At 40.8% G+C, this 128,260-nt stretch overlaps 3 protein-coding genes and 1 long non-coding RNA gene across 12 annotated transcripts in view; 2 read left to right on the top strand and 2 right to left on the bottom strand.

Moving 5' to 3' along the window:
• LOC124118487 overlaps window positions 1-6,177 on the top strand; it is an 11,341-nt gene extending 5,164 nt beyond the window's left edge. For 5 of the 6 annotated variants that reach the window (XR_007223180.1, XR_007223178.1, XR_007223182.1 and 2 more), the window contains 2 exons: window positions 2,393-2,487; window positions 5,953-6,177. This is a non-coding gene — a long non-coding RNA (uncharacterized LOC124118487). Of the gene's footprint in view, window positions 1-2,392; window positions 2,581-5,952 lie in introns of all 6 variants that reach the window. The other variant, XR_007223179.1, reaches the window with a different exon arrangement.
• A 5,752-nt stretch (window positions 6,178-11,929) lies between these two features.
• On the bottom strand, window positions 11,930-24,131 carry LOC125371679. 2 transcript variants are annotated; one of them, XR_007223177.1, is made up of 9 exons: window positions 23,537-24,131; window positions 22,301-22,394; window positions 20,727-21,036; window positions 20,236-20,336; window positions 18,344-18,521; window positions 15,852-16,902; window positions 14,750-14,838; window positions 14,383-14,491; window positions 11,930-13,495 (listed from the first exon to the last, which is right to left on the bottom strand). XR_007223177.1 is itself a non-coding variant. In XM_048403090.1 (7 exons), exons 3-6 carry the CDS (start codon window positions 20,996-20,998, stop codon window positions 16,614-16,616), a joined length of 840 nt encoding a protein of 279 aa, XP_048259047.1. In that variant the 5' UTR covers window positions 20,999-21,036; window positions 22,301-22,394; window positions 23,537-24,131; the 3' UTR covers window positions 11,930-13,495; window positions 15,852-16,613. The 2 variants fall into 2 exon arrangements, 1 of the variants encoding a protein (XP_048259047.1); XM_048403090.1 differs by lacking the exons at window positions 14,383-14,491; window positions 14,750-14,838.
• Window positions 24,132-26,681: 2,550 nt separating this feature from the next.
• Window positions 26,682-73,233, top strand: LOC124148756 (rab3 GTPase-activating protein non-catalytic subunit-like). 2 transcript variants are annotated; one of them, XM_046520043.2, is made up of 34 exons: window positions 26,682-26,890; window positions 27,773-27,958; window positions 28,555-28,639; window positions 28,820-28,867; window positions 29,359-29,434; window positions 30,153-30,254; window positions 31,084-31,183; window positions 31,527-31,628; window positions 32,229-32,377; window positions 33,111-33,190; window positions 33,833-33,919; window positions 34,482-34,621; window positions 35,661-35,788; window positions 36,460-36,659; window positions 37,892-37,974; window positions 38,439-38,503; window positions 39,760-39,850; window positions 40,189-40,334; window positions 41,306-41,549; window positions 42,274-42,371; window positions 42,947-43,043; window positions 44,252-44,412; window positions 45,027-45,264; window positions 46,418-46,591; window positions 46,728-46,834; window positions 48,238-48,304; window positions 48,729-48,799; window positions 50,505-50,540; window positions 51,375-51,449; window positions 61,807-62,019; window positions 63,467-63,556; window positions 66,803-67,018; window positions 68,447-68,605; window positions 69,311-73,233. In XM_046520043.2, exons 1-34 carry the CDS (start codon window positions 26,779-26,781, stop codon window positions 69,476-69,478), a joined length of 4,194 nt encoding a protein of 1,397 aa, XP_046375999.2. In that variant the 5' UTR covers window positions 26,682-26,778; the 3' UTR covers window positions 69,479-73,233. The 2 variants fall into 2 exon arrangements, with proteins under 2 accessions (XP_046375999.2, XP_046376000.2); XM_046520044.2 differs by lacking the exons at window positions 61,807-62,019; window positions 63,467-63,556; window positions 66,803-67,018; window positions 68,447-68,605; window positions 69,311-73,233 and adding an exon at window positions 58,990-61,796.
• Window positions 73,234-117,493: 44,260 nt separating this feature from the next.
• LOC124148757 (isoleucine--tRNA ligase, mitochondrial-like) overlaps window positions 117,494-128,260 on the bottom strand; it is a 34,922-nt gene continuing 24,155 nt past the window's right edge. For both annotated transcript variants that reach the window (XM_048403087.1, XM_048403089.1), the window contains 8 exons: window positions 127,263-127,365; window positions 127,014-127,139; window positions 124,840-124,971; window positions 124,360-124,466; window positions 122,894-123,048; window positions 122,522-122,709; window positions 119,462-119,606; window positions 117,494-118,461 (listed from right to left, as the gene is read on the bottom strand). In XM_048403087.1, coding sequence (XP_048259044.1) covers window positions 118,316-118,461; window positions 119,462-119,606; window positions 122,522-122,709; window positions 122,894-123,048; window positions 124,360-124,466; window positions 124,840-124,971; window positions 127,014-127,139; window positions 127,263-127,365 — 1,102 coding nt within the window. In that variant the 3' untranslated portion in view covers window positions 117,494-118,315. The remainder of the gene's footprint in view (window positions 118,462-119,461; window positions 119,607-122,521; window positions 122,710-122,893; window positions 123,049-124,359; window positions 124,467-124,839; window positions 124,972-127,013; window positions 127,140-127,262; window positions 127,366-128,260) is intronic.

Below are 128,260 nucleotides of genomic sequence, written 5' to 3'. Positions count from 1 at the left end.
GGTTTTATTTCCATCTATAATGTCATTATGGTATACCAGTGTGTATGACAATTGTTTTGAAATTCATCAATATCTTCAAATATGATCTATTGTATCCAGTGACTGACATGTTAGAAAGAAGAAAGTTAGGCAGCACCCAATCAGAGAGAGTACCATTAGACACATGTGATCAAGTCCAATTCAACACATTGCCCTTACGTATAATGGTCTCTGTCCAACATTTTTCACGGATCTCTGTGTTTGAAAACCAACTCATCCTGATAACAGGTTTCTGATTATATTGCCTATTCACTTACACAAGATACACAATTTTGAGTAATAAACAGTTGAATGTAGAAATCAGTTAATGTTGACAGGAAGAGAACAATCATTATCTTAGGGTTATGTTAAATATCATTAAGGCTTTAATGACTTGTTGACAAATAAGGAATACCGTATTCAACATAATAAGCGCCCAGGGCGCTCTCAAAATTAGAAATAGGGGGCGCTTATTAGAATATTATTTTGAGTTGAAAGATCGTAAATTTTGTGGTTTATGCTAACAGCCTGAAATCTTTACATACGACAGATATATTTTTCAAGAATTTAATTGCCCATAATTAAGGGTGATATAACACATGAGTTCGTATTTTACACAAATAAATAAGTCTTGTGTACATTCATCAATTGGAAGGGGTGCTGATTGGGATTGTTCACTAGCCAATATATTAGCAAATAGCCCCATGGGCGCTTATTAGATCGGGGCGCTTATTACGTCGAATGCGGTATACGCATTTATTCACATAAATATTCTGCCTCTGTGGTTTCCCTTTGTATAAGCATGTAGCATAGAATCTACCTTGCCCAGTGTATAATGTTGCTGCCCCTGTATTTCTTTTGGGTCACATTTGTGTCAGTTATTTTGTCTTTAGTTTATCATTAAATTAATCTACATATGAATATAAGTTGAAGTGCAAAATCATACATGTTTAAATCTAAAATCTATTTGGCAGGGGACGAGCGAATTTAATATCTGAATTAAAAAGAAAAGAAAAGTATTCATTAAACAAGCAAAAACACATGATGAGACATTTGAAATAGCAAAAGTAAACTTCACACCTTTGGAAAATAATTATCAATATAATTAATACCAAGTGAATATATATTAGACAACTACTTTCTCGAAACATTATTCATTATCATTATTTCTCATCCATTCATTCTTGAAAACCTGTGTGTTTCTGTGTTTTGAAAAGGTAGTCATAACATCCTTTGTTATAGCAGCGAAATGAAAGCATGAAGGATATATTTCGGATTTTACAAAAAGCTCACCTGTGTTATGTTATTAGGAAATATTTTTAGTATTATTTCTTTTAATTTTCATAATGATTGTGTCACTAAATAACATATTTATTCGTATTTCAATAATTTTGATAAAAAATCATGAGTAGGTATTTCTCTAGTTGCAACAGAAAACAATTCCTAAATCATGACAGTATTAATGCTGACAAAAATTAATGCCATCATTATAGTAATCGTTTCCTTCAAATAATTGGCACCTTTCTTGAAACAGTGCAAGGTGTGATGGGGGGAGGTATGTGTTGTGTGTCGTGAACAGTTCCACTTATTGTATACGCAGCGAGCTATGCGCGTTTGCAGACAACTGTAGACAGGAGTCGAGTTTAAGATATTCGTACTTCCACTGTTGAAGATTTCAATCTTAGATAAGCCGTCTTACATTCGTGCTAAGATGGGTTTGTGAAAGTGGCATAGGACAATTGTATGGTGATTGTAAAATTGATTGTAGCCGCCTAAGATTGATTGTAACTAAGATTGTTCTGTGCAACTAGGCCCAGGTGTCGGTAACTTTTAGGTGAGGTTAGGTCGCACCCAGTGCAGGTAACATTTCCAGCCATAAGTGGAAAACTGAATTCTTTTAGAACTGGCTGCAAGTCTTTTCGAATCCAGGAAACAAAAGTTCATGAAAGTAGTGAAATACACAGGTGGTCTGAATGCATTGAACTTGCAGGACTCTTCACAATTACCACTAGAACAGTCACTCATGAGGTTACAATCACAACAGACACTTTGAGACTTCTGTTTAAGGTTGTTTACTTGATATCATGATATGAAAAGGCATGTACAGATTCACACAAAATAAATTCTGGAGCACATTCTCAAGGGGTTTTTTTTCTTTGAATTTATTTAATATTCAAAATAACTGAAAATAAAGTGTTTCAATTTATGCTTAACTAGTGCAGCCAATATTTTGGTGGTGCAACCTGCTTAGTTCACTTCGTTGCGCCTTGTGCAGGTGGTAAGACCCTGAATTATAGACCAAGGCCCCAATGACTGTATGACTATGGAGTAGCATTGATTATCATTGTTATTTTTGTCATATTTTTTATTTCAGTTGGCACACAATAGCATCCCTCCTGATCAAGTGAAAAGGAATCCTATGACACCGCTTGATCTTTGTCTGACATGGAAATCTGCAAATCAAATAAGGTGGAAGAATAACATCTGGTTAAAAAAATTATGTGGAAAAGTCAGCGGGTCAGAAATCACCCACATAACTGCTGTTATCTGAACACAGTTCAGGTTTGATATCCATGAACTTTTCAGGTATTGAGGGGTTGTGGGGTCCAAAGTCATCTGAAAATTATTGAACACATGAATAATGGACATGAAATGTAAATTACAACATAAAATAGAATGGTCATGTGTGTAAAGACATGTCATGTTCAATGGTCACTTTCAAATTTATCTTCTTTTAAGGTGGTCGAAAATAACATGGCTACAAATATACCAACACACTTTTGTTGATATATTTTAACCAAATTCAGTCTGTAGATGTGTTATGTTCAGGTACCAAGCGCTGAAGTCAGCTAATGTTTGTTTGTATTAACCTTCAGTTGTTAAAAACTTTTACTTTTCTGACAATCCCAGCCGTGGTGTCTCTAGATTAATGTTCACAAAAATCAGTCCACCTTGGTGATTCTGTGTTAGAATAGGTCCACTGCAACCTATCCTTGTTATAAGGGACGAGTTAAGTGATTGGGTGGTCAGGTTCGGTGACTTGGTTAGTTGCTTGTTATTGTAACAAGATGACAGTGATAATATCACTGGTTTTTCCAGGCCAGACTGAATTATTTCCAGGTTATCTTCATATAGCTGATAAAATATATATGGCGGACTGCTGTGTTTAATAAAACTAAGACAATCACTGAAATCAGATCAGATTCTAAATATGGCCGCCATGTCAACCATATTGAATTTGTCAATGATGCTAAATTATATTACATTGTACTTTGGGGCATAGTATGATTTTTGTAACTGCTGTTACTTTTGTTCTTCACATGTGCCCCCTTATCTACATTTAATGCATTTTCGTTTAGTCCTTTTGGTTTTATGCATATACCGGTAAATTGGAGTGATGAATGAATTGGACAAAATATCAACACTGTAAATGGTGACACAGGAGTGTATTAAATGTTATGAATTTATCTAAGTGTTATAATAAAAATGACTTTAAGAAAACAGCCACATAAGTACCATTTATCAGAGCGGCAAATCAGTTCTAGAAATGTGAATTTTATTGGGATTCCAAACTGTATATTTGTTCAAGATAAGGATTTGAAATATCTGATGTTGGTTCTTTTTGTAATGTTGGAAGATAAACATAAATACAGTCATCCCTTGCTAAAACACCCTTCATGATACCACAGATTGGGTTAAACTTCAGGTAAAATATATGGGTCACATAAATTTAAATACTTCTCCTTTCTTCCCCCCCCCCCCCAAAAAAAAAACAACAACACATTTTTAAGCATATCAACAATTCTGCTCTGAATTTATGCAAGTTTTTTATTTTTATAAATGTTTTTATTGTTCCCAGAGTTGTAGATTAATACAGTATTCCGTCAAAAACATATTTCGGTTTGCATAGAATGGCACAATACACTCTTTAGAATATAAAAGGGTTGAAAACAAACATTGTCCTATTTCAAACCAAAATGGTTGCAACACACAGTCAGACTCAAACATATCATGTATCAACAGAGAGCTATGAATAAAATGCTGAGAATAAAGGTAACCATTTTTTGTTAAAGTTACTTTTGTCATCCTTTTTTATAGCAATAAATTTCTCGATTGAATATATGTTTTTAAACAATTTTAAAAGTATATCTAATTTTGATTTGGTTCCTTTAATTCCACTTACATGAATATGCCTTTTTCCCAATAAAACTATATGATTGAATAAAGTATTAGAGTAGTTAGAACCAAACCAAATAAGATATTTTGTCAATTTAATTTTTTGTGGAAGATAATTGTTAAGGCAAAGTTCGAGATCATTCCAAAATTGTTTAGTTTCATTACATTCCCAAAAGACATGGCTGACGTCCTCATTGACAGCATTACAAAAGTTACAAACACAGTTGTCTACAAGATTCATTGTTAATAGTTCCTTATTTGTGTAGATAATTCCATGTAGAAATCTGTATTGAAAATCTAAAAGTTTTACATCCTTCAGTTTATATCTATAAACAGTAAATATCGTTTTCCAATTAAAATCACAGTGAAAAATTGGTTGCCATTTATTACAAACTTTAAGATTATTTTCATTTGATATTAATTTATCATAAAAGATTCTAGCGCCTTTTACAGGCTTAGTCAGATCACTTAAGCAACTGTTTATATACAAATTCTGTAAAATAATTTTCTAGTTTTCTTGATTGTTATTTTCCATGATTCTGGTATATGCAATTTATGCAAGTTAGTCCTGTTGTAAGGATGCACAGATGGTCATGAAGAGTGTTCATTGTATACATCTAGACTTTGGACATATGTTTGCAATCTATTTGATTAAGTTTAGTCATATTTTTATTTGAAATACTATGTGCTTCTTAAAACACTTGCCTTCAAATATTTGTACTTATGTTTTTGATCGTGCAACTTTCTATGTACTTATCGGGTTGGAATGATCAAAAGGGTAGCAGTTGCTAAGCATAATGCCAGATAATAAATCTTGAAAGTGTGCTTTCACTAATTGTTGTATCAATAGGCAGAGAAATGTGTGAATGTAAAATATTTGAAATATTTCATTTGAGGTTTGAGATTAAATGCAAATTTTACAGTATTTTAATGTCCAGGTTCGAGATATCGTCTGCATGTCAATCTACAATGATGAGTTATCTGTTGTGAGCACCTCCTCAGAAACTACTGGACCACTGAAGCTGAAACTTCGCATTTGTTGATCACATCAGAATTTGTTCAAGACGTTCAAATCCAAATTCCAGTATGATCTTTGCACTTAAACTACACTGGTAGCTGAAACTTCTTATTGCCATTATTCAGTCAGTTTTGTACAAGTTCTAATGAAATTTGGGAGTAAAAAAATATTTCTGATTTTTCATAATTCATAATTTTGACCTTGCTTTAACCATGCTTTTAAATTCTATCAAAATGCATATTTGTGTATGTTATGGGATTCAAAAAATATTTCTGTTTTTTCATAATTCATAATTTTGACCTTGCTTTGACCATGCTTTTAAATTCTATCAAAATGCATATTTGGCAATGTAAACTTCTCTAAATTTGCCAGACTGAGGGAGCTGAATTTGTGCCGTGTGTGTTTCTCCTCAAGATGACAGCATGATTTGTTCAGATATTTTAGTGTTTTTAGTCCTCAGTATTTATATGGAAAATATAAAAAATATATATATGCAGGGTAGCAATGATAGTCTCTGTATAGTGGTTGTCTCTTTTGTCATTATAAAGTGTTGACTACATGTCCAGGTGAGCTACACTGTTGTAGCACTATTTTTAACCAGCCTATGGGCTATCATTACCAAATTCATTCACCTATCTTTGGCAAATATTGTAGCCTTATAGATAAGAAGAATAAAATAATAATCTGTATGTTTAAATTATACATTTAACTCGTTCAGTTTTGTTTTTTTGTGGTTTCAGATATCCGCTTTAATGAAGTCATGAACTGGACGCTGCGCTCTTGATTCCAGCACTAATATTGTCATGACCAAATGTTAATAATTTTCATATTCAGCAAGTTGAAGATGACTGACACCATCTTTAAGTTTCACAAATATGTTATTCAGAAGTTTTTTGTTTTCACTACTGATTTATATATAGTATTAAAAAATGGATTTCTGCAATAGAATAAAGTATTGAAATACATGTGATACTAGTTGTGTTTCCGTCACCATAGTGTGGATGTTTTATGCTGTTTGGCTGTTTGAGAGAAAAGTTGGCCTAATGGTCTAAAATGCTTCAACACTGCAGAGTTGTGTCGATTGGTTATGTGAGGATCCATTCTGATCACTGGTTTGGAGAATAGTGACCTAAAGCTGAACAGATGGACATGTGGCAGTGTGATTTGTAAGGGAGACACAAATTTATGCAACCACATGAGGTATTGTGGTGCTGATACGAAGGGTCGTATTCTGGATTTCAACCCATGACCAGGACATCCTGGCACTAACTGCACATCAGGTTCCATCAACCATGACAAGTGGGCCACCTGTGCACCCAAGTTTCTCTCACTCTACTTTGGCATAATTGCAGTACCATAAAGACAGAAATTAATAAGTAGGGTCTGTGTGGCTAAGAAAGCAGTTTCTTGTCACTTTTCAGCATGTATTGGGTAACCCTAGCACCTTGAGATACAGTAACACCTGCGTCTGTATCAGGAATGACCCAGTTTTATATCACAATTAGACATATATTGGGAAGGAACACTAACCTTAGAACCTTACGATTCTTCTGAGGGTTCTTTTGAGATACCGCAACAGCTGTGTCTGATTCCAGAAAAATCCAGTTTTACATCACTGTCGGACATGCATCTGGTAGAAACCCTAACCCTAGCACCTCATGATTCATGTTTCTGTTGAGATTTTGGTACATCTGCGCCTGATTCAAGGATAATCCAGTTTTACATCACTGTCGGACATATATTGTGTAGAAACCTTAACCCTAGCACCTTATCATTTATGTTTCTGTTGAGATTTCATAACATCAGCGTCTGTATCGGGAATAACCCACTTTTACATCACTGTCGGACATATAATGGGTAGAAACCCTAACCCTAGCACCTTACCATTCATGTTTCTGTTGAGATTTCATAACATGTGCGTCTGTATCAGGAATAACCCACTTTTACATCACTGTCGGACATATATTGAGTAGAAGCCCTAACCCTAGCACCTTATCATTCATGTTTCTGTTGAGATTTCATAACATCATCGTCTGTATCAGGAATAACTCACTTTTACATCACTGTCGGACATATAATGGGTAGAAACCCTAACCCTAGCACCTTACCATTCATGTTTCTGTTGAGATACGAAAACATCTGCGCCTGATTCAAGAATAATCCAGTTTTACATCACTGTCGGGCATATATTGTGTAGAAACCTTAACCCTAGCACCTGATCATTTATGTTTCTGTTGAGATTTCATAACATCAGCGTCTGTATCGGGAATAACCCACTTTTACATCACTGTCGGACATATAATGGGTAGAAACCCTAACCCTAGCACCTTACCATTCATGTTTCTGTTGAGATTTCATAACATGTGCGTCTGTATCAGGAATAACCCACTTTTACATCACTGTCGGACATATATTGAGTAGAAGCCCTAACCCTAGCACCTTATCATTCATGTTTCTGTTGAGATTTCATAACATCATCGTCTGTATCAGGAATAACTCACTTTTACATCACTGTCGGACATATAATGGGTAGAAACCCTAACCCTAGCACCTTACCATTCATGTTTCTGTTGAGATACGAAAACATCTGCGCCTGATTCAAGAATAATCCAGTTTTACATCACTGTCGGGCATATATTGTGTAGAAACCTTAACCCTAGCACCTGATCATTTATGTTTCTGTTGAGATTTCATAACATCAGCGTCTGTATCGGGAATAACCCACTTTTACATCACTGTCGGACATATAATGGGTAGAAACCCTAACCCTAGCACCTTACCATTCATGTTTCTGTTGAGATTTCATAACATGTGCGTCTGTATCAGGAATAACCCACTTTTACATCACTGTCGGACATATATTGAGTAGAAGCCCTAACCCTAGCACCTTATCATTCATGTTTCTGTTGAGATTTCATAACATCATCGTCTGTATCAGGAATAACTCACTTTTACATCACTGTCGGACATAAAATGGGTAGAAACCCTAACCCTAGCACCTTACCATTCATGTTTCTGTTGAGATACGAAAACATCTGCGCCTGATTCAAGAATAATCCAGTTTTACATCACTGTCGGACATGTATTGAGTATAAACCCTAACCCTAGCACCTGATCATTCATGTTTCTGCTGAGATACGAAAACATCTGCGCCTGGTTCAAGAATAATCCACTTTTACATCACTGTCGGACATATATTGAGTAGAAACCCTAACCCTAGAACCTTATCATTCATGTTTCTGTTGAGATTTCGTGACATCTGCGCCTGATTCAAGGATAATCCAGTTTTACATCACTGTCGGGCATATACTGAGTAGAAACCCTAACCCTAGCACCTGATCATTCATGTTTCTGTTGAGATACGAAAACATCTGCGCCTGGTTCAAGAATAATCCAGTTTTACATCACTGTCGGACATATATTGAGTAGAAACCCTAACCCTAGAACCTTATCATTCATGTTTCTGTTGAGATTTCGTGACATCTGCGTCTGATTCAAGGATAATCCAGTTTTACATCACTGTCGGGCATATATTGTGTAGAAACCTTAACCCTAGCACCTGATCATTCATGTTTCTGTTGAGATACGAAAACATCTGCGCCTGGTTCAAGAATAATCCACTTTTACATCACTGTCGGACATGTATTGAGTATAAACCCTAACCCTAGCACCTGATCATTCATGTTTCTGCTGAGATACGAAAACATCTGCGCCTGGTTCAAGAATAATCCAGTTTTACATCACTGTCGGACATATATTGAGTAGAAACCCTAACCCTAGAACCTTATCATTCATGTTTCTGTTGAGATTTCGTGACATCTGCGTCTGATTCAAGGATAATCCAGTTTTACATCACTGTCGGGCATATACTGAGTAGAAACCCTAACCCTAGCACCTGATCATTCATGTTTCTGTTGAGATACGAAAACATCTGCGCCTGGTTCAAGAATAATCCAGTTTTACATCACTGTCGGACATATATTGAGTAGAAACCCTAACCCTAGAACATTATCATTCATGTTTCTGTTGAGATACGAAAACATCTGCGCCTGATTCAAGGATAATCCAGTTTTACATCACTGTCGGACATATATTGTGTAGAAACCTTAACCCTAGCACCTTATCATTTATGTTTCTGTTGAGATTTCATAACATCAGCGTCTGTATCAGGAATAACCCACTTTTACATCACTGTCGGACATATAATGGGTAGAGACCCTAACCCTAGCACCTTATCATTCATGTTTCTGTTGAGATTTCGTGACATCTGCGTCTGATTCAAGGATAATCCAGTTTTACATCACTGTCGGGCATATACTGAGTAGAAACCCTAACCCTAGCACCTGATCATTCATGTTTCTGTTGAGATACGAAAACATCTGCGCCTGATTCAAGAATAATCCACTTTTACATCACTGTCGGACATATATTGAGTAGAAACCCTAACCCTAGAACCTTATCATTTATGTTTCTGTTGAGATTTCGTGACATCTGCGCCTGATTCAAGGATAATCCAGTTTTACATCACTGTCGGACATATATTGTGTAGAAACCTTAACCCTAGCACCTTATCATTTATGTTTCTGCTGAGATTTCATAACATCAGCGTCTGTATCAGGAATAACCCACTTTTACATCACTGTCGGACATATAATGGGTAGAAACCCTAACCCAAGCACCTTATCATTCATGTTTCTGTTGAGATTTCGTGATAGCAGCGTCTGTATCGGGAAAAACCCAGTTTTACATCACTGTCGGACATATATTTGGTAGATACCCTAACCCTAGCACCTTATCATTCGTGTTTATGTTGAGATTTCGTGATAGCAGCGTCTGTATCGTGAATAACCCAGTTTTACATCACTGTCGGACATATATTGAGTAGCAACCTTAACCCTAGAACCTTATCATTCATGTTTCTGTTGAGATTTCGTGACATCTGCGCCTGATTCAAGGATAATCCAGTTTTATATCACTGTCGGACATATATTGTGTAGAAACCTTAACCCTAGCACCTTATCATTTATGTTTCTGTTGAAATTTCATAACATCAGCGTCTGTATCAGGAATAACCCACTTTTACATCACTGTCGGGCATATACTGGGTAGAAACCCTAACCCTAGAACCTTACCATTCATGTTTCTGTTGAGATTTCATAACATGTGCGTCTGTATCAGGAATAACCCACTTTTACATCACTGTCGGACATATATTGAGTAGAAACCCTAACCCTAGCACCTTATTATTCGTGTTTCTGTTGAGATACGAAAACATCTGCGCCTGATTCAAGAATAATCCACTTTTACATCACTGTCGGACATATATTGAGTAGAAACCCTAACCCTAGCACCTTATCATTTATGTTTCTGTTGAGATTTCGTGACATCTGCGCCTGATTCAAGGATAATCCAGTTTTATATCACTGTCGGACATATATTGTGTAGAAACCTTAACCCTAGCACCTTATCATTTATGTTTCTGTTGAAATTTCATAACATCAGCGTCTGTATCAGGAATAACCCACTTTTACATCACTGTCGGGCATATACTGGGTAGAAACCCTAACCCTAGAACCTTACCATTCATGTTTCTGTTGAGATTTCATAACATGTGCGTCTGTATCAGGAATAACCCACTTTTACATCACTGTCGGACATATATTGAGTAGAAACCCTAACCCTAGCACCTTATTATTCGTGTTTCTGTTGAGATACGAAAACATCTGCGCCTGATTCAAGAATAATCCACTTTTACATCACTGTCGGACATATATTGAGTAGAAACCCTAACCCTAGCACCTTATCATTTATGTTTCTGTTGAGATTTCGTGACATCTGCGTCTGATTCAAGAATAATCCAGTTTTACATCAGTGCCGGACATATATTGGGAGAAACCCTAACCCTAGCACCTTATCATTCATGTTTCTGTTGAAATTTCGTGACATCTGCGTCTGATTCAAGGATAATCGAGTTTTACATCACTGTCGGACATATATTGTGTAGAAACCTTTACCCTAGCACCTTATCATTTATGTTTCTGTTGAGATTTCATAACATCATCGTCTGTATCAGGAATAACCCACTTTTACATCACTGTCGGACATATAATGGGTAGAAACCCTAACCCTAGCACCTTACCATTCATGTTTCTGTTGAGATACGAAAACATCTGCGCCTGATTCAAGAATAATCCAGTTTTACATCAGTGCCGGACATATATTGGGTAGAAAACCTCACCCTAGCACCTCATGATTCACGTTTATGTTGAGATACGAGAACATCAGCGTCTGTATTTAGGAATAACCCAGTTGTAAATCACTGTCAGGCATATATTGGGTAGAAACCTTAACCCAAATAGGGCGGTTACATATCTGTGGCGGCATCAGACTTGACATATATAACCTAACCCTAGCTCTTCCTGATGCGGTATGTTGGCGAACCATAACGTCTACAGTATTCAAATGGGGTTAATATCATGTATGACATAACACCATACGCGCATGTGCCTATAATTAGCTTTGTTAAGAAACATTTTTTAATATATTCATTGAGTATCATGTAATAACTCAATTACTTTTTACTTGTTTGAAGTTGTTTGTGTGCTGTATTGTTGCAAGATTCTTTAGTATATGACTGGTGGTATTATTGTTGAATGAATACTTTTGTTACACAGATAGGTAATATGTGTTCTCAACAAAATAAATAAACACATTTTGTAAGTTTTATCTTTTTATTAAGACTAACATTAAAGCAAATAAACAAATCTATGTATGACTCATTTCACTGTTCAAACTACAACAAAATAAACCATAAATGTAAAAAGTTTGAGGAAAGCAGTATGACAACATAGATATAACTGGAAAAATATCATATATCTACAGCAGAGTATTACAGAACAAAGTGTCAGTTTGATTTGAAACATCTGAGTACCTAGAAAAACCTCTCATGCACTGAGTAACCTAGTTGGGCTTGAACGACGTTAATATACAGTCCTAAAACCAGTCCTACATCACCGGTATCATGCAACATTGATGTTAGTGAGTACTATTCATCACATTTTACTTTGAACCATCTAAAGCAACTTGCAATCGTTGATAAAACATTTCGGTTTTTCTCTAATTCCATTTTGATTGCTCCAGAAGGAGAAGAAAACAAAACTTGCTCTGGCTCAAATGAGTTGAAGTTGCTTTGATATTTTGTAAGGAACGAATTGAACTGCTCACAGATTTCCGTGTTGACACCCACATTTTCAAACACTGAAGACTTGAAAGCGTCGCCACATACATGCGTACAACCATGGAAATAATCATGGAAGAATCAAGTGTCTTTAAAGAATGAAGGTTCTCTATTCAAGCAGTATTCAGAAAGTGAACAAGCAAAGTCATAAAGTACATGTGTCAGTGGTTCAGGCAGGTACCTGAACATGGAAGCAAATGGATCTTTTCTGCCTTCGCTTTCAGGAATTATGTGGAACCCAAGACAATGACCATGAATGGGTAAAAACCAGAAAAACAAACTACTGTGTCCACTTGTGCTGACTCTAGGGAAGTCTTTGTTACATCTTTCATCTGCTGCTGGTAGGTCATCATAAATTTTAGTTTTGCTGATCTTGTTTATGTTGTAGATAGGGAGTTTTCTAACCTGTTCTCCACTTTTGGTAAAACGATATGCCACGCCACTTTCTGGATTGTAAGATTTAGGGATGCTATGTGCATCCTGGTAAGCAGGTAAATGTGTAAGCAAGTTCTTTGCATAGTCTGCAAGGTACACTATGAAATAATGTACATGTATTTCAGCTGCAAATTGTGATGTGTAAGAACTCTGCAAAAGATTATGTATTTCGGGCCGAATAAGTTTGACATCTCTAAAACTGACTGGTTCCATCACATGCAAGTACTTCGGAAGATTTACAGAATGGATCTCCAATCTTCCTGAAGTCAATCTTCATATTAGCTGCCCAGGAGAAAAAAACAGTTGTTAAATGTACTCTGAGACATAAAACTGGATTCATTGTGTCTTGACTTGTACATACGATCCATTTCTTTGCAGTAACCAGTGAATGTGACACTGTCACTTGAAAAGCTTGTAATTCTATACAAAAAGTCATGACAGTTCATCAACAATGGTGGTTTCTTCCTCCAAAAATGAATACTGTCCTCTTCCTCTGTATGACACAGCAAACAGTTGCCATAATAGGGGCTAGTCGGGTGTAAAGTTGTTTTCGTGCTGTGCTGCTGTAGTAGGTTAATGCCATCTGGTGTTTGTACATCATGGAAGGTGCACTGAAAAAAGATTAAAGCTTGGTGCATGATTGAAAAAGCAACAAGGACCAGTGGTAACATATGAATTGGACCTGTAAATTCATGGATTGTCCTGAGTACATTTTGAGCATTATCTGACCCCTACAGTATACATTCTTCCAGTCATCCTTAATCTTGTAAATGGATCTAAAATATATATACCGTATTCGACGTAATAAGCGCCCCGCTCTAATAAGCGCCCACGGCGATATTTGCTGATATATTGGCTAGTGAACAAGCCCAATTTGCATCCCTTCCGATTGATCAATGTACACAAGACTTATTTATTCAGTATAATACGCACACACATGTTATATGCACCCTTATTTATGGGCAATTAAAATCTGGAAAAATATATCTGTCGTACATAATCATTTCAGGCTGTCAGCATAAACAACGAAATTTATCTTTCAACTATGTTTTTTTCCATCAAAATAATATTCTAATAAGAGCCCCCTATTTCTAATTTTGAGAGCGCCCCGGGCGCTTATTACGTCGAATACGGTATGCCAACATCTTGTGATTGGACAACATCAGACATGAACTGAAAGCAAAGGCTGTCAGAGTGACTTTTTGGTAACAAAGTTCTGTTTGATAAGGTTACAAAAAGTCAAAATGACCTGCAACTGTCGGGTAGTTTTTTAAGCTGATTCTTAACCATGTGCCTCTGGCAGGCAAATTAGGATTTATTTAATCGTTTGGTTAAAAATTAGCATTTTTCTAAAATTACTTAATTTATGATCCATCATAACATTATACATATATGGCATTCAAGTCAATATGAGCAGGTGTGGATAAATCCCTCCAGTCCCTATGGCTATCAGCGACAAAGCAAACTGGACATACTGTGCTTGGTAATTCATACATACCCCACATGAACAGTTTTCTGGTAGTGTAGGACAAAGCAAGATAATACTGACAAAACCAGATTCATCTGTTTGGTGCTGAAAGCACCATTTTTCATGCAAGTGGATATTTCTGAAATACAACAAGATATGTCCTAATTAATCCCTTAAAATACAATATTATACGGAACATTTTAACAAAGAGCAGTGGAGGAAACAATGTGCACTTAACATGTTTTAATGTTAGGAAACATGAGTAATAAGCATTGACTTCAATAGCTTACATTTGAATTTAGATAGTTCCATTGCAGTGTTTTGTTGTCAGACTATATGAAATCTATACACAAATAGTTCACACAGCAGAGCGATTAAAGATAAAGATACTACTTACTCCCTATATTTTGGGCAACTCTGAGGAGTTGGAATATGTTTACTCAGTGATCCAAAGTCCCAGAAGCCAGTGTCGACATTGAAGTTTGACTGGTGATGAAAGTGCAAACATTAGCAATAACAAAAAGTGTAGAAATATAAACCTGATCTAAAGTTTTATGAACATGTTAAAAGGAAACAATTCCAAGGATAAAATCAGCAATTTTGACTGAGTGAAAAGAAATGTGCCTTTTTTCAACCATATGTTCCTGAACAGTATTTATCAGTATTTGACATATTATGTTTATTAATACTAAGAAGAATGGATGCATCAGATGTGAATTTAACAACAAACCACAAAAATCTATCAATCAGTAAATAATGAGCCAATTACGATAGTAATTTTACAATACCGGTACTGGTATATCAAACTATAAAACTATTGCAATTATTTGCCCTATATCGACAGGAAACCTTGGTAATGTTAATAGTATGCATAAAAATTAATACCGTATTCGACGTAATAAGCACCCTAGGCACTCTCAAAATTAGAAATAGGGGGCTCTTATTAGAACATTATTTTGGTGAAAAAAAAAGAAGAGTTGAAAGATAAATTTCGTGGTTTACGCTGACCATGCTGACAGCGTGAAATGTTTATGTACGACAGATATATTTTTCCAGAATTTAATTCCCCATTATTTACGGTGCATATAACACACGAGTGCATATTATATGTGAATAAATAAGTCTTGTGTACATTGATCAATCAGAAGGGGTGCTAATTGGGATTGTTCACTAGCCAATATCTTAGAAAATATCGGCGTGGGCGCTTATCACGTCGAATATGGTAGTTTCAATTAGTTATAGCATTAAAGTTGGTTTACTGCTATCACAATACTATTGCAATAGTCATGATAGTGTGGGCTACTATTACAATACAACTACAATAGTGAAAATAACACCCAGTAGCCACCCCTATGTATAGGTATTACATCTTAAAGTGACTTTGATTCAGATTTTGCTGATAACAAAGCCAGGACAGGCGGAAAACTCATGACCTGATACCTACATGTACTTTTCATTATAAGATACAAACAAAGGTTTTGTTGCATGGTTTAACATACCTTTTCAGTGAATGTACCGGGGTAGAAGTGCTCTCAGTTGATGTGAAGGAATCCAGAGTTGTTGGTTTTCTTTCATTGACAATAAATGTGGACAGATCCTTTGGGATCCCTCTAAGTTCTTTACAGTTTTAGATTTTCCAACAGAACAAAGTCCTGATTGACATGAAATAGTCCAGGTATTATTGTTGACATGTACAAATTCAACACTTTCATTTCTTCCTTTGACTGTATATTTGGTTACACGAGGAGATTCTGCAACCAGCACTATTTCCTGATTTTGCACTAACATTGAATCCCTTAACTTTTTATCTTTGTCAGATTCAGGTTGAAATTCTGAATTGAAGAGATTGTGATAATCTTGCAGTAAATACTCTTTCACAAATCGGGCATGCATGCATGTAACACCTGATGTGTCTAGATGTTTCTTCTGTGCTGTCATTTTCAATGTAACTTTCATTAACATGACATCTTGTAAACAGAACAAGAACACTGGACATGTGTTGTATCCTCCTCCTCATGAAGCATTGTCACTTTGCAGTATGACTGGGGCTTGAACTTTCCACTTTCAGGACAATAGTCACTCATAATCAACACATCCTTTGTAAAGGAATGAGACTGCCAGAGAATAGTGCCACCTTCAATGAGACGTGTTGAGAAGTTGTCAAACAGCGATGATGAGTGAGTGCAGTTTTCACTGTTTCCCTGAGCATGTTGAGCAGAAAGCATCTTCACACTTTGTCTATACTTTTCTTGACATCCAATTCAGAAGTGAAATATGATTTTATTTCTTAAAGAGGTAGGGTACTTCCTTGTGTCTTCATTGTATGTAGAAAAGTACTGCATGTAGCTCGCTTTTTGGTCATTGTCCCAGTGATAGTTTGATACTGATGACAAAATGTGGAACTCTTCTTCAACACTTTTTGGTTTTATTTCTTTTTTCAAGCTGCTGAAGTCCACAGGGTCATCTACAACGTGGTTTCCATGGATTCTGTGATCCTTTAGAACTTGCAAAAGTGTATCAGTGTCATGAAGCCCAAATATGTGTAGAGGCCTGTTAAAATAGTCAAATAAATGTGTTACTATCATAGGTGAAGGGAGTACAGTGACACACAACAGCAAGATCATGATACAATACGTATTGCAATGTGCATATTTACGTCAAATCATGTGGAAACGTCTTGACTATAAAAAGGTAAAGATAGCTGTAGACATGTTTTGCAGCGGTTAGTTTAATTAGTGAACTTGAAACCCTAATTACAACACATTTCGCGATAGTTGACTGACAAAAATGCTGGATGTCATCATCGATATCGTCTTGTATTGATACAAAAAAATCACGATGCATCGATGCACCAATGTGCAGTTTCACCCCAAGAAGGGAGTAGTGAGTGAGCAAGATTGGGACGGTTCGTAAATAAGCAAACTTTGTGGTAAATGAAACTTGATAATATCAGTCAGGTAGCTAAAAACAAACACTGACTTTTGTTTATTGACTATTTGGTTACATTCATAACAGGAGGAGGATGCATAATGTCATTTAGCAATATTTAGCTAAATGGTGTTATTGGCCCGCCTGATAAATCTACCTTAACTTATACATCTAATCTTAATGTAATTCCAGGCATATCCAAGTAGTCTATGTACATGTACATCATGTATTCCCTTTCGGCCACATGGACACATAGGCGCATACTCATCTGTTCATACACAAGCATATTCAAGTTTACATAATCACTCTAAGTTATAATCATAATATAATGATACATTCGGTGACTCCGCAATAATTATCACCCTCCAATTTGTGATACGAAATAACCACAACCATAACACGTGGCCTTGTTGCCAAACAAATTCTTCTCCTTGTTATCGTCTTTGTTTGTTTCTCAAGTGACGTCATATTTATTACGTCATTTCAAAAACACTCACATCGCCATCTTTAACCGCTTCAGTACACCAGTATACACCTTCATAAAAAATACCCACCCTCCCTTCCCTCGCTCTTGTCACACCTTCATGTACATAGCAGCAAAATGTAAAAACCTTATGAATGTTGTTCATGTTGTTGTTGCTGATTATCGCTTTATATCAATAAATACCGTTAGGTGTGGCAAGGTTTGGACGGGCTCTGGCCTGATAAGGTTTCGCTCGTATGCTCGGTTGCCTGCTTGTACAGTGGGAGCCCATTCCAGCCCTCGTGTTTCCATGGGTGGACACAAATGCATATAGCTCGTCTGCTGTACAGTGGAGAGCACATGGTTTCGCTGCTCTGAGTTATCTCCCTTTGCTCGGTCTAGCGCCAGTCGCCGCCTTCCACACCTGGCCTTTTATTTCCAAACATTCTCTTCTGTTATTATTCTGTTCCATAGCCCATAACAGGTCGGCCGATAATGATGGCCTATCAAAGTTTAGCATTTGTGAAATGAGAGTGATAATGGCACTGCCAAGATAAAAACATTTATACTGTAACTATGGAACGTGTACATAAAGTTTACCTATCATGGATGTGATTTTCATCTGCATTCTTCTTGACACAGTTGAAAATCACAGATGATACCTGAAGCTTGTTGGATATGTCTTCAGACTGTGCAAGAATGGACAACTTATCAAACACTACTTTGAATATACTCCATCTGCTGTTGAAATACTGGCTGTAGCATTGTCTCTTGGGTCCTGAAAAACAACAACATTGCTCTGATCATGCTGATTAACTACAAAAGTTTTTAAAAAGTCTAATTTGTTCTTCTTATATTCATGGCCAACTATACTTTATTATGTTTATACTTAAAGAAACACAAGGCTGAAAGAAACCCATGAAAATTACAAACAATGAAAAAACCTGATGATGCCTTAAACAAACCTAATCAAACATTACAATAATGTTATTGCTATTTTTCCAAACTAAGTTGGTATATACAATAATTACTTTTTCAATACTTGTCCTCTCATGTATAAATTCATATAAATTATTTGACATAGATGGCCCCAAATGAGAATAACATTTCGTAGAAAATGTATTGTCCACTGTGGTCTTTAGATAACAGAAATAAAACATAACATAGTCATGAAACGTATGGAAATTAGACTAATATAAGATGTAACTGCCAAAAGCAAACTACTGGGTATATCATTAAATGTGAGCAACTATGACTATGATCACAATGAAAATAAACATACTTACAAAGAAAATCAAAAGTATGCAATCATAACAACTGCTGTTAAGGTAGTGGTATGTGCATAATAAGAGATGAACATGATGAATGTCAACATACTTTGAGTTCAATACAGCTACTCCACAGATTACTCAGGGCTTGACACATTGGAGTGCCATACCAGCAATAGAAACTAACAGTTTTAGTACACTTGTCCTTATAATGATAACATACAGCAGAACCTTTAAAAAGGGTAAATTTCTACTGGTACGTATAATACCTTAACTAATGGGCAGTACTGCAAAGGACTACAGGACTCGAGCAGTGGTATGTAGAATTCTATACTTGGACAACCAAATATGCTCCAAGTACTTATTCAGTGGCAGATGCATTTACTGAGCCAAAATCATTTATTTCCTTCAATGAAGGTTTTCAGAATTTTTGTGGACAAATATAAACATAATATCAGCACAAGTGAATGTAGACATGCCTTGTCCTGTGGCTAGTAGATATATTTCAGATTTATCAGCCACTGAGGATTTCAATTTTGTTTATTATTTACAGCTGCCATTATAAACTGGTAGTTGTAATATTGGTGAATGCAGCATTTAACAAACGAAAAGACAATGATTGCAATTAACTACTTTTGGATTAAAAAAAAACAGGTTGTGTTTTAGGATTTTCAATTATCTATGGACTTTAAGATTAGTGGCAGCCATATGGTTAATTTTAGGAACAATCAGTCTGAGACTTTAGCCACTAGTGGGAAGCCCAGGTTTATTAAAAGTCTCTTTGGTCTAGTAATGCCATATGATAACACTAAAATATACTGAATATGATGCTAAGAACCAAGTTTGGGCTCGTAGACTCAAAATATACTGATCAAAAAGGTTTTACTCGGTGAACAAGAAAATGCAACAAAGGTAACAGAGGTTTCCAAACAACTTATATCATTACTGCACATATATGTCCAATAAAATACAAATTGATTCATACATGGAACACTGGCTGACAAAGGAACCAGAATTAAATTCAAATTGAGAATTTGTACCAAATTACAATGCTTAATAAAATGCTTCCAGTATATCAAAGATTGTCAACATGCCATTTAAAATGCTTGAACTGCAATTTCAGATTGTTGATAACCAACCATGGCATGTAGGAAGGAAACTGTCAAACAATGGCCCATTTTGAGCTACCTTTTACAGCACAATATATTTATCTATATACATTACCATCAGTATGCCCATTCTGTTTCACATGGCTTTTGCTTCGAGAGAGTGCTGCCTTTTGCTGCTGTAGAACTTTCTTGTTCAAGTCTTTGTGGGTGAGTATTCTTAGGACAAAAAAGATATAATGTGCATAATTCATAAATGTACTATATTCAGGGCTGCACCACTCATGCTATATAGGCTAGTAAAGTAACACATAATCAGTCTCCAAAATCTGCCAAGACTACTACTGGTACTAGTCTGAACTCGGCTCTTAGGATCATTTTCAGTAGAATGAATGGGGTAGTGTTGTTATATGGACTATTCTTAACTGCGTTTAATAGACCAAACAGAATTTTACTAGCCTTGGGCTTCCAACTAGTGGCTAAAGTTGCAGACTGCTAAATGCTATACAGATAGATAATAATAATTTTCTGACTTCATGAAATTGGTATGAATCCATACTATGATAACTGTATTAAAGGACAGACATTACTAATACTTAACAACATCACCTATATGGTAAAAGTTGAGTGACTGTTGAATCCGATTCCTGAAGAACATTGGAAATGGATGGCCTGATTCCAGAGAAGCACCCACTTTTAAAATAGGACACAAACATCTGACTTCCCTGTGTAAAGGCAATGGAGTAGAAAATGCCTTGTACAATATCTGTGGCCGCAGCTAGGTCTAAGACTTTTCTTTCCATTTCAGGGAGTTGTCTACGGGTTTTGGAGACAAAGCCGCTGTTAAAAAGGTCTGAATCCATCATAGCAGAGAAAAGCATGGCTCTGTTACATTTATTTAGAGTCTCCAATACAGGATCTGCAAATTGAAAAATAATCATATGTATATAGAATTGAATCATGTCATGTTTTTGTCTCAACGCAACACTCAGCATTATGTTTATAATTAGGCTTGTGACAGTAGTTTGTTTGTAATCTATTATATTAACTTAATCGAAGATATCATTAAATATTGTTTATATTAATTTCGGCAAAATCGTGATTGAACTCATCTTTTTGAGTTAACAGACTATAAAAGCCCAGTTTCCATTCTTGCCAAACTAGGCTAGAATTTGCCTTTAAGAGTTATGGCCCTTCTATGTCCCTCCCAAACAGCAATCTTAACAGCAGTTTACAAACCACATGTCGATTTTGTAATGCAATTTTGATTGGACTATGCATAGACTCGTAGTCCAGCCAAAACATAACTTAGAATTTCCAGCCTAGTTTGGCAAGGGTGGAAGCTGGACTTTTAAAGTAAGTTAACTCCCTTGCCTAGGAAAGATGGTGTGAACTGATCAGCAGATCGCACTAAACTCACCATTATTTACATTAACTCTACTGACCCCTTAAAATGAACATGAGGAGTTAGAGACACAATGTATTTCTATCACAGCATTACAAATTCTTCTCAGTTATGATTTTGGGTATTTTTTAAAGTGAATAACCGATAGATAAGGAAGAAAATGTGGGATGTACAGCTGATTGCTATTTCAGGCTTATTTTTTTAAGAGACAATTACACACAGTAATATTAATCTCATTATCTAAAACAATGCCTAGCATACAGTAAATATATAAATATTAAATCATTATCTCCAGTGATTTTCCTGCAAATTTCACATTTGCATTGGCCAAGTTTGCAAATGGCAAAACAAGCACACAAACTCCTCAGAATCTGCCACCATGATCCAAACAGGAGATGTGCAATAGATCAGTGCTCATGTAACATGATGTAAAGAGAAGTAACTCTGCACTCTATTTTATCAGGTTTATCCTAGTATTGCAATATTTCACTGCTGAGGTTTGTGTTCGAGACACGGAATATTAACTGATGTTTTTTTAATGAAAAAAACCGCCCCGCAATGTTCAACCATAGCAGTTTGAGTTGTCATTACAATTTAAAAGATACAACAGCAGTCTAAGGCCACTATAACTTAATGACATGTTAAATCTGAATGGTTTTTTTTGTTAACAGGTACTTTGGGATTTATTTTTTTAATGTAATACAGGTTAAAAATATAGAAATAATTGTGCAAAATGTTTTACGTTAGATGCAAATAAACAAGGAAAACGTTACTTTACCTCAAGATGGTCCAATCAAAACAGTTGAAAGAGTACTTGGTCCACCAAGCTCTGGCCGTGTCGTAGGATGTCCGCTAACAGAGACAATGCCACTCTGAAACAAATTTAGAAAATTAATAAGGTATGGCACAGGAAGATAGGTTTGTGGAAATCTAAACACAATTATCTTGCTCTGGCAGCACAGATACGTTTACTGCAGTTAGGTGAGTGAGTGAGGGGGTGAGGTTTTACGCCACTTTTAGCAATATTCCAGCAATATCATGTCTGGGGACACCAGAAATGGGCTTCACACATTGTACCCATGTCGGGAATAGAACTCGGGTCTTCGGCGTGACGAGCTAACGCTTTAACCTCTAGGCTACCTGACCGCCCCACTGCAGCTAGGTCCGGACAAGACAATACAGTGACTGACAATACTAGACCCATGCCTTGGGGTATTGATGATACCAAATAAACCAAATAACTAACCATGATCACTATGGCTGTCACATTTCAGCGATGTATTTCAAATTGCTACAGGACAATATGACCCATATGATACACCAACCTATATTTTCATTTAATGTCAGTTATACTATGATACTGTAGGAATAAATTAACCAATCATACAAACACAAACCATTTGACATCAATGACATTTTGTTGTCTGTTGGGTGGTATGGAACATGAAGAATTCACACAAAATATAATGCGATTTGTATCATGTAGTGAATCAAACATGGCAATTAGTATTGTATCATGAAGTAGGTGTATCATGACACCCTTATGGATTTCCGGGTCCACTAAGTCGCTTGGTATGACAAGCTTAGGTTTATGGAGGCCTTTAGCCTATATCCATAGGCCTTATGACCTATTTTAATGACATGAAACAAAATGATACATTTGACATTCATATAGGTATTCATAATAAACCCCATTTTTGCCTGATAGGACAAAAAACGCAGCAAATGTTTGCAAATTGTGTTTCCATCAGAACCCACACCTCATATAAATTGGAATAACATCTGAAATATGTAGTTCTTTAATAATAGTAAACGTTTTGTAGCCGCCATGAATTTTGGGCGCCACCTGTCACGCGCGACTGCCTAGTAACGCAATGTACATGAAATAATATTACTTATGAGTCTGAACATAGTTAAATACATAAACCTTTGCGAGGAAATGCGAATAGGATATCAGTAAACCATATAACTGTACTTTAACACTGCATATAGTTAATACTGGTACAATTCTTACCGCCATTACTGCGTTGTAGATGTAAAGTGTCCTGACCTGGAACGAGAGAGAAAACGCAGAAAACAGTTGCTGAAAAGAATAATAGTATGCAAAATAAGTTACAGTAACAAACAAGAACAGCATACAACAACATCCAACAAAACGAATCCAACTCTTTAGAAGGCAAAGTGTCTAGACGCTACGCTAGAAATTTGATTTGCAGGTGAGCCGGAGAGACGCATGTGCTTCCAGCGATACTACGCGAACGATAACTGCAACCAGTTATCCCGCCGTGTTCGATGAAGGTGAAGGCTATATAGGCTAACTGTTTTAATAAATGCATTACTTTAGAATCCAAGAATGGTGTGGATATCTGGTTACAATAACAAGGTGGTAACTTGGAATAAACACCTAAAGTATAGAACAAAAACTTAATCCAACATATTCAGCTCTCATATGTGAGATTATGTAGCGTACTATTCGGCTGATTACACATGCAAGTGACCTCTGATGATAGGTCACTCACATTAACCAATGAAAACCACAGACACATATTTAGCTTATTACATATGCACGTGAACTCCTATGGAAGGTCACACATATATTAACACACATATGAACCAATGAAAACCATGCTTTTTTTAACTGTCATGCTCCTACTGCCATTGAACTCCGCTGTGTTGTCCGTTTTACAAAAAAAATTTTTTTCAAGAAACTTAATGAACTTGCACTTATATTTGAAAAAAATTAAAAAATCCATTTATATGGCGATGTCCTCCGTGCATAAGCCTGTTCTAAGTGCTTAGACATTTATTACCTGTGTGCACTAAACAATTATTCTCAGCTCCCTGGGGCGCTTGAAGGTTAATAACCACATCGTCGTCTCTTCCTGCCGGGCACATTCCCTGCTGGGTGAACAGAGGCACAATTCTAACATAGGATACACCACATGTGCTGCATGGGCTTCAGGACCGAAGCCCTAGAAACTCTCAGTGAGTGAGTGAGTATGGTTTTACGCCACTTTTAGCAATATTCCAGCAATATCACGGCGGGGGACACCAGAAATGGGCTTCACACATTGTACCCATGTCGGGAATCGAACCCGGGTCTTCGGCGTGACGAGCGAACGCTTTAACCACTAGGCTACCCGACCGCCCCAGAAACTCTCAGGAACGCGATCACCCATACAAGGACTCCGCGACCGACGTTGATTAAAGGGCACGTTCACACGAAAATAACCCTTTTTTTTAGTAAGAAAGTGTTATCCCAAATATAACATTTGTTACATTTGACCACTTTCTAAATAGCATTGTGAATTCATAGCTTTCGGCCATGGGAGCCGTACCAAATAACACTTGTCAGAGGGGTACACAAAGTACGTGATCTAGACTACCAGTTGTCGGACTTTCATTTTGTGGAACCCACGGTGGCTGAGTGGGTTAGATCGCTGATCGTGTAATGGGTGTGGCGTTAACCAACAAACTAACCAACATTTATGTAAAATTGGGGGTAAGACATTTTCGCAAGAAGTAGGCATCCCTATACACAACAATTGTGCCCCCCCCCCCCCCCCCCCCCCCCTTCTTGCTGATCTGTTTCTTTATGCTTTGTTTGTTTGCTTGTTGTTTATTGCCACACCAGACAATCCAGTGATTGACATCATGAGCATCAATCCACACAATTGAGATCGATGACATGCATCGACCGAGTCATCGAGCCTGACCACCCGATCCCGTTAGTCGCCTCTTACGACAAGCACAGTCGCGTGAGATAGAGTGTACATGTTCAAATCTGTCACGGGGGCACGGGTGGCCCAGTCGTCTAAGGCCCCGCGATTCGCTGTGCAGTTGCGTCCCTTGGGCACGCCAGAAACCTATGATTGTGGGTTCGAATCCCGGTTCGCCCCGATTATGTTTCTAGGTTTGTCAGCACCATACCCGTGCTCGTGGGTTTCACCGAAGTGGGAAACGTCTGAGACCTGCATCACTTCGGGCTTTCCTCCCACATATAACTGGAATACTGTTAAAAGCGGCGTAAAACCAAACTCACTCACTCACTTAAATCTGTCACGCATTACTTAACAGGGCGATTACGACACTGACTGACATAACTGCGTGTCCCGCCACCTTCCATAATCCTGTTGAGTTACCCTAGGCACTACACAGAGTTAGTGTTTAATCCGGGCAGCACTAATCAAGTGAACGACACTTATCATCATTTACGTAATGTCAGTTGTAAGATTATAGATTATATAGTTTGGACTAAGAGATTAAAGGCTCTCCTTTGCTTGTCGGAAACAAACCCATGATATTAAGAGTTCATATGTATTTTTTATGTTTGATTTTGAGAAGTAGCTGATTGTGTATTCAAATTCGTGACTGAAATATTCTCTCCTAGTTACTCTACCACATGGTCAGTTTCATTATTGTTCCATTGTTTATTTCCCGAATGTCATCTCAATTGTCAACACTACGCTTAAAAATTATCTCGAACTCGTCCGCCCGGAAAGCGGAAGGTCCGGGGCTCAATCCCCGACTGCGTCATACCACAAGACGTTAAAAGATGGTACTTGTCGTTACCCTGTCTGGCGATCGGCATTAAGGGGCTAAATCAAGGACTGGTCGGCTCGGAGTCAGTATACTGTGTCTGAGTGGGGTATTCATCTTAAACTGCGGCATGGTATCTCAGTGAGCTAGCACTATAAATCGGCATCAGTCCGGACTAGTACAAGCAGCCACACACACACACACACACACACATACACATGAATATATAGACGCTGGGTCTCTAATACACGATGGGTCAACGACCTGCGAGAAATTAATTGACTGCCGGGCGTCTAATAGAGGAAATACGGTAGACAGTGCACGAATTAAGATTCATTATTTGTAATGAACACTTTGAAAGACATTTAGAACCCCGTTTTACTTGGCAAGATCTCACTTCATCATTAGGTTAGTGTACGTATTAGATCCATCAACAGAAGTCATGTGATATCCAAAGAAAAAAGATATAATGCTTGGGGCAGTTAACGCTGAAGGATATTTAGTAATAATGTTTACGCCTTATTAGACTGAACCCGGCCGTAACGCATACAAACAGAACGCAGACCAGTCAAAGATCCAGTCGGTCTTCAATAGCAGACATTCACTTCCGGTGATGTCACGAGCAATATGGCGGACTTGTTGATGATTCAATGAAATTACTTTGTCGAAAGTAAACAGAAGATTTTGTGTTAGTCGTTCTGTTTTGGATCTGCAAACATGTCTTGTCAGCTGTGTGTGTTATCAAGGTTTCAGAATATTTCATCTGTGAAGAAATTTTTCTTCCCAGCTTCAAGGGATTCGACTCCAGATATCGCCCAGTCAAACGAAGGTGAGTTTGCAAAGATAGACAGAAATTTGCAGGTTTTTCCAATTAGTTTATTGTTCAGCTTACAGCCTCCAACAAACCTGTTTAAGCTGCAAGTGTAGTAGCATTTACAAGCGTTTACATCATGTACGAATTGTGCAGAGATTGCTGATCTTAAGTTTACATCCAAATATCAGCACTGACCCTGCTGACAATCAAAATAGTCCCAAATCAGCTGTTGCATTGGGACTTGTAGTCTAATGGAAGTGACACATCACTTAGCAATGCTTAGTGTTTCAGAGCGGTTCGTTTTCTCGGACATTGACTGATTGTCATCCAAAATGTCCTGAGGTTTTTTTTCAAACTTGTTTGGGATGATGATAGGTGAGGTGAGGTGAGGTGAAATGGGGTTTAACGATGCGTCCAAGATTATTGCACTTCTATATAGCGATGTGCATGCATGTGTATGTGTGTGTTGCTGCTTGTACTAGTCCAGACTGATGCTGATTTATAGTGCTAGCCCACTGACACACCATGCCACAGTTTAACATGAATACCCCACTCGGACTCCAGGCCGACCAGTCCTTGTTTTAGCCCCTTAATGCTGAGCGCCAGACAGGGTAATAACGAGTACCATCTTTTAACGTCTTTTGGTATGACTGGAGTATACGGGTCCTACTCAGGGACCATCCAACATGTCAAATACGAGTACTGTAGTTACCCATCCTAGTCCCAGAATGTACTTTAAAAAGTTGATAAAATCATGAGAGTGTCATTATGCCATTTGTCTCTAGCAGAATCACTTTCATTGAATTCATTTTGACAGATCAACTGTATGTACCTCACTATATATTTTATCCATAGAGTAAGCGTATTATTGTATGTCTTGTTTCTCTATTGACCTAGGTGATGAGAATTGGGAGGCTGACTGGGGATGGAATGAGGATGCAAACGAGAGTGTTGAAACGGTAGAATCTACCGATCAACCTGATAATGGCAAACAGAAATGGTTTCAGGAATGCATCTTGTCGCTGTCACCTACAAATGATATGGTTGCCATTGCACATGAGGACAAGATTGTTGTCCTAGCTCGTAGGTTTTTAATTCTATTTGTTTCACAATTATTTTATGAATATATGATCAGATGATATATTTGCATTATACATCATGATCTATCTACAACTACTATGAGTGATTTATGCCATGAAATGATATAAATATAGTTCTTTAAGATATTTTGATTGCAGTATCTGGAAGGAAATAATTCACATTTGTGATAGCTCTCTGATAGCAACAGGTGCTTCATCATCATGTAAGATAAGATAAGATGAGATGAGATGATACTTTATTACCCGATTTGGGAATATGGATATGTATACATAAATAACATGGCATGAACTATGAATGGTATATGTGTTTATTATTATTATTATCAAATTGTAAAATGCCTCATGGATACTTTCTCATAGATATTGTTAGTATTAGTGTCTCAATATGTCAAAACAGCAGATAAATGATTCAAGATATATTTCACTTGTCTGCTTTGACATGCATTTATTATCATGCTTATATAACTAAACAGATAATGAATTACAGTTCTTATGTAGACAAAGACAAATTATTGATTTGCTAATTGTTCCATGATGAGACATAGAATCCATATTTTTGACCTTATTTTATATTTTCAGAAAAATGGGATCCCAAGCATAAAGGCGAAGATATTGAAAGCAAATTTTCTATACAATGGCAAAGTAGCCTGAAGCAGGACGAGAGGTATATATGATGTTAGTCATCTATTAACATGATAAAAAAGATAATCATGTCACAAAGGTGTATGAAAAGAAAAGTTAAAAAAAAGAGAATAGTTATGTAAATTTATTGGTTATTTTGTGTTTTTATTACACTTAATTTCTATGTACATATTTTACATATATTTTTCTCATCTTGTTTCAGTGAAACCATAACAGCACTCATGTGCCTGCCCTTAGCTTCACAGAAAAGGTATGTTGGTTTTTTCGTAATTGATATGTAGGTTTGAGAGTTTTTACAAGAACCTTTCATTAACAATAACTAGCTGATTACACTGAAGTTAATAAAAAGTAACTAACATCCATAAATCTTAGTTCTTGTATATGCTGCATCCAAATACTTGAATACCTGAAGATGTACACAGAAAGTATAAACAATGTGAACATATGGGATAAGAATGTGCGACAGTGATCCCTCCATATACCACTGTCATCGGGGTCCACGATCCCGACCCCGCGTTCTAGGAAAGAGCATTGTACAGATATTCATTGCTGATGTTCACATTACGTAATGATAAGGTGAATAGAACAGTGGCACAATTATTTCACAGTGGCATGGGACATGTAGATCTATGTAACACTGATCGTGGATGATTATTCAAAATGCATGCGTAAAAAAAAAAAAAAATACTTTTTAGTGTAAATTAATAATATTTACCATGAGTGTTGTTTGTATCTGCTCAGGAGCACTCAAGGTGGGCCTGACTGGACGTGTGTGATAGTGGGATTCTCCTCCGGATACATTCGCATGTACACAGAGGTAAAATGTGAAATCTGAATGTTTGCTTGATATGATAGCACTCATAGGTAGATCTGACAAACCATCCATTCAAGGCTGCGTCAGATGAACTTTCTAATCAGCATTGAGGCTTCTTTAATTTTGTTTGCAAATGAGCGAAGCATTCAGCTCTGATTAATGTATTTAAAAAAAGATCATGAATGGTCAGTTCCAAATGGAAAATAATAAAGTCTGAGCTATATGTGTTGTGGATATTTTATTTCATTCCTGACTGCCATGGCTTCTACACCCAAATGGAGTACTGTCGAGGGAATATTTGTGATCTGTGTAATTCTTTTTTTCGTTTTGGGTTGAGATTGAAATATTTAGAATGGAGGTGGTAAAGAAATTAAACTGAATTGTTTTTGAAAACTGGTATCTGATTGGGTTCTGCTGGCACAGCCTTCTATGGAGGGTTTGTCAGATGGCCATGCAGAGACGTATTGTATCAGAGTAAAGATCTGATTTTGATAAGATGGAGAGGAATCTGGAAACCTTCAAAGTGAAAAGAAAATGTTGACAGTTCAAAAATATGATGTAATGAGTTGTGATTCATTAAAGCTGGGCTTGCTGAATTTCTAAAGCTATTGCAAAAAGATTGATCAGTACTGAAACAACTCATTTATTTTGTCTGTCAGTGTATGGAGATGGTCATGTTCACCCCCAGCTGACTAACCTGTTTTTACTCTGTGTGTTGTAGACTGGTGTGTTGCTGCTATCTCAACTCCTCCATGCTGAAGCTGTCCAGAAACTCAAGTGTCGTACCTACGAACCGCCCCGATTCCTTGGCATGTCTGAGCTGGTAGGTAATTCGGACATAAGCAACATGTGTTTACAGGTTAATTGCTGCTTTGAGCATCCAATGTGTTGATCCAGAATTTTTATTTGGAACCTTTACTGTCGTGAAACAGACATGATATCAGGCTGGTTTGCTGTGATGTCACGCTTGAATATCATGATGTCATGATCGACAATGGATGACATCACATCCTCCAGTGACAGCTGAACCCATCTGGGCCCACTTGCACACAGCGATCTTAGCGCTAAGACTATCTTAAGCCTATGTTAAAGTATGGGAGTTAAGATCATCTTAGCGCTAAGACTATCTTAAGCCTATGTTAAAGTATGGGAGTTAAGATCATCTTTGCGCTAAGATCGCTTTGTGAAAGTGGACCCTGGTTAGCAGAATATGAAAAAGAATAAACAAAATCGAAGTCGTTCTGATATATGTTTATCAAAATTAGTGTCATTAGTGTGGTATCCATCTTGCAATGCTGAATGACAGATTTTTTTTCAAATTTGGAATTAAGAAAAGAAAGATACTTATCAAGAAAGTATTCGTAAGCAGTGCTAAGTCGAGGATCCAATCGGATTGCAACACTCCCATTCGTTTTACAATAAACCATGAGTCACAGATGCAAATTTGATATTAATTATGGCCTTAGAAATGTTTCTATCAGTATTTAGCATGTTTAGTTCCTGCTTTGAGAAGTTCATCAGAATGAGAGTTGGGTAAAGACGTAGTGCAGAAGGAAAGGTGAAGAAATCCAGATTAAATCGCCATTCTCTTTACCTTGAGTGCAGTATGTTGTGGTTGACCTGTATCAAGAAGTGGTAATCTTTTGCTCCAGCATGAAGAGCTGGTGATTCTGTACAAGAGAGCCGTGGTGTCGATCGATGGCTTCAGCCTGTTTCAGTCTCTCAGAGCCTGCAGGAACCAGGTGGCCAGAGGTGAGTCACTCATGCTTGAACTGTCACTTGCATTAAATCAGCGACATGGTCCACTGGCTACTGAGGCTTCCACGAAGCGGAAGTCCAACAACTTGTAGTCTAGATCACATACTTTGTGTACCCCTCTGACAAGTGTAAAATGGCATTGATCCCATGGCTGAAAGCTATGAATAGACAATGCTTTTTAGAAAGTGATCAGTTGTAACATATATTTGGGATTACACTTTCTTAGTCAAAAATGTTTATTGGTGTGCCAATTTCTGTAAGCCAGAAGATTAAGTGAGACCTCATAGTGTTAGAGCTGATTCTGTGTACTCACGGTATTACCGTCTGATTCTTCCAGCGACTGCGAGCGGCAGTGAGACCATGCTGCAGCCTCCTCCCTTGGCCTACAAGAAGTGGGCGTTACAAGACCAGGACAAGATCAACGACCTTGTCAGCAGCGGTGAGATAATACTTCAACTTAAAGATTTGGAACTTTTCTCCGAGTCAAAAGATGTGCAATTTTGGCAAGACATGTAACAGTTATGTTCATCCCTTTCTTATTACTTTTATTTATAGAAATAAAGGAAAGTATGGTCAGTAGGAGGTACTTGTAGTAGTACATAAATGTGCAGAGTCTTTGCGATGACTCATAAAGAGTTATGTCCCTTGCCATATCATCCTTGACTTGGCTCCTGTCTACTTAATGAGTAAACGGGTGTGGCCAATATCTCGTTGGCTGCAATTGGATGACACTAATCATAACATTCATTTGTCTTTGGTCCATGTGAAGTTTGTTTGTGAAATAAAATTGCTTTCGACAGTTTACATCAGCAAATGAGTGGTTATATTGTTTATTGCCCAAAACAAACTTTAGTAATCGGGAAATGTTTTGATCAACCAAGTATTTAAATCCCACTTTATTCATTCAGTAAAATATGATTTGAAAATTTAATTTTGAATAGGATCATAAATATTGTATGAATAGTTAGTTCCTGTGCATGGCAGGTATTCTTCAAGTAAGGCTGAGTTTATCAACTCCTGACCATGGTTTCTGCTGCAGGTGTGCAGTCTTCTAACCCATTTGATCAGATGAAGACAGCCTCCCTCCTCGGGGGGTTCAGCGCTACGGTGAAGACGTCGCCCCCAGCTGCCAGCATCTACCTCACTGCAGGCGTGGGGCCCTACGTGGGCTTCTTCCATGCCATGGAGGTAAACCTGGCTTCTTTTGTTTACTGCTGGTGCTGGCTGGTAGCTAGATATGGTTATGTGTGTGGGATTTAATAAAGTTTCTCTTTGATGTATATTTAATTGTATGGTTTTGATTGTTCCTGGTGTGAGAAATAGGCGGGCTAGCTAGTCTGAAAAGTTACCAGCCTATTTCAAATTTCACTGGCTTAAATGTACGACAGTTTTGATTCTGATTCTGTAAAGGTATCAAGAAAGTAAACTCAAATTGCAAATCATGAGTAAAAACATTACGATGAGGGGTACTCTGATCCTGCAACATTGCAATCTTGATTCAAAACAGATATTAATTTCATTTTGTAATTTTTCAAGGTCATATTGATCTACAGAAATGGGAGACCTTTTTTTTTATATTTTGATAAACTGAGAGCTGTGCATAACAATATCCCTGTTAAAGTTTCAGTAGCCAGTCGGGCTAGGGATATTTCAGAATTGTTAGCCCAACTGAAATGTTGCTAGCCACAGGCTAGCAGGCAGGCAGCTATTTTGCACACTGATTGTGTCCATGTTTGTCAGCAACATACCCATTCTTGTGGGTTTCAACAAGTGGTAAAATCATGAGAGAGTTTTCTCCTGCTCTGAATATGATATCTCGCTCAAGAACAAAAGGGTATTTGTTATTTTGCTTAAAGAACAGGTTTATGTTTTTTGCCGTGATGGAGCTATCTGAGTCTGAGTTATGATCTTGTTGTTCCAGGGCAGTACACAACCCATCCTGTCTGATGTGGCCATGGCTGTCGCCAACAAGATAAAGACAGCCTTGATGTCTGCCGCCAGGTATTGTTACCATGGTTACACTGTTGTAAAAGTAATAACATGTTCAGTACTGTGGTTATTGGTACAAGCTTGTGAATCCTTGTCCAGTGGGGGCACAGGTGGCCCAGTCGTCTAAGGCGCTGCGATTCGCTGTGCAGAGTTGCAGCCCTTGGGCACGCCAGAAACCTATGATTGTGGATTCGAATCCCGGTTCGTTTGTCAGCACCATACCTGTGCTCGTGGGTTTCACTGAAGTGGTAAATGTCTAAGACCTGCATCACTTTGGGCTTTCCTCCCACATTAAGCTGACACGCCGTGATATGACTGGAATACTGTTTAAAGCGGCGTTAAACACAAATCACTCACTATATGTGAGTATTTTTGTGACTATATTAATAAATAGCAAATTGCAATTCCAACTTTCCATAATTAAAGTCAACTCTAAAGGACCACCAGACTTTGCATTGTCCATTTTTTTTAATCAATTAAATCTTTGTTTTTTTGCCATGTCTGACTTTTTGTATTCTGAGATGACTTTATCCAAATGTCAGTTAAAGATATTCAATCCGAGGTTTGCCAGTGTATGAGCGTTATGAAAAGAGACCCCTCATGTTTCATGTATTTGAGGAAATGCTTGAACTCCATGCCATTGTCTGCTTGCAGTGGCTGGCTTGGTTTCGGAGGCAGACAGAAAGATGAAGCAAAGGACAAATCTCCCAAAATAGAACCAGCGACTCCACTCCCATACAGGTGGGCTAGATATGTCATCATCAGACTGTTGTTTTAGGAGGAGCATGATTTACGCTGTAGTAAGCACCCTGGTCACAAAAATTGACAAAGGGAGTGCTTATTAAAACCATACTCAGGTTAAATTGTTTTGAAAGATTGGTGGGGGAGTGATCACACTTAGCTCAAACGTTGATCAAACTGAACCATTTTCGATATAAGTTACAAGACTTTTACATACCCCTTCTATTTCTGTAAAAATCTGTAATATCCACTCGAAACATAGTGTGTTAATACTGTTATGTCAATTTTGGGTTTTAGTAGGGGCCAATTATGAAGATAACCTACAGGTTAATCTAGATGTTAGTCAGAGGGTGCTTATTGCAGTAGGTTGCTTAATATGATGAATCGGGTAATCGTATTATTCATATTTATTGTACAGAACCTCAAATTATCTTGATGCCACAAGAAAACGATAAGCCGACAGCATTTAAAGAGTGACTTTTCGCATGTTAGGTGATCATTTGGCATATTCAATGCTTCTTTCTCTGTTGTTTTTCTTAATAATTTCTGTTCTTGTCACCAGGTATGGCTTACCTGACCAGAGGAGGACAGGTGATAGCTTGTCTCTGTCTCCTAGCTGCAAGTACGCTGCTTTCACAGATGGGTTTGGTCGTGTGACGCTGGTGGATGTCGAGAGGGGCATCGCCATCAGGATGTGGAAAGGTAGTTGCATGCTAAGGGAGGTAGTTAATGCTGAGGGAGGTAGTTGACGATGACAGTAGTTGGTGATGAGAGAGGTAGTTGATGGTGAGGTTGGTAGTTGGTGATGAGAGAGGTAGTTGATGGTGAGGTTGGTAGTTGATGATGAGAGAGGTAGTTGACGATGACAGTAGTTGACAATGAGAGAGGTAGTTGATGGTGAGGTTGGTAGTTGATGATGAGAGAGGTAGTTGATGGTGAGGTTGGTAGTTGGTGATGAGAGAGGTAGTTGATGATGAGGGAGGTAGTTGATGATGACAGAGGTAGATGACGATGACAGTAGTTGACGATGAGGTTGGTAGTTGATGATGAGGGAGGTAGTGGATGGATTTTGTAACATTAAACACCATGTGAATTTGGTAGAACTTGCATATGTACCTATTCCTCTGCCGATCCACATGATCTTTGTTGCGATTGCCACAGTCTTTTTCAAACGGACCACATGTGCTCAGAATGCCCTCAATTCTCAGAAGAAGCTTTCCGCACCTATTTATGTAAATGTCAGAAACAAAATGTCGACCACCGATCTTGATCCAAAGGACACACTGAACAAGACCCAAGTGTGTAACCAAACCAGCTTTCCCCTCTACTGTAGCGGTCTTCAAGCCACCTCCCGAGTCTACCATACCTTCACTATCGGTAGAAAACGACAGTGTTGCTGACAGCTACTTACATGAAGATGTTCCCGCCAAAACGAAACAGTTGTCTGTCATTCCATGATTTGGGATTTTGAAAAATACTGTAGAGCATTATATTCTTCACTGAACTGAAGGTTTCCAATGGCAATGAACCAAAAGTGGGGTATAAGTAGCCAAAGTCCTTTTCAGAATTGCACCAGGCGAGGGATGTTTGTCATCTCCTGATGACTCTTGTTGACATAGTCTTCCAAATAATAGTTGTTTTCTATTATGCACCAGTTATGTATGGTAACCACATGGTAAAGGATTGCTTTTTTGCAAATACATTTCCTGTCTCTTCCATCTGCCAAATTGTGTGTTGCTAGGTTACCGTGATGCTCAGGTAGGCTGGATCCAGGTTCGAGAGGACGACGGGTCAGGCAGCAGGAACCGCGACCACTCCCGTGTTGCTCAGTTCCTGGTTATCTACGCTCCCAGGAGAGGAATTCTTGAGGTACAATCTCATCCGTGTCCTCATAACTCTTTGTTATAATCCCCTGGGTTGGAATATGTCCCCATCAACCTCATTGATGCATGTCATCGTATCCCAATTGCCTAGATTGATACTCATGATGTCAATCACTGGATTGTCTGGTCCAGAGACTTGATATAGCTGGAATATTGCTGAGTGCGGCTTTAAACAATAGACAACCACAATGGATCAAGTGGTCAGGCTTGGTTACTTTATTGATAGCGTGTCATTGTACCCCGATGGTGTGGATTGTTGCTGACAATATCGATCACTGGATTTTCTGTTCCAGACTTGATTATGTACAGGCCACCATCATATATCTGGAAGAGTGCTGAGTGCAGCATTAACCACCGAACAAACTTTGTTATTGTGCAATAATGGCTCACTTGTATATATTTCTGTTAATGGAATTGACCATCCAAGCCACGTTCAGAAATAAAAGTAATCATTTGAATGAAGATACAGTTACAGACATCATGCTCATGATATCAGTCACTGGATTGTCTGGTCCAGACTTGATTATTTATAGACCGCTGTCATAAAGCTGGAATATTGCTCAGTGCGGCAAAACAACAAACAAACAAACAAAACAAAGATCGTACTAAACTAAAGTACTCTCACCTTTCAATTAACAAGTGACTGTTATGCTGTAGGTATGGACGGCAGCCAATGGACCGCGAGTCGCGGCCTTCAATGTCAGCAAGTGGTGTCAGCTGGTGTGTCCCAGCTCGGGCATGATGGGATTGAACAACGTCACAAGTCGTGGAGTGAAGTCGCGGGCCTTCCAGTGTGCACTTGTTGACCCTGAAGGCTTTGTGAAGACTCTTGAAGTCCCCTTCCATTTGGCTCTCAGGTAGGCTGCAGTCTTGTTGTCAAGTCTCTTTCAAATCAGATCTTTTACTTCCATACAACACCCCTTTGTGTGAAGAGAAACTGTGTCAGGTGGTTGTTGATGTATGTGTGGGTTCTTGAGCCAGTCAGACATCAGGTTGCTAAAGTGATTCAGTTTCATAACTTGAACATTTCGAACACAAATATTCCCTTGATAGAACCCACTGTTGGGTGCAGATGCCATGGGGTTCAGAAATGTCAGGAATGTTTCTATACCTGCTCAGAGGCCCCAACAGTGTTTCAACTGGCTTTTGAAACTGGCAGTCCTGTCATCTCCAAAGTAACAAGATCTACATGTCATTCACACAAAGTTCAATTTTTTCTATTTCTTTTTTGAATATTTCAATTTGGTTCAAGACTAAGTCGCAACAAATATATATATTATATTTCGCTTGTCATGCTGAGGACCAGGTTCGATTCCCCACATGGGTACAACGTGTGAAGCCCATTTCTGGTGTCCCCCTACATGATATTGCTGGAATATTGCTAAGAGCGGTAACTCACTCACTCACTATCCAATTTGAGCATGATAACAATTTTCTCCAAAAATGTCTGCAAGGGCATTTAGTTTCGAATGCTGGATAAATCCATATTTGCTGTTCTGAATGTTCGTCCACCCGTACAGAGAATTCAGAAGCCTCATCAGCTGATTGCCTCAGACATTGTCATCTGAAGCATTTGTTAGATGGGGCGGTCGGGTAGCCTAGTGGTTAAAGCGTTTGCTCGTCACGCCGAAGACCCGGGTACAATGTGTGAAGCTCATTTCTGGTGTTATTGCTGGAATATTGCTAAAAGCGGCGTAAAACCATACTCACTCACTCACATTTGTTAGATCTTCACGCTGTTAATATCCCCAAGCTTGACTCTAGCATGTTCTAACAGTTTCTCATGAGCACTGGCCGCAACACTGTAAACTATTGAACTAACTTGCAGAATGTTCTGCTATCTTCCTATGAACTGGTGATACAAATGGTCATGTGATATTTGACTTACAACTAATTATGCTTTCAAGAGACCTTCTGTTGAAATTATCAAAATAGAGACACTGCAGGTGAACATTTAAGGCTGCCCCGTAACATAATTTATAGATCCAACAGGACTAACAAGCTACACTGTATATTCAGTAAAATAACCATATGACTGAGTCAATTATATCTACAATAACAATTTCCGTCCTGCTACATGATGTTACAGCGACAAGAGCAGCAAGAGAGCCCGAGACCTTCATCTGCTGAAGAAACTCAAGGCTATTCTGAAGGAAAATGCTGAGTCAACAGGTTAGTGTTAAGCCACAGGTGTTCTTGTAATTGTCTCCATGTTCATGTTCTTACTAAATGATCTGGGGCATTGGGGTAGCCCAGGAGTTAAGCATTCGCTCGTCATGCCGAGGCCCAGGTTTCGATACCCCACAATGTGTGAAGCACATGATATTGCATGAACATTGCTAAAAACGGTGTACAACCATACTAACTCACCAACTGATCTCTAATTTCATAAAAAAAACTGTTTTTCAGGTGGAATTTGTACACAGTAACCTATGCTTGTCATGAAGGCAGTTGGGTCGTTGGACTCTTGGTCATCATGTCATGATATGATTTTTGTTGGATCTTTTTATTATTCTAATCCATCAATGATAAACTACCATTCGTTATGTTCTCAGAACAAAATCCAAAAAATATGAAAAGAAAAAAAATATTGCCTGACCTATAATGTAACCATGGTAATGTTTCGCTTGTTCCAGACTCCCTGGAGTCGACCATCAAGGATCTGATCCTGGACATGCGAATATCCAACATCACCAAACAGGTGATGCTCTGTCACTATGGTGACATCAGACTAAATACTTGCACCTGTAGTGACTAGCGTAATAGAAACAATAGTTTACCTTTGTAAAGGAATTGGTAGTGAATATCATCAAGATTAAAGAAAGTGTGTCGGCTGGGAGCAAGAGGATGATGGTGATGTATTCGATCTGTTGTTTTTTTTGTCAGTCGACCGCCTCCGTGGTCTAGTGGTAGAGCGTCTGCCCGGAGAGTGGAAGGTCCGGGGTTTGATCCCTGGACGCGTCATACCAAAAAGATGGTACTTGTTGTTACCCTGTCTGGCGCTCGGCATTAAGTGGCTAAAACAAGGACTGGTCAGCTTGGAGTCAGTATACTGTGTCTGAGTGGGGTATTCATGTTAAACTGCGGCATGGTATCTCAGTGAGCTAGCACTATAAATCGGCATCAGTCCGGACTAGTACAAGAAGCCACACAAACACACACACGTACATGCACATTGCTATATAAGTGCAATAATCTTGGACGCGACGTTAAACCCCATTTCACCACCTCTTTTTGTCAGTCAGGAATTTGAGATGCTGCATTTTGCAGTTCACAGTTGCTCCCCTTAGCTTCCAGGGACGTTGATACAAATCCCAGATTTCTCCTGATTATGTGTCTCCTTGCACTGAGATACATATTGTATCACTAGACATTTATCCTGATACATAATTTATCGGGTATCTAGTGGTCACTGTCAGTATCTTTTGGTAGTGCCTGCAACCCTGTGTGGATTTCAGGTCACAATGATTGGTTGGTTGGTTGATTTGTTGTTTAACGCCACACTCAGCAATTTTCCAGCTATATGACGGCAGTCGGTAAATAATCGAGTCTGGACCAGACAATCCAGTGATTGATATCATGAGCATCGATCCACGCAATTGGGATCGATGACATGCATCAACCAAGTCGGCCAGCCTGACCACCCGATCCCGTTAGTCACCTCTTACAACAAGCATAGTCGCCTTTTACGGGAGGCATGGGTGGCTGAAGACCTATTCTACCCCAGATCTTCACAGGTCCAGGTCACAATGAGAATCAGGTGGTCCCTCTTTGAGTTGACTGATTATGTGTCATTGACCCTGACGTGTGGGACATTGCTCCCACATATGACCAGTGGTGATGAAGTGGAATATTATTGAGCTTGGCATAAAACAACATTCATTCACCACCTTCCTTTGAGATTATCTGTAAGTTTCCAGCTCGAGATTTAATAGTTTGTGATGAAATAACTTTCAGGCTGTCGAGAGAGTTCTCAGCACGAAGTACTTGTCATCGACACTGATGAAGAACGTCCTAAAAGTCTGCATACAGAAGATCAGTGGGAAAGGTAATAGTAACCATGGTAACAGATGTTATGTTTTATCAAAGAATAATCCTTTTGTAATAGGGGTGGTCGGGTAGCCTAGTGGTTAAAGTGTTCGCTCGTCACGCCAAAGACCCAGGTTCGATTCCCAACATGGGTACAATGTGTGAAGCCCAATACCGGTGTCACCCGCCATGATATTGCTGGAATATTTATAAAAACGGGGTAAAACTCACTCACTCACTCACTCACTCACTCACTCACTCGTAAAGTAATGGTGATAAAGGATACTGACTTGTAGATGCTGCTGATTATCACCCACCCACCCCATTATGTAATGACCAACTGTGTTCCTTCCTCAGCTGATGCCACTCTGGACATCGACAGCAAGTTGTTCCTACGGTTCTGCCAGGCCCAGGACAACCTGCTACACACCTACAAGATGGTGGAGAAGTTCACCTCCCGTGGTGACGTCGCCTCTGGGAGTGCAGAGGAGTCTAACACTGAGGTATGTTCAAGTAACGATTGTCAAAATAGGATCCCTTCGACAAAGTGATCTTGGCTCTTTGTGAGTCATTAGTCAGTGTTAGAGTGTAGAATTTATGATTGTCAAAATAGGACCCATTCCACAAAGTGATCTTAGGGCTACGCGAGTCATTAGTCATTATTAGAGTATTGAAGTTAGAATTGTCAAAATAGGACCCCTTCCACAAAGTGATCTCGGCGCTTTGTGAGTCATTAGTCAGTATTAGAGTGTAGAATTTATGATTGTCAAAATAGGACCCATTCCACAAAGCTACTCGAGTCATTAGTCATTAAAGTGGTAAATGTCTGAAACCTGCATCACTTTGGCTTTCTAGCTAACAAACTAAAGTCAAGTCCTGTTAATCTGACATTGTTGGTTGCATATGATTATGTCGGATTAACGAGTATGTCGGATAAACGAACTTAGGTAGTATCAATGTTCGTGATTTCATTGGTCGGTCGAAGTTAGCTAAAGGTCGTTCTGACGTGACCTGTAATGGGGTGTCCTCAGCTGTAGCGAGAACGTGTATCTGATTTTATGAGATTGAGGTAATCTAGGCATGTGATTAATCCTGTTTTGTTTATCTAAAGCAGTAATTGTATATTGTTAAGCAAGTTTATCTCTGGGGCTACTCGACGACTCATCTCGCATCAAAACACGGGGCTGTGTACTCACGGGCAGATGACCACGGGGTCGCTGATCACTGTGTTGGATTAACAAGTCTGATTAATGAGTGATTTCGGTAATTTGTTGCAAATTAGGTGTGTCGGAGTGAGAGTGCGAGACTGTCGGTTAACAGGTCTAAATAGCACTGATTTAATCGGTTCCCCTCATTACTGTCGGATAAAGCCGATTGTCGGATTAACGAGTGTCGGGTTAACGAGACTTGACTGTATCATATAACTGAAATACTGTTCAAGGAAGCGTTAACCAACCTCACTCACTTCCTTCAGATGGTGGCCAGGTCGCTGGGACTGACGTGGTCGGAGGCACAAGGGGTGGTAGCTCAGCTGGACAAGTTCAGCTCATCAGCCGACACAGCAGAGCCGCGTGTCAAGTTCAAGGAGCAGGCGATGGCTGTCAGCACCTTCCTGCATTGTTTTACATGTCACCTCCACTGCAGTGACCACGATTCTAGTCGGCCAGTCACCGTATCTGTGCATAAAGGCTTGTCCGAAGACAGGAGACTGGCATTAGGTACGTCAGTGACTGAACATATTTTGTTCGGTGAATAGTTTCATGACTGTTGTAAAGCAATAATCTCTCTCTCCATTAATTTGGACCAAAATGATGTGTAGCAGTGTCGCCAGATGAAGCAGATAGATTGTTATCTACGTTGCCCAGCTACAACTATTGGGAACAACTCACTAGACACTTTCACCTAAAAAATAATGTCTTTCTATTTACAACGCCATCAAGTTGCGAGGGTATGTTCGAATCTCCAGAAATGACTCACTCATGATAGAACAATGTTTTATTGTGAAATAAACCACCCTTCATTCTTATTTTTATTCCAATGTATCACGTAGCTATCTTATATATAGTAATCAGTGTCATTAAGTGTAAGCTACAGCTTCAGTGGCAGAGAGATGTGATGTCATTTGATTGTTATGTCATGGTATCTGATGATGTCACAAATGTCTCCAAAGCATTGTTGTTGCAGTTATATCTCTTAAGAAATATCGCTTGATCTCACCCAAGCGATATCTCCTGTAGAAGCCAGTTTTAGTTGATAACCAATGAATCATGACTGTTCATTATATGATCCATAAGCAATAATATATGAATGAAATCTAGCCTTTATAGAGGTTTTGTAAATGGTCCAAATGAAAAATGTTTTGAAAAGTTAACATTATTGCATGTTTGTGAACCAGTAGGATATGACATGCTATGTACCTGTCCTGACTGTTCAATGTTCCAGCCCATCTGTTCTTCCACTCATGTTGCTGTGGGGAGGCGGCATCAGGAGACGTGAGCATCGTGTTGCAGGATGCCAACCTCCCAGCGGATCAGATCATAGTGAGTTGTCAGTGCTCATAGTCATCATGGACTTCCTGTGGAAGCTTTTTAGCCATGGTTACGACCGCCTCCTTGGTCTAGAGGTAGAGTGTCCACCCGGAGAGCGGAAGGTCCGGGGTTCGATCCCCGGCCGCGTCATACCAAAAGATGTTAAAAGATGGTACTTGTTGCTACCCTGGCTGGCCCTTGGCATTAAGGGGCTAAAACAAGGACTGGTCGGCTCGGAGTCAGTATACTGTCTGAGTGGGGTATTCATGTTAAACTGCGGTATGGTATCTCAGTGGGCTAGCACTATAAATCGGTATCAGTCCGAACTAGTACAAGCAGCCACACACACACACACATGCATGCACGTTGCAATAATCTTGGACGTGACGTAAATCCTAATTTCCCATGGTTACAATAAATTGATTAGTGTGATCCAATTTTTTTATAAATGTAAGGTGTGACGCAGTCTATTTTTTTATATTCTATTTCTATGTATAAAACACTGTTCAAGGGCTTTGTGTGTAAGTGTTGCCATATGCTGTGTGTACAAGTGATGCCATGTGTAGTCCCTCCATGTTGTGTTGCAGGATCTGCTGCTAGTCTACTGGATGTCCTCAGACGAGAGAAGCGTAACGTCCTTACCTAATCTGATGCACCTTATAAAAACTGTCACAGCCATGACAGGTGAGTGGACACAGCAATCACTGTAACACATTTAAACTTCCTATTGAATGAATATCCGGGGTAGAATAGGTCTTCAGCAACCCATGCTTCCCGTAAAAGGCGACTATGCTTGTCGTAAGAGGTGACTAACGGGTGGTCAGGCTCACTGACTTGGTTGATGCATGTCATCGTATCCCAATTGCGTGGATCGATGCTCATGACGTCAATCACTGGATTGTCTGGTCCAGACTCGATTATTTACCGACTGCCGTCATATAGCCGGAATATTGCTGTGTGCAATCCTATTGAATGTGTCCTTGTTTGAAATAATGGGGTATGATACAGGTTTTTCTGAGTTTGATGGAATATTATCATAATTATGTCAGTCACAATGTCCTTCCTTACAACAATGGCGCATGGTCGCCATGTAAAAAATAATCTGAGATACTTTTTGTAATTTTTAAAGTGCGAAAAACTTGATTTTTGGCTCAGTTAGATTTTACCAAGTCTTTTTGGCCAAAAATATTTCATTTTGCTGGGGAAAAAAATCACTTTCAGTAAAGACAGTGAATTGTTAGTCTATAACAGTGCTTGCATCATGTTATTTGCATCTTCTGTAATGAAGACACTGCACTCAAAATTAAGGTTGGTTGGTTGGTTGGTTATTTTACGCCGCACTCAGCAATATTCCAGCTATATGATGGCGGTCTCTAAATAATCGAGTCTGGACCAGACAATCCAGTGATAGATATCATGAGCATCGATCCATGCATTTGGGATTGATGACATGCTTCAACCAAGTCAGCGAGCCTGACCACCCGATCCCGTTAGTCACCTCTTACGACAAGCATAGTCGCCTTTTACGGGAAGCATTGGTTGCTTAAGACCTATTCTACCCCAGATCTTCATGGGTCTCCAAGTTAAGGTTTCCCTTTGGTTTGCCCTATATTATTTGAAACTGGCGACTCCCTAAACTGTAACCTGTAACACCAAAGTTATAACGTGACTTTCATTCTTAATATCAAACTCTTGAGATTGCAATTTGGCTGAATGTGACGTTAAATTTTAACTCACTCACTCATTTCAGTCCCTGAGATTTTTCTGATATCATAATTTTGTCATGTATAACATAACATGTCCCATATTGCCTTCACTTATGTGGGATGGTGCAGGTGTACTGTGTGAAGCTAATGTGGTGAGGTATCATTGCTGCTTATTTTCCTTTACAGACAAGAGTGAGGTTCTAGTCGATCATAACATTGCGTCCCCCTGGTGGCAGAAAATACGAGATGTGTGCTGCCACTCACAAAACATACGTGCAGTCTACATCCTGGCACTTGCAGCTCGAGCTGTTGCCATGGATATATTTGGCAGTCAAACAAAAGCCAAGGTAAATATTGAACATTGTCGTTACTTAATAATCGATGCTTATGATTCTTTAAGTCAGTTTCTAAAAAAATGTTTCACAAGGCTGGTCAGATGGATTACCACCAAGGCCCTGTTAGAACAGTATGGGGGTTACAACAGACCTATGGCTGTTAGCAGTGGTGAATTCGCACAAACAGACACAGACACAGACAGACAGACAGACAGACACTCACTCACTCACTGACAGTAACTCACTCACTCACTCACTCACTGACACTCACTCACTCACTCACTCACTCACTCACTCACTCACAGACAGACAGACAGACAGTCACTCACTCACTCACAGACAGTCACTCTCTCACTCACTCACTCACTCACTCACTCACTCACTCACAGACACCCAACCACCCACCCACTCACTCACACTCACTCACACTTTCAAAATATGATAGGAACCCCAATGTCCCTCAAAACAAAAACACAATCATGTATTTTTGATAATCATGAACATCCTTCTCTGACTGTGCACTTTTGAGAAACTCCCTTACTCTCCACCACTCCCTCCCTATGATTGAGTGAGATCTTACCATGTGAAGTTAGGCTCCCCCCTCACCTCACCTGTGCCTGTTGCAGGACCCGGATGCGGACACAGCCAGCTTGAGTTCCGACAAGACGGACATGTCCGAGTGGGAGTCGCTAGCAGTGGACATGGAACACTGGAACCTGCTTATCAAGCAGCTGGAGGATGTCCTGGCTCTCAGCTTCCTCATCCACCTCCGACTTCCAGCCAATGAAAGGTCTCCTTATGGCCCTAAGCCAACTTTAGACCCAATCAGATTGTCTGTCTTGAAACTGTTGGAAGGTGGCAGAGGTTAGTATTCAGGTAGAATTCTGTGGCTTTTAACACAACATTACTTACATTGTCAGTTGTTGCATAGATAAACAAGGTGATAGGCATTGTCCCTGGCAAGAAGCCTATAGCAGCTGCTAGAAGGTTGCCCTTGACCTAAAGCTCCTTAGCTCCTGAGATGACATGTAAACCAAGTAACTAAAATACAACCTGCATTATGTCTGGTAGAAGAACACTGCCATATTACTTTGCATAAACTAATAGAGCATGAAGCCGAGCACCATCTCAATACTGTTACTTCTTAGTCCAGTAGAACACTGTCATGTGTCCTCTATCTGGCGGAGGGGGAAGGGGAATGAGGGAGGGACAGCAATTCACTATGCTGAGTTCCATCTCATGGGCATGTCAGAAAACTATGATAGTGGGTTCGATTCCCTGTTAGCCCAAATTATGTTTCTAGGTCAGCACAATACTTGTTCTAGTGGGTTTCACCCAAGTGGTAAACGTCTGAGACCTGCATCATTGCGGGCTTTCCTTCCACATTATGTTGACACACCATGATATAACTTGAATACTGCTCAAAGTGGCATTAAACCCAAGTCACCCCCGCACTCTTTTCACTTTTCACTCTCCACTCAAGGCCCACAAAACGATGGCCTCGACATCGGTGTAAATCTCAAGGTACTTACAGCTGAAGTGTGTATTTGTAGAAGTACATTGTCGGGACATAGTTACACAATACCTGATCCGAAGGACAGCATATATGGGAATCATTAAGACGTTGATCTTTGTTTGTCTGTGTACTCCTCAGGGAGCTGAAAATGGCATTTGAAGGTACACGTAGCCTCTCAACAGGGTAATGATGTCATGCCCCCATGACCATATTATTGTTTTGTTGTAATGTTGTAATGTTGTACAAATCCTGACTTTCATTGAGACAACCTTAAACTTGTAATTTTGTTGGTTGAGAATGGTACGTCAAGGTAATAAAGAGATTGTTCTCCGGTGTGGTTGGGTATCCTAGTCAGTAAGAGTGCGCTCGTCATTCTCAAGATGTGGGTTTGTTTCTCACATGGGTACAATATGTGAATCCCATTCTGGTGTCCCCAGCAGTGACATGGCTGGAATATTGCTAAAAGTGGCATAAATGTTCTGTCTCCCTCCATGTTGCCAGGCTCGATATCGGAGGTCGTGGCCCAGTACATCATCCGCCTCCAGCTGCAGCCTCAGTCTCTGTACAAACACCTGCTCAGCACCAGCACCGACAGCGACGACGCAGCGATGGACATCGAGCCTGCCGCTGAAGCCACAGAGGCTCACGAACAGTCCTGTCTGGAGAAAATACAAGGTCAGTCATTTAATCAATGTTCGTGACCATCAAATGGAATCCTGTGTATTTGACTTGACATATCAATATACTCCTTGAAGAGGAATTTCAGTTTGAATGGCAAGTAGTAAAGCTACAAATTGTCTGTGTTTCCCAGACCACCTGGCAGAGCTGCGGGTGAGGTTCCCACACAGTCTGGAGAATGACATCCTGCTGTCCAACTGCTGCTGGGAGTACGCTGTTCAGTGGAACAAGGACCCGGAGGTACACACAAGGGTTGGGTTGGGGGGATGTGGGGGTTGGGTTGTGTATGGGGGTGGGAGTGTATGTAAGGGCCGTCCTGCTGTCCAATTGCTGCTGGGAGTATGCTGTTCAGTGCAACAAGGACCCGGAGGTACACACGAGGGTGGGGTTGAAGGGATGTGGGGGTTGGGTTGTGTATGGGGGTGGGAGTGTATGTAAGGGCCGTCCTGCTGTCCAACTGCTGCTGGGAGTACGCTGTTCAGTGGAACAAGGACCCGGAGGTACACACAAGGGTGGAGTTGGGGGGATGTGGGGGTTGGGTTGTGTATGGGGGTGGGTTGTGTATGGGGGTGGGTTGTGTATGGGGGTGGGTTGTGTATTGGGGTGGGAGTGTATGTAAGGGCCGTCCTGCTGTCCAATTGCTGCTGGGAGTATGCTGTTCAGTGCAACAAGGACCCGGAGGTACACACGAGGGTGGGGTTGAAGGGATGTGGGGGTTGGGTTGTGTATGGGGGTGGGAGTGTATGTAAGGGCCGTCCTGCTGTCCAACTGCTGCTGGGAGTACGCTGTTCAGTGGAACAAGGACCCGGAGGTACACACAAGGGTGGAGTTGGGGGGATGTGGGGGTTGGGTTGTGTATGGGGGTGGGTTGTGTATGGGGGTGGGTTGTGTATGGGGGTGGGTTGTGTATGGGGGTGGGTTGTGTATGGGGGTGGGTTGTGTATGGGGGTGGGTTGTGTATGGGGGTGGGAGTGTATGGGGGTGGGTTGTGTATGGGGGTGGGAGTGTATGGGTGTGTGTTGTGTATGGGGGTGGGAGTGTATGGGGGTGGGTTGTGTATGGGGGTGGGTTGTGTATGGGGGTGGGAGTGTATGGGGGTGGGTTGTGTATGGGGGTGGGTTGTGTATTGGGGTGGGAGTGTATGTAAGGGCCGTCCTACTGTCCAATTGCTGCTGGGAGTACGCTGTTCAGTGGAACAAGGACCCGGAGGTAACACACAAGGGTGGGGGTTGGGTTGTGTATGGGGTTGGGTTGTGTATGGGGGTGGGAGTGTATGTAAGGGCCATCCTGCTGTCCAACTGCTGCTGGGAATACGCTGTTCAAAGGAAATTTGGTTCCTGCTCATAATATCAGTCACTTGTTTGTCTAGTTAAGATAATTATTATAAGCTGCTGCCTGTGGTGTTAAACAACAAAATAACATCATTAACTTTCAAAATTAATTTTGAGTAATATTTTTGGAAAATTGGAAATTGTAAGTGTTTTGAATATTTTGTTCAATGAATCACTTTCAGCACTGGGTGATTGGTTCCAGTGCACAACCATGGAGTTTAGAAACAATGATCTTTCTTTTCCTTGATCTATTTTGAGATCTTCACCAATTCCCAACACTCGTTCTGATGCAGGTCAATTATTATGTTTCAGCTGATTAGTTATCTCCAGTTGTCCCTGGAATATCTGAAGCTGGTCCAGAATGCTGTTCTCAGACAAGGTTTGTAAGATTGTCGCTAGTCTTCATACTCTATGTAGGTATCCTGATGTAACATATTAACCAAGACAGCTGCTGCCAGATATAGTGAGCAGTGTCTGCTAACAGCGGGAGATATTTCCTGACACTACTTGGCCCAGTTGTCGAAAGTGCCACGACACACAGTGCAGAGTTGTGTCCCTTAGACATGCTTGAAACATATGATCATGTGTTTGAATCCCAGGTTTCACTTGATTATGTTTCTAGGTTTTTCAGTGCCAGCGCCGTGCTTGTTTGTGTCAGCAGAGTGGTGAATGTCTTAGACCTGCATCCTTCGGGACTTTCCTCCCTTATGAAACGGTCATGTCATGATATAGCTGAAATACTGTTCCAAGTGCGCTATCCACCCACTCGGTCCTAATTCCGTAACTGTGTGTTTATGTTGCAGGCCTGTGTAGCATGATGTGGCACATGTATGTGCTGAAGAGGGTGACGGCAGCGGCGACGCTCATGGAGAAGGTAAGATTTCGCTCTGGCTGACCGCCTCTGTGCATCTGCCCGGAGAGTGGAAGGTCGGTGGTTGCATCCCCTGGTCATGTCATACCAAAAGAACTTTGAAAGATTGTACTTGTTACTCTTCCTGGCCCTTGGATGAGACAAGGACTGGTTGGCTTGGAGTCAGTATACTGTGTCTGCATAATGGTGCTAGCACTATAAAACCGGCATTAGTCCAGACTAGTTCAAGCAGTAGCACACACAGGCTAAGTATCTTGAATGGGACAATAAACCCCATTTGACCTCACCTGACCTGTCTGGAAATAGTTTTACAATTACTGGCATATTGAAGAATACACTTGGCCAACCGGAATCTATGAGTTAAGAACCTGAATGCGATTCCTATGTACCACTATATTTTGGTAAATATTTCAATGAGATTGAAATTAACTGAGATTACATGAGCTGTTTTCTTAGCCTGGAGCCATATTGTTTGTTATAACATCAGGGATCTCAGGAATGATGTTAAACATCAATATTGAAACATCAGGGATCTCGGGAATAATGTTAAACATCAATATTGAAACATCAGGGATCTTGGGAATAATGTTGACATCAATATTGAAACATCAAGGATCTTGGGAATAATGTTGACATCAATATTGATGTTATAACTTCAGGGATCTTGGGAATAATGTTAAACATCAATATTGAAACATCAGGGATCTCAGGAATGATGTTAAACATCAATATTGAAACATCAGGGATCTTTGGAATAATGTTAAATATCAATATTGATGTTATAACTTCAGGGATCTTGGGAATAATGTTAAACATCAATATTGAAACATCAGGGATCTCGGGAATAATGTTAAACATCAATATTGAAACATCAGGGATCTCAGGAATGATGTTAAACATCAATATTGAAACATCAGGGATCTCGGGAATAATGTTAAACATCAATATTGAAACATCAGGGATCTCGGGAATAATGTTAAACATCAATATTGAAACATCAGGGATCTCAGGAATGATGTTAAACATCAATATTGAAACATCAGGGATCTCGGGAATAATGTTAAACATCAATATTGAAACATCAGGGATCTCGGGAATAATGTTAAACATCAATATTGAAACATCAGGGATCTTGGGAATAATGTTAAACATCAATATTGAAACATCAAGGATCTTGGGAATAATGTTAACATCAATATTGAAACATCAGGGATCTCGGGAATAATGTTAAACATCAATATTGAAACATCAGGGATCTCGGGAATGATGTTTAACATCAATATTGAAACATCAGGGATCTCAGGAATAATGTTAAACATCAATATTGAAACATCAGGGATCTTTGGAATAATGTTGACATCAATATTGATGTTATAACTTCAGGGATCTTGGGAATAATGTTAAACATCAATATTGAAACATCAGGGATCTCGGGAATAATGTTAAACATCAATATTGAAACATCAGGGATCTCGGGAATAATGTTAAACATCAATATTGAAACATCAGGGATCTTTGGAATAATGTTGACATCAATATTGAAACATCAGGGATCTTGGGAATAATGTTGACATCAATATTGATGTTATAACTTCAGGGATCTTGGGAATAATGTTAAACATCAATATTGATGTTATAACATCAAGGATGATGAAGATGTAAACTGATAATATCTGAAGTTGTATTATTTTTCCTATGTACTTCACAGGTGGGAAAGGCACCGAAAGAAAGACTTTGTAGGAAGGTAAGGATGGCCCTGTGTCGGAACAGATCTAATGTTGAACTTGTTATTGTCCATGACATTGGTCATACAGTCAGATTCTGGTGGTACCATATCTATAATTGAGAAACCATGGAAACCAAACTGTACAACTATCAAAGATAAATTAAAACGAAGATGAAGAAAAAATACTTTAAAGCTTAAAGTCTTAATGAAAGAAAATTTAGTTTCATGTAATTATTTTTAACATTGGAACATTTTATGGTTAATAGTCATAAGTATGAAAGAAAGTCTTACCAGATGTCATTAGTATGAGGGGGGACAGAGTTGGTCAAATTAAACAAATAGTTTGGTAAGGTCCTTTTATTTAGTACTCAGGAATGATATTCAAATTGACAAACAAAGAAAGTAATTTAGTGGGGGTAAGTGTATTCAGCGTCATGACAGTCGTCACTTGTTTGTAAACATAACAGTCGTTCAGGTTGCAAGTTCCAACTCCAAGCATAGCTGTGATCATTTATCACTGTGGGGAGTTTTGACTGGTGGCAGCGATAGTATAGAGAGCTCCGCGAACAGGGTATCTCTGTGAGGAAGTTGAGACAGAGAGTGATGCCAAGAAACGGTCCAGTGCCTGGCCACAGTTTGTCTGTGTGGTATTTTATTGCAGAAATCTGCCACTCAAGTCAGGGTTAGGTTTTGAGATATGGGTACTTGAGTCTATTGTTTTCTACCCTCTAAGAACCCTAGTATGGGAGTATGAGTGCTTTGTGGGGTGAGGCCTAGTCGCTAAAGCCATCAGATGCAAAAATTATATGAGCAAGTGATTTTTATCTAAGACATTTTTCATATATCCATCAGGATGTTGGTATGAGTGACGCAACTATGATCAGCTTCATGGAGAATTTAGCCGACTTGCTGCAGGTCGCAATGGATGTGAGTATATGTCTTCTTACCATCGTCGTGTTTCGGTCGCACTGGTGTAAACATCCTGTTCTTTCATGTATATTTCTGTCTATATCATGTATATTGACTAGGGGTGTCACGGTACACTTACCTCACATTTTGATACTACATATCATGACACCCATAATGGGATAATGATTCTCTTTCTGATTAAATCCTCCTTGGGGCACTTATTGCATTTTCCTTGCTCAAGAAAATCTACATGACATAGTTGTAACCATTTTCCTTAATAAAAAATGTTACCACACAAAAAACTTCGTTTTTGTATGATATACGACCATCCTTACGGGGCCTCACCCCCAACGGCGCCTCACGCCAGGGGGAGCAACTCTCACCCAAATCACTTTCCTTATGTCATCTGTAAGAGACAGACGTGTTGATTTTTCACACAAGACAAAAATAAGAGAAATCTATCGTTCGACAATAACCATGGCTGACCAAACTGTATGTATGGTACATTTCTTTCATTGCAAAGGCGTAATACCTCGCATTGTGAAGTTATAGAGTTGTAATAATACGCCATGTGCACGGTACCTTTGAATTCAATGGCCGTAATGGCGTCCATATTGTAGTTCCACGGGCTGATACATGTAACACCAAGGCCATTAAGAAACGGCTTTGGGTTTTGTTATATCATACAGCATTGGTCTACAATTTTTTCCTTTACAAAACCCAAGGTGGTGTGTTAACTCATAAACTACACTTACCTTTTTTACGGGTTTTACACCCTAGCGCGTAACACGCCCCTTTGGTGTTATAATTATACTACGACATTGGCTATTAGTATCGCGTTACAAATCGTATTGTACATTACGCCTTTGCTTCTAGTTTCACAATTTATGCACGTATCTTCCCGATCTTTATATCACACTGATACACGTTGACACCCTTCCCGCCCACCTCAGAAATTACGGTCTTGTTAGAGTACAAGACCTTCAAACTGTGTACGGGTTGTTCTAAGACAGGCACAACGCTGCCTAATATGTCTGGCGGAGGACATTGCCTTTACCCCCCGGGGCCCCCAAAAAGAGACAAGTTGACTTGTTCCACTTTAAAGAGGTCTATTAAAGGCGGGGGTAGATATCAGATCTACTAAGACATCCCCCCCCCCTCCCCATCTAAAAAGGGTAAAAAAGCTGCCGAGATTGTCTCCCCCGCTCCCTCTCCGGGGGCCGGGGGAGAAGGCTCGAGGGTCCCCGTAGTAAGCACTGCACCCTCTCCTGCACTGTCTTTGGCAGACTTTTCTGCGTTACTTAAGTCGCAGATGGCGTCGATGATGGAGGAGGTAAAGTCTCAGCTCCGAGAGGAGATGCGGACCGAGCCTTCCCCGTTGTCGGCGCCGGGTGCGGCTTCGAGACCTTGTGATATGCCCGGCGTCGGCCGAGGCAGGCCACTTGGTCTCGGGGACGATCTCAGACCGGGCTTCGGCGCCAGCTCGAGGTCGTTCCCCAGCGGAGGGGTGGCGGGCGCCGGCCCGTGCACTACCGACGCACAATTTTCCCTAGCGGAGCCAGACGCCTCTTCCGAGGCCGAGGCTTCCACTAGTGGATACCTAGCCCGGAGCCAGGTTGGTTCCCTTTGTCTCGGGGACGATCCGAGACCGAGCTTCGGCTCCGGCTCGAGGTCGCTCCCCAGCGTAGTGGTGGCGGGCACCGGCCCGTGCACTACCGACACACAATTTTCCCTAGCGGAGCCAGACGCCTCTTCCGAGGCCGAGGCTTCCACTAGTGGATACCTAGCCCGGCGCCAGGTTGGTTCCCTTTGTCTCGGGGACGATCCGAGACCGAGCTTCGGCTCCGGCTCGAGGTCGCTCCCCAGCGTAGTGGTGGCGGGCACCGGCCCGTGCACTACCGACGCACAATTTTCCCTAGCGGAGCCAGACGCCTCTTCCGAGGCCGAGGCTTCCACTAGTGGATACATAGCCCGGCGCCACGTGGGTTCACTTGAACCCCCGGCACCTCGGCACCGGGACTCAGCCTCGGGCCGGGTGCAGAGACACGTGCGGGACAGGATTGTCCAGGGGCCGGCGGTTGCCCCCCCCTTTCCCGTGTGCGGTGCGGAGTTGAAGGCTGCTTACATATGCTTCGAGGAGCAATATCATAATGCATGCCAACAGCTCCGTGTGTCCGTACACTCCGCGTATCTGTCGGCTGTACAGAGGGAGTTAGCGGGAGAGGGGCCGGCCGACTCTTCGGAGTTGGCCGCGCAACTAACGGAAGTTCAGTTATCTTGCGCGGGACGCTATTCGTAGCTGTGCCTCGCAGATGATGTGCGCTGTTATGGGCATGCGCAGGCGGTGGATGTCGGTATCTAAATACTCGACTTACACACGCCAAGACCTACTTGCTTTGCCGTATAAGAGGGTGCCACCCTCTTCCCTGGGGCTCAGCAGGTGGTCCGAGGGGCTGCTCAATTGTATACTTCCATCAAAGACTCATAAGGCCTTGTTGGAGGTACCAAGCGTTAAAACCGCGTAAGCGGGCCTCTCCCATTGTCCCCTCCTACGCTAACGCACGGGTCAGACGTCCACACCTGCTTGGAAGCCGCCGCTTCCTTCAGGTATAAGGGCGCCGGGAGGAGCAAGAAAGGCACGGGCCGGGGCAAGGCAGCTGGTCGAGGCCAACAGCTTTTTCGCGGGGCTGGGAACGATGGGTTCCCATTAGCGCCCGAAGAGCCCCGGGTGAACCCACAGTCGCAAGTTATCGAACTGCCGACACCCGGGGTCCACTGCCCCAAGCCGGATGTCCCCGCAGGCGGCCGACTGGCTCTATTCCTGAAGGAATGGGAGACAGTTACATCACAATCCCCGGACCCCGTCCATTTTAAGGGATGGCCATTTGCCTCGGTGGAAAACTCATCAGCTCCTCCACTTTTCCGGGATAAAGCACACTCCGGTGCCTGCTACCCGAGAGAAGGCGGAATTCCTCCGTGCCGAGGTTGACGCACTTCTTATGAAAGCTGCGATCGAACCGGGTCCCGAGGGACAGGAAAGCGAGGGCTTCTACTCGACTTGTTTCCTAGTCACCAAACAGTGATCTCAACTGTCGAGACAGGAGAATGGCTAACGTCAATAGACTTAAACTACGCCTATCTCCACATACCAATACACCCCGAGTTCAAGAAATACCTGAGGTTTTCTTTCGACGGGAGGTGTTATCAGTTCAGGGTTCTACCATTCGGGATCTCCACGGCCCCGAGGGTGTTCACCAAGCTGATGTTGATTCCCGCCCAAGTGGCCAGGTCAAAAGGTCGGTTCTGCCATCCGTACCTCGACGACTGGTTACTAAGAGCTCTATTGCAATCCCTGAGTCAGATAGCTACACAACAAGTGATAGATATTCTGATCACTCTAGGGTGTATGGTCAATCTCAAGAAGATCTGAGCCCCACTCAGAATGTAGTCTTCCTAGTGGCTAATTTCAACACGGTGAGAGGACGTGTATCTCTGTCACAAGATATCAAGTCCCTTAAGCGCAAGTCACACTGCTCGTACATGGCTCCAGTTACTGGACAACATGGCGGCGACAGTGGATTTGGTCTGGCGGGCGCGCTTGAGAATGAGTCCCATTCAACAAGCACTCCGTCGACTTTGGGCGAACTCGGAAGATCTCGAGACTGTGCTCGAGACTCCGTAGTGGCTCATTACACACCTCCAGTGGTGGACCGAGGTCGGGAATCACTCCCGTTCCGTCTCTCACAGTTCAAACAGACGCGTCACTCTCTGGCTGGGGAGGCGTTCTGAATGATCACACTGCCTCGGGACTATGGTCCCAGCAGGAGATCAAACTGCATATCAATGTGCTAGAACTGAGAGCGGTCAGGTTGGTGTTCCATCGCTTCCCGGATCTGCTTCGTGGCCAAGTGGTTCGTCTAGAGATGGACAACCAAACGGCGATGACTTACATCCGGAAGCAGGGGGGAACGGCGTCTCCGTCGCTTCGACGAAAGACGTGGCAGTTCCTACTATAGTGCGACTCTCACGATATCAGGGTGCTACCTGTTTATCTCCCGGGGGTGGACAACGTCCGTGCGGACGCTCTGTCTTGCCGGATCCTCGCTCCTCACGAGTGGAGGCTCGACCCGGGGATATTCGGGATTTTCTCCCTGTTATACAGGTCGTTACATGTGGATCTGTTTGCGTCTGGGTTAAATAACCAGACACCAACGTTCTGCTCCCGAGTCCACGACCCGTGGTCGGTGGCACCGGACGCCTTTCAGCTAGATTGGACGGACAGTTCTGTGGGCATTCTCCCCAGTACCTCTGATTTCCAAGGTCCTGTCTCAGCTAGGCACTCAGCCTGCGCGACTAATTGTGCTCCTGGCACCTCTTTAGTCGGCTCAGAGTGGGTTTCCAGTAATACTCAGGTTTCTGGCTCAGACTCCTGTTATATTACCTTTACGACCGAACCTCCTATCCCAGAATGGGGCCCTCCACCCGAATCTCAGGATTCAATCGGTGGCTTGGCCACTGTCAGGAATCGCCTCCAGAAGAGCGGTATTCCTGCACGAGTTGCAGACACAATACTGGCTTCGCGGAGGGATTCGACAAACGTTCAGTACGATAGATAGGCCTGCTATGCGCCCTGGTGTGTCGATAGAGGGATTGCAGATCTTTTTTTCTGCAGATCTCGTATCCGTGCTTGAGTTTCTCCAGTCGCGACTAGATGACGGCCTGGCCGCATCAACAGTCCGAGGGTACTCTACAGCTATCGCAGCTTTTCACGTCCCTGTCGACGGGGCACTTCTGGGTGCACACCCATTAGTGCAGCGCTTTTTAGCAGGTGTGGACAGGATCCGACCGCCAGTCCAGCCGATCAGTCCCCCTTGGGACTTGTCAATCATTCTCGATTGGCTGTCCGGTCCTTCCTTTCGGGATCTGTCGTCTCTCTCTCTTCAGCTGTTGAGCTGGGAGACGGCGTTCCTTGTGGTGGTAATGTCTGGCAGACGGGTAGGCGACATTCGTGTTATGTCAGCCGATCCCAAAATAACTGTCTTCCATGGGGTCGATAAATATCACCGGGACAGTCAGTTTTCGTCTACCGGACTATTACCGTCCTAGGGTCGCACACGATTCCACGTGAATTGAGCTACCTGCTCTTTCACAGCCTTCCTCGTCGGGGACCACTGCAAGACATGCTCATGTCTTGGATGTCCGCACGACTCTCAAGGCCTATATCAGCAGAAATATGGGTGTCCGTAAGGATAACCAACTATTTTGCTGTTACTGCGGTAGGAAGGTTTGCTCACCTGCGAGTAAACAATCTATCTCGAGGTGGATAGTTTCAACCATTTGTACAGCGTATACGCTTACAGGCAGGGACCCCCCTACCAGGTTGAAGGCTCATTAGGTTAGAGCAGTGGCTGCGTCAAAAGCGTACGCCGCGGCTCTGCCCATTGAGCAGATCTGCTCCGCGGCTATTTGGAGCCAGCCGAGCACGATTCATCAAACCTTACCAACTCGACAAACACTCAAGCGAGCGTACTCGGTTTGGTCAGTCAGTTCTCCGAACTGGGCAAAGTTCTAATCTCTAGCTGATTGAGCATTCGAGATTTTAGACAGTCTTCCGGTTATACTGCTCAGTAATGGTCCGGATTTTATCTTCTGCGGTCGATAAATATCAGTCCTTACTACTCGATAATACTCGTATTTTGCGCACGCACTCCTTCGATCCTCGGGGACCCTCTGGCCTAGCTCAGCGCTGGTTATGGTCTCTCGTGATCTACGCCCTTATATCACTTGTTCAAAAAAAAAAAAAAAAAAAAAAAAAGTGTAGGGGGGTGGGAGGTGTTTCGAGTTCTCAACTTATGACAAGCCGCAAAAACAGGCTTTATCATAATATATGGTCGACCACGCCCTGTCTCTAGCCCCCGCCTTTCGACGGTGGTGCCTCACGATAAGGTTGGTTCCATTTATTGAACTCAATATTTTATTCTGTTGAATAATCAAATACGATGTATTTATTTACGCCTGTTGCTGACGGATGCCACTTCCTAGATTATCTTTAGGAGTCTGTCTTGATGCAATAAGTGCCCCAAGGAGGATTTAATCAGAAAGAGAATTTTACAAACCTGTAGAGGTTATGAATTCTCTGATGAAATCCTCCTTGGGGCACGGCCACCCACCTCCCCACATTCCGTCAGCATTTGACATATGGAAAGTGATTTGGGTGAGAGTTGCTCCCCCTGGCGTGAGGCGCCGTTGGGGGTGAGGCCCCGTAAGGGTGGTCGTATATCATACAAAAACGAAGTTTTTTGTGTGGTAACATTTTTTATTAAGGAAAATGGTTACAACTATGTCATGTAGATTTTCTTGAGCAAGGAAAATGCAATAAGTGCCCCAAGGAGGATTTCATCAGAGAATTCATAACCTCTACAGGTTTGTAAAAATTTGTGCCGCTTTTGCATGAAACTTTCCATCTGGTTCGGGCAAATAGGAGGTTGTTATCAACCAGTGTTAACTCCCCTTGTTGGTTTTTTGACATTTGGTTTACCCGAGTTGGAATCGGACTCAATTATTGAAAACTTAGAAATTGCTGTTTTAAAAAAATTGATATTGAATCGATAATGGGTGTATTGTGTATCGTATTGTCAGGTGTAAATTTACAATGCTATGATGTTTTTTATGAATCGTGACATCCCTATCATTGTCTGTTCCTGTCTATATCATGTTAAATTGATGTATATTTTTGTTGATACCATGTATGTTCATCTTGGTTGTCACTTCTTGGTTTCTTACTTCTAAAGAGCGTCCATTAGCTTCAGCCTCTCAATCATGCTGTTGCATCATGCAATCTGTCGACAATGATTGTCATAAGTTTTAACGATAGCTAGTATAAAATTAGTTTCAACATTCTTACACAGCTAACTGTAGCTACATGTCACTTGCACTGGTATATCATTTCTCCTCCAATCCTATGAAAATCATATATTTAACTCTGATGTGATACCTCTCTAGGTGAAGATCTCACAAACTCTCCACAAGCTGCTACGTCTGGGAAACTTTCTAAACAGCCAATCATTATCAAGGCTATGAATTCTCAGTATGTGTGAATTACACATTCAGAACATATCTGATGTCTGTATATCGAAAACAAACTTAAATGTCCTGTCCTGAATGTATACTATTAAAGCCACGCAATGTTATATTGCGTATGTGATACACCCTTTCATTTCTGAGTGCCATGGCAACTACATCCAAAACGTTATCCAAGAGTATATTGGTGTTATCTTGTGTTTTGATGATTGAAACTTTCAAAATTGTGTTTAGTAAAGAAATGAAGCTGAATCCTTTTAAAAAGAAAGCTGACATCTGATTGGCTAAAAACCTGAGCTTCCTTCATTTTGATTGGGCAGTTACAGTTTGTGCTGGGCTCACTGATGCACCTTTCTATGAGGGTTGGCAAATCTTCACACAGAGGTTTCATGTCAGAGAAGATTTGATTTTAATGAGATTGTCTCCTACTCCAGTCAGAGGAAGATTTTTTTAATATCGAAAACTATTGTCTTTTAAGGACGGAGGAATATTCCGCTTTTTTCATGGGATGTTTATCAGAGATGCAGCATTAGTAAGATATAAATTGTGCATCTTGCTTTTAATATTGTTTATAACATTCATGTTTTTTCTGTGTGAGCTTCTCTCTCTCTTTCTTTTGCATTCATCTGTCAATATGAGTCATGTAATAGGCATTAATTTTTATTTTGTTAATCATGTTAGGGCACTCGTGACCTAGTTGTCTTAGCCGTTGCAATTCACTATGCAGAGCTGCTTCCCTTAGGCATACAAGCAATCTATTATTATCGATTTGAATCACCATTCACCCTGGTTATGCTAATACGGTTGTCAACATCATACACATTGATCTGGTCTTGTATAACTTATAAATGCCGAGACCTGCATCACTTTGAGTTTTCCTCATACACCAAGCTGACACGCTGTGATATAACTGAGATATTGTTCAAAGCGGCGTTAAACCCAACTCACTCACTCACTCACTATGCATCATTATTAGAATGACTCTGAGATGCTGTAATTGGTTGAATGTACATGTATGTATGGACTTCAATTTCAAGAGGCTCTGGTGATATGCAATGGGTCTCGATGTGAGAGATTGTTTTTTACGTCACAGCATGTCTGGTGCGATGTGAGCATGTCACCTGATTAGGAAATGCATTAACTGAATGATCTGAGAGACAGTTGATAGGCTATGGAATCATATTGATCAAATAATGGGTGCTGTTATAAATATAAATCAATACAGTAAACTGTCACAATCTGAGTAATATGGAACTGATATAACCTAGCAGAAACTACTTAAAATAAGCTTGAACGATCTCATGTATACTTCCTCAATGAACTATTACCAATAATTCCCCCAAAGTATACAGAGTTTCCCATTGTTTGGGTGTTTCCATAAACAAACACGTCTGCAAATCATTTGGCACTGTATACTCTGATAATGGGGAGGTTCATTATTGTGAGATGGGGAAAGAATGTGCCATTTACCATGTTTACTTTAGTAACCATGGTAACTCTAACTTTGTCTTTATACCTGGTTTTATAGCTTCTTTAGTGAGTGGAAACATTTCTTAAACTTCTATTTTAAAGAATGATATATTTGATAAAAATATTATGACACTTTTGTGTTTCTGGATGGAGAGTATCCTTAGAAATACAGCAGCTAATACTTAGTGTTAACTTGTACATGGATATTTGCAATGTGGAAGGGTAGGGAAGGAGGATTTGAATTTTTTCATTTTATATCTTTAGCAAATTATGATCTGTAAAACTATAATAGGTAAAATATACCAAATGGCTTGTTTTTGCGATGCCCTCTGCAACCTGAAGTACGAAGAGATATCTTGAGGTCATAGGGACCACGCCTAAATTACCCTGTGATATCTTGACACATTATAAATGGCAATGCTGCGTGTGCAGTCAGAATATGGTGCCATATTGAAACTTAAGTTCTAAATGACCATTAGTAGCAGTGCTTAAAGATCAAAATCAGGGACTAAATATTGGCAGTGATATCTTTTGGTTTGTTAATAAACATGATAAATTTCACAAATTAGTCATTAAAATACTTATGGGAACCCTGAGAATCTGGTGTCGTAATATCTCTAGTCTACCATATTTCCCCAAAACAGTAATTCACTTCCAAACAATCAAGTTTTATCAGGACTAGAACAGTTGTTTGTTTTGTTATCATGGTTATTGCCATTGGATTGTAGTTGGTATTAACTGTATGGAATGCTCTGTGCATGGTACATTAATCAGGCTAACATTAATAACGGTTGCTATGCAACAGTGAAATAATGTGTGTGTTGTAGAAATACAGATATGGCAGTGACATCTAATAGAATGGCGTGTTACCTTCTTTATGATAAAATGAATTTTTGGAACAGATTCACTTTGCAAACATGACACAAATTAGCAAATGTGTTCCAAATATGTTTTATGAATTTCTTATGTACAGATTAAAAAAAGAAGTTTTTTTGAGTATCAGATATTTCATTCTTACTGGAATACTTTCTCACAAAACATTTGTTTAGTTAGTCAGTAATCAGTTGCGTATCAATCATGTGAATGTATCAACTGAAATACCTTCATGATGGTATCTGAAATCAATGGCCATTATCGTGCAAGCATGTCGTCAACATTACCAGCTAGAGGGTAGTAAGCAGGAAAAACAGTACATCTGAAGGCCAGACCACTGTAATACTTGCAGATAGACGGAGAAAAGAATAAAAATAACAATCGATCTTTAAATTAAAAAAATGAATGTAATTTCAAATAAATTACTGCATTGTGCCTATTGACATATTTTCTTGTATAAAAGACACAACAACCTTTTGGGGTCTATTTCTGGGAGGGGTTGGAGAGGGAACGCTATTAATTCACTTCAGGTGAATCTTTGTTGGACAACGCAGATGAGAACAAACAGTTAAGATGCCAGTGTAAATTTAAATATGAGATTAGAGGGTGGGTGAGTATGGTTTTACGCTGCTTTTAGCAATATTCCAGCAATATCATGGCGGGGGACACCAGGAATGGGCTTCACACATTGTACCCATGTCGGGAATCGAACCCGGGTCTTCGGCGTGACGAGCGAACGCTTTAACCACTAGGCTCACCGACCGCCCCTTTAATATATGAGATTAGATGTTTTTAGACATGGTAATGCCATGGGAGTTGGGGATTTAATAAGAGGATAAATGAGACATGGGTCTGTAAACAAAATAAAACATTGGTCTGGTCTAATGATGAATCTCGATATTCCTGCACATATTTACCACAATGTCAGTAAATTGTCCCATGTTCCCGCCAGGCCAACTGTGAGGCGAACGAGGTGCCGGTGTTCAACCTAGAGCAGCTGTGGCAGCAGATCCGAGGGCCCGCGTCCCTGGTGGAGCTGGCCGTGGACCAGAAGGCCACCAACTACCACCTGGTCCGCCACCACTACCACCTCGCTGTCAGCATGCACGCCGTCATGCTGTTCAACATGAAGTCAGTCAAGGTCCTCTCTCTGTTCGATACAAAGGTAAGCTAATGCTTAAAGGTCTCTGCCATGTTAGTAGTGTTATAAGTGAAGGATGAAAGTCAAGATGTCATTGTCCTTGCCCTTATGTAAAAGTTGAAGATTTAGGTTGTTCCTAGATTCAAACACTGCAGGAGGCACGGGTGGCCCAGTTGTCTAAGGTGCTGCATTTTGCTGTGCAGAGTTGCATCCCTTGGGCATGCCAGAAACCTACCGTATATCGCTGTGTATAAGGCGAGTTTTTCGTACCTAAAATAAGGGGGTTAAGACGGGGGGTCGTCTTATACACAGAGTCGAAGATCTCACATTTTTTTCCACTGGCGATGTCAACCGGCGTCCGATTGCCAGCCCAGCATTTGACAATAAAACTTCGAATTTCGTCCTAAATAACTGTTACAATAACTATTTCCATACAAAAACATGATTTGTATCTCTTTTCCTTGAATAAAGTTTAATAATTTCTGCAAATAAAGTTGAAATGACCCTCACCTCGATGCAGATTTTCTGACACGGTAAAACAATCAACATCCGTGAGTAGAAAGCCGGAAGTACCGGTAAGCATTTGCATATTGCACATGTGACCTAACATGTGATAACCGGTGAAGCTGAAATCAATTCCCGCTGTTTTTACAGTTGTATTAACAACTGTTGGAGACGGTGTGTATAAGTGATTGTGTAATAAACATGCAGAATGTGAAGCAAACATAAGCCTAGTTAGTTACAACATAGTTAATTGTCTTTTATATGTTATTACCTCATAAATGAATTTTATTTTACGGGCACCAATTTGGTGTCGTACCGTGTAAACACAAAATGGCAACATGTGCTGGAGTTACACACGCGACCAATCATCGTAGAAAAAACAACGCAAGATAAACATATTTTTATTGCATATTTAAGGTTTGTGTGCACACTTGTGATGTGCTTCATTCCAGGTCGTCTTATACACGGAGTATAGGATTTTGGGTTGATTTTGAAGGCGTGTACAAGGGGGGTCGTCTTATATGTGGGGTCGCCTTATCAAAGCCATATACGGTATATTCCATACCTGTGCTTGTTGGTTTCACCAAAGTGGTAAATGTGTAAGACTTGCAGGACTCTCCCACTCAAACACTACAGGAGCAAACATCATGGACCGCCTTAATTTCGAATATTGGTTGGTGAATGAGTGATAGGGGATAAATTTACTGTGTTTTCAAAGTAGAAAAAGGTTAAATTGAATTTGGAGCTGAACGGACAATGAAGGGGGCCCTGGGCCCTGTTGCACAAATCTATCTTAGCGCTAAGACGATCGTAACTCCCCAACTTTAACATAGGCTTATGATAGTCGTAGCACTAAGATCGCTTTGTGCAACATGGCCCTGGTTCTCTTCATCATTACTGCTTGTACAAGCCCCGGAACTGATGCGATAGATGGGTGTCTCCATGTTGTGTGTATTGTGTTCATCAGGGACGGAACAGCTTCTTCAAGGATCTGCACTCCCATCCTCTGCTGCCAAACCAGAATGTCGATTCAGCACTTTCTGTTTCCAGGAGGACGGTGAGTAGTTTTATGTCAATTCCAATTGACTGGTTCCCATTGACTGGTTCTCAAAAAATCTTGTTCATTGTCATATTGTTTTGAAGACTTACTTACAGTGGTGATGTTTTCTTTGTGGTAACTTTGACAGACACAATCAAATATTTATATTGTTTTGGTACTCTTAATGCCCACATCTATACAATCCCCGAATTCGGGAGGGTGGGAGTGTCCCAGTCATCTAAGGCGCCACATATGAGTAAAATTTTGTTCAAAGCAGTGTTAAATCCAACTCTCTCATTCAGATCCAGGGTGAATCTTTAGTGTGGCATATTTCCATGTTTGTGAAGCGAGTCTTAGGTTGGCATGTCCATAAACATAAGGTATAATGAGGTTTCTTCTCCATAATACTTGCAACCAAAATATATTGCTGATCTTGAGGTTAGATGCTCAAGGGCTAAGATGATTGAGGGAAAGACAGGGAAGCCACAAGAATGAACTGGTCCGCATCACTTCACCACGATGTAGCAGGGATGTGATGTCAGACAGGCTCCGTGTCCAATGGGATGCCATGTCTGCCATGAATTAGACGTTCGTCCACAGTTAAGAGATGCCATACTCCCGCACATGCATTTGTGGAAAACAAGAGGCAACGTTGTGAAATACAGCTGATGAATGGTTATACGATATATATGTATAGATACAGACAGCATGTAAACACTACAGGATAGCTACCAGTACTACTTGTGTTGTAGTTGTTGGTTGGTTGGTTTGTTGTTTAACGCTGCACTCAGCAATATTCCAGCTATATGACGGCGATCTGTAAATAATCGAGTCTGGACCAGACAATCCAGTGATTGATATCATGAGCATCGATCCACGCAATTGGGATCTATGACATGCATCAACCAAGTCAGCGAGCCTGTGTTGTAGTTATATGTTGTAGTTGTACGTGGTCAAGTGCTTAGCCTGCAGGTCATCACTGGTGGCAGAGTGTGGTGGAGGGGTGTGTGGTCCTGTGCTTAGCCTGCAGGTCATCACTGGTGGCAGAGTGTGGTGGAGGGGTGTGTACGTGGTCCTGTGCTTAGCCTGCAGGTCATCACTGGTGGCAGAGTGTGGTGGAGGGGTGTGTACGTGGTCCTGTGCTTAGCCTGCAGGTCATCACTGGTGGCAGAGTGTGGTGGAGGGGTGTGTACGTGGTCCTGTGCTTAGTCTGCAGGTCATCACTGGTGGCAGAGTGTGGTGGAGGGGTGTGTACGTGGTCCTGTGCTTAGTCTGCAGGTCATCACTGGTGGCAGAGTGTGGTGGAGGGGTGTGTACGTGGTCCTGTGCTTAGTCTGCAGGTCATCACTGGTGGCAGAGTGTGGTGGAGGGGTGTGTACGTGGTCCTGTGCTTAGTCTGCAGGTCATCACTGGTGGCAGAGTGTGGTGGAGGGGTGTGTACGTGGTCCTGTGCTTAGCCTGCAGGTCATCACTGGTGGCAGAGTGTGGTGGAGGGGTGTGTACGTGGTCCTGTGCTTAGTCTGCAGGTCATCACTGGTGGCAGAGTGTGGTGGAGGGGTGTGTACGTGGTCCTGTGCTTAGCCTGCAGGTCATCACTGGTGGCAGAGTGTGGTGGAGGGGTGTGTACGAGGTCCTGTGCTTAGTCTGCAGGTCATCACTGGTGGCAGAGTGTGGTGGAGGGGTGTGTACGTGGTCCTGTGCTTAGTCTGCAGGTCATCACTGGTGGCAGAGTGTGGTGGAGGGGTGTGTACGTGGTCCTGTGCTTAGCCTGCAGGTCATCACTGGTGGCAGAGTGTGGTGGAGGGGTGTGTACGTGGTCCTGTGCTTAGTCTGCAGGTCATCACGGGTGGCAGAGTGTGGTGGAGGGGTGTGTACGTGGTCCTGTGCTTAGCCTGTAGGTCATCACTGGTGGCAGAGTGTGGTGGAGGGGTGTGTACGTGTGCGTGGTCCTGTGCTTAGCCTGCAGGTCATCACTGGTGGCAGAGTGTGGTGGAGGGATGACCCTGTTCGACAGGTTCCACTCTTGAGTATGGGTACCTGGTAGGATAAGATGCTATGCACATGTAAACTTTGAGGTGTGCAGCCTGTGTTATATACTCCCCAGGGAGCTGAGAATGCTGATTGGACTGCATACTGATCCATTGACCTGGATCATGTGCTTTTAGCATACTCCAACATGGTATTATTATACTCACAAGCCCTTTTGCATCGGTCCATTCGTGCAAGATGTTGTTTACGTAGCAGATCTTGAAAAACATACAATATTTCTAGTGATGAACTTGTCCTTTTTGTCCCCCGCCGCGCAAAAGCGAGGAGTGGGAGATATAGTATTCACGACCGTCCGTACGTCCGTCTGTACGTCCCACCTGTTTGTTGCCACGATATCTCAAGAACTAAACACTGGATTGTCTTCATATTTGGAACTATGGTGTATATACAGACTCCACAGACACCAGTCGGTTTTGGTGACCTTGACCCCATTTTCAAGTTCACAGCAGGCAAATCTGCTTTTGGAGTTGGAAAACGGTGTTGCCGCGATATCTCAAGAACTAAACGCTGGATTGTCTTTATATTTGGAACTATGGTGTATATACAGACTCCGCAGACACCAGTCGGTTTTGGTGACCTTGACCCCATTTTCAAGGTCACAACAGGCAAATCTGATTTTGGAGTTGGAAAACAGTGTTGCCACGATATCTCAAGAACTAATCGCTGGATTGTCTTCATATTTGGAACTATGGTGTATATACAGACACCGCAGACACCAGTCGGTTTTGGTGACCTTGACCCCATTTTCAAGGTCACAGCAGGCAAATCTGCTTTTGGAGTTGGAAAACGGTGTTGTCGCAATATCTCAAGAACTAATCGCTGGATTGTCTTCATATTTGGTACTATGGTGTATATACAGCGGGGGACATTTCGTCACTTTGTGACAAATACTTGTGATAGTTTGGATTTTCAAGTGTCCATGGGGACAACTTTGACTTAGGCTGGAAATGTTGGTAATTCTCATTTCCAGAGCAGATCTTGAAAACCATACAATTTTTCTTTACCACACATAGATACCGGTAGGTCTAGGGGTTAACTTGAGCCTTTCGGTAGTTTCGGATTTAAAAAAATAAAATAGAAATTCAAGTTTCCATGGCAACCATATATGTATAAATCACTACTTGACATATTCCAACAAGTATTTACCATTGTGGTGGATAGAGATAACTTTGCCCTCTTGTTGTTGTTGTTATTATTATAAGTGTTTTGTTGCAGTTTCTGTGCAAGGTGATATCAGAGGCCATTAGTACCCTGGAGAAGAGAGGCGAGGATACCAGTGTCAGTCCCCGCCGACAACAGAAGACTGTCGCCTTCCGTTGGCCAGTGCTTGCTGTGGACCTGGGGAAGGACTTCGGCCTTGACATCGACTACCTCAAGCGACACCACGTGTGTCAGCTGTACTCTGCCGGACGCGACAAGCTAGCTGAGGAGGTGTGTACATAGGCCCACATTGTCGGTTTACTGTTACCATAGTTACCCATAAGTATTGGACAAATATTTTGTGTAGCATGATATATGTTAAAAGACTAATAGACACATTTGTCAACAAATACCAAATGTCATTCCTGTCCTTAGCAGGCAATGCGTAAGTGAGTTGGGTTTAACACTTTGAACAGTATTTCAGTAATATCACAGTTTGTCAACTGGATGTGGGAGGAGAGCCCGAACCGATGCAGGTCGTAGACATCTTACCACGTTGGTAAAACCCACGAGCATGGGTATGGTGCTGACAAACCTAGAAACATGATCAGGGTGAATCTGGGATTCAAACCCACAGTCATAGGTGTCAAGCATGCCTAAGGGACGTAACTCTGCACAGCGGTTTGCAGCCCCTTAGACGACTGGGCCACCCGTGCCCCTCCTTATTAGGCAATGCGTCAGTACGCTTCATGATAAGATCTTGTTCAGTTAGAACATTCCACCTGGCAATTGTAGAAAAGTCTCTGAGTCTCTGATAAAGTATAAAAGTTGTGACAGTCGTAGTGCCGAGAACATGAAGTCTGGCCTGGGTCTTATCTCCAACGGTAACAATGTAAATGAGTCTGTCTGCTATTTCTGAGACGAGTGAAAATCTTGAAGGACTGGTTGCGTCCCAAATCTAGTTTGGTTATATAAACCACAAGTCCAAAATGAGCCATGGACTAGTTGGATTTGACCCCAGCATTGTTGTTAGCAGGCTACAAGACTTAAAACAGGCTCATTGCAAGTGAAAGAGATTGCTGCTAGTGCCTTCATGATCTCAAAGTCTTTCAACTATTGAAACTGAGAATATTGATTTTGTTGAACTATCTAAAAATATAACCCTGGCATAAAACTGATTAAAACATTTATTTTGTAATAATGCAAATAATATACAAGAATAACAAACTAATGCGACAAAAACTGTGTTGTTGACACAAACGTTGCTGGTCAGCTTGGCTTGTCCTGATATGATAACCTTGCTTATGATACACTGATCACAAAACTATACATGTATTTGCAAATGGTGGTAGGCTTTAAACCAGCCAACTTTACTCAACCAGCCAAAGAAAGTAGGGGGTTGGGTAGTGCTTAAAAAATGTCCGCAACACTGAGATATATTGCTCACAAACCGATAACACTTTTCCCCTCAACCATCCTACCCCGCGGATTCCGGGTTAGAACAGGTCCCCAGTAAGTATGCTGGTCGTAGAGGCGACAGAATAAATTGGGTTGTCAGTCTTGGTGACTCGGTTGATGACATCACACTCAGATTGCGTGGATCATCAACAACTCAAATCGCTGGTCCAGACTTGATTATTTATAGGCCGCCATGATACACCTGGAATATTGCAAATTAAACTACAAACATCATTGTTACACCAACACTTTTGCCACTAGGTGCTGCTGACCGTCAATGACCACGAGCTGATGGGGTCACACCTGTTGCCGATAGCGGGTCAGCGAGTGGCCTACTTCCTGTTCCGGTGCGACCAGCCAGGGACGGTGAAGATCATGTCGGACATGTCCCCCTCCCTGTCCACATGGCTGAAGCAGCTGGTGAGTGACCTTTCGGGAGATTACATGATGGTAAGGCAATAAGGACTGTTTGTGTTTCTGTCATAGCCGACTAACTTCTCATTGCGCAGTGTGTGAGTTCTAATTTACTGCACCATAATTCATTGGACATTTTATTCCTGAAAACACCAGTTCTTGATGTGACACGTGTGGATTCAAATCACAACACAGTTGTAACTTGGAATATTTGCCGGACGTTAATGTAAGTTCATCATTATTTTGCTATATCATTAAGTAGCACCTACAAATGATTTCAGTCATTCTACCTGATCGTACATTGTATGATGGGTTTCATTTGGGGGGATCTTCCACTTGACCTTGCTATGAACATACATATAATAAGAATTTGTATATCGGAGATGCTTGAAAAGCATCTGGAATGTTTCACAAAAACTACCCCCAGGCGGGTTAAGAGAATCTTCCAAGAATTTTTTTATTTTCATCTTTTTTTTCAAGGTTGAAATCATATATACTATTCAAAAGAAGTTAAGGACTGCCAGATTCTGTCATATTACTATGACAGATTAACTATAGTAATATGAAAGAATGGGTGATTCTTAACTTCTTTTGATTAGTATATAACATTAATATGAATTCATTCCTCCTGCATTGGACACATGGTTAAACTGATAATACAACAAAAGCTGCTGATTGTATTTGCGACTTCAGTGAGTGTCTTGTTTGCAGGACCCCGAGGAGCTGGTCAGCCCTGATGCCCCCATGTCCGACACGGCCTTGCTACTAGAACACGTAGCCAATCAACTGCCGGAAGGTTACTCAGAGTACAATCTTGCAATCTCATTGGTGGAATTAGTACAATTGCTGTTATCCTCATCGTCAGAGACAGAGTGTTAAGTTTCTATTGGAGTGTTGGTGGACCTGTGGCTTTTGATTACGGAAAAACAATGTGACGTTTTTTCTTATTTTGCAAATGACTTGCACCCATTTTGTGATTCCTGAAATGCCTTTCAAATATTCATTGGGGACATCTCCTTGGCTTCAGAGTGTTACTGAAAATTAAGAAAGATGTATAGAGTGTGAGGCTAGAACAATTACTTGTTTTACAGATTTTTACCTCTATACCACCCAAAATATATTAAAGAACACCCGTTTCTTTCATATTACTATAGTTACTCTGTCATGCGACTATAGTAATATGAAAGAATCTGGTGTTCTTTAACTTATTTTCAATATTATATTTTGAAATCACTTTGTTAGTTTAAATCAATGAATTTATGGCTGAACTGTGTCTGTTATGAATTTTTCTTGTGTACGATATACACATACATCTATTGGGGGTTCAAATCTCGGGGGGTGGGTGGGGGCAAGTTCCGTCATTTTGCTTTCAGTCACATCTTTGCTGGAGCAAGTAGGAGTGTCAAAGTGTCAGTGTAACTGTGAAGTTAAAATGGAACGTGTCACAAATATTTCAAACACCATTGGCTGACTTTGATGTGTCATACGTACAGTTGTCTCAAAGTAAAAGCTTGGTCTCTGCATGTACCATCTTTATTCCTCATTTTCGGTTGTGTCAGATCTCAGATAACTCGAAATATTTATGTAGGTCCTTTCAACTTCAACACATCAGTGTTTGTATTTTTTCAACTGGCTAAAAAGTAACCTGTAGAACAAGTCACTAAATTGATCTGGCCTCATGGTATGTCATCAGCATATGTAGTCCTGGGTCCACTGGCATAAAGCAATCTTAACGCTAAGATTATCGTAACTCCCATACTTTAACATAGGCTTACAACAGTCTTAGCGCTAAGGGCTTGACCGCACAGGTTGTGTTTGCAGGACTCAGACAGGTCTCACAATGCTGGTTTGAGACGAAGGTAAATTTCTTTATTCTCATCATCAGCAATGGTGGCCATGTACAAGATGGCTGTAGTGGGCATTACTTATTTCTCCTGATAGATAGTCATCTTTCTGTATATTATTCACAGCAAACATGCTAAGTGTACAGTTAATATTATCCCCAAACTCCAAACTGATAGATAAGTTGCCCTGTGATTATGTTTTCTCCATTTCCAAACTGTTCGCAGTTCCATAAATGAAGAAATCAAATAATGGGTTTCTCCTCGGTTTGGTTTGGTTCTTTTTCTAGGACATAGACTACAAATTTTCAGTTTTGGTGGCGCATAGAAGAATGTCCTGTCAAAATATGCTAAAATCATGAAAATCCGAATGGCATTTGTCTCCACAGACCTTATCCGTGCAGTAGTTCAGAATTTCCTATTGACTACAATCTGCAATGTATGGCAGAGAAACTACTGAAAATTATGTAGAGCAATGTCCTGACTGTGAGTCAGCTTGCAAATTTAGCCATTGGGACCAGAAGGCTCAGCTGAATAACGACCCTGCATTAACTCTAATCTCCACTGATAAAGATGCCAAATGCCATGCTTGGGCCAGCAGATTCTACATCTTGACCCACATTTGTAGATGGTCATGGCGGCTCTGAATGTTAGTTTGAAGCAGCCAATAGATGTAGAATCTGATCATATGATCTTCCACCTGCATTAACGTTGTTAGCTATAACCAGCTTGTCTTTCATCAATGTTCAACTTGTGATAATATAAGAACGATAGTGTCCTGTTCTTTACATGTTGTCGTCGTCGTCGGTGTTGTGCAAGCCCTGTATGTGCCAGACATAATCAGCAGCAGGAGGATAAGATTTCCACTGTTTTCATTGGCCGAGAAGTGGTCACATGTCATTCATTAGATAATAAAACCGTTAAGGTATAATGTGTGTCCCCTCCGTGATATTGTGCAAATATTATAGGAATATGCCAAATAAATATACTACTCAAAAGAAGTTACCTAAAACATGATTTTTTCCATATGACTAACTAACCTGTTATGGCTGGTGGTATTGCAACAAACAGCCTTCCAATTGTTGGTGTTCTTTAACTTGTTTTGAGTAGTATACATACTGATAGACAGGCAATCTCATTAACGTCAGATCTTTCACTCTGATATGCCATAGATACCTCTCTGTGTGAAGCCCTGGGGACACTTCCATCGGGGGTGGCGTCACATGAACCCAAGCAAACTTTGACCGTCCAATCGAAATGAAGGATCGAGCCAATGGTTTTTGAGGCAATCAGATGACAGCTTTCCAAAGCAAATTGGCTTCATTTCTTTACTGCCTCAATTTGGAAATTTCGACATTAGCAAATGAAATGCACACAGAACACAAATATACCCTTGATAGTACAACCTTTGGGTGTAGATACCATGGTGCTCAGAAACAGCAGGATGAGTAAATTATCAACAACGGAACATGGCTTTATGTAATTGCATTTGGAACTCCATGATCATATTCGTTTTCAAGATACAGAAATTAAATATGCTTGTCTGAATGCTTCGTTCACTTGTACCACAAATTAGAACCTTCACATGAAGAGAGTCTTAGAGACCTATTGAGGTGTTCTATCTTCAAGAAGGGGTATCAGAGTGAAAGATGTAATTTTTATGACATTGGTAAGCAGGTAGAAATACACAAAAGTCTGTACTTGTACATAAAATACATACTTTTAAACTTTGATAGAGATAATAACTTCTGTTAGATATATTTAAATACACACTTGACATATTATGAGATTTTTTTTTGTGTATCATGGAAAGAAAAATATATCCCCATCAAAAGTGGATTAGTACCGGTACATATGTACCCGGGCACTTAGGGTAATGAATGGGAGTAAGAAACATGGGATAGAAACGTGCAATATTTGTATTGATGGTGATAATCAGGAAAAGATGTATGTATAAAGTCCTCTACATGTTAGATATGTTGTGTCTGATGTTGTCAAGATACAGTACTAGTGCATTCTATATGTTGGTTGGTTTGTTGGTTTGTTGTTTTACGCTGCATTCAGCAATATTCAAGCTATATGACGGCGGTCTGTAAATAATCAAGTCTGGACCAGATAATCCAGTGATTGACATCATGAGCATCGATCCACGCAATTGGGATCGATGACAAGCATCAACCAAGTCAGCGAGCCTGACCACCCGATCCCGTTAGTCGCCTTTTACGACAAGCACAGTCGCCTTTTACGGCAAGCATGGGTTGCTGAAGACCTATTCTTCCCCGGAATCTTCACAGGTCGCATTCAATATGTACAATTGACTTATATCTTGATATGGAGCCATTTGTTGTATCCATGGTTTGTCATTCAAGTTGATACAAAGTTTGACGGTCAATGGTGATCTGGTTCCCGTATGGTTTTAAAAAATCGTCTCCTGACACTCGGTTGTGTTTACATTGTCAGTCATTGTTCGAAACTGAAACACCGCCACCTTGCGGGCTTTTTATAGTCAGGGTGGGGCTTTAAGGCTTTGCACAGGAATAACTTGATCGGTCTGTTCTGTAGTCTCTGAATGGATGGTCTCAAGCCTGTGGTCTGTGAATGAAGCTTTATTGTGAAATGTGATCAATTTCATTTTATTGTAAAGATGTTGTGATAAAGTTTATTCTATGTGCTTTGTTATATGTGTCATTCTCATGTAGTGCTTTTGATTTTTTAATTCTATGCAAACTTTATCTGATGCTCATTGTAAATACACTGGTTTGTCTATTCTGAATAAAATAAGGTGCTTAATAATTGATTTTGTTGGCTTGTTATTTTAAATTTCTGATTTGTCACTTACACTACTCAAAAGAAGTTGAAAAACACCCAGTTCTTTCATCTTACTATAGTTAATCTGTCATCAGTATGGATGGTGGAAAGCTTGATCTATGAAACAACAACAATTACCGTATTCGACATAATAAGCGCCCAGGGTGCTCTCAAAATTAGAAATAGGGGGCTCTTATTAGAATGTTATTTTGGTGAAAAAAACAGAGTTGAAAGATAAATTTTGTGCTTTATGCTGACAGCCTGAAATGTTTATGTACGACAGATATATTTTTCCAGAATTAAATGCCCATAATTAATGGTGCATATAACACACTAGTGCGTATTATACGTGACTATATAAGTCTTGTGTACATTGATCAATCGGAAGGGGTACTAATTGGGATTGTTCACTCGCCAATATCTTAGCAAATGTCTTAGCTTATAAGAGCGGGGCGCTTATTACGTCGAATACGGTAAGTCTTGTTACAAATCAAATTCTTCCAAGTTTCATGACAATGTTTCTTTGTTTTTTAACGCCGCACTCAGCAATATTTCAGCTATGTGACGGCAATCAGTAAATAACTGCGTCTGGACCAGACAATCCAGTGATTGACAACATGAGCATCAAACATTGCAATTGGGATCCATAACATGCATCAACCAAGTCAGCGAGTCTGACCACCCGATCCCGTTGTGGCAAGAATGGGTTGCTGAAGACCTATTCTACCCCGAATCTTCACATGACAATGGCATTAAATGTGCATGCATACAAGTGGAAAGTTAGAAAGTCAACAGACCGCCTCCGTGGTCTTGTGGTAGAGCGTCCGTCCCGGAGAGTGGAAGGTCCGGGGTTCAATCCCCGGCCGTGTCATAAAAAAGACGTTAAAATATTATACTTGTTACCGTCTGGCGCTAGGCATTAAGGGGCTAAAACAAGGACTGGTCGGCTCGGAGTCAGTATACTGTGTCTGAGTGGGGTATTCATGTTAAACTGTGGCATGGTATCTCAGTGTGCTAGCGCTATAAATCGGCATCAGTCCGGACTAGTACAAGCAGCTACACACACACACACACACACACACACACACACGTCCATGCACGTCGCTATATAAGTGCAATAATCTTGGACGCGACGTTAAACCCAATTTCACCTCACCTAGAAAGTCAATAACCAATTGAACATAGTTCCTTCTTTTCGTGCCTCTTTAAAATTCCCAGCGACTACTTCTGATCATCTCACCAGACACTGGGATTCTGTTACAAACAGCACACAACAACATGGGGGCCACCCCAGGGATTTGAAGTTTGTTGTTCACTACTTTGAAGGAATCTTAACATGAAACATGTTAATATACACAAAGAAAAAGTTAAGCACACCCCTATTTCTGAACCATGACAAATGGCAAAAATCATGGCATGGGATGACTGACCACAGGAGCTGGGCGATACCAATGTCATCAGATAGAACAAACATTTGACAACAAATAAAGAAGATATTGGTGAGTTGTGATTGAAATTTACTGACAAAATCATCATGGTAATCCAGGTACTGTTTTTGACCTTAGACAATACCTCAAAAAGTATGGAGCTGCAGGATTAATTAAAGTAGCAAGAGGGTGGTTGTCAAAATGAGGAACGACGACTGGCCTCAAAACGTCCCGGATGTACTGAGCCCCCTGTTAAGTTGCCCCTTATGGTGACCAAATCCAACCTGCAATCATGAGAGATACACCCCCAAACCATCACCGAGTCCCCGCCCTATGCAACAGTCGGTTTAATGTTCCTGGGGGTGTAGGCCGTGTTCCGGTGCCTCCAAACTATAGTTCTTCCATCAGTGACGTGGAGCAGAAAGCGCATTTCGTCTGAACAATGGATCCGTCTCCAAGTTCTCAGATTCCAGTTCTGTCGCGCAATACTCCATGCTAAACGAGCAGCTTTGTGGTGATCTCTCAACAAGGGACGCTTTATGACTCGTCTTGCCCTCAGTCCTGCTGCTTTCAGCCGGTTCCTGACGGTTCTGGTGCTGAAACGACGATTGGGCAACCACAGCTGTTTCAGACGAGTACTTGTTAAAAAGATTGTTCTCGGCGTATGAGACGAAGGTCCCTGTCTTCGCTATGTGTCGTCACAGGAGGTCTTCCGGATCTGGGACGGTCCTGTACATCACCGGTCTGAGCATGTTTCTCGACTAAAGGGACAGTGTGATGATACCCCAAATTCCGACCAATGGCATTACAAGACATTCCTGCGTTATCTATGCCGATTATTTGCCATCTTGTGGCGTTTGATAATCGCCTTCATGCCATGGTCACACAATGTCATGGAATAACTGTTTAAAACCGAGATTAAGAAAGTGATTGGGTGAGTTACGATTTTAAGTCACATCGGCAATATTTCAGCCATATCGTGACTTTCAAAGGTTATACATAATAAATACATTTAAACTATAAAAAACCTGTCAACAAGGGACAGTAAGATAACTAGACTTATCACAGATTATAATTTAAAACTAGCATGGAATCATAAAAATACATCACTAGACAGAACAATACATTATAAAAAAGAGCTATAGATCGCCAGCAACTGAAGGTAGATCGCCAGCAACTGAAGGTAGATCACCATACTGGGGACCATGGGGACTTACAGTATCTTTGCTACCTGCATGGACCCCAGCAGGATTAACATCATCCCTTCAGTTGTTGGCGACGATTAGGAAATTTAGCCGAATTTAAAAGAACACACATTCTACGATTACAACTAAGATAGGAATAACGCACTTCGATTTCAATTTCTTTTAAAAAGGCAATAATTAAATGGTAAAAAGATCCTTAAGAGATGATGATTTGAATAGTTATCCCTTGTGATGGAAAAATCAACACAGTCAAGCAGGACATGCATGACTGTGATTCTTTCATCACTAGGGATGCAAAACGGAGTGTCTTCACCTTTAAGTAAATATTCATTCGTAAATCTGCTGTGGTCAATACGACATCGTCGTACAATGACCTCTTCAAATCTGGACTGACAACCCAAGTAGGTGTAACCGATAGTTGGTTTTATGGCATGTAATGTATCAATACCTACTTGGGTGTCCTCTGATGTAATATCTTATTACAGGTTTATAATAGTTGTGTGGAAGCAGAAGTGATGTCACAGATTTGTTGAGTGCTGCTTTAGCTGCAGCATCAGCCATTGTGTTACCAGTGATTCCAACATGGCTGGGTAACCAACAAAAAATGATGTCGTATTGGCCAGTACCAAGATCATTAAACAATTCAACAGTTTTTATTAAAAGGCGATGTGTACAAAAACTGCCCGAAGGCAAGAAAGTGAGTCTGAAAATATAATAAATTGTTTATGCTTTGAGTGTTTATTTATATATTCAAGTGCTGTTAATATGGCCTTTGCTTCGGCCGTAAAAATGGAACAGTTGTCTGGTAGTCGTTGCGATATTGTCTTGGATCCAATGACAGTGGCGCTGGCTACAGCATCACCATCCTTGGATCCATCTGTAAATATGGATTTATAGGTATTGTATAATGATCTTAAATGATTGTATTCTTGTTGATAAATTAGTTCATTTGTTTCAGATTTCAATTTAGTTAAGGTTAGGTCCACCTCAGGTCTAATAACCTGCCATGGTGGAGAAGATAAAAGCTGAGTTGGGGCTATATTATGTATTTTAGCAGCAGAAATATGAGATTGTAAGTTTAATCCAAGCGGTGGAACAAGAAAGAAGTGAGCAAAGCTCACATACCCCCGTTATCCCCGCTGTGGTCAACAACAAATAGTAAAAAGTATAAAAAACATTGGTAATTTGGCAATAAAATGATAAAATAGGAGAATTTGAAAAAAATCTTACAGTTTGATAAAAAATAATGAAAATAATAGAGTACTTTGGCTATTTTTTCCCAGTTTTTCAAAGTAATAATAGTTTATATTAATGGAAATTTGAATATTTTAGAATTTTCATGTATTTGCTCAATAAGTTTTTTTTGGTTACAATAAGCTATATGATGGTAAACATTTAACATGCAAAACAGAGGACAGATAAACTATAAGCAATATGCAGTACAATTGATGTAGAATTGTGACATTAAAAGAGTTTTACACTCGAAAGTTAGTTTGACTGTGGAAGAGCAGAGTGGTGATCGTTTAGCCATGGGAGATAGGTACATGCAGAATGAACGCTATAGGTATATGCAGAATGAAAGCTGGGTATGTTAAGCAAGAGTATGAAGCAGAATGTGAAGGTTATGATGAAGCATCTATATAATATCTAAGTAATGTTGATCAGAATATGGTTACATATTTCTAACTGATTTTAACTTCAATGTTTTACAAACTAAGATTGAGATCCAGTGACAACTGACCCCCCCCCATCCCCCATCCCCCAAATCTCCCATGTTACCAGTGTTCACTACGAGGAAGTAGATCACCATGAACACCTTTGAATAAAAAAATGATTGATGAGCTACATAAGAAGAATTATCAAAAGGACCAAAATATTTTGATATAAAAACACATAATTGGAAGTTTATGACTTAAAAAATGGAACAATATCATATAGGAAAATCAATAAATTGATAATTTCCATCTAACCTTAACAGATATGGTAAAGAACTCATAAATTCAAACTAACACAAAGCACAGATACTTATGATGATCTACCTATGTGGTTGGTTGGTTTGTTGCTTAACGCCGCACTCAGCAATATTCCAGCTATATGACGGCGGTCTGTAAAAAAAATCAAAAAAATCGAGTCTCCACCAGACAATCCAGTGATTGATATCATGAGTATCGATCCACGCAATTGGGACCGATGACATGCATCAACCAAGTCAGCAAGCCTGACCACCCGATCCCGTTAGTCGCCTTTAACGACAAGCATAGTCACCTTTTACGGCAAGCATGGGTTTCTGAAGACCTATTCTACCCCGGAATCTTCACGGGTCTCTGCATGTGTGGAAACAATTTTGGAAAATATATTAGCTATACAAAACCAGTCATCAAAATTTCTAAATTCCATCACGTTTCCATGAAAACAGCAAAAGAGAAAACTTTCAGAATCTTACAATCATAGTGGTTTATGTAGCAAGTTTGCTGAAGCTAGGATACATAATACTGTAAACATGGATGTACAAAAACTCTACCCAAAATTTATGTTTCACCATGATTCCATGGCAACGGCAAAAATAAAAAAAATCAGAATCTTCAAACTAGCAAAAGGCACAAGTACTCATTGTGGTAAATGTGTGTAGCAAGTTTGGTGAAGCTAGGGTGCATGGTTAAAAAGGTATGGGCCGTACAAAAGCTCGGACGGACGGACGAACGGAACGCTATATACCCCCGATTTACTTCGTAAACGGGGGTATTACAAGGACAGTGATACATTGCAGCGGCTATCCAAGATGCAAACACCAAGGATACAAGGGTGTTATACTCTAGCGAATATGACACAAATAGGAATATTTGTATACCGAATTAAATGCCAGACTGGTTCGGCCCATGACAAGAAATCGGATACAAACTGAATTTGGAGTTCAACATCACCAGATTGGCCCATGAGCCACCGCCTTCTGACATAAGACTCTCGGCAAAGTTTTACATAATAATTTGAGAAGTCAAACATGTTATACATGACCAAGACCATATATATTCATATAAATCACGTTTGTGCATACACAATATTGTGCACAGGGCTTGGCATGACCAGCCAATTGATAATACCGGGCCCATTCTACCTGCAGCAGGGAGAACAATTAGCTGCCAAAGATCTGAAACAAAAAATAAAACAAAATTTAAAACAGTCAGTGAGAAAAGACAAGGGCACCAAGCGACAGAACACTGCAGACGACCTTATCAGCATCATTAACGCGATTCACACCAACGAGTTCATTCAAGAGATTATTCAGTGTAAAGGAAAACCGCCGTAAGTAATTTTATACACACAGGATCAAATTAAGGAATTAAAACAGTTCTGTACAAGTGCCTCAGAAAAGCCAGTTGTAGTTGGGAGTTGACAGGACGTTCAATTTAGGGGCATGTTTTGTGACTTTATTAGTGTTTCAACATCCGAACTTACACAGAAAAGGTACAGAGACCAATCCAATAATGCTAGTCCCCCTTTATCTTCACCGGGATGGGTCAGACCTAACAGAAATCACAGAATTTTTTTCACATATCAAGGCACTTCTAGATTCTAATCTTGGGGGGACTCAAACACAAGGGAAACAACTGGTAATTGGATCTGATGAAGAAAGAGGCTTGATAAAGGCCCTCCGAAACTGTTTCCCCGCTTCCACACACATTTTATGTGAACGGCACTTGGAGCAAAATATAAAAAGACACCTTCGACATCAGGCTGGCGCTTCCGATCAGCAGATACGACTCATTCATTAGAAAAAAAATTGGACCCTCCGGACTGGTGAATAGCCGTGACTCCTATCAGTTCGAACTAAATCAAATGGAACTAGAAGACTTTGTTTCAACAACTGTTCCCGATTCCTATTCCTACCTTTCTAAAGTCATTAAAACTATAAAAACTGACATTTTCCTGCCTTCAAAAGAAAGACCAAAAGCAGTTCCATTACATTGGACTAATAATGCCTGTGAGAGCATGAACAACATCATCAAATTAAGTACCAATTGGAAATCATTGAAAATCCCAGATTTAACTGACAAACTTCACACAATTGTAAAAATCCAGTATGCTGACATGCGCTGTGCCCTCTACGGCCAAGGCAACTACCAACTGACACCGTGGATGGCAGGCTTTAAATTGTCTAATGCCTGCTGGACATCATAAAGCCAACAGGAGAAAGACATATTTTCGGAAGTTCCTGCGTGGCCCCAGATGTCAAAAAAGCATTACTGTTTCGTCGGATGGTCGCCTCAACATTCCCAAGACACCACAGACAGCCCGAAAACCAGAACAACGAAAGAGGATTAAAACAGCAAAGACGTTCACTTTCTAAGAAAGTAGTATTTTCAACAAAATAATTCATGTACTGTAGGAAAGTAGGATAGATAGATATGATGAACATTGATTATTATTTATTAAACATTTTATGTATTGTAAATAACTACACGGGTTAGAATTGGTCTTCAGCAACCCATGCTTGCCGTAAGAGACGACTATGCTTGTGGTAAGAGTCTACTAACAGGATCGGGTGGTCAGGCTCGCTGACTTGGTTTTGATGCATGTCATCGTATCCCAATTGCGTGGATCGATGCTCATGATGTCAATCACTGGATTGTCTGGTCCAGACTAGATTATTTACAGACAGCCGTCATATAGCTGGAGTATTGCTGAGTGCAGCGTTAAACAAACAAACAAACATTTTTTACATTGTCTGTTTTTACTTTAACGTCCGCCTTGTTGGATAAAGAACAAAACCTTTACGGCCTATTAAATATTTTTACCCTATTACTTGTACTCACTTTTGTTTTTTTAAAATTTTTTATTCTATTTATTTGTACGCCAGTTGATATTCTCACGATCTTACCAAACTGAGAAAGACATGTTTTATTGACAGTATTTTTAAATTCCCGGACGTCTGATGAAACCTCCATGGACGTTTCCGGACGCCCCCGGACGCCCCCGGACGTTAAATAGTAGGACCCCATTCTACCACCTGTCTAGGTGAAGTCAGGGTCGAAGTGGTGTGTTGGGCAAAAGGAACACCGGTTCCTGGCTCCAGTGCCCCCAACCACCAGACTCCCGTCCTCCACTCGCCTTTTACGACCAGCAATGGGGTGCTGAGGACACATTCCACCCCGGGTCCACACAGGGGAAGAGCGATTAGCGTTACCCAGCACCCACCACGGGGAGGTTGCTCTTAATGAGTGCCAGATTAAGAAAGCAATTTTAACGTTTGGATACACAGCTTTTAGAGATACTCGAGGGTAGCATGCTACACGGACATACCATGCATGGCACGTGGAGCTTTCGTCACGCATGACTGATTACATCATCTTGAGAAAACAATTCTTCCCGTAATTATATCTTTCATGACTGTTACAAATATTGGGACCAAACAATAATGAAATATATTAGGGTGTGCTTAACCTTTTTCTTTGTGTTTATTAATTTCTTCTAAGTCATGGATCGATTATGACTCTAAAGTGGACAGGTGGCGTCTTTATTGGGTGATGAATTTCGGCATGTCTCGCTGTTGGTAGACACTTGGCACGTATACGTATCCTACTGTCATCGGTAGATTAAAGGACATGCATTGGAGTTTATCCGATCTTCCCACCTCGGGTAGACCAAGAGTGACATCAGTTTGGGAAGATAATGCACTTGCATGACTTGTACAGGAAAACTCCTTCACAAAAAGTTCCCAGTTGTGTCGTAGGTTGTCTGTAAGGACAGTTTGAAATCACTTGAGGGCTGCTAGATTCCATGGCAAAAGATCGCTAAAATCTCTTTTGCTCACTGCATACACCAAAGGCTCAGACCTGTCAACCCCTCATCGTGACAATGGGGGATATTTGCCTTCAAAATGTGGGAGATTTGCCTCCAAAGGGGGAGATTTGAAAAAAGTAACATTAACACTTGAAGAAGATAATATACAAGTTTAATTATGGCTCAATTAAAGGCATCATATCATACAGGATAGTGTCCATTTAACAAATAAAAAAGGGTCCCGTGGCACTGCTCAAATAATCATTTAACTGTCTCAAATGTGCTGCGAATTGTACATTTGTGTAGCACATTTAGCTTTGCATAGTGTGCAGCTGTGGCATGGGTCTCTGCAGTTCACCTTGCAACTCAGCAGAGCACAAACCAACCGTGGAATTGTCAAGTTCTCATCTGCCCACATTATTTTTGTGACCATGGTTGATTGTTTGTTGTTTAACGCCGCACTCAGCAATATTCCAGCTATATGACGGCTGTCTGTAGATAATCAAGTCTGGACCAGACAATCCAGTGATTGATATCATGAGCATTGATCCACGCATGCAGTTGGGATACGATGACATGCCTCAACCAAGTCAGCGAGCCTGACCACCCGATCCCGTTAGTCGCCTCTTACGGCAAGCATGAGTTGCTGAAGACCTATTCTATCCCGGATCTTCACGGGTCTTTCCTGACCATGGAAAAGAATCTCTCAGTGTCAGCATTGGAATTAGGAAGTAGACACAGCTTGATGGCCAGGGCTGACAGATACTTAAATCTTCTGGTGCCATCCAGAGTCTTCTGTTTCTGCAGCTTAATCCTGTACTGCTCTGGCTTTAGTGTGTTTGAAGGCAGCTCCTCTGGTGGTGTCAGGCTGTACTCTAGGAACTCCTCTGTCATTTCATCTGTCAGCAGAAATGCTATGGCAGTAGCACAGGCCAGGACTGAAAGATCACGAACACATAATTATTATATAAACATCATGTAATACGACAAATAATATATTTATTGTAAAATAATTAGGAAATGTAATAAATAGATGAAATATTTATTGTACATGACTATACCTGAGTCTGATGTGAAAGCCTGCTTTTTTCAGGGTCTTAGTTGATCCATCCAATATTTTTCAGGACTTCATTCCCAAACGGGAATTTCTTCAACATTGTCTACACAGTTTCCTGATAGAAGAGCCTGATGTTTCTGAAATAAATCCGTTTTTAATACACAATTTTTGTTACATAATGCAGATATAATAACATATGCTCCATATTTCTGAATATTAAAAAATAATGAACTTACTTCATGAACCTGTTGATCAGATCAAGATCATCCAATCTTGAAATGAACTCCCTTGTTCTTATGCCTACTGCCATGATGCTGTCAGGAAGCTGGTTGTCTTTTTCAGTGAAGGGTACTTCTGTTAGAGGGTGGGTCTTTATGATGTCAATCTTGACAAACTTTGCCAGATACTTCCTCAGAAGCTTGTGCATTTCTGTGTACATGAAGCACACCTGACTTCATCAGCCTAAAATAGATAATAGAATTTTAACTAATAAAACTGGTCTTAATGTCATATATTCTCAGATATTTCACCAACATCACTTTACAGGGATATACACATTATTTATTATAAAAGAATTGTACCTGGAATGTTGTGTTGAAATCATTCAGTGGTGGCAGGATGAACTCCATGAAGAGGATGTACAGTTTCATCTCATCATTGTTAAGGTAGTTGGAGCAGGTCTTAATGGCCTGTGAAGTAGGATGTAAGGGCTGGCCACTGCTCCAGGGTCCGCTTGATGCATCTCTCCAAGCTGTGCCATCTTGCCTGGACGTGTTTTGGGATCCTGCCTGGCTCAACACCACTGAACTCCTGAAAGGACTTGAGGAGCTCTGTCCTCTTTGCACTACAAACAAACAATAAAACAAACACTGCATTCAAATTCATCTAATATTTGTTGACAATGTGTTAATGTCTGATTTATGAAAGTTGATGTTCAACAAGAATAATTTATCATAAGCAAGTATAGTACCTTAGGTGAAAATGAAAGTGAATCTCAATAAGCATGTGATCCACAGAGAGAGCGTGGTAGTTTCTTGAGGCCAGACTTGATGACAAGGTTAGCCAGGTGGCAAATACAGCCATGGTTGAATACTACCGCATGCCTCTCCCCAGTCCTTGACAGAGTTGTGTCGTCCAATCATCACACTTGCATTGTCAGAACCGTCGGCTTTCAGGTTCTTCCAATCAAGACCACGGTCATTTGGCAATGATCAGGTACTCCTCATTGTTTGTTATTTATTGAGTAGAGTGAGTATGGTTTTACGCCACTTTTAGCAATATTCCAGCAATATCACGGCGGGGGGACACCAAAAATGGGCTTCACACATTGTACCCATGTCGGGAATCGAACCCCGGTCTTCGGAGTGACGAGCGAATGCTCTAACCACTAGGCTACCCGACAGCCGCGTTATTTATAGCAGTTTACAATAGCAACTTAATTATGTCAACACTCTACGTTTACAGATGTTATACTAATCTTATTAAAATCTACTTAAAATCACCGAAGACCTTTCTAATGCATCTCCACTAGCAGGGGATGTCTTGGGAGATCGCTTAAAATGTTTTGGAGACTTCTCCACAAACCAACAAAAATAGCAAAGAAGTCTTGGATATGTCTTCGCTAGCGAAGAACTTCAAAAAACTTTGCAAACACTATTCGGAGACTTCCTAAGAAGGGCAATAAAGTAGCTGAAGGTTTGCAAGGATGTTTCGAGTGCATCCTCACTAGCAAAGACCATTCCGAGACTTCCTCATAAGGCAATAATAGCTTACTGTTTGCAAGGATGTATCTGAGAGTTGTTAAACATAGACCTTGATGGTGTACAGTGTTCAATTTTTCTAAATTGCTTTTGCAGGCTCCACCATAGACAATGGAACCATAGTCTAGTTTGGAGCGTATTAACAATCTGTACAAGTGATGTAGGATTGTCTGATCCCCTCCCCACTTTTAACAAGTCGAGAGCCTTCAAGCACTTTACCTTGAGATATTTGATGTGTGGTAAAATGTTAGATGACGGCCAAATATAAGGCCCAGGAATTTGGCCTCCTCTACTACCTTGATAGGAGCACCATCTAAAAATAAATCTGGATCCTTATGTGGTTTGCATTTACGACAAAAGTGAATACAGTTTGTTTTGGATTTTGAGAACCTGAAGCCGTTTTCTTTGGAACATTTTTTTAAATTTTAAGACAAGAACTGCAGCTGTGTTTCTATTGTATTCATTTTCTTACCACGACAAGAAATGTTGAAATCGTAAAAGTGAACCATCAACGCTATTGTTTAATACTTAAGTGAGATTATTAATTTTAATGCTGAAAAGTGTGACTGGTAGTATGCTGTCATGAGTGACGCCCTGATCTTGGTCGAACTCATCTGACAGGGTAGAGCCCACTTGCACTTGTATCATTTGCCTTCTCTAGATCATAAAAGATTGATACAGTATGTAGTTTGTTGAAAATGGAATTTTTAATAAATGATTCTAAATGCACCAAATGGTCAATGGTACTTCTGCTCTTTCGGAAACCACACTGGATGTCACTGCGTTATTGGTCTCCAAGTACCAGACTAATCAATTGTTGACCATGTGCTCCATGGTTTTACAAACAAAGCCAGTTAATGATTTTCTTAATCTGCAGTTCATGTTGCCTCACAGGGCAGAATTTGGAAGATGCCATATGGTTCCAGCCGCAGATTGAACCCTTCATACCCTTCCTGCAGTCAGTGGCCTCGTGTTAGGCACGGCAGGACTTGGATTCATGTCCTTGGCAGGTGTAGCACCAGAGTGGATTGGGGATATACACCTCCATGCCAATGGTACAATAACCAGCTTTAATCGAATGTGGAATCTTTGATCAAGCGAAAGTAAAGAGGTAGGTGTTGGTCGCTTCAGCAACCCCATTCTTCTTGACTGTAAACCGCTTCACAGCTGTGACTGACTGCTGGACAAATTCTTTGACAATTTGTTCTTTGGTCATGTCGGACAGGCAGCGTGCTCTGTCACGGACAATGCCCTCACATGAGTTCAGTGTGTGATGCTCAGAAACAGCAACCTTGATGTTGACAAACTCTTTTAAGTTGAGTAGATTGACGGATTGTTGTTTCTTTGCACACTCTACAAGGAAAGAACAGGATGGAAGTTTAGTGACATTTGAAAACTCTTCGCAGATACCAGTGAATCCTTTGGAGATTGCAAATGGATTTAGCTTGATTGGTTCTTTGTCACATGCTTCAGTTACTAAAAAACGTGACCAAATAGTCAGATTGAATGGATGTATTGTCAGAGTCTTCGGAAGCCATGTCTAAAGAAAAATAATTCTGCACCCCTTTTCCCCACCCACCATGGAGTGTCAACAAGATCAGTCTTACACAGCAGCGGTTCTCCAAGCTTCAAAGACCGGGGATAAAGGGATGGTATACTCCAGCAAATTTGACGCGAAAAGCTATATCTATCTTCCAAATTAAAGGTCAGGCTGGTTCTGCCCATGACAATCAATTGGAGACGTACAGAATTCGGAGGTCATGAATCTCTGCCTTCTGGGCACAGGGCTCTAAGCAAGTTTTATAGATTGAAATATATAAAGACATTTAGAATAATATATTTTACAAACCAAAAGATTATGCGAAATAGTGTATGCACATTGCATGACATGACCAGCCGATTGATAGAATCAGGCCCGTATTGTGTCTGGGGTGGAAGTGCTGTGTTTGGACTAAGGAGCACTATTGCCTGCTCCGTCGCCCTCAACCACCAGAATCTCTTCCTCTGCCGACACAGGGTCGCATCCCACGGCAAACAGGCTGCCCAATTCGGTCGCCTTTTACAACCAGCAATGGGGTGCTGAGGACACATTCTTGTTTATCTTCCCCCTGTCGCCACGGGGAGAAGACTTTTGTAAGTATATACCTTACAAAGACTTTCTTTCAAATAATACTGACCAATACATTGATCTCGGAAAGCTAGGTTCCTTCCTTGGAAAAAATGACATGATCTTTAAAAGATAATACAAAAACTATTTATCTTATAAATTCACATGCAATGAATTAGAACAAAGACAAATAAATAAATACCCAACACAATTAATGCTTCTGGATATATTTTTATTAAATACAGTCAAAACAAATGCAGGAATTATCAGTACACAATTATCAGGAAAATAAAAGAAATGTACAATATATTCATAAATTCCACTCAGAAAGTAACAGTGTCTGTGTGCCATATAACGGTTTCATCAGAAAGAAAAGGCAACACAGGAACATAACGGTAATATTATTGGCAGATTCTTTACTACAAGCCTGAATATCTTTGGGAGTATAGTCCCCCAGACTAAAGACTATTCTGCATCCCCTGTTACATACCTACATCAAGATAGACATGAGAGAACAGTTATTCTTAACAGAATATTATGAAGTAGACAATGTATAGTTTTCAGTATTTTGTAATCTAACAAAGCAATTGTGATGTACCACAATTTCATCACATTTACAAGTGATATATTAATGTTTAGATGAATTATTTTTAAAGTTATTTTCCACACTAAACATTAAAAAAACCCAGACGGATATTTCTCCTGATACCTGATACAGGAAGTGTGAAAGAAAAATAAATGGTGTAAATGCAATGAAACACCACAGAATTTAAAGAGAGTTACTCAAACATAAAACATAATGACAACCGGCCGGATAGTTCTCCTGACACAAAGATAAAGAAATGCAATGAAATCTGAACACAAGAGATGTTAAAAAAGTTCTTTTCTCAAACAGAATGAGGGAGTATTAAAAGTGACTGTTTGTTTGTTGCTTTACGCCACACTCGGCAATATTCAAGCTATTTGACGGCGGTCTGTAAATAATCTAGTCTGGACCAGACAGTCCAGCGATTGACATCATGCTCATCGTTCCACGCAATACGACGACATGCATCAATCAAGTCAGCAAGCCTGACCACCCGATCCCGTTAGTCGCCTCTTACGACAAGCATGGGTTGCTGAAGACCTATTCTACCCCGGATCTTCACGGGTCAAAAGTGACTGTTCATTCATTGTTGTAGAATAGTATTTGTTTCTTATGCATGCATTTTCCAATATATTGATTTGAGGTTATTACATTAATACATTTTGAGTCACTATTTATGTATTTGAATTATTTCAATATTTTCAATGAATGTCCCAGCCACTTTAATTCAATGACAGTGTTATTTCATTATGTCCTTAGTTCAAATGCATTATAGGCCACCTTCAATGTTGTTGGGTTGCTCACAAAGAAAAAGGGTGTCATTGATAACAACTGGGATCAATAAGGAAATTAAGTTTTTGACTGGTAAGATAACTACCCCCATGTCTTCAGCCTGCGCCTTAACTAACTTTACATGGGATGGCTCAACATCAAGAAAGTTGTCAACTTCATCCTCACAAGGAGCAAATGTGGATTCTGCATCCACATCATGTGGAGTGATACAAGCCAGCATCTTACAACTCTCATCACAGTGCATTTTTTCACAAATACACGTGACATCTTGGGTGAAACAAAACCAGTTGACAACACCTCTTCTTTTGTTTTCTTTTTCTCTGAAGAGGACTGCTTAGGAATTTCTTTTCAAAGATCTGACATACTCTTTGGAACGAAAGGTATTTCCTCTTAACTTCAGCTGCTTGAAGATCATGAAATCTTTGGGTTCAGGTACTAAGAAATCTATCAATGCAACATAAGGAACACTACAGGGCTCCCTTTTTAAAGTCTTGGCCAACTCTCCTTGCAAGCAGTGTTGGGAATTCTTGCACAGTTTTGTCAGGAATTCATATGCTGGAGAATCTTTGTTCACAGGGGATACCATTAAAGGCATCAATTGCATCATGTTAATAGCATTCATAATTTGTACATCAATATGTTGTGTACCATGAAACATAGACATGAGATTGTCATTGAGATTTCCAAATGCAAAACAAGAATGTAGCCAGAGAGGAACCAAGGTTTTGCACAGTTGAGGGCAAGTTCAAAAGGGAGTGAACATTAAGTGTCAAGTATCTCTCTCCGTACAAATCAGCAAACATGTAGACAAAATACTCCAACAAAACCTGTCCATTTGTCACATCTGCTTCAGAAATACTCTCCATTGAAAGTAAGGTGATAGCTTCAACAAAACAAGTGTAATGATAGAAATACACCTAAGGTAACAAACCTTGCAGAACTGGAATAGATTAAAACAGAAGCCATGATCTTAATTTGGTTTTGGTTTGGTTTGTTGTTTAACGCCGCACTCAGCAATATTCCAGCTATATGACAGCGGTCTGTAAACAATCGAGTCTTGACCAGACAATCCAGCGGTTGATATTATGAGCATTGATCTACACAATTGGGATCGATGACATGCTTCAAGTCAGCAAGCTTGACCACCCGATCCCGTTAGTAAGTCGCCTCTTACGACAAGCATCTGGTAGCTTTCCAGTATTTGAAATGTTCACCTATAGATCTAGGCAGCCTCGATATGTTGGATGGTGATTTAACTGAACAAAGCAAATTGTCAACAGAATCAACATATGGCAATAAAGAAAACCTTGTGGCAGCATGTGCTGAAGAAAACCATAAGGGAAGGAGCAATTTAGTGACGCCTGAAAGAACACAATGCATGTAATCTACACTACATAATCAAGGCTTGTCAGATTCATAAGAAAGGAGTAACCTTTGATTCCTTCAACTGGTTGTATACAGCTAGCAGTAAGTGAGTAAGTGGCGGTACGAGCTGGACCACTAGGGTCCTCTTCACTAGGGTCCTCTTAAGGGAATATGCACATTGCCACCTTTATCTGTTCGGTAGTTTTTACCTTTTAGTGTGCAAAAAGGGCAACTGTGGGATTCATTGAACTGAACGATATTTAAAACAGCACTTTTTGCAGGTAGATCAGCAGTCAAAGCAATAAGAAAACACCTGCAAATAACCGATTCACCGTTTACTTCGACCTGCACGCTATTTGTTTGAAGGTCTGAGTGAGTGAGTTGGGTTTAACGCCGCTTTTAACATTATTCCAGTTATATCACGGCGTGTAAGCTTAATGTGAGAGGAAAGCCCGGAGTGATGCAGGTCTCAAACGTTTACCACTTCGGTGCAACTGTGCTGACAAACCTAGAAACATAATCGGGGCGAACCGGGATTCGAACTCACAATCATAGGTTTCGGGCGTGCCCAAGGGACGCAACTCTGCACAGCGAATCGCGGCGCCTTAGACGACTGGGCCACCCGTGCCCCCGTTTCAAGGTCTGACATAGAGGCCTGAAGAGGTTCACAAAACGTACTCATACATGGCTTCGTGGCCATGGGCCCAAACCATATTCCACACATAAGCATATTAGTTTTGGACTTCCTTTGTTTGAATGGAAGTTCATTTACCATCACATATACTGGCCACATTGACATTTGAGAGCTTTTGAACAACGGAACTCCATCAGTATTGAATGTGAATGATAAGTTGTATGGATGTTTTTTTTCTGAAAGTGGACCATCATTGACAACAAATTGTTGATATATGTTTGAATCATATATGTCTTCAATGTTTCTTGCATCTTTCTCGAGGTGGAATCGGTGGCCCAGACCAGAACTGATGGTAAAGCGGAAACACTAGGAAGAAACTCTTAGAACTAGTGGCTAAGAGGGACTTGGAACAAAAAGTGTTTGGGCAATTGTTTTCTTTTGAAACTGGTGAATGACAATAATGCAATAATAGAATATCTGCAGGGGAGATTCGAAAGAAGCAGATATCTTTCTAAGCATATATACACTCTGCAGGGCTTTAGGTTGTGACATACAGTGAAAACGGATCAACACCAGTAAATCAGCCAACATGACACCGGTAACAGAGTGATATCAGCATGATGCTTAAGCCTATGGACATCCTATATGGGCTGGTCCATTTCTGACTTGGGCTCATCAGTCTGGGTACCATTCCCACATTCTCCATCTTTCTTGACAGATCCCTCGTCCCTCTGTTGCTGCTGGACATAATCGGTCAACAGGTCAGTGATTGTGAGTCCTGAAACAATCAGTGGCACATGATAATGTACAAATTAATACAAAGTTATAAATCGCCATACAAGAGAAAATGCTTGTAATTTGCTGAATAATTAGGTTTCTACATTTATTTCACCAGTAGAAAAGTTTCTTTTGAATAGCATGAACCGTCCTTATACATTTTGACAATGAGATTAAGTCAGTTGAAACCTATTTGAATATGGATCTGAATTATGCAAGGTGCCATGTATTCATTTATGGATGTATAAAACTGAAAAGTTCAGCGAAAGGCAATTATATCCCTTAAAATTTGAATGATATCTTCATCTTCTGCAGAACTTGTGCAAGGAGCATCAGGAATGTCAACCATACTTTGCTTTGTGGGCTCATTTCTGAAAAGAAATTGTATATAGCATATGTTATAAATACACATCACATCAAAGTGGTAATTATTCAAACGGACTTTTACCCTTATAAACCTATGACTGTGTGGCATTTTATTGTTGAGCAGGGGGCACGGGTGGCCCAGTCGTCTAAGGCGCCGCGATTCGCTGTGCGGAGTTGCGTCCCTTAGGCACGCCAGAAACCTATGATTGTGGGTTCGAATCGAGGTTAGCCCCGATTATGTTTCTAGGTTTGTCAGCACCATACCCGCGCTCGTGGGTTTCACCGAAGTGGTAATAGTCTGAGACCTGCATCACTTCAGGCTTTCCTCCCACATTAAGCTGACACGCCGTGATATGACTGGAATATTGTTAAAAGCGGCGTTAAACCCAATTCACTCACTCACAATTGTTGAGCAATAATTATATGTTGGTATAATATAATATAATATTTAAAATTCAGTTTGTCAATGGGCACATGTTGCAGTATTTCTGAAATGACTGCTGATATTTAATTAAATAAATCAAGAACTTGTAAGTATTTCACTACTGCAGCAGTTTTTCATACCTAGGCCTACATGGAAAATATATTTAAAGGCTGATGTGTCAGACAAAGAAGTAAAACCTTTTCTTTGAGCTCCTTTTGCCATCCTCTCTGTATCCAAAATAACCTTCAGGGACACTAAAAATGCAATATGTACATTTTCATTTCCAGTAACATATAATGTGAAAAAGCTCGATATTAAAAATCATATTCAAAACGGGTTAAAATAATGTTTTTACATGCTAAATAACATATTAATGTTTAAAAACGGTACGTTAAGACACTTTTTGTTAGAAGTTGACAGTAGGATTAGATCTTTATGTAAACCTATATTATTAATTGTTTTATCGGACATAAAATTACGATCTCGCAGGATTAGCCGACTCCCGATGGTCAAGAAAAAGGCGGGGGTGCCATACTCTTGATTTCGAATTCTACACATATATGCGTGTCACCTAACTAATGTTATTAAGATATTCTATCAGAAAAGATTTAGATTTTGTCACAAGCTACCAGCGCGCCACAGCACTTGTACTAGCGTGTTACCTGATTACCCAGGTAAACAACCCTTGCTTGGCTATACAGTTGCAATATCTCCCCAATAGATATTCGTTTCACAATTATGGCATAAATAAACACACCGGTTGAACCTTCATGCTCCCGTTTTCGTCATCGTCATACAATCAATATGGAATTGAAGTATTCCAAATGCAAGTATGTGGTTACGGAAACAGCCGAATGGTTTCTAGAATTCGGTGTAAAATTATGCCATGTAAAGTTTCCTTAGGTATAAATTACTATGTTATTTTGGGTTACGTGGGTTTAGATGCAACTGTAGTAGTAGTTGGTTGTTTTACGCCGCACTCAGCTCTGACGGTGTTCACAAGTTTTGTTTTCTTTTGTCTCAAGGTGTTCCTTCATGATGTTTATACACACGCGAGCATGCAGGAAATAGGTAATAAAACAAGCAGACCATACAATTGTTAACGGCAGTACACACACAGATGAGGGGACTGTATGGTCATTATAGCTCCTAAATCGTATTGGCGGTCAAGGCGAGGAAATACCTATGATTTAAGACCTATGCAATTACCAGATATATTACCTTTTTGTGAAATTAATGAAAGTAAACTAGGTCTAAAAAGGCGATAAAATCACAGTTTTTTAACTGTGTTTCACTCGACGGATCGAAACTTAGTTTGCCTTGTTGACGGTTAACTGTAATAAATTGACATCTTTTTATGCATATTCCGTTCTATCCCGACTGTGACAGTTGCAAGTTTATAACTTAATCACTTACTTGTCTTTGGCAATTTTCCTGTACTTTCTTGGCCGTAGTCTACCAATGGTGTCTTCTTCTTGATCTGTTTAACGAACAAATAATGATCTTACACATGCAAGTAAAAAACATATCCGTCATATTCCACATACATGTCAGCACTTGCATTTTAGCACTGGTGAGGTGAGGTGAAATGGGGTTTAGCGTCGCGTCCAAGATCATTGCACTTATATAGCGACGTACGTGTGCGTGTGCGTGTGCGTGTGCGTGTGTGTGTGTGTGTGTGGCTGCTTGTACTAGTCCGGACCGATGCCGATTTATAGTGCTAGCCCACTGAGATACCATGCCGCTGTAACATGAATACCCCACTCAGACACAGTATACTTACTCCGACCGACCAGTCCTTGTTTTAGCCCCTTAATGCCGAGCGCCAGACAGGGTAACAACAAGTACCATCTTTTAACGTCTTTTGGTATGATGCGGTCGGGGGTCGAACCGCGGACCTTCCGCTCTCCACTAGACCACTGAGGCGTGTTTTTAAGCACTGGTGCTCCGTCACCATTCGAATTAGGTCTATCACAGTTCATTGTTTATCAATCAGGTGCGTGATTTTTATCGCGTCTTTCAGATTTGTGTACACATCATTTTACAGAGTCCGTTTCAGTTTGATTTAACTTTAAGTTATAAAGCATCTCGATCACCATCTTGCGAATATTTGTAATGTTTCTCTGTTCGAGAAACAAAAATATCCGATAAAAACAGTCAGGAGTAATGCACATCTTAATGTTAGGGTTTCACATCAGTACAATAGAGAATTGCAGCTTTACTAGTCTGTCTTACAGACCCTGATACAAATATATATCAAATACAGCTCATGCAAGTCTATAATGTTTGGAGGCACTCGTGAAGAGCAACCTCCTCGTGGTGAGTGCTGGGTAGCGCTAATAGCTCTTCCCCCGTGTGGAACCGGGGTAGAATATTTCCACAGCACCCCATTGCTGGTCGTAAGAGGCGACCAAAGTGGGCAGCCCGTTTGCCGTGGGTTGCGTCCCTGTGTCGGCGGAGGACGGGAGTCTGGTAGTTGAGGGCACTGGTTCCAGGAACAGTGTTCCTTTGCCCAACACACTACTTCGACCCTTACTTCGCCTAGACGGGTGGTAAGATGGGCCCGGTCTTATCAATCGGCTGGTCATGCCAGGCCCTGTGCGTAATATTGTATATGCACACGTGTGTTGTATTTTAATGTATATTTTGGCCTTGGCCGTCCATAAATTGTGTGTATTCTAACTTTTGGATTGAATACATTGCCTAGAGTCTTACGCCAGAAGGCGGTGGCTCATGGGCCAATCTGGTACTTTCGACCTCTGAGTTCTGTATGTCTTCAATTTCTTGTCATGGGCCGGACCAGCCTGGCATTTTATTTGTTAGACAAATGCAGCTATTCATGTTGTTTTTACTGGAGTATAACACCTCTGTATCCCTGATGTTTGCATGTTGGAGATCCGGTGCAGGAAAACATCGCTCTTTGTAGCACTCCATGGTGGGTGGGGAGCAGGGGTGCTGAATCAATTACTTTCATTATGGCACACAATCATTCTGGTTCAAACCGCACTGACAAGAAGAGACGTCTGGAAGCTGAGATTTTCTCATCTGACGACGATGCTTCTATTTCACGAACTTCAAATTCTTGGGCTCGGTTTATCGTAGTGGAATCACATAATCAACTACCTTTGAAAATCAATCCCTTTGCAATATCTAAAGCCATTGAAGGTATCTGTGGTGAGGTGAAGAATGTTTCACGGCTCCGGAGCGGCTCTCTTTTGGTGGAGTGTGCACGGAGACAGCAGGCTATTAATCTTTTAAAATGTACTAGCTTTGCTAACACAGAAGTTGTTGTTTCTGAACACAGAACGTTGAATTCGAGTCGAGGGATCATCCGCGACAGAGCTCGTTGCCTGGCTGAAATGTCAGAAGATGACATTTTGGAAGAACTTAAATCACAGAATGTCACATCAGTGAAACGTTTCAATAGAAAAGATGGTGAAAATTTCATTCCAACAAATACTTATTTGTTCTCCTTTTCTCTTTCAACAATTCCACAATCTATTAAGGCAGGCTATTTTAACATCGGAGTGGAGGTGTATGTCCCCAATCCACTCCGGTGTTACAAATGTCAGAAGTTTGGGCACGGCTCCAAATCATGTGATCGTCCGACTGTTTGCCACCGTTGTGGTGGAAATCATGATGGTTCAGGCTGTACAGCAGACCTGAAATGTACAAATTGTAAGGGTCAACATGTAGCGTCATCAAAATCCTGTCCTTTTTGGACACGTGAAAAAGACATTTTGACAATCAAATGTCAAAACAACGTCAGTTACTTTGATGCGAAAAAACTCTATGATAGCCGGACACCTTCATCCAAACAATCTTATGCTGCTGCTGCTGCTGTCTCTCGCCCTTCAACCAGTAGATCTATAGAATGTCAGACGGACTTGACGTGGACACATTCTGAACACCCGCTGCCTCTGACAACATCATGTGACAGTCAAACAACTCATTCTGTCAGCCCAGGTGAAATGTCTTCAGATTCTATCATTGTGACTCAGGTTGTGGCCCCATCTACACCCACTCCTGATATACCAGCTACCAACAAACCATCAACTGAAATGCCCAAAAAACAAAAGAAGAAACAAAACAAGAAAATTTCTACAAAGATCCCTAATATCACTGAAACATCTGTAGATGTTCACAATTACTTTGAGCCTCTTGAGATGGATGTCACCCCATCTTCACACCACAGCAGTGGTGACTCCTCTTCACGTTTACGTGAACGATCTCCGGTAGAACCACCATGAATCATTCGAATCTAATTCAATGGAATTGCCGAGGACTTAGGCACAATTTTAACGAACTGCAATTATTATCAACGGATATTTGTCCATCAGCAATTGCTTTACAAGAAACGTACCTTAAAACAACCGACACATTTGATTTAAGGCAGTATAGTTCGTATCATTCCTTCTCTCCTCCGGGAGATAAAGCTACTGGAGGAGCTTCTATTTTGGTGCGGCGGGGCGTTGTTCACAGTCCTGTTCCGCTTGACACGAATATGCAAGCTGTTGCAGTTAGACTTACACTGCATATTGCCTTCACACTTTGCTCCTTATACATTCCTCCATCTTCAAATCTTCAGCGTAATGATCTCCAAAAACTGTACGACCAGCTCCCAAAGCCCTGTGTCATCATGGGTGATCTAAATGGGCATAATCCTTTATGGGGAGGTTCTATCATTAATCAAAAGGGTAAAGTCATCGAAGATTTTGTTTCTGATAATGACCTCTGCATCTTTAACGATGACTCGGACACCTACTTACACCCTGCAACTGGTACGTATTCATCATTAGATCTGTCTTTGACGGATTCAGTGTTGTTGAATGAATTCTCATGGTCCGTCCATGATGACCTATGTGGGAGTGACCATTTCCCCACCGTGCTTAAACCCATTCATCCCGTTGATGATCCACCTTCACCTCGATGGAATTTTGTGAAGGCTGATTGGCTGTTATTTCAATCTTTATGCAAAGATAAATTACTACCTACTTTTTTTCAGAATGTTACTGACCCGATTCAGTTGTTCTCAGATCTACTGAATGAAATTGCTGATGAATCAATACCTAAGTCCTCGATCAACCCACGTGTTCGTAAACCGTGGTTTGATGCTAATTGCAAACAAGCTAGGAAATGTCGTAAGAAGGCTGAGAAGTACTTCCGTAAACATCCCACTGTCCATAATTTAAATATTGTAAAAATTTCAAATGCCAAGGCAAGACGTCTATTTAAGCAAAATAAACGTCAATCCTGGCGGACTTATGTCTCAAAAATTAACTCTCGTACCCCTATGTCCAAGGTATGGAACATGATTAAAAAGATCAAAGGCAAGGGATCAAATTCTACAGTTAACCATCTGAAGGATGGCGATACTTTGTTAACTGATAAATCTGCCATTGCCAATAGCATTGGTGAAACTTTATCTCATCATTCTTCTTCATCTAATTACGCTCCTGAATTTCAAAAATATCAGCTTCAACAGGAAAAGAAAAAAGTAAATTTTACATCTGATAATGGTGAAGATTACAATGAGGTATTTTCACTACATGAGCTATATACTGCCTTAGGGCAAGCTCATGATACTGCAGCAGGCGCTGATAATATTCATTATCAGCTACTGAAACACTTGCCCGAATCATGCCTTGAAACTATGTTAAATATATTCGATGATATTTGGACATCTGGGATGTTTCCAGCTTCATGGCATAAAGCCATTGTTATCCCCATTCCCAAACCTGGGCGGGATCATTCTGATCCATCAAATTACCGACCTATCTCTTTAACTAGCTGTGTTTGTAAAACGATGGAACGCATGGTAAATAATCGATTAGTGTGGTACTTGGAAACAAATAATCTTCTTACCAATATACAATGCGGTTTCCGTAAAAACAGAAGTACTATCGATCATTTAGTGCGTTTAGAATCGTTCATTAAAAATTCCATTGTAAATAGACAACATGCTGTATCGATCTTTTTCGATTTAGAAAAAGCATACGATACAACATGGAAACATGGTATTTTAAAAGATCTTCATGATTTTGGTTTGAGAGGCCGTTTGCCTCATTTCATATCACAGTTTTTAACAGACAGGCAATTTCAAGTCCGAGTGGGTACAACCCTGTCTGATCATTATAATCAGGATCAGGGTGTCCCACAAGGCAGTATTTTGTCTGTCACTTTATTCAGTATAAAAATTAACAGTTTGTCAAAAGTTTTAAATGATTCAGTTGATGGATCACTTTTTGTGGATGATTTTAATCTATCTTGTCGTGGTAAAAATATGCACACAATTGAAAGGCAATTACAATTATGTCTTAATAAAATTAACAAGTGGTGTCTAGAAAACGGGTTTAAATTTTCCAAATCAAAAACTAATTGCATACATTTCTGCAGAAAATATAAACCGCATAAGGACCCTGAACTATTTCTGAATGGCACTCCTATCAAAGTTGTTAAGGAAGCCAAGTTCTTGGGACTTATTTTTGATCATCACTTAACTTTCCTCCCGCATATTAAATACCTAAAAGCTAAATGCCTGAAGGCACTCGATCTATTGAAAGTTGTTTCTAATTCAAATGGGGAGGGGATCAAACAACCCTCTTACACTTATACAGGTCACTCATCCGTTCAAAACTGGATTATGGCTCCATCGTCTATGGTGGAGCCTGTAAAAGTAATTTATTAAAACTTGATACGATACATCATCAGGGCCTGAGGCTTTGCCTTGGAGCTTTTAGAACGTCTCCCATTCACAGTCTCTATATAGAAGCAGATGAACCTTCTCTTAAACAACGCCGTCTCAAATTATCTTTGCAATATGTCACTAAATTATATTCTAATCAGTCCAATCCAGCTTTTAATTGCGTCTTCAATCCTCTTTACCAAGATATTTACAATAAAAAGTCATCTCTTGTTCCACCACTCGGAATCAGAATCCAGTCTGCCTTGTTTGCTTCCAATATTAAACTGCAAGATATAGCTCCAACTCAACTGTTTTCAACACCTCCTTGGCAAATGGTACGGCCAGAGGTTGACCTTACATTAACAAAATTAAAGAAATCAGCTACAAACCAATTAATTTACCAACAAGAATACCTTCAACTAAGAAACACTTACGACACTTATAAATCTATATTTACAGATGGATCCAAGGATGGTGGCGCAGTTGCTAGTGCCACCGTCATTGGATCCAGAACAATATCTTCACGTTTACCTGATAACAGTTCCATATTCACTGCAGAAGCAAACGCTATTTTTACAGCACTTAAATATATCAGTAATCAAGCTAAACATAAACAATTCATACTGTTTTCAGATTCTCTTTCATGCCTTCAGGCGATTAAAAATATGTCATCCAAACATCCACTTTTAATCGAAATTCTCGAATTATTTAATGATCTTGCTACTGGCCAATATGACATCGTCTTTTGTTGGTTACCAAGCCATGTTGGTATCATTGGTAACACAATGGCCGATGCTGCTGCAAAAGCAGCCCTCAACAAATCTGAGACACCACTTCTGATCCCATACACTGATTTTAAACCCATGATTCGATCTTACATCCGAGATCTTATGCAACAGAAGTGGGACGCCCAAGTAGGTATCAATAAATTACATGAAATTAAACCAAATATTGGTTACACCTACTTGGGCTGTCAGTCCAGATTTGAAGAGGTCATTATACGACGATGTCGTATTGGCCATAGCAGGTATACACACGAATATCTTTTAAAAGGTGAGGATCCTCCATTTTGTATCCCTTGTGATGAAAGAATCACCGTCAAGCATGTCCTGCTTGATTGTGTTGATTTTTCCATCACAAGGGATAAATATTTCAACGTTTCATCCTTAAAGGATCTTTTTAATATCAGTGTTCATTTAATTATTAACTTTTTAAAAGAAATTGAATTGTTGACCAAATTTTGATTGATATGTTTTGTATATAGTATAGTTTTTAAAATTGGTAAAATAAATTTGTTAACTGAGATTGTTAGTGGCTGTATCCTCGAAGGGGGTTGAAGTAGTGTAAAATTATTGTCCCCCTGAGAGGGTATGTAAGACCACGTCTTTCAAAGTATATTTATTTTGGCCACATTTTTAATAGTAGTATATATGTTCTTTACTTTTGGCTCAATTTGTCATAATCGCCAACAGCTGAAGGGATGATGTAAATCCGGCTGGGATCCATGCAGGTAGCAAAAGTAATGTAAGTCCCCATGGACCCTAGCATGGTGATCTGCCTTCAGATGCTGGCGATCTACAGCCCATTTTTATATTGTACTGTTTCATGACTATCTAATGATATCTTTTTATTGTTGTATGCTAGTTTTAAACATTCAATCTGTGATATTCTAGTAATTTTACTGTCCTTCGCTGACAGGTTCTTATTTGGTTTACATATATGTTTAAATATTGTATAACTTCTCGTCACGATATGGCTGAAATATTGCCGATGTGACGTAAAGCATAAACTCACTCACTCACTATAATGTTTGGCAAGTCTAGATCACTGCAGTATCAGGGTCTGTACAAATCTGCTGAATTCACAAGCGAGCACAGAGCTTGTAATTATCAGTAAATCTCTAGCTGTCATTAGTGTTTAGTATTAGGATGTGGCGAACCTCACCCCCACTGCCCAAGACCCCACACTGAGACAAGACCTCCCGCTCCCGCTCCGGCCCTGCCAACTCACTCTGGCCAGACAACATGTGGGATTATATTGGAGACTTAGTGACATATATAAATTCTAGTTTCTTTACTTGTTTCATTGTTACCCTGGTGCGGAGAGAGGAGGATTTCTAAAGGTTTTACATTGCTGTGTAAGAATTGCCATTCTTCGTTTCTGATTGTAAGAATGAATATGAACATGGATGAGCTTATTGCTTCATCACTGATGAATGCAAACAGAGCATACGTCCAAATCAAAATACAGTCATTGAAAGGTATTTAAATGGTAAAGATGTGTTGTTTTGCTCTCCAACCGGGACTGGAAAATCGTTGACATTTGAACTTTCTCCCTATACATGATACTGTCATTGTTGTGTCACTCTTGATCGCACTTATGAAAAACAAAAAGTGAGAAATGTGTGTCATTAGGACTCATACTGTGTACGTGAATGATGTCGCACAGAAGGCAACACTGACGAATGATGACAGTCTGGTATCTACCATAGAGAAATTGACTGTCGATGACATAAGGGATGGATGAAGTCAAGTTGTTTAGCCATTTTCACACTAAATGCTGCCCCTAAGCTAGTACCCAAGCTTGAAGAGAGTCACTGGGCTCCTTTTTATTATATTTTTATTAAGATAACTGAACAACTGTTTTTTTATGTACGATATGTTCATTTCAGAGACTAGATGTTAGTCTACAGCTTTACATCAGTACAACAAAAATATATACAGCTGTTGGGCATATGCAAGCGTCATACTGAAGAGGAAAGATGGCCAATACTATACGGTAACTATAGTTGTATGTCAGCGCAGTATACTGGGGTAAGGCGAGAGACACGATTAAGTTACATAACATAGACTGGCTGGATGCACGCTTTACGCAAGCGGCTTTAATGCAAGTCTGTCGGGTGTTTTCTTACCGTTGGATACCTGTTAAAAAAAAAGAAAGAAAAAACAAAAAGTAAGTATTTGTTGAATACAATTTTGAGAGGGTTATGCAATAGATAATTGAATAATGTTTGGTTGAGGGAAATATATGGCGCTGTATCAGAATGAGTGGTCAGCCGGGGTTATAAATATGTCAACAACCACATTATATGCAGGCGAGGTGGACCACATCAGTGTTTTGACATTGAATTCTAAAACTTACTGTGGGGTGGTAATTTTAAACCGTGATTATAGAGTATTTACTACTTGAGTTATTTGATATGTGATTAGCTGCGACTTGATTCAATTTGTGTAAATTAATACTTATAGTATATCCTGATCCCTAATAGTTTGATCATACGTGTATAGTGTAAAGTGAACTCATTCATATCGATCTATACTCAACAACAAAAGTTCCTGTGACACCAATATTTCAGTGTATTTTTCAAACAAGTAAAGTTTGGTTTTCAATATTGTAGTACATGTATGGAATCAAGTCACAAAAACGCAACTGCTACAGAAAAGCATGCATTCTATGCAAAAGTTGACTTTTATCCAAGCCCCATGCATTTCACTACCCAAGAATGGGTATAAACACATGTCCGTTAACGGGATTCCATATGCATTGTTTAGCATCGTGCTAACAACACCCACTCAGAAAAAAACAACAAAATTACGCAATTATTCAACATTACCAAATGCCACGCCTGTCTGAAAATGAGCGTCTGCGAGCCATTGGTATGCTTGAAGCAGGATCGAGGCAACGTGATGTTACAAGACAATTTAACGTCAACAGAAACACCATTTGGTGTTTATGGCAACGATGGCAACAGACGAATGCAGTCAGAGACCATCCTTGGAGTGGCAGGCCACGCGTAACCAATAATCGACAAGACAACTGGATTCGAACAACACACCTACGAAATCGATTCCAGCCAGCAACAGTGACTGCAAGAAGCATCCCTGGCCTTCGACGAATATCTTCACAAACCGTACGTCGTCGCCTCAGATGTGCTGGGATTGTCGTATGAAGACCCACCAGACGTCCCATTTTGACAGGAAACCACCGTCAAGCACGTCTACAGTGGTGCAGACAGCGTCTACGCTGGATGGCCATACAGTAGGGACAAGTTCTATTCACTGACGAGTCTCGTTTTCACCTCAGCCACAGCGATGGACGGATTCGAGTGTACCGACGTCGAGGTGAACGATACGTCAATCATTGTGTCATGGAAGAAGATCGGTTCGGGGCGGCAGCGTTATGGTATAGGGTGGGATTACAGCAAGACAGAGGACCCGTTTGATAGTGGTAGAGGGAAATCTCAATGGACAGCGCTACCGCGACGAGATCATCGGCCCTGTTATTCTACCGTTTTTGCGTCGTCATGGCCCAGGCATTACCTTTCAACATGACAACGCCCGGCCTCATATTGCTCGACTTGTTCAGGATTCCCTTCAACAAAACAACGTGAATGTCATCCCCTGGCCGGTACGCTCCCCTGATCTCTCACCAATCGAGCACATGTGGGATGAGATGGATCGGCGCCCTCGACGTCAACCACGTGTTCCACAGACACTCCAGGACTTTCGAAACATGCTCCAGTAGATATGGGCACTCGTGAAGAGCTACCTCCTCGTGGTGAGTGCTGGGTAGCGCTAATAGCTCTTCCCCCGTGTGGAACCGGGGTAGAATATTTCCACAGCACCCCATTGCTGGTCGTAAGAGGCGACCAAAGTGGGCAGCCCGTTTGCCGTGGGTTGCGTCCCTGTGTCGGCGGAGGACGGGAGTCTGGTAGTTGAGGGCACTGGTTCCTGGAACTGTGTTCCTTTGCCCAACACACTACTTCGACCCTTACTTCGCCTAGACGGGTGGTAAGATGGGCCCGGTCTTATCAATCGGCTGGTCATGCCAGGCCCTGTGCGTAATATTGTATATGCACACGTGTGTTGTATTTTAATGTATATTTTGGCCTTGGCCGTCCATAAATTGTGTGTATTCTAACTTTTGGATTGAATACATTGCCTAGAGTCTTACGCCAGAAGGCGGTGGCTCATGGGCCAATCTGGTACTTTCGACCTCTGAGTTCTGTATGTCTTCAATTTCTTGTCATGGGCCGGACCAGCCTGGCATTTTATTTGTTAGACAAATGCAGCTATTCATGTTGTTTTTACTGGAGTATAACACCTCTGTATCCCTGATGTTTGCATGTTGGAGATCCGGTGCAGGAAAACATCGCTCTTTGTAGCACTCCATGGTGGGTGGGGAGCAGGGGTGCTGAATCAATTACTTTCATTATGGCACACAATCATTCTGGTTCAAACCGCACTGACAAGAAGAGACGTCTGGAAGCTGAGATTTTCTCATCTGACGACGATGCTTCTATTTCACGAACTTCAAATTCTTGGGCTCGGTTTATCGTAGTGGAATCACATAATCAACTACCTTTGAAAATCAATCCCTTTGCAATATCTAAAGCCATTGAAGGTATCTGTGGTGAGGTGAAGAATGTTTCACGGCTCCGGAGCGGCTCTCTTTTGGTGGAGTGTGCACGGAGACAGCAGGCTATTAATCTTTTAAAATGTACTAGCTTTGCTAACACAGAAGTTGTTGTTTCTGAACACAGAACGTTGAATTCGAGTCGGGGGATCATCCGCGACAGAGCTCGTTGCCTGGCTGAAATGTCAGAAGATGACATTTTGGAAGAACTTAAATCACAGAATGTCACATCAGTGAAACGTTTCAATAGAAAAGATGGTGAAAATTTCATTCCAACAAATACTTATTTGTTCTCCTTTTCTCTTTCAACAATTCCACAATCTATTAAGGCAGGCTATTTTAACATCGGAGTGGAGGTGTATGTCCCCAATCCACTCCGGTGTTACAAATGTCAGAAGTTTGGGCACGGCTCCAAATCATGTGATCGTCCGACTGTTTGCCACCGTTGTGGTGAAAATCATGATGGTTCAGGCTGTACAGCAGACCTGAAATGTACAAATTGTAAGGGTCAACATGTAGCGTCATCAAAATCCTGTCCTTTTTGGACACGTGAAAAAGACATTTTGACAATCAAATGTCAAAACAACGTCAGTTACTTTGATGCGAAAAAACTCTATGATAGCCGGACAACTTCATCCAAACAATCTTATGCTGCTGCTGCTGCTGCTGTCTCTCGCCCTTCAACCAGTAGATCTATAGAATGTCAGACGGACTTGACGTGGACACATTCTGAACACCCGCTGCCTCTGACAACATCATGTGACAGTCAAACAACTCATTCTGTCAGCCCAGGTGAAATGTCTTCAGATTCTATCATTGTGACTCAGGTTGTGGCCCCATCTACACCCACTCCTGATATACCACCTACCAACAAACCATCAACTGAAATGCCCAAAAAACAAAAGAAGAAACAAAACAAGAAAATTTCTACAAAGATCCCTAATATCACTGAAACATCTGTAGATGTTCACAATTACTTTGAGCCTCTTGAGATGGATGTCACCCCATCTTCACACCACAGCAGTGGTGACTCCTCTTCACGTTTACGTGAACGATCTCCGGTAGAACCACCATGAATCATTCGAATCTAATTCAATGGAATTGCCGAGGACTTAGGCACAATTTTAACGAACTGCAATTATTATCAACGGATATTTGTCCATCAGCAATTTCTTTACAAGAAACGTACCTTAAAACAACCGACACATTTGATTTAAGGCAGTATAGTTCGTATCATTCCTTCTCTCCTCCGGGAGATAAAGCTACTGGAGGAGCTTCTATTTTGGTGCGGCGGGGCGTTGTTCACAGTCCTGTTCCGCTTGACACGAATATGCAAGCTGTTGCAGTTAGACTTACACTGCATATTGCCTTCACACTTTGCTCCTTATACATTCCTCCATCTTCAAATCTTCAGCGTAATGATCTCCAAAAACTGTACGACCAGCTCCCAAAGCCCTGTGTCATCATGGGTGATCTAAATGGACATAATCCTTTATGGGGAGGTTCTATCATTAATCAAAAGGGTAAAGTCATCGAGGATTTTGTTTCTGATAATGACCTCTGCATCTTTAACGATGACTCGGACACCTACTTACACCCTGCAACTGGTACGTATTCATCATTAGATCTGTCTTTGACGGATTCAGTGTTGTTGAATGAATTCTCATGGACCGTCCATGATGACCTATGTGGGAGTGACCATTTCCCCACCGTGCTTAAACCCATTCATCCCGTTGATGATCCACCTTCACCTCGATGGAATTTTGTGAAGGCTGATTGGCTTTTATTTCAATCTTTATGCAAAGATAAATTACAACCTACGTCTTTTCAGAATGTTATTGACCCCATTCAGTTGTTCTCAGATCAACTGAATGAAATTGCTGATGAATCAATACCTAAGTCCTCGATCAACCCACGTGTTCGTAAACCGTGGTTTGATGACACTTGCAAACACGCTAGGAAATGTCGTAAGAAGGCGGAGAAATACTTCCGTAAACATCCCACTGTCCATAACTTGAACATCGTCAAAATTTCAAATGCTAAGGCGAGACGTCTTTTTAAACAAAATAAACGTCAATCCTGGCAGAATTATGTCTCAAAAATTAACTCTCGTACCCCCATGTCCAAGGTATGGAACATGATCAAAAAGATCAGAGGCAAGGGATCAAATTCTACAGTAAACCATCTAAAGGATGGCGATACTTTGCTAACGACTAAATCTGATATTGCCAATAGACTTGGGAAAACGTTATCTCAACATTCTTCTTCATCAAATTACGCTCCTGAATTTCAAAAGTATCAACTCCAACAGGAAAAGAAAAAAGTAAATTTTACATCTGATAATGGTGAAGATTACAATGAGGTATTTTCACTACATGAGCTACATACTGCCTTAGGGCAAGCTCATGATACAGCAGCAGGCGCTGATAATATTCATTATCAGCTACTGAAACACTTGCCAGAATCATGCCTTGAAACTTTGTTGACTATATTTGATGACATTTGGACATCTGGGACGTTTCCACCTTCATGGCATAATGCCATTGTTATACCAATACCCAAACCTGGGCGGGATCATTCTGATCCATCAAATTACCGCCCTATCTCTTTAACTAGCTGTGTTTGTAAAACGATGGAACGCATCGTAAATAATCGATTAGTGTGGTACTTGGAAACAAATAATCTTCTTACCAATATACAATGTGGTTTCCGGAAGAACAGAAGTACTATCGATCATTTAGTGCGTTTAGAATCGTTCATTAAAAATTCCATTGTAAATAGACAACATGCTGTATCGATCTTTTTCGATTTAGAAAAAGCTTACGATACAACATGGAAACATGGTATTTTAAAAGATTTACATGACTTTGGTTTAAGAGGCCGTTTGCCTCATTTTATATCGCAATTTTTAACTGACAGACAATTTCAAGTTCGTGTTGGATCAACCCTGTCTGATCATTATAATCAGGATCAGGGTGTTCCACAGGGCAGTATTTTGTCTGTCACATTGTTCAGTATAAAAATAAATAGTTTATCAAAAGTATTAAATGACTCAATTGATGGGTCATTGTTTGTGGATGATTTCAATATATCATGTCGTGGTAAAAATATGCGTACTATTGAACGCCAATTACAGTTGTGTCTTAATAAAATTCATAAATGGTGTCTTGAGAATGGCTTTAAGTTCTCACAGAGGAAGACCAATTGTATACATTTCTGTCGGAAATATAAACCCCATAAAGACCCTGAACTCTTTTTAGATGGCACTCCAATCAAGATTGTAAAAGAAGCCAAATTTTTAGGATTAATTTTCGACCATCATTTAACCTTTTTGCCACATATTACTTATCTGAAGACCAAATGCCTGAAGGCCCTAGATTTGTTAAAAGTCGTTTCAAATTCAAAGTGGGGAGGGGATCAGAAAACCCTCCTTCACTTATATCGATCATTGATCCGTTCTAAATTGGACTATGGCTCCATTGTGTATGCTGGAGCTTGCAAGAGCAATTTAAAAAAGCTGGATTCAATTCACCATCAAGGACTACGTCTAGGTCTTGGTGCTTTTCGAACTTCTCCGGTTGACAGCCTCTATGTGGAGGCTGATGAACCTTCTTTAAAACAACGCCGTACTAAATTGTCTCTTCAATATATTTCTAAATTACGTTCGAACCCCTCTAATCCTGCTTATGCCTCTGTATTCTACCCCCTCTATGAAAATCTATTTCTGAAGAAACCGAAGCTGGTTCCTCCACTTGGGATTCGGCTCAAATCCAATATTACTGCTGCAAATCTTGATCTGGATCTTATCTCTCCTTCTCGGCTTTTGTCTACTCCTCCCTGGCAGTTGGTGAGGCCAGAAGTAGACATTTCACTGACACGCTTTCTCAAGTCTGAAACAAATCAACTGGTTTATCATCAGGAATATTTACAATTAAGAAACAAATATGACACTCACCGTTCAATCTTTACTGATGGATCCAAGGGTGGTGGCAAAGTAGCAAGTGCCACTGTCGTTGGATCACAAACCATATCATTTAGAATACCTGACAATAGCTCTATTTTCACTGCTGAGGCCAATGCTATCCTTACAGCTTTGATATATATTAAACACCAGTCTTCATGTAAACAGTTTATCATCTTTTCTGATTCTCTTTCTTGCCTTCAGGCACTGCATAATGTATCTTCCACTCATCCACTGATTTTAGATGTTTTAGAACTTTACAATGATCTTTCAACTGGCCAATACGACATCGTCTTTTGTTGGTTACCGAGTCATATGGGCATCACAGGTAACACAATGGCTGATGCTGCTGCTAAAGCAGCACTCAACGAATCTGTGACACCACTTCTGCTTCCATACAGCGATTATAAACCTGTAATAAGAAACTACATCAGAGATATAATGCAGCAGAAGTGGGACACCCAAGTAGGTATTAATAAATTACATGCTATTAAACCAACCATCGGTTACACCTACTTGGGTTGTCAGTCCAGATTTGAAGAGGTCATTGTACGACGATGTCGTATTGGCCACTCGCGATACACACATGAATATTTGTTAAAAGGTGAAGATCCTCCGTTCTGTATCCCTTGTGATGAGAGAATCACGGTCAAGCATGTCCTGCTTGACTGTATTGATTTTTCCATCACAAGGGATAAGTATTTCAAAGTTTCATCGTTAAAGGATCTTTTTAATCAGATTAATTCTCATTTAATTCTTGGTTTTTTAAAAGAAATAGAATTGCTTGATAAATTTTGATATGTACATGTATTGTAAAAAGTATGTGATTTTAATTTGGTAGAATGACGTAATAACTGAGTTTGTTAGTGGCTGTACCTTCAAAGGGGGTTGAAGTAACGTAAAATAATTGTCCCCCTGAGAAGGTATGTAAGTTCCATTTCATTCAAAGTATTTTTCATTTCCCATGTTTTTAATCGTAGAATTCTTGTTGTTTTTAAATGTTTTGGCTTAAACTTGCCGACAATCACCAGTAGCCGGAGGGATGGTGTAAATCCTGCTGGGTTACCATGTAGGTAGCAGAAGTATCGTAAGTCCCCATGGTACCTAGTATGGTGACCTACCTTTGGCTATTGGTGATCTAAAGCCCCTTTTTATTGTGTACTGTTTTGAATTGTTATGAATTTTATTCTGATATGCTAGTTTTACAATCTACATCTGTGATAGTCTAGTGTTTTTACTGTCCTTTGTCGACAGATTTTATTGTCACTATGTCTTAATATATAACTTGATTTAGTCACGTTATGGCTGAAATATTGCCCATGTGACTTAAAACTTAAACTCACTCACTCACTCCAGTAGATATGGACAGATATCCCACAGGACTTTGTGTGACGCCTGGTCCATTCCATGAGACGAAGATGTGTTGCTTGCATCGCAACCAGAGGTGGACACACACGCTTTTGATTTGGTAATTGACATTTTGGCATGTTCATGTTTTCTTTTTATGAAATCACACATTTTCTGAAGTCAGTATGGCAAATTAAACCATTTGGACACTTACAGGAGTCTTTTATCTGTTGCAAACAGAAATTGTTTCAGATTTGGTGAAAAACATAACTTTGCATTAAATCTTATTCAATGTCACCGGATGTAGTTTTCATCTGTAGCCTGTATATGGGCCTTACGTGGACTTGAAATGCATTGGCTACTTGCCGGGCGGTTTGTCCAGCTTGCAATCGTCCAAGGGCTTGGTGTCGCTGATTTCTTGTGGATCTTGGCATATGGTAGCAATTCAATAACAAATGAATGTTATCCGATCTGGCTGAATTTTTATAGGGCAAGAAATGGGGAAACGCATGTGCATTTCAGTTTTTCCTCGGAACTCACGTGCATCGGGTTACCATGGCCGTTGTCGTGATGCATTTGGGCGATCGGTTTTATTGTCATCTGCTTTGGTTTTTTATCATCAAATTTCATATTTCAGGACAAGGTAATGTTAAATTTTAGAAACTTTGACAAAAATTACCCACATATTTAAATGACAACTTTTCATCCAATGTTACTTGGGGGTGACGTTTCTTTTGCGGTTCAGTATATGTGAGAGGGGATCCAACACAGCTCCACCTGATGCCCTTGGTCCGATAGTTTTGAATATTCGTATGGAATATTATTGACTGTGTTTGGCCTGGAGTTTGAGTTTCTGCCGCTGATGGCTAGAAGTGCACTTAGCAAGTCTGATAGGACGACTGCCTTTGCTTCCGAAAGTTCCGGTATGAGTTTGCGTGCATGGTGAATTGCCTCCAATTCGGCAGTGAATACTGACTGACTATCAGACAGGCGAACCGAATGTGCTTGGGGTTTGGAGCTGTGGATGTGGATCCTGTAACCAGCACTGTTGTTAATAGGATTCTTGGATCCATCAGTGTATATATGGGCCCAGCTGTCCCAGGTAGTTTAAATTTTAGGGATAGCTACTGATCGTAGTAGGGCTGGGTTTTCTTTTTTTAGTGACTTTTGATGTTAGAGCAGTGTCAACTTTGGGATTTATAAAGTCCAGGGAGGATCTAAACCCTTTGTAGTGACTCTCTGGTGGTTGAATGTCATCACAATTGTTACTTTGGATGAGTTCTCGTACCAATATTCCAGATGGCTTTAGCGAGGGATTTTTCCGAGCTGGGGCTTCATCGCGGGTGTTTTTGTCCTGCCATATATTTTTAACCGAAGGGTTTGATGTACGTCCCCAGAATGATAATATTGCCTGCTCTCTTCTTAGTTTCAATGGGAGTTCCCCCGTTTCTACTTGTGGTGCTTCTAGTGAGGTGCCTGTTGCTGCGCCTGTGGTCACCATTAGGGCTTTGTATTGTATCCTGTCGAGGCGGCTCGAGACAGTATTAGATGCTGAGTGAAAGGCCTCGCAACAATAGTTGATCTGATAAGTGATTTGTAGAGGTTCAGCTGAGTGTCCCTCGATGTCCCAAGATGTGCCTGAAATTGACCGTAATACGTTCAAGACTTTTTGACATCTGTTTTCCACATATTGTATATGTTTGCGCCAAAGTGAGGTGTGGATCAAGGATCACCCCAAGAAATACTGCGGATTTTTCGAATTTGATTGGTTTGCCTTTTATGGAGAGAGGGGGTATCAAAGCATCTTCCCCCCTGCGTTTGAATAGAACTCCCACAGTTTTTTCACTTGAAAGGGTGAACCCCCCATTCATTGCACCATTGATCTACTCCGTCCAGGGCTGACTGGAGTTTTTTCGGATTTGTGAAATATCTCTTTACCCTTATGTTTCTAGGTTTGTCAGCACCATACCCGTGCTCGTGGGTTTCACCGAAGTGGTAAACGTCTGAGACCTGCATCACTTCGGGCTTTCCTCCCACATTAAGCTGACACGCCGTGTGATATAACTTGAATACTATTAAAAGCGGCGTTAAACCCAACTCACTCACTCACTCACTTTACCCATATTGCTCCGTCGTCATCGAATTTTGAAGTTTGGGTAGGAGAGTTGACATGATCAAAAAGATCATTGATCATGATGTTGAACAGGATTGGGCTTATAATGCCACCTTGTGGTGTGCCATTGATTAGTGGCATAGGATCAGATTGATTGTTCCCGACTTTAACTGATAGCGACGTTTCTTGCAAGAAGCCGTCTTTGAAGTTTGACATGTTCCCTTCTACTCCATTTTGTGCTAGTTTTGTGAGGAGTCCGTTATCCCATACCATGTCGAAGGCTTTGCTGAAGTCCAGAAATACTGCGGCTAGGTATTGTCTGTTTAATTGAGCTTTTTAAAAATTTCATTTTCCAGTCTTAAAATATGGTCTAGACATGAGTGCCCCTTCCTTAAGCCGCTTTGATCAGGTTTGATGTGGTTGCTGCTTTCAAGGTGATGCACGAACCTTTTCGTAAACATGGCTTCCATAGCTTTGCACATGTTTGAGGTGAGTGAGATCGGTCGATAAGAGTTTGGTAGGGCTTCGTCTTTCCCTTGCTTTAGAAGCGGGATAACTGCGGCATGTTTCCATGCTTTTGGGACTTCTCCTTTGGACCATATCGTGTTATACTTTTGGTTTAATCAGGTAGGTTTTGAAATGTCTCGTAACTGGTTGTGTCAAGACCAGGTGCTGTGCCTTTTCAATGTTGTATGGTGGCCTACCTTTAATTGCTGGCGATCCCTAGCCCCGTTTTTATACTATATTGTTATTTATGGTGATATCTTTTTTATGGTTCAATATAGTTTTAAAATATACATCTGTGATAATCTAGTTATTTTACTGTCCTTTGACGACAGGTTTTATAATAAAATTGTATGTATTATTACTGTCTAACTTGATTTAGTCACGATATGGCTGAAATAATGCCGATGTGACTATAAATATTCACTCACTATGTTGTATCGCACCACCTGGTCAGATTCCTGCGTCCCTCAAAATCAAAATTCCATCATGTGCACAGCCCTAAAGGAGTTTCTTGCAAGGTCTGAAATCCAAAGCATTTTAGCAATAGTTCTGTGAGCCAGGACATAGCTCCATTCAAGAGGTTGATAACCTTCACAGCATAATTGAAAAAGCCATGAAAGTAAGAGAGATCTTTATTCCCCTGAGCTTTATCCGCATGCTGAAGGAAGTTGGAAAACAACCTTTGATCATCATACAGATGAAAAAGAACACGTTTCTGGATTATCAAAGTTTGTCAAAATGTTTCAAATTGAGGTAATTCCCTTCACTAAAGTGAAAATGATCACATTGTGTGATTACAAGCCAAGGGAATGCTCGTACAAAACCTCATTCAGTTCATCAGAGATTCACGGATCACTTCGGCAAAGAAGCAGAAATCCAGATATGCGTTTGCACCTTCCAGGTCTATCAGTGCCCAAAGAAGCACCTTCCTTGAGCAAAGATAAGATCAAAGACTTGAGATCTATGCTCAAATTTCTGCCTCAAGATGATAAGGCGTATATGCTTACGGTCTGTCAAGGTCAGTAAACTATCTCTTTGCTCCAAGTGAAGTGCAGTTTGTACTCAGGTTCAAGTGATCGATCTCCAATTTCACAAAGGTTAACGTTGATCATAGATATATTTGTGCTGAAAACAAGATGATTTGTTCTGTAGCAATTGGGCAGATTGTTTAAGCACATACCATTTTGTTCTCAAACAATCCAAATCTGGATTAAATGCAAGTTATTGCTAAAGTTTATGTTGCCGTGTGGCTGAAATATTTGTATTTCTCATTACACTAGTTTCGTATTTTACTTAGGGAATGATTTCTAAAAGTTGTTCAACTATTATTTTGTATGGAAAGATTATCAGACTTTACTCTGATATGTTAGGAACATGAGTTAAGGAAAAGATATGTTGTTGCAAATCCAAATGAGATGCTTTTCAACACACTCACTTATTTTAATGTATTGTTATTTTATTTCAAATAATCTGTTGATGTTTTTTCGGCTTTACATTAGACAGTTTCAGATTAAACTTTAAAAAACACATGAAAGTCTTGTGCTTTTAATCATAAACAGGGAAAAATGAAATGCGCTCCAAACTGGACCATTCATGAAATACACATTCATTCGTGAATGTAAAGGGTGTTTATATCTTAGGGACAACAAAGGAACACCTTTGGGTCTCACATCTTACCCTGATTAATCTGTAATATTTATAAAATCGAATATTTACATTGATGATGTGACTTACCGAATGGGCAATGGAGTTTTCTATACAAATTTAGATAGAACACTTGAAGAATCAGAAAAAAACAAAATCATTGAGGTGAACTGTTCTATCTCATGGACGAAATGTCTTCGTTTCAACAATTTAGGGGGCACGCGTACGTGTGGCCCTGTCGTCTAAGGCGCCGCGATTCGCTGTGCAGAGTTGCGTCCCTTGGGCACGCCAGAAACCTATGATTGTGGGTTCGAATCCCGGTTCGCCCCAATTATGTTTCTAGGTTTGTCAGCACCATACCCGTGCTCGTGGGTTTCACCTAAGTGGTAAACGTCTGAGACCTGCATCACTTCGGGCTTTCCTCCCACATTAAGCTGACACGCCGTGATATAACTGGAATAATGTCAAAAGCGGCGTTAAACCCAACTCACTCACTTCAACAATTTAGAAGCCATTTGGGACATATTTTGTCGCCATTGTGTCGTTTTTACTAAACAAAACACATTTGGCACCACGCTACATGTCACACAGCATGGGGTGCTTTGATAGGAACAACCCAAACTTTCAAACTCGATTTCCCGCAAAGTAGGAAAAAGTGAGTTGGAACAAAATTATTCTGAGGCAGCGAACTGCACCCGATTCCTATCCCTATCTTTCGAAAGTCATTGAAACTGTAACAACTGACATTTTCCAGCCTTCAAAAGAAAGACCAAAAGTAGTTCCGTTGCACTGGACTAACAATGCCTGTGAGAGCATGAACAACATCATCACATTAAGTAACAATTGGAAATCATTGAAAATCCAGGATTTAACAGACAAACTTCACACAGTTGTAACAATCCAGTATACGTGCCCTCTACGGCCAAGGCAACTACCAACTGACACCGTGGATGGCAGGCTTTAAATTGTCTAATGCCTGCTGGAGATAAAAAGCCAACAGGAGAAAGACATTTTAGAAAGTTCCTGCGTGGCCCCAGGTGTCAACAAAGCATTACTGTTTCGTCGGATGGTCGTCTCAACATTCCGCAGACCCCACAGACAGCCCGAAAACCAGAACAAGCAAAGATGATTAAAACAGCAAAGACGTTCACTCTAAGAAAGTAGTATTTTCAACAACAACAAAGTTGTACTGTAGGAAAGTAGGAGGTAAGTCAGATAAATATGATGAACATTGATTATTATCTATTAAACATCTTATGGATTGTAAATAAGTACATGGGTTAGAACAGGTCTTCAGCAACCCATGCTTGCCGTAAAAGGCGAGTATGCTTGTGAAAAGAGGCGACTAACGTTATCGGGCGGCCAGGCTCGCTGACTTTCTTGATGCATGTCATCGTATCTGAGGTTCCTAGATTGATGCTCATGATGTCAATCACTGGATTGTCTGGTCCAGACATGATTATTTACAGACCGCCGTCATCTTGCTGGAATATTGCGGAGTGCGGGAAAAAACAACAAACAAACTAAACTTGACATACGACCCGTGAAGATCGTCTTCAGCAACCCATGCTTGTCGTAAGAGGCGACTATGCTTGTAAGAGGCGACTATCAGAATCGGGTGGTCAGGTTCGTTGATTTGTTTGATTGGATTGTCTGGTCCAGACTGGATTATTTTACAGACCGCCGTCATATAGCTGGAATATTGCTGACTGTGTCGTTAAACAAAAAACTAACGAACATTTTTTACATAGTCTGTAATTACTTTTACGTCAGCCTTGGATAAAAACCAAAACCATCATGGCCTATTAAATATTTTTTATCTTATTACCTGTACTCATTTTTGTTTGTTTTTATTTTGCTGTGTGTTTGCTGTGCCAGTCGATATTCTCACGAGCTTACCAAACTAAGAAAGACATGCTTTATTGATGACTGCACTGTATTATTAAACTCCGGGACGCTTCCGGACGTCTGATGAACCCCGGACGTTCCCGGGCATCCTCTGGCGTTAAATTGTAGGACCCAGTTTTAGGTTATATATGCATGCAACTTGACATTTTGAAGATAAAAAGGAAAGATACATCACAGACTTGGAAGAAGTCACAACTCCTGATGATGAGCCTGTTTCATGGGAAGGGATCAAGGAGAAGATGACAGTTGCCACCTGGTGGCCAGAAACTGGGTGTTTTTATGATGCTACTGACATCAGTGTGTGATTCCAAGGTCAGTTTATTTTGTTAAATGTCAGGAGGTAAATTTAATTTTAGATTAATGGAACTGTCACTAAATAAGTTATGAAACGAACTACTACTTACAAAGACTTGTAAGGTAACGATTGAGTTTTAAAAATTTAACATTAAATTATGACAACACACGAAATCATGGTAACGAATCCAGAGGTGTTAGTGTGTAATGCTTTTAGGTCAACAAACCTTGACATTATCATTATTAACTGAATGTCTAATCACAAGATCTTAACCAATTGATATGGGGATGTGTGGCAACGTTGGTGACAGTTGTAAACTGAAACGCTTCAAGGATGTTTTTTTTTAACCATCTGACATTGGAAATGGAACAGTCATGTTTAAGAGAAAACAAGCTGTTGTCTTGCAGGCTTTAGAGAGTAAGTATTATCTAAAACCACTCAAATTCTCCATGATGAGGAAAATTAATAAATTCCCCTAGAAAGCAGTATTAAAGAACTAAAAAGCAAAATAAACTGATAATGGATAATTACTTTAAATTTTAAATACAATATTTTATATGCCAATAATGTTTCAAATGTTTTTGCCACTGAGATGCTGAAGTTACTGCCAAACCAGTTTTCTGATGCAGTGAGCAGGGAGATATGTACACTGGGGAATGCCTTCAAGTGAATGAGCAAGGTAAGTTTATCACGATTTGTTATTTACCATGACATCAGTAAGTTTGTTGCAAAAAAATCATTTTTTAATACTTTTTAATTCATCATCCTTGACATCTTATAACTTCAAGATGAACTTCGGCACAGCTTAACAATAGCATTTGATCCCTTTTCAGCCCCTTGAAGGACTGCCTGCTTGCCATGATGGCCCCTGCCCGTGAAGATCCGGTGTAGAATAAGCCACAATGATTGTCGTAAGAGGCAACTAATGAGATCGCATGGTCAGACTCGCTGACTTGGGTGATGCGTGTCATCGTATCCCAATTACGTGGATCGATGCTCATGAAGTTAATGACTGAATTTTCTGGTCCCGACTCGATTACTAACAGACCACGGATGGAATATTGCTGAGTGCGACGTTAAACAACAAACAAAACCTGCCAGGACGAGGGTTAGTTCCACTTTCAAATGACGGCTACAATATGATGATATCTTCTGTTGATGAAGACCTTGGATGATGATGTCCACCTCTGGCTACTTGTTATTGCTCCAAAAAAACAGAATACTATACATCTTTGTTATCTCATTTTTGACAGTACAGGTTTAGCAAGGATGTTTCAGAGACCCATTACTACTTCTAAGATGCTGTTGAAAGACTAGATTATGATGTAAGCACATCTTTTGTATTACTGAAAATGATAGAAAGGTAAAGTGTCTCTGAAACATCTTTGTTATGGGGACTTCCTAAGAACTTTGCCGGGATGGTTTAAAGCATATTTAATAAGCCATGAAAGGTTATTCCTGAGTAAATATCGGAGACTACATCAGTAGGTACTGTAAGAAAGTCTCGGATACTTCTTGGCAAGCTGCAAGTTGGAGTAGTTTGCCGAGATGGTGTGAAGACATTTGCCGGGAATATCTAGAGATGTCATTAAGACCCTGCAGAGAAGGTAAAAATGTGCCTTGCAGGGAATGATTAAGGCGGTCTCGGATGCATCTTTTCAGGCTTTCTTTTTTATTGGGGACATCAGTGCAAAAAGACTCAAGGCCAAACTTATGAGAGTGCATAATTTAGCCTGGAAACAGCAGTTTGGCAGAGGAACATACAGTACCAACATCTTAAACTTTACATAAACACCTTGTCCTGTTTACACACTTATTACATGTTTCTCCTCAAATGTTTCACATCTGCTCAGTGGAAAGACATCTGATGAGGTTGTACAATGAGTGTTGCTGCATACATTTTGCCCAAAGGGCACGGGTGGGCCAGTCGTCTAAGGTGCAACGATTCGCTGTGCAGAGTTGCATCCCTTGGGCACACCAGAAACCTATGATTGTGGGTTCGAATCCCGGTTCACCCCGATTATGTTTCTAGGTTTGTCAGCACCATACCCGTGCTTGTGGGTTTCTCTGAAGTGGGAAACGTCTGAGACCTGCATCACTTCAGGCTTTCCTCCCACATTAAGCTGACATGCCGTGATATAACTGGAATAATGTTAAAAGCGGTGTTACACCTAACTCACTCACTCACTCATTTTGCCCAATGTATATTTTGTTCCAGGTGCTTTTGAAGCAGATGCATCAGATCCACTTCCTGTATCCACTTCAGCAAAAGAGTATAATCTTGCCACATGTGTGGCTTCAGATATCAACTGGGATACAGTCTATACTGCAACACCTGGTTGCTACTGCTACAGTTTCGAGTCACTAGATTGTAGTGCCCTGTGGGGATGCTGAGTTACGTCCCTGGCAACCTATGCCTGCTGCAAGAGGTGACTTGGAGTGGGTGGTCAGGCTTGGTGTCATAATATCAATCACTGGTTTGTCTGTTGCAGATAATAGCAGATCCATCAACACTGATCACTTGTCTTTTTGGACTGTGCACACACAACTGTTGGGTTTAATTGTACAAACAAATGTCAGTTTGAAATGCGCAAACACAACTGTTGTGTTGAACTGTACACACAACTGTTGGTTTGAAATGCGCACACACAACTGTTGGGTTGAACTGCACACACAACTGTTGGGTTGAACTGCACACACAACTGTTGGGTTGAACTGCACACACAACTGTTGGGTTGAACTGTACACACAACTGTTGGGTTTAACTGTACACACAACTGTTGGGTTGGGTTGAACTGTACACACAACTGTTGGGTTGGGTTGAACTGTACACACAACTGTTTGGTTAAACTGTACACACAAATGTCAGTTTGAAATGCACACACAACTGTAGAGCGTTCTTCTTGTTCACTCTTCATCCCTCCCAGCCCGCGGCAACAACATCCAGGCATCTCTCACATGGTGTTGAGGCAGAGCTAGATGTGTAACGGCGGCATCGCTCGCAGATGTGGTGCTCCGACGCCATCAGAATCAGCTTGTACTGCTCCGTACTCTGTACATCTGGAAGTGAAATAAAACGTTGAAGTCGTCTATCTTAAATTCAGTTCTTTATTTCTGTACATGAGGCTAGCAATCTCATTAAAATCAAATCTTAGTTCTTGCTATCGCTTAACAAAGATTTCAGGACATCCCATTACGGGTCATGTCAGAACGACCTTTCATCCGACCAATCAGAGCGTCGCTTACCAGATCGTGAAAGTGACAGTCGGAATGTGTTTTCTCATCATGCAAACTTGAAAACGTTAATACAGGGTATTCCGAACGACTGATTCCGTCAAAATTATCGTCTATCTCTCGCTTCTGTGGGATAAACATTTGAACGGAGAAGGCGTTGCACAGTACGTGGAAAGCACTGCCATACAATCTAAACCAAATATTAACAATTCTAGAATATTTGTTTGTTCAGTTTTCAAAATTGTAAACGAGAACTGTGTCAACATATTTTTCAAGCGTAGTCTGAAATGGAAGTCACCAGGTTGAAACGGGTGCCATAAAGCTAGAGAAAGCTGCTTTCTAATTGGCCAATTTCGACTTCTTGTTAGTCATTTCAAAGTTCGCGAAAGGTCATTCTGACGTGACCCGTAATTGTCGTCCTCAGATCTTTGTTTAGCGGCAGCGAGAACTTAGATCTGATTTTAATGAGATTGTGAGGCTAGTGGCCTGTTACTAAAATAACAGCAATGAGACAGGTTGGTACAGGTACAGGATATTAATAATCCTTACACACTGACTGTGTTCTTTACTTGATGAAATACACCATGTACTATTTCCTAACCCTACCAAACATTCAGACTTCTGTAAAACACAACCATTGACAATTTACAAAATCATATGCATTGAAACAAATACGAAAAATAAATGCCTCAAATATCATATTTTCAAAAGATTTGGATGAAAATCTGTTTATTAGTTTATTGCAACCTTAATCTAATTTCCTCGTATGCTTGGGATGGGGGTGAAACTGGAGAGAAACTGACGCAAGTTTTCACGGACTAATTACCTTTGCGATGGACCTTGCAGACTCCGTCCACCACGTGAGCGTCGTCAGGGATGACGGTGGGGACAGCGTCCACCAGGGACGTGTGAGACAGCTGCAGCAGCTCGTTGAGAGGTGAGTTGGTCGATGTCTGCTCCTCCTGCAAGGGCTACACAAAGAAAAGGATGAGGTCGGATAGTCCTTTTGTCTCAGTGAGTGAGTGAGTGAGTAAGTGAGTATGGTTTTACGCCGCTTTTAGCAATATTCCAGCAATATCACGGCGGGGAACACCAGAAATGGGCTTCACACATTGTACCCATGTCGGGAATCGAACCCGGGTCTTGGGCGTGACGAGCCAACACTTTAACCACTAGGCTACCCGACCACCCATTTTGTCTCAGTGGAAATGTCCAATACTAAAGTTAGGGAAAACTTTGAGATATTGGTATGACAACTACCACATGCCACCAATAGCTGACAACTACTGGTAGCCCTTTTTCCTTGTTTTGGACTAAATTGAAAAAAATATGTAAAAAGGCCCATTGTGTTGTTTTTTTAATTCAACAGAAAAGTTTTAACTATGATCAAGTCCATGACCCAAATAGGATTTCTTACAATATGTTTGTACTGTCTTTATCTACAAGAAAATCAACTTAGGGCAATGACTTTCTTATGTTCAAAAAGGAGTGGTAGGATAGAACAGTGGTTATAGCATTGCTCGTCATGCCAAAGGCCCAGGTTCGACTTTCCCCACATGGGTACAATGGGATAGAGCCCATTTGTTGGGTCCCCACCCAGATATTGCAGGAATATTGCTAAAGTGAGGAAAAACCCAACTCACTCAGATAGTACAAAAACATGTCCTGAAAACCTCTATATTCAGCCTTTTTGACTCATTTCAGCATTACCTATTCGAACAGTGTTGTTATAAGTGCAAAACATGCAAGAACTGATGTGAACAAATTCTCGTCCTTTGTCCTTTGAATTCTTCTGAAAACATTCACAATTTCCAAACAGTAGCCTGCAACCTCGGGGTATCGCGGTGCTTGTCATGTACGCTAAACGGAACAAAATGCACTCACTAACCTTTATGTTTATTCGTGTTCTCTGTATCAGATATCATTCATGTAATCAAACAATGCATATTTTACTGATAAAAGTTCATTATTTACATTAGTAGCTCCGAGTAAAAGCCGGGCCTCGCGCTCTGTTTGACAAGGGAGAGAACTCCATCGTATCGCGGTACAGAGAAAAGTTGTGTATGGAGGTCCGAAATTGGACAAAAAGAAGACATAATTCTACCAACCACTTGGTATGATCATGCCAGACATCAGTGATTTGTCCAGACAAGTGCAAAGACAACACAAGTAAAAGTCTAAATGTGTTATCAGCAATAGGTATTCAATGCATATTTACCGAAAAGTAAGAGAAAAATATTTTTATAAGTCAACATCAAAATATCAGAAATGATATTTTAAGATTGTTTAAAAAAAATTGGATGAAAATAATTTGTCACAAAATGGAAAAATGTTAAAAGTCAACAATAAATATATAAAAAGCACTCCTAGTATGCCCAAAGTATGTATTTATCTTTTGGTTACTAGTGAAGAACGTATTTCTAAGTTTGGCATTATGGCCCTTATGATCTCCCAATAGATTCTGGGCACAGAGCGGGAAAAAATGTGCAGACTACGTAACTTCCGTTACCTCATTAGTCGCCATGAATATGCAGATGATCTAGTTCAGGTCGATAGAGAAAGTTTACTTGGGGAACTGCGGGTTATATCGTTGGCCATTGATAGATGGGGGTAAGGCAGTATTACAACAGATGCCAGAAATATGTATCAACGGATTAATAACTCCTTACTTTCAGCAGACAGAACCTTCCGAGGAAATTGAAATTGTTTACGAAGTGAGCACTTCCTGGTTACTGATTTGCATTAATAGACAGCCGCTAAGAGGCGTGTCCCGCGTGAACTATCGGAAATCACAGATACGATGAATGCCGTGGTACCATGGGGTCAGAGTATACATTTCATAATTGTGTCGATCCTATGGGCTAAGAAGGGACCGTATCATACCTTGTCCTCTGCCATAAAAGGAAAATGAAAGTTATCACTGTTTCACTGCAATGCATGGAAAGTTAGCACCATGTACCCGAGTACTGGACTGTCCCTTACATTACATGGTTCTATAACTTTACATTGTAGAAGACACTTCCCGACCAATCAGTGTTCCTGGTAAAAGATAGGGGTGCAGTAACTGATCAATCTCCTTAAAATCAGATCTTAGTTCTCGCTACCGCTAAACAAAGATCTGTGGACATCCCATTACGGGTCATGTCAGACCGACCTTGCGCAAACTTTGACCAACCAATGGAATGACTGACAAGAAGTAGACATTAGCCAATAAGAAGGCAGCTTTTATGTACTTTACGGCACTAATTTCAAATTCGCGACTATGCTTCGAAACATATTTTGACAAATTCTCGATTTGACACTTGAACAAAAGTACATTCAGGAATGGCTAAATAGATGGTCTAGATTGTATGGATTCAGTCTTTAAGCCCATAACTATCATTCGGAATACCCAGCTTAACGTTTTCGAGGTTGCATGATTAGAAATCACATTCCGACTGTCACTTTCATGATCTGATAAGCATAGCACTGATTGGTCAGATGAAAGGTCAACTTCACTGCAAATGTCAAGGTCTCCAAAATCGACTGGCATACGGACAACCTCCATATACACCTTGGTGGCAAATATGAATGAAATGTACAAACTGGTTCCTGAGGTATCGCACCCACAAAGCATACAAAGTCCAAATCTTGAAATTCTTGTAATGACCTTGAAAATGACATCAAGGTCACCAAAATCGACTAGCGTCTGGACAGACAGATGGACGGTAGTGAATACTATGTCCCCTGCTTCACTCTATCGCACGTAGGAGGACAACAAAAGTCGCTTATGTTTGCATTTCTTTCTGACTATGCACGCACTGTTTCTGACTTTTATACGTTTGAGTGAAGATTAGTCTATTCCATGGGGTCCACAAAGTATTGACAATGATGGATGTGATGTTACCTTTAACGTTTCTGCAAGGTCGTGACTAGCAAAGATGACAGCATCAAACTCTAAAGGGTTTTCATTGCCCAGGACTTGGTTGATGTCGTCTTTGATTGTGAATACTGGCTCTAGGACGTGGGCAATGGCAGGATTGTTCCACTGGGGTGGGAGGTCGAACCATCCACTCCGGAATATACTCTTCACACCTGACAACACACAGAGAGCAACAGATCATGCATCAATGTGAAAAGCAAACGTGAAAAAAACATTTGTTATATCTCCGTGTGGCATTGTGATGAAATGTGTCAGCTATGTGTATAACATTGGGCAATGGTCTATGTCAACCACAAATCCATCATCTACAAAGCTAGATCAGGAACCAGCAGGTACCGTCTATGTGGTGTGCGCCGGGGTGATGAAGGTAGACCTCCTCGGCGAGGTGAGGTAGGATCGGGGCCAGGGACCGGACTATCACATCAAGCAGGTGATACTGGACGGTCTGCGTGGATCGACGCGGCAGGGATGCACTCGCTCCACAGTAACATCTGAAAAAAGGGGAATATATAGCACATAGTACACGTAACTGTATGTTTGACCTGCTCACACATTGTACACATTAGTGTTTGTCTGACCTGCTCACACATCGTAAACATGAGCGTATGTCTGACCTGCTTATACATCGTAAACATAAGTGTATGTCTGACCTGCTCACACATTGTAAACATAAGTGTATGTCTGACCTTATCACACATTGTAAACATGAGTGTAAGTCTGACCTGCTCACACATCGTAAACATAAGTGTATGTCTGACCTGCTCACACATTGTAAACATAAGTGTATGTCTGACCTGCTCACACATCATAAACATAAGTGTATGTCTGACCTGCTCACACATTGTAAACATGAGCGTATGTCTGACCTGCTCACACATTGTAAACATAAGTGTATGTCTGACCTGCTCACACATTGTAAACATAAGTGTATGTCTGACCTGCTCACACATCATAAACATAAGTGTATGTCTGACCTGCTCACACATTGTAAACATGAGCGTATGTCTGACCTGCTCACACATCATAAACATGAGTGTAAGTCTGACCTGCTCACACATCGTAAACATAAGTGTATGTCTGACCTGCTCACACATTGTAAACATAAGTGTATGTCTGACCTGCTCACACATCATAAACATAAGTGTATGTCTGACCTGCTCACACATTGTAAACATAAGTGTATGTCTGACCTGCTCACACATTGTAAACATGAGTGTAAGTCTGACCTGCTCACACATCGTAAACATAAGTGTATGTCTGACCTGCTCACACATTGTAAACATAAGTGTATGTCTGACCTGCTCACACGTTGTAAACAGAAGTGTATGTCTGACCTGCTCACACATTGTAAGCATAAGTGTATGTCTGACCTGCTCACACATCATAAACATAAGTGTATGTCTGACCTGCTCACACATTGTAAACATGAGCGTATGTCTGACCTGCTCACACATTGTAAACATAAGTGTATGTCTGACCTGCTCACACGTTGTAAACAGAAGTGTATGTCTGACCTACTCACACATCATAAACATAAGTGTATGTCTGACCTGCTCACACGTTGTAAACAGAAGTGTATGTCTGACCTACTCACACATCATAAACAGAAGTGTATGTCTGACCTGCTCACACATCGTACACATGAGCGTATGTCTGACCTGCTCACACGTTGTACACATGAGCGCATGTCTGACCTGCTCACACATCGTACACATGAGTGTATGTCTGACCTACTCACACATCGTACACATGAGCGTATGTCTGACCTACTCACACATCGTACACATGAGCGTATGTCTGACCTGTCCTTGGTGATGGTGAAGTAGAAGCGGGACATGTCGGTGTTGATAAACTTCTCCAGGTGGCGCAGTATCTGGTTGTAGCTGTATCCATCGTAGAAAGCTGTCACCTGGGGAGGAACAGAGGTATACATTAACAAGTGAGTGAGATTTGAATGCAGCAGCATATGTAACTAACTTAACATGGGAGCAAAGCCGAAAGTGATGCTGTGATAAACCAAGGATGAAAATTCAAAACTATATCTCAATAAACTCCTATCATGATGAAATAGGGAAATAATCTCAGGAACCTCATGTGATAAGACCTTATGCTCTTAATACTTCGTCAACAGATTGTTGTTGAAAACCTAAGTCATGATAGCGGTTAAGAAAAAGAAAATTATTACTGAAATTTATTATCAGATTGGAAGGGATTGTTGAAAAAAAAAATCCACTTGTGTGCCACGTTGGTTCAAGTGTTCCCTGCGAAGCATGTGGTGTTACCTTGTCGGCGAAGCTGTGCAGGAGATGGAGCATGTACTGGTCCTGAGGGAGCAGGGAGTCGTACGTCACGAGGTGTGATGAGGGCTGGAAGTCAGCCAGGTTGCCCAGCAGGTAGCGCAGACTCTTCCTTAGCTGGAACACACAGACCTGTACTGCAGGGGGGGCTGCTACCACAGTGTAGCAGGGTGTGGAGTCATCCCACAGATGACATCCTTACCTTGTCAGCTTGCTGACGGGGTTAACCTCTTTGGTCATGTGGACAAGGCGTCCGACCTCGGATCAGAAGGTCCGTCTTTCAAATCCCATCATGGGACTCGGGAATTTTATGGCCGCTACATTGGGGCTGAGCAGGTTCATTTTAAATTTGAGCAAAATAAGCCTCAGTACCCTACTATGCGGCCCGGGACGTGCCTTCTGTTGACGGGGGAGTATGTAGCAGGGCATGGAGTCATCCCACAGATGACATCCTTACCTTGTCAGCTTGCTGACGGGGTTAACCTCTTTGGTCATGTGGACAAGGCGTCCGACCTCGGATCAGAATGTCCGTGGTTCGAATCCCATCACGGGATTTTATGGCCGCTACCATAGCATTGGGGCAACTATTACATTCTCGATCTCTGCAACCCGGGATACTTTCCATTATTAGTGTAGAAACCTGACAAAATACTACAGCCCCTGTATGAAACTGCACAGGTCAGACTTTGAGTTGATATTGTCAGCATCAGAAGTAATTTCCAGGTGACCTAATAGTAAGTCGGGTGTAGGTAGAGGAAAAGTGCTTAAGGATTGCGAGTTTGGGAATGAGAGAGAGAGGTGTGGGGGGGTTTGGTTCAATTAAATAGCGAGATTGTGAGAAGAAGAGGACTTGGGGCCTGTGACATACCGAAGAAACAAGACAGGAAGCGTTTACTCACTTTTGAACTGTATAGTTTGGACATTATAGGTTCTACCAAAGGGCCTTACACTCTCTTTCTCTCCCTACACCCATGGCCTTCCCATCTCCCTACACCCAAGGCCTACACCCTCTCCTTATACCCAAGGCCTACACCCTCTCCTTATACCCAAGGCCTACACCCTCTCCTTATACCCAAGGCCTACACCCTCTCCTTACACCCAAGGCCTACACCCTCTCCTTACACCCAAGGCCTACACCCTCTCCTTATACCCAAGGCCTACACCCTCTCCTTATACCCAAGGCCTACACCCTCTCCTTACACCCAAGGCCTACACCCTCTCCTTACACCCAAGGCCTACACCCTCTCCTTACAACCATGGCCCCCACTCTCCCTACACCCATGGCTTCACACCCTCTTCCTACACCCATGGCCTCACACCCTCTCCCTACACCCAAGTCCTCCCCCTCTCCCTACACCCATGGCTTCACACCCTCTCCCTACACCCAAGTCCTCCCCCTCTCCCTACACCCATGGCTTCACACCCCCTCCCTGCACCCAAGTCCTACCATCTCCCTACACCCAAGGCCCCCCCCCTCTCCCTACTCCCATGCCCCCCCCCACTCCCTACACCCTACACCCAAGTCCTCCCCCTCTCCCTACACCCATGGCTTCACACCCTCTCCCTACACCCAAGTCCTACCATCTCCCTACACCCAAGGCCTCCCCCTCTCCCTACACCCATGGCCCCCACTCTCTCCCTACACCCATGACCCCCAAACTCTCCCTACACCCTCTCCCTACACCCATGGCCCCCACTCTCTCCCTACACCCTCTCCCTACACCCATGACCCCCAAACTCTCCCTACACCCTCTCCCTACACCCATGACCCCCAAACTCTCCCTACACCCTCTCAATACATCCTCTCCCTACACCCATGGCCCCCACTCTCTCCCTACACCCATGACCCCCAAACTCTCCTTACACCCTCTCAATACACCCTCTCCCTACACCCATGAACCCCAAACTCTCCCTACACCCTCTCCCTACACCCTCTCCCTACACCCATGACCCCCAAACTCTCCCTACACCCTCTCCCTACACCCTCTCCCTACACCCATGACCCCCAAACTCTCCCTACACCCTCTCCCTACACCCTCTCCCTACACCCTCTCCCTACACCCATGGCCACCACCCTCTCCCTACACCCCTCCTTACACACAAGGCTTCCACATCACCCTGCAATTGGACACCGATCCCCAGTCTCCCTGTGCGCTCACATTGAACATATCCTCCACGCAACGGTCCAGCACCGAGGGTCCAATCATCACAATGGTCTTGAGATGAGCATGCGCCACCCACCACCGCATCACATCGGCTCCATAGGCCGGAGACGTTTTCTTGTTCTAGGGAGAAAAGCCACATTATAACACAGAGTTTTCCACACAACAATAAGATAAGTGTAATGACTGTTGATCTTTGGATCACTGAGAGTTGGTCATACACAAGCTGCCTGTATAGAATCTTACTTTTCCACCATTGATGACCACAGCAGGATCAACAACATTTCCCTCGGACTTGGACATCTTCCGGCCTTCTTCATCAGTTGTGAAACCATGGACGATCAGGTTCCTGTATCATCAAGACAACATATATACTACTCAAAATAAGTTAAGGACCACCAGATTCTTTCCTATTAGTATAGCTAATCTTTCATTTCTGAATTTTTTTAGTTGTATTCAAGGACGACCATTATTTATAATGTAATGGACAGTGGAACTGATGCTAGAAATGAATCAGATAAACATGGCATCCAGATTCAATAAATATGAAAAAAAAAGAAGTCATCTATATCCCCCACAATGGTAAATACTTGTCATGAATAAATATAAGAAACTTGTTGCCATGGACACTCAAAAAGTATTTTTTTTAAAAATCAAAACAATCAAAAGACACCAATTCACCACTAGACCTATCTATGTGCCAAGTTTGGTGAAGAAATATTGTACGGTTTTCAAGATCTGTTCTAGAAAATGAGCATTACCCCAAATTTCAGAGTAAGTCAAAGTTGTTGCCATAGAAATTTGATTTTTTTTTTAAATCCCAAACAATCAAAAAGCAACAGTTCAGCACTAGACCTATTTAGACCTATATAATCAGTTTGGTGAAGAAATATCGTATGGTTTGCAAGATCTGCTCCAAAAAGGACATCTTGGAAGGACAAACGGACCATGTCCATTTTAATAACCCCCGCAAAACGTGTTTTGGGGGATAATGAGGTCACCTAGCAGGAACTTAAGGCCCACCCCCTCTCCCCCCTCCAGGCTACATTGTTACTCTGACTTAGCATTACACCACTGCTACAAGCTAATTTACACACCAACTGACCAGTCTTCTGAAATCAGAGCAGTCTGGTCTCATAAAAACCTTTCAGTCTGACTTACAGATTGTTTTGTATAATAATAAAGATTGTCTTCTACAACTGTGATAGTGAGGACTATGTCAATATATCTGTACACATCAAAGT

Source organism: Haliotis rufescens, unplaced genomic scaffold (genome assembly GCF_023055435.1).
Source record: "Haliotis rufescens isolate VD_foot unplaced genomic scaffold, xgHalRufe1.0.p SCAF_3, whole genome shotgun sequence".
NCBI classification, from domain to species: Eukaryota; Metazoa; Mollusca; class Gastropoda; order Lepetellida; family Haliotidae; genus Haliotis; species Haliotis rufescens.
The sequence above is the reverse complement of the archived record's forward strand: the minus strand, read 5'-3'. Positions and strand labels throughout refer to the sequence as shown.

Bases quoted from the DNA above. Each gene is read 5' to 3' on its own strand.
- LOC124148756 (XM_046520043.2), top strand. From the start codon at position 26,779: ATGTCTTGTCAGCTGTGTGTGTTATCAAGGTTTCAGAATATTTCATCT. The intron at 38,504-39,759 runs GTGATGCTCTGT...AATAACTTTCAG, and splicing joins TATCCAACATCACCAAACAG to GCTGTCGAGAGAGTTCTCAG. The intron at 67,019-68,446 runs GTGTGTACATAG...TTTTGCCACTAG, and splicing joins GCGACAAGCTAGCTGAGGAG to GTGCTGCTGACCGTCAATGA.
- LOC125371679 (XM_048403090.1), bottom strand. From the start codon at position 20,998: ATGCTTTTCTCTGCTATGATGGATTCAGACCTTTTTAACAGCGGCTTT. The intron at 20,337-20,726 runs GTGATGTTGTTA...TTTTGTCCTAAG, and splicing joins ACTCAACTTTTACCATATAG to AATACTCACCCACAAAGACT. The intron at 18,522-20,235 runs GTAATGTATATA...GTTGTTTTTCAG, and splicing joins ACAGAATGGGCATACTGATG to GACCCAAGAGACAATGCTAC.